Source organism: Buteo buteo, chromosome 17 (genome assembly GCF_964188355.1).
Source record: "Buteo buteo chromosome 17, bButBut1.hap1.1, whole genome shotgun sequence".
Taxonomy (NCBI): Eukaryota; Metazoa; Chordata; class Aves; order Accipitriformes; family Accipitridae; genus Buteo; species Buteo buteo.
The window spans coordinates 26,452,268-26,575,701 of NC_134187.1; the positions used below are offsets into that span (position 1 = coordinate 26,452,268).

At 42.1% G+C, this 123,434-nt stretch overlaps 1 protein-coding gene across 4 annotated transcripts; it reads left to right on the plus strand.

Annotated features, from left to right (window-relative positions):
* The first annotated feature begins 17,364 nt into the window (after positions 1 to 17,364).
* Positions 17,365 to 121,573, plus strand: LRRC1 (leucine rich repeat containing 1). Of its 4 annotated transcripts, XM_075049312.1 has the most exons (20): positions 17,365 to 17,901; positions 33,032 to 33,149; positions 48,015 to 48,093; positions 51,279 to 51,368; positions 67,635 to 67,691; positions 69,300 to 69,363; positions 70,120 to 70,194; positions 71,974 to 72,118; positions 75,289 to 75,407; positions 76,413 to 76,496; positions 86,608 to 86,723; positions 87,637 to 87,809; positions 89,341 to 89,477; positions 91,359 to 91,478; positions 100,669 to 100,872; positions 103,014 to 103,250; positions 105,240 to 105,329; positions 106,007 to 106,084; positions 107,974 to 108,069; positions 120,962 to 121,573. In XM_075049312.1, the coding sequence occupies exons 1-20, from the start codon at positions 17,743 to 17,745 to the stop codon at positions 121,112 to 121,114; spliced, it is 2,394 nt and encodes a 797-aa protein (XP_074905413.1). In that variant the 5' UTR covers positions 17,365 to 17,742; the 3' UTR covers positions 121,115 to 121,573. The 4 variants fall into 4 exon arrangements, with proteins under 4 accessions (XP_074905413.1, XP_074905414.1, XP_074905415.1 ...); XM_075049313.1 differs by lacking the exon at positions 105,240 to 105,329; XM_075049314.1 differs by lacking the exon at positions 91,359 to 91,478.
* Positions 121,574 to 123,434: the final 1,861 nt, after the last annotated feature.

The window sequence follows — 123,434 nt, forward strand, 5'->3', positions numbered from 1 at the left end:
TATTAATGCCTGCACAGCCCCTGTGTTTGAGCAGAATGGGTATCAGCGGACGAGTAGCCATGGCAAATGCAAAGGATGTTTCCATACCTGGTCAGCAGTCGATAGCTGTGAAGCAGAACCATTTAAATCTGTGCTAATATTCAGCGCTTGGGATTTATTCTAGAAAATTTATGCTGGAACTCAAGAAATACCAGAATGGCAATATGCACTCAGGCCATCAGATGAATTGCTCTGTTTGCAATATTCACAGTCCATTAAGCCCAGTAAAGAAATCCACTATCACCAAACTGGAAAAACAAAGCTCTGTGCTATATATCTGTTATTTTTCAGTATGGTAGGCATAGCTGTATTCAGTAGGATTTCAAAATTGCAAGCGACTTTGGTGAAAGTATAGATGAATCTCTTCAAAACACAGTATACATTGCCTCACTATTTTCAGACCCCAGCAGGGAACAGCCAGCAATTCTCTGCCTTGTATTTTCAGTCTTATTACAGACAGCTGGGTTTGATCCGGATCACTGGCTCAGGCTGACGCAGAGAAAGTGATGATGTTGTAGCATCTAGTTTGTTGAAAAGGGAGAATATGGATTTATCTATTTATTAATCTGCAGGGGATGAGGCATGGGTAGTACATAACTTTTTGAATGTTTTTAATGGAAAACAACAGTTTTTGATGCCATACAGAGCAGAGGGAGGGGATTTAGTCACCTCCACAGACATCTGAGGTTGATTCTACTGTCAATAACAGCTATGTAAATTTTGTACTATTGGAAAAAACAAAATACCTATTTGATGTTGGTTTTTTTTTATTTACAGTACTTACGCACACAATTTTTTCCCCTCTTACACTTGAAGTAGAAGGGAGGAGAATGTTTTTGCCTTTATGCCTTACAGCTGAAAACAGGCATTTGAAAGCAAATTAGACACATGAGAGAGAACTAACGTGGTTGTTTTGTCATTTTCAGCCTGTGTACAGTGGGGTTTCTGTCTTTGATGGACTGGTGAAAGGAATGGAAGGATGAATTGCTTGTCGCCATATAATCTGTCAATATATAATTTGTCAACATATAATCTGAGGCAGCCTCCGGAGAAATAAGTACATGCTTTGTGGTTGCATTCATAATGAATTCAATGAAATGCTGCAGATACCTTGTATAAAGACAGGACAATCTAGCCGTAAGACTAAGCTAATTGAAAAGAACTTTTTAGTTTTAGGATGAAATTCTTGTGAGCTGGTAGGCACTCTATGTCAAAAACACATCACAGAAAGAAAAGATCCCTGAAGCTCGTGGTATTGATGATAATCAGTTGCTTTGCCAATTCTCTTGCGTTACAGCATGGGTTGCAACACCTCTCAGAGCTCCAAGCGACTTTTCCCCACCTGTCCCTGCCTGCTGTCTGTAATTCAGCTGCTCCTCATGAGCTTCTCTATGAAGTTTATGTAATTAAAATTACCTTCGTGGAGGAAGAAAGAGGAAAGTCAGGTAATTCAGTTTGACTGGGAACCTTGACTAGACTTTGCTTAGTGCACTGGTTTAAGTATTTGTTCTCAAAACAAGGTAACTTTTACCAATAAATAAAATCAGATAAGTAGCTGAGTATGACATTAATGGTCCAGAAAAGATATAAGATATTAGAGAGGCAGAGAACACCAAGAGTGATGAGGGGAAAAAGTTATCTGAATTTCTCATGCTCTTTGCTTCCACACTACAACATGTGAAAGATGGCAGGAGTTTATATGCTGTTAGACAGCAGGCATGGCCACCCCAAATACTGCCTATCATACAGGAACTTTTAATACAAGGGTGCAGAAATCCATGGTGGGATTCTCATTCTGCTCTTCATAAGCCCCAAGCCAGAGAAGAAAAATGTGCTGTAGTCTTGCAAGAGTCAGTCCTTGAAATCTACAGCTCTCCTTCAAAGAGAGTAAGTTCCTGGGACTGCCCAGCATGCTCTTCACTCATCAATTGTTTTTTTTTTTGTATGAGCTCCAAATATAGTTCCCAGATGACAAAGCTGTAAATTCTCTAAGTCTAAGATGCAGCAACGTGAGCTGATCAAAACTGGCATTGCCACAATCTCTTTCTCCTTTCTTGCCGTATGTTCCTGGTCCCTTCTTTGCACCCAGCTGGGTGTTTTTCTGAATTAGCAGTGAGCCAAATTGGTAAAAATAGACTCCCAAACTGCTGACCAAACATTTACACCTCCTTTCTTGGATCAGATCAAATGCTCATGTACATGCTATATTGATTCAGCATTCAAAGCCAATGAAATAAAAAACTTGTCTTTTTGTATTTTTCATAGCGGTTTGGTTTCCCACCGGATCAGCAAGCTTGATCTTACCTCGCTGCTGCAACCAATGCATAGGAGAGCTTGGGGAAGGGGAGATGAAGGAGAAGAGCACTTTTTTCAGCAGAAGAGCATTTTTTTTTCAGCAGAAGCCTGCAACTGGAGAGGTTTAGGCTGAAGAGTGGCTTAGGATGGCCAAAAGTGACCTGAAGCCCTCTGAGATGTGGTCCAGCCTGTGCTCAGCTGCAAGACTACTGGCAAAGCAAGAGAGAATTGTCTTGCCAGGGAGTTTCAGGGCTACAACCTCTCCTTTGCTGATCACAAGGGCATTGGGTTCGGTTTCTGACATGGTAGTATAAGCCTAACTTAACTGACTGTCTTGTGGTTTAAGCTTAAACTGAAAGTGTAGCCTCAGAGCCTAAAAACATGGAACTGATGAAAATGGTATTGAATTGGTATTTGTCCCGTGGAACTGGGAACTGAAGCGGTTCAGAGAGCAGATATAGCTAGTGACGGCTGGGTTAGTTCCCAATGGAATTGGCTTGCCTGAACTGGCTATAATGTGCCTGCACGAGCGTTCGTGCTGGCTGGCACGAAAAAGAGCCACGGGTGGGGGAGGACAAGACTGCAGCAGCCTAGATTTAGGCTTAAACAGCCCAGATTTAGGCTTAAACTGCAATGACATTTCATATCCAGAGTGAGCTGAGGAGCAGGTTACGTCTGCCCAGGTGTGGATCCTTAATGACTGCAATTATAGTCAGCCTAGATAGGAGAGAGCAGTGGGAGCAGAAGGTGGAGACCACATAAGTCTCTGCCCTGGGACCCGCACCGTGCACTCCGTGCTGAAAAGGAGAGATGGGAGATGGGAGAAGGTCTGGGGTGCTCTTCTTCCCGCTGTTTTCAGTACTTGACTTTGCTGGTTCTGAGCTATGAATCGTATGAAATCTTCAAGGGATTACTCTGGGGTGTGTAGATACAATCCTAAGTGACATTAGTTCAAATCAACTTTTGAGGAAGGTAAGGGTTTTTCTACTCACTGGCCTTACCCAGCTCATCTTGGAAACTCAGCACAACTCTCAGCTGCCAAAATCAGTGCCTAATGTTGGGTGAGATGTTACTTATTGCAGGCAGTGATATTGTATGGCTACTCCCCAGGGGAAATCATGGCCTGTAAATGTGCAAAAGCTCCAGTGGCCCATTTCCTCTAGATGTGACTCTGATTTTTACATATTTTCATTCTTTTTCTGCTATGGTTTGTACAAGGCACAATATTCTTGTCCTGGAATGTTATATTGCCGAGTTGTTGGTTGCTGCAGTTTCACAGCAGGAAAGCATGAATTTGAACTATTAAGATTCTAGTTCCTCTCCTTCAATATGTATTTGGAAACATGGTTAATTGCTGCAATTGGCCTTTAAATACTGTAGTAATATAGGAGTTAAGTGTAAACATTCAAACCGGTGCATCTAAGGCTGAATTACTAAAAGCATGGTGTGCAACGCTTGCTGTACTGATTGGTTCCAGAGGGACTGGTTAGGTGCTAAGGGTTTCTAAAACTCACAGCCGTGTTTACTTTCTGTAAACTAAATAAGAGACTTAGAGGCCAAACTAGAAATGTGCTGGGATTTGAAAGCTTTTTTTTTTTTTTTTATTAATATAAATAAATGCATAAGCCTATGATCACAGGGAAGCAGAGAAAGAAAGGTGAAGCAATATTCTAGGTATGACTGGGTGATACTGAGCCTGCCTCTAAGAGTTTGTTACAACCATGAGCCCTTTAATTAAGTGGAATCTACCCCAGCACAGAGGGTTTCTGTAAAAAGCCTTTACTCTACACGCAACGTTCTTTAGGTCTCTGTGAAGGGCAGAAATTTGGCCTAACTGGTGAGGTTCTGCCCCAGATATAAATCCTTGATGAAAATCCCAGTTATAACGTTCAGCCACTGGATGTCCTCATTTTCAAAGGTCTGCAAAGGTTGATGAGCTGGAAAGCCACGTGTTGTTGACAGTTTGCAGAGCACTGCATAAAAATATTCTCTGTGTATTGGGTATTGCCAAACTCCAAGCTTACCACCCATAAAGCAATGGAATCAGTTTCACTTCTCAAGGTAATTAAACTCCTACTGGATGCAGAACATGTATTTAATCTGTTCCTTTCTCCATCTCTCTCTCTTTTTTGCTGACTTAACTGTAATTTATGTAACAGCTTGCTTTGCAGGACTCTTGCATTCCTAAACACCAAGAAGTTCGCTACGTTTCTTTCTTTTTCCAGTGTTACCTTCACTGGAGTTCATTGCAGTTTTTACTGCGGATTGTGACTGCAGCTTGTTTTTTCCAAGTTCCTATGAATTCCCAAGGGCACATCCCTCTGCTCGCAGGAGTCCTGATCTGATCCCATGAAGACTTTGTCAGTGATCGGTAATCGCATCGTGCGCGGAGCTACACCTGTCCAGAGAGCTTCACTTTGCTTTTTCTCAGAAGGCTTGCTTTCTCCTGCAGCTCATGAGCCATCACCACCCACCTTTCCTTCGCTGCAGGCTCCCCTGCCTGCACCATCAGGGAAGGTGTTTCTCAGCCTGAGCTTCCCCTGCAGCTAAAGCTCTCATCCAGCCTCCTCATTCCTGCAGCTCTAATGGCATCATCCTCTTTGCCAAACATTCCTGTCTTCTGATTATGATTTGACATTGCTTGTCAGACACTCTCCAACAACTTATAAAAATCTGGCTGGCAGAAAAATTGGCAAAGGGCTGTCTGTAGCCGCACGTGGATTTCATGTTTGTTCATGAAATGTGGAAAACATGTTCATGAAAATCTGCATTGTTGGTTTTTTTTCTATCTGAAGTTTCAAGAAGAAAAATAATCTACTTCTCTTAGCTTTCTGCCTTTTAATTTCTCTAATTTAAGCTGCTATTAAACCATGTTGTCTTTCCAACAAGGGGGCAGCTCGTGCTCTGTGAACACTTGTTTGAAATCGTGAAAGCAGGTTTTGCCAGAGGACAAACTCAGTAGAAAAATTGAGGCTAGACTTCTTTCCCTCATAAAGGAAACTCGCCTTCTGGTGTAAATGGGCATACTTACACTAGATACGTACACTTCATATACCAGCATGATAGTTTCCTTCCTACCACGCTGGTGCATGAGGCATATCTCCAGAAGGAATCAGCCTCTGTAGCTGCTGAAGCCTCCTAAGGTGACTGGGGCCAGGTATGCATTTATTTATCTACTTGCTAACATCTCTTTTCAGTGGTTCAGCAATGGATGAGGGCTTCAGAAAAAGATGAACATATTATCTTTCCATGCACAGCTCTGCAGGACCAGTAGATCCTCGTGGAAACTCACTCACCCCCTGTGTGTCCTGTCGTGCCCACTGTGGAAGGGGAGGCATGCCCAGAACTGCCCAGGTGGGCAGTAACCTGGGGTGCTCCTGACAGGACTCCTGAGTCCTGGGATTTGCTCCCAGCTCAGTAACCCTGCTGGTTTCTGGCCTCTGAAACAAACCTAACTTTTGGTGAGCCGGGAGAAAGATTCGGAAGATGAAGGACAGAGAGAAAACCACCGCGGCAGATCTGGATGACACGATGCTTTGTCACAACGTTGTTATCTTAACCACAAGTACGCGCCGATGTTTCCGTAACAGGGAAAGTAGCAGAGTGTGGTAGGAGCAGACTGCTTTGCAGACACAGTGAGGAGCTAAGAGCAGCTTCAGAAGAGGACATGTGTTGCAGGAGTCCTCCCATCCCGGAGGTGCTGGCAGCCGAGGAGCTGGCCATGGTTGACTGGAAATGAGCCCTCTCCACTCCTGGTGCGAGACTAACCAGACTGGGGGAGAAAATTAAATATCATGTCCCTGCCCTAGAAACTGTGAAATTTGCTCGCCTTAGGCTAATGACGCTGATGGTGCATCTAAATTATCGTCTCAGAAAATTCAGCTTCTAAACTGCTTATGAACTGGTGACAGCCTGCGGTCTGCTCAGCCTTTGCCCTCTTGCAGGAGAAAACTTATCGATCCTTTTCTGTCATTCCAAAGGGTGTTGTGGGCCATGCTAACAGTGGTGGCATATACGGATGAAGAAGAAATGGGGTTGGAGACTAACGTCTATGTTCTGAGGTCGGACGCTGCCACTTTTCCCGCTGGCACTCATGGTCATCCCTGGAGAGCTGAAGCCCACTGTGATTTTGGGGGGGATCTACCTGCTCTTTCTTCTTGTGGCTTTTGAAGAGCTCTTTGGAAAATGTGGGACGGTGCTTTTAGTCATTCCAAAACTGGAGATTTGACTCAGAGTGCTGAAAAGAGATTAAAGGTTTTGCAAGCAGCAAACCTTAGTTTTACAGCAAACACAGAGGATTTTGCTTCCTCAGTACAAAAGCCCAGATGCAGCTCAAATTAAAATCAATAATTGATCTACATCCATTTACAGATGCAACTACATTCACATAGGCTGGGAAACCTTATCCCTGTGCGCACATTTTCCTTTTAAGCAACTTGTACTCTGGCTGCCTGCAAATATATCTGCTCATCAAGCGGGCAACACTTGGTCCCTTCTAGGAATGAGCTGGGGCCATTTTTTTTCTGCTGGATGCCAAGAGGAGGACTGACAAGACAGATGGAAGCTGCTGAACTGTTACACAGCTCGTTAGAGAAGCGCAGAGCCCTTTAAAGCTCAGGGTGCAGCCAGGATTTATCTATTGAGAAATGGCAGCAGTCCCCAAACTACGTAGCTTGCACAGGCAACAAATCTGCCTTGAAATAAGCAGCGTGGATGCAGCCTTTAAGGCTGAACTCAAAATAAACCTTTTTTTTTTTTTTTTTTTCCTGAGATGCTATAATATGGGACAAGGCTGAGCAAACATACTGTGACTCTCCTCTGTTCGGTGCTCCGTGTCCCAGATCACTGACTGCAGCTACGCCAGGCTACGGGTCACGTGCCTTTATTCCCTATATAGAGAAAAATTCCTGCTATGTTAACGACAGATCTACAGGAATTTCGTTTTTGCTTTGGCTGGTTAATGAACCGACGTCTTGCTCTGATGGGTCCTTGCAGGGAGCACATTGCAAGGGCTTCCCTGCTCCCAGCACTGGGCTGGTGGGATGGCTCCGCAGCGGAGGGTTTCCAGTGACCTGGGGTGCGTCCCGGCTGCGGGACCCTGCAGAGACCCCCCCCCCTGCGGACAAGGGCCCTGGGATGTGCCCCAGGATGTCACCAGCTGCTGGAAGCCCAGTTCTGGGGGGGTGGCAGCCCCCACTGCCACCAGCAGACTCAGGTTGTCCCCTTCCCCGGGAAGGAATTACTGGCATCTGCCTTGGGGTCCAGCTCTTGAGGGGGCTTTTGGGGTCTGTGCCCCTGGGGACTGTCCCCTCCTTCTCTGCCCCCCTCCCTCTCGCTCCTCCCCTGCTGCTGCCCCCCACGGCCCCCGTCCCTTGCGTGTCCCCCCGTGTGTGCCCAGCCCTCGGTGGAGGCAGCCCCCTTCTCCCACCGCCCCAGTTCGGACAGGCAGGTCCCCAGCACCCCCAGGCCTCCTGCTGCTCTCGGGGGCACACGGGCAGCCCGGGCAGCGTGACGCTGAGCTGACCGAGTCCACGGAGGATTTGGGGGATTTTTAGTTGCTGAATATGAGGCTTGTTAAGTGCACACGGGGCTGAGCCGATGTGAACTGATTTTTATTTTTTTTTCAGAGGAATCTTAGACAAGTTTCACAGCTGTGGCAGCAAAAGGCACACTGGTGACAGGAGGCTGAGCTCTCTACTCAGTGGCCCTTTCTGGTAAAAGAACTCTTTTTTTTTTTCCAAAACAAATAATCACAGCAGCAAAATTACTGCGCATCTTTTCAAGGTGCGGCATAGCGTATTTTCTGTTAAGTGTGTTCTTAGAACCAGCTGATCGTTTTAGCTGAAACTTTCTTAAAAATACCTGAGTCTAAGTCAGACATGTAAGGTAGAAAACATTATCCTGACAGTTGGAGTCTGGGGAAGTGGCAAGCAAGTAGAAACTAGATCTTACAAAAGGAAGTACCGGGCCAGCTAACGATGGAGGTTATCAGCTCTTCCCATCACTCCTGATGACAGAAGGAGAAAATGTGCCCTTCTGCTTCCTAGGGAGGTTTCCAAATGTAAAGAAAGGGGCTTTGTTTTTGGTCGGGGGGGGGCGGATTTTGGCTGAGGAAGGTTTGCAGGGAAGCAGACAAAGATAGGAAACCTGCAGTAGCTGGGCATTGTGTGCAAGAGGAGAAGCTGCCCATTTCGGTCTTCAGGAGCTAGAAAGGGCAAGATGCTTTTCTTTTTGGCTTCATTTATAGCTATTGTGTCCTCTCAGCTTCCCTTCTTTTCAGCTTGCAGCTCCAAGATTAATTCAGCATCAAGCTTCCCACCTTCCAGAAATTAAATGTCATGATCTCATGTAAGTCTTGTAGGACATGGATAGGGAGGAAGAGGGAGACAAGAGAATCAAGGAAAAACTGCATCATCCAGCCAGCTCTGCATTAGGCCCAACATCGGTATCCTGGGATCAGATTTCTGCTGAGATTTCGCTCGAGGGCAGCTTGTCCTTCCTGCTGGGAAGAGACCGTTTGCCACAGCATGAGCGTGGCTGTGTTGGGAAAGTTGGGGGAAAAGCAATATGTAGGAAAGGGGACCCCAGGTGGGCTCCATTTCTTTGGGGGAGCCCATGTCCCAGCAGCATTTCCACCGGGCAACAACCCCAACTGTAGGGCTCCTAAACCTGAAAGCACTGCCGTATCTGAACGGCCTAAACCAAGGGAGCCCATAACAAGGAGTGGGATTTCAGACAGTTGAGAAGTCAAGCCTGTGCCACGAGCTGAGAGAGCCCAGCGCCATGTGCAGCAAGGCAGTATGGATGCGTAGGCTGCAAAATTACAAGCTGCTTCTTGCCAAATATGTGGCTGCAACGAGCACACTGAAGCAGACCCTCGTCTGGCCTCCTGTTAGTCTATGCCTCTGCAAGGTGTCTGGATGAAGCGCTAAAAAGTGGAAATGGAGATGCAGAATGAAAAACTTGAATAAAACATCCAGGCTCAAGATCTGTGTTTGTATGCTGGCTGAAGAAACAGTGGGCATTTCATAATGAAAGCTGAGCAGTATCCACGGTGGGGGATGATGTTTCCATGTAAGGATTCCCACCAATGGGCAAGACCAGATATATATTGCACCACTGGTGTCAGCTGGAAGAAGCCTATTTTTTGGGTTTGTGTCCAACAGAATCGACCAGATTCTTTTCTGGTCCACACATTTTCAAGTGTTTGCAGTCATCTCAGATATTCACATAATCAAATTAATTTCAATACTTTCTTAAAATACAAAACAGTTTTAACTGAGCACATTGGTACCTGGCAAAACCTCTTTTCTCATAAAAAGACCAAGGATAGGATAGGATAGGTAGTTTAGTTGGAAGGGACCTACAACGATCGTCTAGTCCAACTGCTGGGCTGGTAGAAGTTCCTTGCAGTTGGGAGTTCGCTAAAGGCACGCCAGGATCACGCTCCAGCCCATTTTGCTTTCCATTTACTCCTTCTGTTGGCCTGCAGAGCTTCTGAGGTGCCTGCATGAACTTTCCAGTTCACCATAGTGTCTGTTTGCCAAGTGTTTACTTGACCTAAATTCTTTTGAAAACCATCATTTGTGACAACTGTAGCGCAGAACTGGGTAGCTGGTTAATAAATGCTGTGACCTGGACACACAAGCTCTGCCATTTTGTTATCAACAGTATAGGCAGTTATTTTTCTGTTTTATTTATTTTTTAATGTTAGCTGTTTTCTTAAACTGTGGGGTTTTTTAACTAGAAGATTGAGCTGTTTCATATATGTCCTAAATTGCTAGTTTACCTTTCGGTCCCTAGCATAACATCTCTTCAGAAAGGTATTTAATTCTGAAGACAATTGTGCTTCTCACTGAGTGGTGACATCATATCTGGTAACTCACTGGATTCAGATGTCTGCTTTCAACACCAATTGTTACTATGACACAAAGGCAGAAAAAATATTTTACCTGGTGCAACTGCTTACTACAATTTTTCCATTGGCATTCTGAATAGATACCAGTTATATTTCCTTCATCCTGAATCTGATTCCTTAAATAAGCAACTTTCACGGTCTACCAGTTCCTCTTGCTCTAAAAAGAAACGTCAGAAATGTCCTCATTCTTTTTTCCTGAAGATCAGCAACACTTTTCTAACATGGTAGTTCATAATTTGAAGAAAAAAATCTTCTATGGTAAAAGTCTTTGAAGTACAACTGTCTAATTAACATGCATTATATGAGCTAAATAACTATTATAGGAAATTAGGGAAGAGTAGACTCAACATTAAACTTGCATTTATGAATACCAATGTGGAATTGAATGTGTGTGTAATTGTAGATAAGACCCCATTTGACTAGTCTAAGGGCATTAAACTTCCCTTCCAGCTAAGATGACAGGAAGAAGGAAATTCGGAACCACATGCCAAAAAAAAAAAAGTTTTGAAAAAATGACAAGCCAGTCAAAGTATTTTTCATTGTTGTCAAATTTACGTTAGCCCTAGTGCTAGCTGCTTCTACCTCCCATTGGTAAAACGTTCTCCAGGGTCCATCAATCAGTACGTCAAACGATGGGCCGTGAGGATGCTCCCGATACGAGTTCTTCACACGCGGAGTGATGCTCCCCATTGCTGCCCTTGCGCTGGCGCAACCCTGCACCAGCCCAGTTTCCCCAGCAGAGCCGGTGTCTCCTCCCACCCCGCGATGTTGAATGCAACCTGGCTCAGAGCCCACTGGAAGCTGGGGGTCTCTCATCATTCAGAGGATAAAGATGATGAAATGGCATGAAATGAAGGCATGGCTTAATGCCTACCAAAATCCCCAGGCTGGGCTGATAGGCAGGGTGATCTACCTCGTGCTGGTATCTGCCTTTTCATTTCATGCCAAATCCAGCAGCGTCGTTGTCTCTGTTGGCCATGGAAAACAGAGCACCAAACTACAGGCAGTCAAGCGGTATTTAGCTACATCATGATGTCGATGCGACAAAATAAACCCGGACCTGAGTTTGTGTCTCTACTTGTTCTCTTCACGGTGGTTGGAGAAGCAAAATTTGCTGCGAGGGGTTGTATCTGGTTGTATTGGAACAGCTGAAAATAGTGAAAACATGAAAAAAATGGTTGGGGCTCAGAATCTCTCCATCAGCTGTGACAGACAGCCCAGCAATTGGGAGGGGAAAAAGAAAAACCAAGAAAGAAGGGAAAAACCCCATCCCAGACACCAGAATGTCTCTTCTCCTTACCTGCCAGAAACCATCGCTTTGTTCTTCTGGCCAAAGAAGATGAGGGGTGTCAGCCCTTGAAAGTTGGTGTGAAATAAGGAACCATCGGACACAATGCAACCACATATTACTGGCCACTCCTTACAAACCAAACTGAAGTAAATAGGATTAAAGCAGAGTAATACCTCATGTGATTACAGCTCATTGTGTTCAAATAAAAGCTGACGTTATCGTGAGTGATTTGTTTGGGGGTGGGGGTGGGGAGGAGAATAGATGCTACAGCTTTTGCTCACAGTGATTGCTATTTATAACACTGTAAAACCACAGTGAATGTGTTAAACGCACTGCCATGAGCAAGTGCCGCTTAAGCTTGGTATCATGGCTATAATACTTCATTGCAATGCTTAGATGTGCCCTTATACTAATAATACATTAATATTATTCTGTATCAGTTCTTTCAGACATATAAAAACTTTGTAGATGTGGCACTTGTGATGATGTAACCATAATTTGTAACTGTGTGTGCAGCTCTGTAATCAATATGGGAACACTTTATAGTCACATCGACCTGCTGCTTTTACAACCCCCTTCTAAACAATTTAAATGGAAACTGAAGAGTAAATGTGACTGGAGTCCTCAGCCAGCAAAACTGAGAAAAGAGAAGTATGTCAGTGCTAATTAACTCCAGCACCCTGCCAGGCCGGGCTCTCAGCAGCTCTGCAGGCTGTAGCACGGTTACTGCGGGTTCAGTAGTATTCCCGTCTAATTTGTTCAGAGGGGTGGGCAACTACTATTCCAGCAGCGATCGAGTGCTGGTTAGATTATTATCCCCCAAACTGGTCCTATTGTCTGTAGTACTCGGATCTTTCTCTCTTCGTACTCTTCTTGTTTTGCCCTGGCTTCTCTGTGCTCTGTAACTGCATCTCTTTCTCCCTAATGAGGCTCAGGAAATCTGCCTGGGGGAGGGAAGAAGTCCTGAACGCAGAAGAGGCTATAGGAAGTTGGCCCACTTTATTTTTACTATTATTTATTGTATTTTCCTAGTGTTAATTTAAGTCGGTTTTGAACTATGAGCTTTATGAACTACTTAAACTATGCTGATGCAAAATCTATTTCCATCCATTCTCTTTTTTTTCCTCTCTACCCCACAATGTACATTACTGTTAAGTTCTGATTATTTTGAATATTACTGCTTGCTTTGTAGCAGCACCAGCCTCCTCTGCGCTCACCGAAACCCATGGTTATCCTTGCTTTAGGGCTTTTTATAAGAATCTCAACTGAAAACTTGGTGGTGTTTGCTTGAATTGCCTTTTGACAAGCCAGAAAGCAATTCTGTCTGAGCTGCGCTGAGGAGGGAGAGCTGCAGTGTGACCTTGCTCTTGCTTCTTTCAAACAATAACTTCCAGGAATACTCCTGAGATCAGCCCAGCCTTATCTGTATTTTACATTTCATTGTCTGAATTCCTTAAAAGTCAAATAAACCTCATTTTTTGTTTGGGAGCACACAGGATGATGGTATCTAGAAAGAGAAATTGAGATTTTCAGCACTGAAGTTCTTGGCTACGTATCCAGACCAGACTGGCAGTGATTGAAGGATAGCTGTTTGTTTGATAGACTATAAGACATTAATTTTTCGGTCACAACCTGTCTCCCAAATTTCAACTGTGATGTGACTGTATGTGTAACTGGTACCCCTGCTGTCACTCCCAGCAGAGAGCCCTGGAAGCACTGACCTGTTCAGCAGGGCAATCCCTTGCACGCAACACATCCCCGCTGGCAATCTCGTGCAGGAGAGCTTGCTCTTCTCCTGCTGTGTATGTGCTGCGAATAACTGGGGGTGCAACCTTTGTTTGCAGGCACCTTAACGCTGTTTAATGGGGGCAGCAGTGACTGGCGCAAAACCTGATGGGGTTGCCTGATCACAGTGCGAATGGCAGAAAGAAATGTGAACTGTGGTATCGTGGTGAGAGAGGACTTCATCTGTTCCCCTCAGAAACAGAGTTGGTAGAAGTCTGACCTTGTCCACCCAAGGCTGAAGAAAGTGGCCTGCCAGGAAAGAAGCACGAAGCTGCTCCCCATGCTCATTCATTGCTCTTGCAGAATAGGTAGTGGCATTACCTGTCTTACAGATTTCATACAGCTCAAAGGCTCCTGGCATTACTGGGAGAGTCTTAAAAATAATATTAAGTTGTCCCAAGTAACTAAAATTCAGCCAACCCACATATAAAAGTACTAAAATACTTTTAGAAGTACTAAAAAGGAAAAAAAAAAGTAGAAATGGAAAGATTTAAATAACAAAGCTCAAACAAAAAAAAAAAAAAAAAAGTAAACCAGACCAAATAGTTATCAAATGGCAGTTTGGAGCCAGGTAATCCCCTGCAGAACTGGGAAAGCAACAGACCTTATTTCCTTCTCCCCCTGAGCCGCACCTTGCCTTGCCATGGCAATGCATAACACAGCAGGACTGCTGCTGTCAGGGAGGGCGATACTTCTGCCCCTGGGGGACACAACTGCCCCGGGTAAAAAGGTTGCCAGGTATGTGTTAGTACGAACCCTGGCAATTTGCTGTCCTCCTCCGCTTGCTCTCAGCTTCTCCTGCGTGCCTGGTTACAGCTTCTAGTTACTCTAATGTATCACCATTCTCTTTTCCCACCCCTTTTCAGAGACCTCTCCCAGCAAAATTTGCCCCGACGTGAGGTCACTCTTCAGGCCACATAGGATACAGAATTGGTCTCTTCTTGGTTTAGGGAAGGGTTTTTTATTGCTGCTATTTCTTAGTGCAGCAGAGCAATAGAGACTAGTAACTCATTACACTGACCCAAGCTGAACAGGTTTACTTGCTCAGGATGATGCTTTGTGCTGTGAGAATACTATTTCCTCAACAAAGGCACTGGTTTGTCTTTTGGCCTGCTTGATGCCTATTTCCATACCATAGCCTCAGGCTGTATCTTCACGTGTGCAGTGGACCAGGGCCACTAGCACCGATTCAATGTCCTAAGCTCCCAAGGATATATCAAAGACCCTATGACAGCAGCTGTCCATCTCAGAGAAGGGGAAGAGGCTCTTTGCCCTTATATTGTCAGCTGGTGAAGGCAGATCTCATGAATAAGTATTAAGCTTTCTTGCCATCACTCTGTCCCTTGGACTCCCTGACACTCATGAGAAGCATGCAAATAGTTTGCCTCATCCTTCATTAAAGTACACAGACTCACCCGATAGTCATGGTCACCCCTGCTACTGTCTAGACTTGTCACAGTGAGACGCAGTCATGAGACACGTGACAGCATCTGCAGAAGTGACACCTCATGCCAAACTTTGTGTCCGTGTCACGCAAGAAAGGCTCAAACTGTTTACAAGCCTCCCAGACAGATCAGTGTGCTGGGATCTTTGCGAAGCCCTCTGTCCGGAGGGTGTACTGGGCATTTCTCCCAAAGAGCACAGCAGACGGTGGGATGGCAAGCCCCACAAGCTGGCATGAAATCCCTCCCGCGTAAGCCACCGCTGGAGCTCTCGCCTGGTGTCAGACACAGCTGTGGGATAATGTGGATGCTTCCAGCTGAGCAGAAGGTGCACAGGGGGTCCTGAAGTGCCACTCACGAGCCTGTTCTTAAGAGCTGGAGCTCAGGAGTCAACCTGTTCATCCTTCTGTTTGGCTATTAAGCAAGCCACGCTGTTCTTCAATTTCAAATGCTTTGATGTCACCCCATCCCTACGATGTAGTCCCATATAGGACTGCACACCCTATGTATAGTGGGGGCAGTCAGCTCCAGCCCTCCCTCGTTCACATGCCCTGCTGCACGGCTCCCCTGCAGTCCCGCTTCTCCAGAGGGTTCCCTAGAAATAAAGGCACCGAGGAGCTGTAACGGTCACTGAATTTAGGCAAGGTGATCGTGGCAGCAGATCTTGGTTGGTCTCTGCCGAGAGCACTGTGTTCCCTGCGTCTGGTTCAAGACCTCCTGTGTCAGAGCTTGGGTGGGAGCTGCGAGGAGAAGCAGCTCGATGTGCTGAACCTGGCCCCTCGGCTCGCCCTCAGGGACAACCAGCCCCACCAGTAACTGGAAGAAGTGCATCGGCTGGCCCCTGGCTGGGACCCACGGAGTGTGATGGAGATGGTCCTCCTCACCTCCACCTCTGCGATCCGCTGGCCAGCCTCCTGGATCCCTTGGCCTTGCCAAGCTCCGTGCCGATGTGCAACACCTTTGTTTGATTTTCTCCTGTCTTGTAGTTATCTGATCTCCTGCCCCAGGGTGGGGAAGGCCTGAGAATGCTGGTGCCTGCCCGCCCCGCTTCCAAGCCCACGTGAACATATTTATGAACGCTCCCTCCATGGGCACGGCAGAAGCTGAGGAAGCCTTTGCCTCTAAATATTGTAGATATATTGAAAAAACTAATCTCTAAGCCCTGCTCAGAATACCATTAGGTAACAATCTTCCTTTCGAGTGCAGGATGAAAGAGATCAATCGCAGCTTTCTTTTTGCGTGTGCTATAAACGATTTGTACGCTTGTAGAGGATGAAAATGACGTTGGAAACCCGGTCATGGCATGGTCAGAAGTCAGATCGTTTCCTGTGGCTTTCTAAAAAACCCACTTCAGTTCAGTTGTTACCAGGTCAGCAATATTTACAGTTCTTTCCCCATGCCTGTGGGGAAAGCGGATTTCTTTAGTTACTTCATTTAGATACGTTGGGAGGTTCCATGTAGTTTTTTTGTAATTGCTGGATATATCGATTGGAGAAAGAAACTGTTGGTTCTGACTGATTTTTTTACAGTACTTACAAGAAAATGGTGACATTTTAGAGTTTCTTGTTTTGTAGGGCAGCAAAGAGTAACAGTACACAAGCTCCTAAAATGTCCTTTTTAAAGCCAAAAAATAGGCAGCTCACTGCAATTCCCAGCGAAATTAAACAAGCGTAGCTTGCAGGATTTATCAGCAGATTTAAGAAAAACCCAACGATAAATACGTTGCAAGTTTATGAAGTTAAGTACGGTCAGCACTGTACGGGGATTGAAGAACGGAGGCGACTACAGTAAACTTCCCCCTCTCCCCTATTCCTGCACCCAGTTACAAAAAAATCAGCAATATTCCAAGCGCAGCTCTGACGTTAGGCGCCCGTTTCCAGAAGTATTGCGCGTCGCCGTGTGGGTGACAAAATTGCCCTTACGCGACCGGAGAGGCTCCGAGACGGTGCTTGGTGGTCGTTGGGGCGCAGCGTGTCCCCCCGCTCACAGCGGGGCGAGGAGCTGGGGGGCTGCCGGTGTATTCGCTGCCGGTGTATTCGCCTTCGCTAACCCTTCTGACCTTGCAGTCAGCTCTCGTGAAAAGGAGATTTAAAAGCCCTTCTTTCAGAGAGCCCTGAGGACAGCATATGGAATTTTTTTTTTTTTTTAATGCCACAGCAACGTACTCTGAGAGGAAAAACATCAGCGGCGGCCCTTGTACCTGCACAGCGGTCCTCGCCCGTCGTTCCGTCCCTTCCCAGACCGCCTTGTGCTCCCGCAGCCCGGGGGCGGGAAGGCGCTCGCCTCAGGTGAGGGACGGCGGCTTCTCCCCCCACCACCGCGAGGCCGAAGCGGGCGGCGGCCCCAACCGCCCCGCCGCGGCCCCCGCTCGTTCCAAACCGCCGGCCGAAAGCACAACCCGGGGCACCGCAGCGACGGCGAATCCAGCCGGGGGTGGGGGAACACGAAAAGACCGGCCGCCCTCCCCGGTCAGGCCGGCGGGCTGGGACCGGGTCCGGGGCGGGGCGGCAGGGCCCGGCCCCGCTGATGTCAGCCGGGACGGGGGAGGAGGGGAGGGGAGCGGGGCGGGGGGGGGAGAGGCCGCCCGTGTTCCGGGTCAGGCGCGGGAATGCGCCAGCAGCAGCAGCAGCAGCAGCAGGAGCAGCAGCGCTGCGCCCGGCGCCCCGCCATGCTCCTGAGGGGAGGGCAGCGGCCCGCTGAGGAGCAGTAGGGGGGGGGCGACCCCCGCCCCGCACGCCTCGGCTTCCCGCTTCCCGCCCCATTGTTCTTCCCGGGGGCCGCCGCGCTCGCCCGGGGTCGCTTCCCGCCGCCGCCGCCGCCGCCGCCGCCGGTTCGCCGGGACCCGCGTTGCCGCGGCGGCGGCGGAGGGGGGCAGCGGCTCCTGCGGCCGGTGGGGAGGAGGGGGCGGCGGGGAGCGGCGGTCCCCGCCCGCCCCGCGGCCCGGTTCCCCTCCCACCCTGCCCGGCGGGGCGATGTTCCACTGCATCCCCCTGTGGCGGTGCAACCGCCATGTGGAGTCCATCGACAAGCGGCACTGCTCGCTGGCCGCCGTGCCTGAGGAGATCTACCGCTACAGCCGCAGCCTGGAGGAGCTCCTGCTGGACGCCAACCAGCTCCGTGAACTGCCCAAGGTGAGCGGGGGACCGGGGACGGACCCCCCCCCCCCCCCCCCCGGGGCCGGTCCCAGGCCCGCCCGGCGGCGGGGGCCGCAGGTGAACCGGCCCGGCAGGTGCCCGCCGAGCTCCCCCACCCCGGCCCGGCGGGATGAGGCGCCGCCGCGGAGCGCCCCGAGGCGGCGGTGAGGGGACTCCGGGGCTCGGGGCTGGGGCCGTCGGCCCTGTGGGGGGCAAATCCGCGGAGTTGCTGAAAGGAGGGAGCCGGGGGCTGGGGGTCAGCCCGGAGCGGCAGATGGCGAAGAAAACCTGGAGATGAGCGTCCTGCGGGAGGGAGAGCGGTGTTCGGGGGGCTGAGGGGTCGGGGCCGGAGTCACAGGATGTGAATATATGTTGTGATTAACGTTCGCGTCATCGGAATGACGAGACCTTGGAGGGCGTTAAACCCTCCCCTTTTTTTTTTCCCCCTTTCAGCAGATACTCTCTGCTCTGTACATGGGAAAAAAACCCCAAAGCCCTCTAGCAGGCAGCGGCGTTCCCATTTCTGCCTTCCACTCCTGGAAACTTCGTCATGCAAAACACGAGAGGCGAATAAGCTCTTTCTTTTTCTCGGTGTGAGTCCCACACAGTTGTCAGTGTTTTGCCTCTTGCATGAAACAGGTGGCCAGATTTTTGTGCATGGTACTTTTTGTGGTAGTATCGCCAAAGGTGAATTCGCTTTCAGTTCGACGTGGTTTTGAGGCGCCGAGGTGGTGGTACCCACCAGCGTGACTCGCCAGCTGGCACTTGGTGATTTTGCTCGAGGAACTCCATCGGAGCGATTGCAGCGAGGCACTGTTCGGCTCCACGGATATGGAGCGAGTGGGAGGTGTGCTCGACTTCTGACTTGGTGAACCAAGGGCATTTTTCAGCATTTCCTCTTCAAACTTTGGATGCTTCAGAAGCCTTTGTGAGTTGCGGTTGGTAGAGTCTGACACTGGAGGGAAGTGTTATCTGGAAGCTGCACCTTAAAAGTGTGCGAACTCCTACTAACTTGGAATCCGAGACACTGAACTCAGTAGCCAGAGCAATTTTCAAAAGCATCTTTGTTTCTACCTGAATCAAAACTGGCCCTTTCATACCAAAACTTAAACAGTCTTTTCGTAAATTGTTTTTTCCACACTGGGTAGTAAGAGTAATCATGGCAGAGAAGTTTTCCTAGAGATAGTAGTAAAGATGTTCAGTTGAGACAACATATTAAATTCAGCTTTTTCTTTTGAAAATCCTAGGCGCAGGTTTGCATCTTGTTGTGACTGAGCCCTTTATCCTTCTGAAGTAGAGCAAAACTGGTTTACATAGTCTCCGTGTGGGTGCTATTTTTACTTCCAGCAGTTTCTGCTGGCTTTGTGCACAGACTAGACTCAGGAGTCCCTTTCTTTTTGTACTAGACTTTTCTTCTTAGGGTTGGCTTTCAGGCTTGTACACTTACTATTGCAGAGGTATTGAATGTGCTTGTGACTGAAATCGCATTGAGACCTGGGTCTCTCTGGTTTTTAAAAAAATAATAAATCCCCCCCCAGCTGGTTGCTGTGTGCAAATGTAAGTGATGATGTCTGTTGTTCACGGTATTATATGGTATTTATTTCTGTAAATAGAGTGCAGCTATTCATTGTTTCTCCTCTTCCTTGAATTATAATGTATGAAATAGCCTTTTTTGTCCTGTGATGGCTAAAAAGACTGTTTCTTCCCATTACTTACATGTAAGTACAGATTAAGTCCCATACATGTAAAAAATAGCTGAGGGGGTAAAAAAAAAACCAACCAAACAACCCAGGCTCCTTGGCATTGCAGTGGAATCAAGCAAAAGTTGAAGTTAGAAAGAGGATTTTTTTTATGTGCACGGATCAGATTACAGGAGTGCCTAAATATACTGTAGGAATATGTTTGTGGATTTTTAGCTGGACTGGGAGGAATCCGATGAAATACGACTGCAAAGACATACTTGTAGTATCTGTCCCGAGTACTTTGTGCCTTGTCAGCAATGCAGGAAGGCATTTTTATTAGGGCTTCCTGGATGGGCCTATGAACTTTCCTCGTCAGTTCCTTATTAATGTTTTCTGATAAATGGGATATAGTCCCATCCTCTTAGATACGTGTTGACTCTGTAGGAATTTCGGGTACAAAAATGCAGCTGCAATCCTGTACGTGAAACTAATCTATTGAGGCTGGAAACAGATGGGCAGAGCCTCATTTAGCATTTCTACCAGCAAATAGTTTTAAAAGTTCTACTATAGGAATCTGGTTCAAGAGAATAGTGGAAGATCTGTCTATGGAACAGGGTACACTAGCTACAGGGTACACTGCTGATTCCCCTTTCTACTAAAAGGGTAGTGTTGATGCAAAGTACAGATACAGAATTGGAAATAAGTGTAAAAAGCGGGGGTACACCATACCTCTTGCAGAGAAAACACGAGGGAAATCATTAGGGCGTATAATTAACAAACTGTTAGGTCAGCATAGATCTTAGAGGTCGTTATGCCCTTAATCTAGTGTAATGTATTATATTAGTCTTACCTTACCTCAGTTAGGTTTCCTGTCGATATGCATGAAGGCCGTAACACAAAATCAAGTTGATTTTGGGCTCAGTTCAGGCCGAAGCAAGTCAGCACACTTGTTTAACTCTCAGTGGCTGGTTAGTTAGGTGTTTTCCCATACTTGATGAAGTCCTGAAGTTCACAGTGATCTGTGCTCATTCCCAGTGAATCATCTGTGGGCTATGCTGATGCCACGATATATCCTGTAACACCAATAAGGTATTCGTGTCACTGGGATGGTTGTGATTCTCCTCAGGAAATTGCTGCTGTAAAGGCTCACCTTGAAATTGTGAAGAAGAATCGCTCTGTAGACTCTTGACTTGCAGCAGAAGTTGCCGTAGTTGGATGGACGAGAAAAACCCCAACTCTGCTGCCCTGCTCTTCATTCTAGACACCGGTAATTCAGACCTCGTCTTCCCAGTGTGGGCTGGCGCGGTCTGAAATGGCTATTACAGCAGGCAGGAGGTCTTATAATACTTCTCTGAAACCAAGTAGATGTTGGCGAGTTCTTTTCCCAGCTTTGCTGTGCAGCAAGTCTGAGGTAGTGATGATGGCTTTATTGCTAGACGTTTGCTTTCCTTCCACTTGCACAATTTTTTTTGTCCCTTCAAATGTGAAGCTTTCTGAGGTAGAAAAATATCGGCAAGTGGCACATTGGAATACATGGACTTGTTGCGTTTCTCTCTAGTTGATGGGGCAACTTGAGTTGGATGCACACGCTTCCCCCCTTCTCCCCTGTTTCTCCCTGCCCCTGTTTCTATTAAGTAGCAATGAAGGGTGTTCTTTGGTTGGTTTGCTCCAATACACTTGTAAAAGAATACACTCTAATACACCCTAAAAGCTCCTAAGACTACAAAAGTAGTCTTAGGCTTTGTTTAATTTGCAGTCTTTGCTAGCATACTTAAAACCTCTATTTATTCTAGAGGACAGTAGAGCATGGCGTATGTTAGGGTGTTTCTGAAAAAAACCCAACAGAACAAACACACACAAAAAAACCCTCAAAAGACAGAAAACTTAAAGAATTGCTGTAGCGTCTCGATGGGAAAGGACTAGCAGAAAGACAGTAATATTTCCGTGTTGTACATTACAAGAGTCATTGGAGGTATGCTGAGGAGAGGAGAAACAAGAAATACACTTGAATTGTTTTGAAGGAGTTACTTTGTTGGTTTTATTTTTGTTGTGTTGGCTGACCAGAATGTGTGGTAGAATTCTTCAGCCCTTTTTAAGGAGAGAGGGGTAGGAAGGGTTCATCTGGAAAACATCTGAAAAGAAATGTCCAAGAAGCAGAGGGAGATGTCTTTGCCCCCATTATTTCCACTCCTCCCGTCGTTTGCTCCTTTGCGTGTTAATGCATATGTAGACCAGAAAAAGAGCTCAGTTTCTCTGACCCCCTTTTCTCTACAAATACCTTTTTTTCCTAAGCTGTACCTGTCAGCCTCTCAGGAGTGCAAGTTAATAATTTATATTTGTACAGTAACTCACAAATTTTTGATACTATTTTGCTACTGCACAGGGATCCTTTTGGTTACCCATGTCAGTACACTGATTCTTTCCCTGGGTCTCCTTAACTGCTCTACTGGATCCCTCGATTCCTTCTTCCCTCCCTTCCCCAGCTACGTGATGGAGAACTTGTGCTTATGTCGGCAGCGACCTTTCTCTGTTGTTTCCACTGGTGTCTCGGACTCCTTGCCCTGCGTGTTCATACTTTCCCATCCTCCCCTGTCCTTGATGTCCCAGGATCTTGCTTACTTCCTCCAACCTAAACAGCTCTGCCTGCCTTGTGTTTCTGATTCTTTGCTTCCTCTCTTGTCCTTTCTGTGCCGGATTCTCAGCTGCCCTTGCAAACATTTTTTTTTTTCTTTTCTTTGCACTCTGCTCTTTCCCCTTCCTTTCTGCTGCCTCCCAGATTCCCTGTTCTGCTCTTGCCCTTCCTGCAGGATGAGCCAGCCTGGTGGGATGTGCTGGAGGAGCAGGCTGTGTACTATTAAGCTGCTGGTGGTTTTCCACAATGTTGAAGTCTCTCTAGCCTTTCTTGGCAGATGTGGCTGTTTTCCCACAGAAGAGCAATTTCTAGCTGTCAGCATGCTTCTCACCACTTCTGCTTTACAAGACAAATTAAAGAGCTGCACCCTTTGGTCTCAAAAGGAAGGGCTTTGTATAGGGCCAGTGGTAGAGTGTGGCTCTTAACTTGCTTAAATAATTCCTTCTCCTCTGTTGGATCCTATGTGCCTTCTGTTGAATATTTATTGTATCTCATTTGGTTGGAAAAAAACATGGTATATGGTCACCGCTGTGCATAGAGTGACTTAAAAATGTAGTTTGTGGTTTTTTTTTTTCTGAAGCTGGACCATTTTTATTTTCCTTAGGAGTGGAAACTTGAAGGCTTTTTCAACTCAAGCTGTAACGTGTATTGTATCATTTGCTACACATCAAAACCTATACTTCACCAAAGAGTAGGCTTTCTGGCAAATTGCTTTCATAGAAGAAAATAACACATTCTGCATGATGCATTTCAATAGCTTCTGTAACGAAAAGCATCAGATAAAAATAAAATGCTTTCAATTCTATAGATCAGTCTGTAGTTGATGAAATGTTGTCTCCTACTCCTGTACATTAGAATTTAAGGGCCAATACATCCTGTCAACTTAATTTCTCTGTGCATGGAATTTGCAGTACAAAGCTGGATCTCTGCATATTTTTTTTTCACGGGTAGAAAAAATAGAAATATCTTATGAACCTTTGAATGCAGTATTGTATTTTGGCTTTTATATTAAATCACTAGCATTCTTTGCATTGGTGGGTGGTGGAAATAGCTTATAACTCTTGTTGTGCTGCTGTTTTGTCTTGCTGCTGCTTAGTTGTTTTACTCAAAGGATAAAGACCACTTTCCCGTGAGACTTTTGCAGATGTTGTTTATGTGAAAACTCCAATTGCAAAAAAATTAATTCAGAATTTTATGTGTGCACTTAGTTTAGCTTAAGAGCCTGCTGAACTCTTTCTTCTTTTGGTGATTTTTGTGCAGTGTTTGTAAACCTAATCGGATGCAACTCTGAATCATTTCACTTCTCTGTTTGAGCTTACAGATTGTAACTGTCATCTGTAATTTTTCTTCTTGGTTTTACATGCTGAAGCTTCTCTGTAGAGTTACTTGATTGATGCGAGACCCCTTCCCCGAGAGACCTGGTTAAACTCTGCCCTCCTCACATGCCGTGTTAGAGAAGCCGATAGTGTGCTGCTGCTTGGCATTTGGCTTAGACAGTGCCTGTATCTCTGTTATGTGTGGTGTTGAAATCGAGGGTGCTGTTATCATAGCAAAATCTTGTGAAATCTCCCTAGAGAAAAAGTCCCTCTGTTCTTCCCATACCACACCTCTTTCTCAGGAAAAAACCTTTTAAGACTAAATTTCACTGTTCTACCATAGTTTCTCCCATTATGCAACCATAAGCCTGAAAGACGCTTGCTTGGTCAATGGCCAGTAATCTGCTGTGGAAAGAGATGATATCATACTATACCCCTCTTCAAATTAGTGCTTATGGGTTGTAACCATCCCTTCTTAAGACATAAACATCTAGAAGCTTTATTTCCTTTTTTCAAAAAGGAAAGGAGTTGCCCTTCATGTGGGAGAGCAGCAGGGATATGTGAAGCTTTGCCTTGGGATGGATGATGGGCCAGCTGAGAGCAGGCAGGGGTTAGTGGGTGACACTGTTTTGGGTGTCTGCTGTAGACTGCCTGATGAGGAAGAAGTAGTAGATGATACCTTCTCTAGATAACTGGAAGAAGCCTCCCGTTCGCAGGCCCAGGTCCTCATGGGGGTCTTGAACCACCCTGCCATCCGCTGGAAGGACAACACAGCAAGACATAATCAATCCAGGAGTTTTCTGGAGTGCATCGATGACTGCCTAACACAGGTGATGAAGGAGTCAATGGACAGAGGTGCTCTGTTGGACCTCATAAACATGAAAGGAGAGGTTGAGATAGGAAGGTCAGGGTTGCAGTGGCTGTAGTGACCATGAGATGGTGGAGTTCAGGATCCTAAGAGGAGGGAACAGGGCAAAAAGCAGCACCACAACCCTGGACTTCAGGGAACAGACTTTGGCAGTTCAGGGATCTTCTTGGAGGTGGTTGATAAGAAAGATGTTTATGCTGCCAATCAGAGGGACGTTGACAGGCTGGAGAAATCGGCAGAGAGGAATCTCATGAAGCTCAGTAAAGAGAAATACAAAGCCCTGCATGCACCTGGGGAGGAATAACCCCATTCTCCAGTACAGGCTGGGGGCCAACCATCTGGAAAGCAGCTTTTCAGAAGAAGACCCTGGGTGACCTGGTGTACAAGTTGACTGTGAGCCAGCAATGCTCCCCCATGGCAAAGGCGGCTAACTGTATCCTGGGCTGTGTTAGGACAAGCATCGCCAGCAGGTAATCCTTCTCCTCTGGCCAGCACTGGGGGAAACAGACCTGGAGTGCTGGGTTCAGTGCTGGGCTTCCCAGAGGGAGAGTGTCATGGGCGTACTGGACCAGGTCCTGCAAAGGGCCATGAAGACTATTAAGGGCTTGGATCATCTGTCATGAGAAAAGGCTGAAAGAGCTGGGATAGTTTAGCCTTTAGAAGAAAAAGGCTCACAGGATCTTACTGGTATATATAAATACCTGATGAGAGGGTGTAAAGACGACAGAGCAAAACTCTTCTCAGGGTGCCCCATGACATTATAAGAGGCAATGGGCACAGATTTAAACACAGGAAATTTTGTCTGAAATAAGAAAACTTTTTTTTATTGTGAGGGTGGTCAAACGCTGGCACAGGTTGCCCAGAGAGGTTGTGAAGTCTCCATCTTTGGAGATGCTCAAAACCTGACTGGACACGGTCCTGGGTGACCTGCTCTAGGTGACCCCTGCTTTGTGCAGGGGGTTTGGATGGACTAGATGATCTCCAGAGGTCCCTTCTAACCTCAAGTGTTCTATGATTCTGTAGAGGGCATATCAAGGATTTTACCTGTCTTTAGCTTTGATGTTTTTAATGATGCAAATAGAAGTGTCATGTTTTACTTTAAAATTGATGGTGTCGTGGTAGTTTTGCACATCTTGCTGTAAATCCTTGAAGAAATACCACTATGCGATTTGAACAAGCATGTACTTCCAGTTAGTATCAGAGAGAGAACTATGCCACCGTGTGAAACTGAGGTAGACTGTATGCACACAGTAAAGGTAGTTTTACTGAAAGTTTAAGAATTTTATTTTCAGTATGACGAATGCTATGTAAAACATTTTCTAAGAACACCTGCAACTTTACAACTTCACTGTCTTAAGTATACTTACCTTTTGTAAAAACCTGTTGTGAGCACAGTCAATTAGTACTAGTGTGCAATGCATGCTTGAATTATTAAAATAAATATGGTTTGTAGAGAAGCAACATTGGATCCTTATATTAACATCCCTCTAAACACAGAACACTTCAATACACTGTTCACTGTATTGAAGGCTCCAAATAAGTTTATTACCAGATAAATATCTCTGTTTTTTTCTGCTAGCTTCCAGATTCTTCTGTTGTATTGCTTAAGACTTGAAGAAAATACTATGCCTTTTGACATCAAATTTGAAAGACTACAGTTTGATGGGAGCAGAGGGAGAACTTAGTCTGGTGTCCCCCTACAAAGTCTGACTTCCCTCTTAATGTCCCTGAGATTGTTCAGAAGATTTTGAAGTCTGCTTGATTGAAAATATTTTCTAATGGCAGTTCTTTTGTAGTAACAGATGAGTTCTGCTGATTTTTGACCTCAGTTGGAAGAAAGTAATTAGGTGGTTAGATTTCAGTGCTTTTAACTTTTTTTTTTCTGTAAGGGTTGTATTGTTGTAGTAAATGGGTAGCATCTCCTTCTTTGTGTGATGTACACAGATAAGGTTTGTGGGCAGAGATTATAAATCTGTAGCTCTAAAATAAATTTTATGATTATACGTAGAATTATTTTTCTAATTATATCAGTTGGTCTAAAAAAAGATGTTACCTTCTGCCAACAATCTTGTATACTGGAAAAATGCATGCTACAAATTCATTAGTGAGATTAAATGTGTGGTGGTTTGGTGTTCCCCACCCCCCCAAATGGCAAATGCATTTGATTGCAATGAATCCATATTTCATTGTAGCAGATGTTTTCTGGCCTCTCTTAAAGGCAGAGATAGTCCCTCCCACTGCTGTACTCTTAACGGGTATGGCATCAAGTGCTCTTTAACCTTTGTTGCCTCGGCTTAATCGACAGAGAAAGTAAATCCTTGCCTGCCAGTAAATGGTATGAGGCAGCTTGTTCAATGCATCCCTCAGTAGAGCAGCGTTTTGATTCAGTGCTGCAGTGTATCAGTTTTTGAGAGCGGATAGTCCCTCGTTCATTTTCGAAAATGAATCATAACAACCGAGACTGGGACCTGCAGTTGGCCCATCGCTGACTGTGGTTCAGAAAGTGGCGGGTTCTTTGAACAGGGGCCAGAAACGCAGTGGGTAGGTGCTGAATGCCAGCTTCGGTGAGGTATCGGTTATCATTTTTGCTCTGTCTCCTGTAGACCCTTCCCCCACAACCCTTCTGCCTGGCTGATCCTTCGTATCAGGCTTTAAAGCATCCATTGGAGGGGGAGATAGCAGCAGCAACATCTGGTTCTGTTTAGGGTACGTGCCCATGAACTGTGATCTTTCATTAATACTTTCTCTTGTTGTGACATCTAGTAATTTTACTAATGTTTTGTATGGATTTCTGCTTGAATGTGCCCCTGTGCTGTTGACCATTAATATTCACGATGACCAAGTTGGTGCTAGGATGCTGCAAGACCAAAGTACAGCTTCGACATATTCTACAAACATGGTTTGGGCATGTGAAACAATCTTTCACCGTGCCACAAATCTGTACCGGTTCTGGTTTTGCCACAAAACGTGCAGAGACAGAACTGGAGACCTCAGCTGTGCGGAGCAGTTGTCTGTGTGCCAACTTGCCACCTAGCAAGCGGGCAGAGGTCTGCATACCGTGGTCCATCACCAGCTGCTGCTGCATCTCCGCATGGCTTGAGAGGAAATCCATGAGCTGCTTGCAGTAATGCTTTGATCCAGAGCCATCAACTGCATGATGACGCTGCTGTGCTGCACTGTGAATTAGTCCCTGCCCTCAGAAATCATTTCAGTATCTCATTTAGTACTTTATTTGAAAGTGTTTGGCCCAAAGGATCACGTGGGGTCCGTATTTGTGAAACCCCGTTGCCCTCACCAGCTGTCCCTGCTCCCAGGTGAAAGCAGGTGGAGTGGCTTGAGGGATCTTGATGTTGATAGCAGGTTTTGTGGGAGATGCCAAGCTGATAACGTCCATGCTAGACTTCACTGGAGTCTGCCGAGAGCTCATTACATACTTCATGAATCTGGGGTAGGAGCCAGGTTCCTTAGCATTTCATCATGCAACTGGTTAGGATGTGCTTCTAGGGGAAGGGGTCTGTTTGCTATGCTCTTGCTGGTTGTCCTCAGTGCTCCTGCTCGTGCTGCTGGTGGGAGTCTCTGGGACGGATTTTAAGATGGCGATGTACAGGATTGCATCCTAGTAAGAGGTTTTTTTGCTTGCAAGTTAGTTGTGGCTTTTGGCTGGGGGTGCCTTGAGGCTGGAGTGGCGGGCAGGGTGCGTGACAGCTCGCTGTGAGTGTCAGCGTGGCCGTGGTTCTTGTCAGCTCCGGGCTGGTGTGTCTGCTGGCTGACTTTGGAGGAGAAGCAATATCCGAAATCCCACCGGTTGGTTAGCGTAGGGTGTCTGTCGAGCGTCCCGTCCTCTTGGAACCCTTAGCACTGAGCGTCCCTTGGGGATGGTCTTTCAAAGACTTGACTTTTGATGACTTCTACAAAAGCGGGGCAGGGGAGGAGCGAGGAAAAGCTCGCCCTTCCCTCTTCGCCTTTGCCCCTCTGACGGACAGGGAATGTGTTTGTATGTATGCCTGCACCAGACCCTGGTTATTAAGCGAATCCCCGGGAGTCCAAACACTTGAATTCAGTGCTGCTTCTGCCTTGCGTGATTTAATCGTTGTTCTCCTCGCAGTGCCCTGACCGCCACGCAGCGTGTTCACCTAAAGAAAGGCTGGTCCTCCCCTGCTCCCCTGCTGAAGCTGTGCAACGGTGTGGGCAAACAAATAACTTCCAGGGGCCGAAAGCCAAGTGATGGGGGACCTTGTTGGGGAGCTGGAGAGTGTTGCATCAGCCATGCCGCGAGGGTTTTTCACGGGTTTGATGCCTCATCTCCTTCACCGCTTTGCTTACCAAAATCAAACTGCAGCTTCTGCTTGTGTTTGCCTGGAGAAAGACCTCTTCCTGAGGTCTTTCTGAGGCAGTATAAAAAGGGTTGGGGAAGGATTGATTGCAATTTCCCTTATCTGGTGACTGAAGGACACGTAGCTGGTGAATGGAAATGAGCAAATAAAGTGAGGGCTTCTCCCAGTGATTTTTGTTTACAACGTAGGCGAAGAAAATGGAGCCTGAAGTAAGATTTGAAGCAGGAATGCAATTAGGAGCTAAACTGTATTTAAGTTACTGTGTGTTGCTTTTTAATTCTAAAGTGCAGATATCCTTTATCTGGTCAGCTCTAGGTTTGGAAAACAGGTGAAATAAATATAGATGCTGTTCAAGAAACAGGACCTGGTAATGTACTGTATCTTGGTAGTTTCCTTAATTCCTGTTTGAATATAATACTGTAATTTCCTGAAGAAGCCTTAAAAACTGAGGCAGCATGCGTATGTTGAAAATCTGTATTGGTGTCTAAGGGAAACTTGACATAAGAGCAAGTACTCACAAATTTTTAAGCTTGTCAGCAACAGCTCAAGTGCTTGCACCAAAAAAAAAAAAAAAAAAAAATCTCTTTCTGTCCTGTGTGAATATAGCCCTGAAACTGGAGTTAATTTGCAGGTTTTTTCCTCCCTCTCCCTTTTGTTCTAATTTCAGCTGCTCATGCTGGCCCATCTCAAAAATTAGGCAGTGGATTTCATTAAAGTCTCTAATTTAATTCTCTTTGCTGCTAGTAGTGGCCTTTTTATGGAAACATTTTGCTTAACACAGTAAGCATTTAGTTATACTACCTATGCCAAATGGGTTTGGAGTGTGACATGTCTCTAGCACTGGAAAGGCTCTGGCAGTGAGATGTTGCTCCTCCCCTTGAACACCGTTAGCTGCAAGTAGGTCTTCGTGCCGTGTTTTTTATTTCAATTGCCTCTTGTTTCCTTTTTTTTTTTTTCCATCAGGAAGGGTGCTGAAGCATTCATGCAGGGTTCTTGGGCATGAATGTTTTTTGTTGCAGGACCAAACAATTGAAGGAAAGCCAGCGATGTGTTGTTTTGGCCACTTTTTCAGGAGAAAATTTTGAGTTTTATCAATCCTACTAGTTTGGCTTAATTCTGTTAACGTGCATTTCTAGAATCAAGAGTGCCAGTTGTAGTGGTATTCTTTAAAAAAAAAAGTATTAAAAATGAGGACTGTGGCATCACACTATACTTTCCAGTGAGTCATGCATGCACTTATCTCTTCTTTTTTTTCTTCCGTTGGCTGACATCGACCCAATTTTGTCAGAATGAAGTTTTTAAAAAAATATGTGGCTGGGTGGAAGAGAGACTTCGTTAGTTTTCCAGTGCAAGAAGGGCTCTATTCAAGATGTGTGTTCTTAGAAAATCCATATAAGAGAAACCACTATAAATTCTTTGATAGCAGGAAAAGCTTCAATTGAAGGTTGGGCATTGCCACTACATAGAAAGCTGTAGGCTTCTTTAGTGCTGATGCGCATGGAATTATTTGTCTCATTGAAGCGCTATTAATTAGGCTGGCTAAACTAAGCAGCATTAAAAGTGTTGCCAAGATACTCGTAGAGACGTCGGGTCTGCAATCAAAACCTGCTATTACAGTGTGCTGGGTGGATGTGCTGCTCTGGCCAACAACCCCACTGCACTTTGGTTTGTGTTAGAGCTTTTCAAATAGAGGCTGAACTGTGTCTGATCTATTGAATTAGGAACATGTTTCTGGTTGGCATATATTTAAGAAATTACATATATTTATATACATGTGTATAGATATATATTTACATTTGTTGAACTCTATTCAGTAAGCTCTTAATTCTCTTTCTTCCCTGTGGTCTTTTTGACAAGTAAAACAAATATGGCAAAAGGAGGTGCTTGCCTCTCCAGTAGTGCTTTAGAGCACTAATGATGTGCCTTGGATAAAGGAAGGATAGTTACTGAAATGGGAGTAGGATGTACTAAACATGCAAGAGTGATTGAGTTCTGTAGTTTAAATGAAAAAAACCAAACAAGAAGTTCAAAGAAATGCCATTCACATAACTGCAGTTTCTGATTTTATCTAGGAAATGGTGTCATTCATTAAAAATTGTTATGCAAACTAGAAATAAAGCTCCCAGTTCATTTTTTTCTTTTAAGTAGTCAGTTAAAGAAACAAGAATGCCTTTAGATATTGTGTAATTTTGTTTGTTGCACATATGTGCTCTGCATGTTTATATACAACACTGACACCTGGTGTGGTGAGTGCCCTCAAACCTTCTTAAGGATGCCCAGCCCTTAATAGCTTTTTGATGACCATTCTTGTCTTTTAACCATGTTCCTCCTGTCTTTCTTTTAACCGCGTTCCTTCTGTCTTTTCTCACTTGCCATTGTAGAGCATCTCAGGCAAGGACAACTGTTGCTTATGGGCAGATTTGTAGTAGAACATCAATATTTATGGCTGTCATATAGTTTAGCAGCTACACACTGGCTGAGGAACACTTTTTGGCAAGTATTTATTTTGGACAGTGTTAGGACAGATTGGGATTTCTCCTGTGGAGTGTACTCCTGCTGTGTTTTCACAAAAGTATCTTTAAGTGCTTTTCTAGGCTTCTGATAGATTCTTGATTTAGTCATATTAATTAATACTTAGCAAAGGGGATGCACATTTGCTTTAACAGATAAAAAAGTGTTAAAGATATGAAAATACAGTTATGGATCTTGGGAGGACAAAGAAGGCTTAAAAAACATTAGTGGCTATTTTAATTGTAATATATGTTTTTTAGGGAGCTAGAAATGTGGAACTGTAAAGGGTTTTATTTTCCTCTTACAATTTCAACTCTGTTACCAAAAGCCTTTAAGACTTGGGGTGGAAGGAGTGCCATTCTGACTCAAAAAATGCCTTTGAATTTTTGCATTCAGATCTAATGCATGTTTTGCCTGCTGAGTGTTTATAAACTTTTTAAAGCTCTATCCTTTTTATTCCCTAAAAAGAACCCATGTTTTTGAGGGAAGACACGTTCATTTCAGTTGTGTTTTATTTTTCTGTGAAAACGAACAGCAATGTATGTTGAAAGATTGGTGCTGAGGCTGCAAAACTTTGCACTTAAAACCTGATTTACGGTCATGGGTGTAAGACACTCAAACTAAGATTGAAAACCTGTATCATAATACAGACTCATAAGACTGTGCTTTTACCTTGTGTCCTAGTAAGATGCCTACCTTACTGCCCCTCTTCGTGTCAATCTAAGATAGAATTGAGTAACATTCAGAGCACGCGCTCCAGCATCTAAATAAAACAAAATAATTCCAAAAAAAGGTGCCAATTTCCAAGGAGGGATTGCAGGTGATTAAATGGAGGCAGATATCCCAAACTTAGGAGCATCTTCCAGTTACCCTGAGGAGCAAAACCCATGAGGGTACAGGCATGCACACGTGCCACGAGCGGGTGAGATGCACAGGTTCTGACTGCTGGGCAAAAATGCCTGTGCGGTCTGGGGGCACAAAACTCTCTTGAAATTTGAGGAGTCTGGTCAGTTATGGTCAAGACAACTTATATATAAAAGTCATTTAATTCTGCACAAATCCTCACCACTTGCAGTCACTGGGGATCAGGGAAAGTTAGCATCCTGCCTGCATTGTGTGCCTATGTCCTCGCCGTAGAGGCAGGGCTGGGTTGGGTTCCTCCTCAAGCTGGGAAGACTGGTATTGTGCATATCCTGCCCAACTTTCATTAGTCCTTCTGAAACTGGGCCGTGCAGCAGCAGGTGTATGAGCCTAGAAAGAAAATCTTCCCAGGGGAGGCTGGCTCTGTAACCTGGGTGGTTACAGTACTCGCCGGTGAAGACGACCTTGGCAACCCCTCTCTGTGGGTTTTCTGGATCGTCCTTTAGAAGTTTCCCTCTGCCTTCACTTCCTAATGAACCCTGGTGTGTAGTTAGGATGCTTTTAATTACCCTGTTGGGTAACCTCACCCCATGAATGATTTTGAAGCAGGCACTCTGGATTTTGCTAGTGTCTGTCTGCTGTGATCTTCAATAGCGAGCTTTACAGATGTGTGTGGTTGTGGTTTTTTTTAAATAAATTTTCATTTTAGGTAAAACACAGATTATAGTCTGTTTGCATGTAAAAATTAAAACAAAATGTTTGTTCTGATGCAGGTCTGAAAGAGGTCTGCATAACTGATTTTAAGCAATAACTTTAATTAGCTCAAATTTTGAAAGTGGCTTCCAGTTATTGCTTATCATTTATCATGCTTATATGTGAGTTATGTGAATAATTTCTGACATGGAATTTTTTCTTTCTTTCAGCCTTTCTTTCAACTTGTGAAGTTACGGAAACTTGGACTTAGTGATAATGAAATCCAGCGGCTGCCTCCAGAAATAGCGAATTTCATGCAGCTGGTGGAACTTGATTTGTCTCGTAATGGTAAGCTCCAATGTTAATTTGTTTGATTCTATACTGTCCTATGACACAGTCTGTAAAACTGGGTAAGTAGGGTTTTTCTGTCTCTGAAGTTGCTATGTCCCACAGAATGCTTTTCCACGTAATTCATGGATTTGCCTGTAGTTCTAGATGGGGAGGACAGAAAGAGTGGAGGAGAGCTGGTGGTGGAAATACAGTAATAAAATAATGCTTGACTGTAGTTCTGCCTTTCTGAGAGCCTGCTTTATTTTCCAATTTAAAGAATGCTTTACATCCTATTTTTATATGTCTGTTTGTCATAATGTTGATCTCTTCCCCCAAGCTCTCTGAAATGCCTAGCATTTAAGGAGACAAAATAAAAGATTGAAATCAAAAAGCTCCTTTCAGTCCAAAAAAAGGCTACCTATGGGTTAGAAGTCCAGATCTTTATCTCTGCTCTCCTCTTTACCTGTGATTAGCAAGAGGCAGAGTGCTGGTATTTCTAGTTGTACTTCTGGAAGAAGAATCAGTCTGTCAGCTGCAGAGATAAATTCAGAAAAGGATGTTGGGAGAAACTGTCTTTTAAAATGTGTTGTTGGAAGCCACATCGGTTTATCATTTGGTTGTAATGTTTGCTGCTTATATTGTCCCGAGCTGTGATGGAGTGAAAACTTTTTTTTTTTCTTTTTTTTTTTTTCTGTGGCCTGGTGAACTTACCAGTTCTGCAAGAAGTTCAGGGGCTGGTGGGTCACCTTTAAGCAGCCTTATGACCCAGTGATCTAGAAACAGCGAATCCGTGTTACCAAATTAGAGCAACTGTCAGCTATTTTTGCCTCCTTATATGCAGTGGATATGCACAAAATGCTCTCTGAGGTGTGATGGATGGGGTGGGAGAGAGCAAGGTTGCATAACCTTGTAAATAAGTGAGGGATGTAATTGAATATTCAAGGGAAGACATAGTGTAACCAGGAGCCTTTTTTTCTTTATGGTTTAACTTCACATTGACCCTTTGGCACTGAAGAATATTCAATGGCCACTTCACCTTCCTGTAACTATCTGAAATTTACGTCTTTCCTTTATTTGTTTGGTGCTTCTAATGCCAGCTTTATCTGCTAATATAATTGATGAAGCGTAATGAGTCTCCAGGCAGTTTCTGAAGAATTTCTGTGAACCATATAATTTTATGCACGTTTGCAAAACCCTGTAAGAGAAGAAAACTGGAAAAAAAACCCCAAACATCTGAGAGACAGAAGAAACACATTAGTTAAAACATTTTAGAAATACACGAGCATTAATTGACTCAGTATTTTGGCTACTGAGTTTGGCTGAGTTGGGGGCTGTCTGTGACAGACCTTATACAAAAGGAAACACTCAGTTGGCTTAGTAATTCTCTTTGCAAATGAATAACTAGCTGCAAAAGAGCTGGTGGATCAGAGCCATGTGAACTCTTGTCAGCCTGACTTGGAAGTTGGCTTGAGAGCTCAACTGTAACGAGAACAGATGGTGTGAACATTTATGGTTGGGTAGATGTGTGTGTGTGTCATTAGAAGTTACTGCACAGGGAAGTGTTTTCTCAAGTAATGGGTTGGACTGATGCAGGTGGCAGGGAGCAATTGCTTTCCTATATCCAAGGTTCAGTGTTCATCGCCCATTTTACTGCATTACTTTCTCTTCTCTGTGGTTCATTGCAGAAGGTGACTGATACTGCTTCCCTCTGCTTAATCATGTCACAGTTATTGAATGACTTGACTCTTCAAATGAAAAACACACCTTGCGAGGCGATGCAGGGGGACCATGGCAGAAGATGACTGATGTTACTTTCTGCTGTTTGGTCATGCTATGGTTGTCTCACAGCTCTTCAAATGAAAAGGCAAAACACACACCATCTGGGATGCTGCAGGGGGAATTCTCACATAAGATTTTGGAGATTTACAGTATTTTCATTTCTTAGCTTTGTATTTTGAACCCACCTTCCAATATGTCAGATTCTCAACCTGCCAAGTGTTTCTCCTGTTTGGTGGTTTGCACTCCATGAGTTTTTGTTTTTCTAACTACCAAAGTACTTAGGAAAAAAAAAAAAAGGAACTCTTTGTATTCCTTTCAGGCAGAGAAAAACAGCCCAGCTTTTCAAAACGCAGTATGCTGCGTGAATAGGAAAGTGTGCTGATGACATCTGAACTTGGGAAATAAGAGATCATTGTTCTGTGTTTTCTGTTGTTTTAGCTGTCTGGTTCGGTGCACTAATTGCTTTCAGTTCTGGCCATTCTGTTTCCTCAAGAGCTTAAAAACGCAAATATAATTTCATTTAATGTTCTCTGTACAGGAGTAGCCCTTTATATTTTGACGTCTCATCACAGGAGGAGGAAGAAAGGGTTTTGGATAACAAAGTGCTTCCATTTCCTTCATAATAAAATGGTAGCATGTCTTCCTTTTTCATATTTTCTAATCCTTTGGTCAGCCTACGCTCTTTAAAGCTCCATGAGATGGTGGGTATATGGTATGATAGCTGGACGTGGGTGCGCTTCCAGGCTGCAGTGGCCAACTGCGTTCTGTGCAGTGGTGAGGTGTTGCATCTGGAGGTGAAGTCGATCCCTCCAGGCAGGATCCCTCCCAACTCTTCATGCCTGTGCGATGCCACGTTACGTGCTGCGTAAGTAGCCCTAGTTCATAGGCATTCAGGAAAGGTGAACAGGGAAACTCTTAAGTGTGGCTTTCTTCAATTCCCAAGTGTTTTAAAATGCCCGAGACATGCTAGTATATGTTAAAAATGTGCTACATAATTAATCCTTTAAGCAGTTTTTGGTTAATAAGTGAATCTAGAACTAGAAAAATCCTTCTAAGTAAAACTCAGAAATCTTCAGCATATGTAAACTTGATGCTCCTGTGATCTTGGGTGTACGTGAGAGAAGTTTGGGGATGGTAAGGTGAGAGCCTCGGTGGTGCAGAAGGAGAAGGATTTGGGGAATGCTAGAAGCCACATAATCTTAAATTTTTCCTGGATTATTTGCATGTTGATGCTATTTCTTACTCCTCTGCAAGGTCATGTGTTCATGCAGATTTCCTAGGAAGCACCCCCACCGTGCTTTTCTAGCCTGGCTGAAGCTGTTATTTGAGCAAAGGTTGAATGGATGAGTCAAGGATGGGAATATCAGAAGGCAGGGAAGCTGTGCTAAAAGTACAGCATAGAGATGGTGAACACTTTGGAGGTTATTTGGCAATGCAGTTTATCTCTGCCCCTTGGTCTTAGGTTGTTCAAAAAGCCGATGTACTAGTTCTGAGGCTAAAGAAAACAGACTCGTAGGATTTCAGCAGTGGATGCTTGAGCTTTTGAGTTGCTGGCAAAGCGTGTCTGAGACTCGGAGTATTCCCTGCAGCATCTTCTGAGATACACAGCAGCTGAGCATCTATCTGAAACTACCGCTGGTTCCCTCAGAGCCCCCAGGCTTGGGTAAATCTTTTCCTGGACTCTCACATCACTGGTGAATTCTGCAAGGATACTGGGTCATGGAAGTGTCCTTGCTTTACATCCTTGAAGCTTGGGTAGGGCTCATGTGCTTTGCATTGAGTTTCAGCCCAAGTCTTTGCTCTACATGGTAGAGGAGAGATTCTGCTCTAGGCACATCAGAAGCGCCTGTGTGCTATTTGTTTTCCCACAGTGCTTGGGCACTCTCCTGGACAAGTCTCGAAAGACCCTGTGATTCAGAAAAGAAGTGCAGTCTCCAAAGGAAGAAAGATGTGCTCAAATTTCTGCAGTTTTTTCCTTGCGCCTCTGCTGGCACTTCATTAAGCTTCTGTCTCTCCCCAAGTGTGTGCAGCTTGTTTGAGATCCCTGGGAATTGCAGCAGGCTGTTACCCATGCTGCGCATCCCGCAGAGGTTTCTTCCAGTGACTCCCTCCCCCCTTTTCTTCTGTGCAATGCCTGGAGGCTGAATTCTTAGAGTTTAGGGCCCTGCCATCCCAGATTCATTAAAATGTTAATGGCTTTTCTTGTTCTGTAGCTTCTTCCAGACAGGAGGGGTAATGCATGAAGTTTCTGTAGTTAATTTAATGCATTCTGGTATTTGGGATTATGTATGCTACGTATGGATGCTGTGTTCTTGCAGACGTGTATTCCTTTTTAGTATCCCTCTTCTCCAAGAAGAGGGTTTTTTGTTTGCCTTTGACAAGTATTAAATCCTCCAGATTCCACTGATATGTTTTTGTCACGATATTGCATGCTCCTTAAAATGCCCCAAAAGTTTTAATTTAATTGTAGTACTTTTATTTGAAAGAAATTGCTACCCACCACTCCCCCCCCCCCGCCCTTAACAGGTGTGGTGTGGAAGTCTGGATTTTTTTCTTTAATGTCCTATACCTTTTCCAGCCTTTGACAGATTGTCAGCTCATTCAGCTCTTTTAGGATAAGAAGAAAAATCACTGTGAGCTTGCACACTGGACAGTGGCTGCTGGGTATTAGGCACCGGGGTGGCTTTCCTAGCCTTCCCAGCTGCAGAAGAGCCATTTGAACCGTCCTGCTGTCCAGCCCCTTCTGGGATGAAGACTAACCCCCTTGCTTATGTAGGAGATGAGCCTCTTGCTCTTCTGTGTCCGCCTGCACGTTGCTGTCTCTCTGTACTCAAAGCCTGGCAGGCTTCTCTTCTGCTCTTCTTCTTGCTTGCATTGAACATATCGACCAAGGACTTGGTCACGCAAGCCCATAGCATCAGTGTAGTTGCTGTGTACGGGCAGATTTGCACTAGCTGTCTGTAGTGGCTCTCTAGCTGGCAGCAGGTAAGGGGATTCAGGTTAGCTGTTCCTCCATGGAAGTGTTCTGTAACCTTGTGGTTTGGTGTTGCGTCCAAGCCCCGAGTCTCAAACCTGTGGAAAAGATGTGTGTGCAATGGGAGAATTAAATGTGTTTTGATAATCTTCATAGATGGATTATGGTGGTTCTATTGCTGACTCCGCTGTCAGCGGAGCTGAGATGCGTTACTTTGTGAACGGAGGAGCAATGGGTTTGCTGTGGCATCTACTGAGGAAATCTGTGTGTGGGTGGATCTTGTTAAGCTGTATTTGACTCCGCATGATGCTTGATACCAAAATCTCAACGTGGTTCTTAACTTTGATATCCAATGAGAATAATACTGTTTGTTTAATGTGTACAGATGGATTCTGGCTACATGATATATTAGTTGCTACCCATTTCTGTAGTTTCTGGTTAAACTGAGCTTATGACTGTATTGATGGTGCAGTTGTTGTGGACGCAAGTCTTGTGACATCAGGATATTCTCATTCCAAAATCCTCTCAACACAGTTGCCATGTTATGGCAAACACACTGTCATTGATGTGAAAATAATTGCAGATTTCACAAAAGATAAATATGCTACCTCAGGATTACCCTGACAGTAGAGACAGTTCCTCAGAAGCATCTCAACAGTCGCAACACTGTAGCATAAGGAGAGAGCTGCTGCAATGAAAGGCTGCCGGTCTGTGGAGTATCTGAGATTTTGGAGGTCAGTCTTTGGTAGCTGTATGCCAGTGTTCCAAATGTTCCATGAGCCTTATTTTTACTTTGTCCTTGTTTCCAAAATGGATTATAGTTGCAGATTTAGAAACTTTTATTAGAAACTTCTATTTTGTTTTGTCTTCATTTATCAAGGTACTTTCAGAAATCAACAGCAATGGTATTTAACTGTTCTACTTCCAGTTGCAGGTGGTTTGATATTACTGCTTTGTATTTGAAGTGTTTATTCTTTTTAGCCGCTTTACAACTTTTAATTAAAAGTCTCTTAGAGATCTTAGTCATCCTCTGGACACCACATTTATTCCATATTGCGTGATAGGTACATTATATTCAATAAATCATTTAAAGCTTCCTTAGAAGGCTGGGTGAGCATGCAGCAGCTGACCTGCAGAGCAGCAGTCCATGCCACTGAAGAGCAGTGTGTCGTCTTTGCTTCGCTCTCTGGGGCTTCAGCTCACTTGTTTGTATCAGTGCATGCACACCAGTGCTTTCCCTTTAGCTGTCTGCTCTCAAAGACATACCTGTCGTCTGTACTGTGGGATTACCTCCCTTCTGCCCACAAAGTGGGTAAGTGTCCCCCTTTTCCTCTCCCCCACCAAAAGCAGGATAACCAGTGTTTTCAAACTAGAAATACTGACAGAGGAAAGGCTTGAACACTTCTTTCAGTTCAGCCTGGGCTGGTGACCCAGCTATTTTACAGTGAGGACATAAGCTAATTAGGCAGAAGCACTCTAAGTCTTCAGATCCTATCCTGCAGCCCTACATGGTCTCCGCTTTCTCATCTAACAGCTGCTGCCTTTTGCCCTGTGCTCTCACCTCGGATCTGACTGTCCACCTCTGCTGCACTTCCACAGTGTCCAAGCAGAGACCTCCTCCGTGAAATCATCGTCTTCTCTGCCAGCCACCAGCTGCCCTGACATGAATGTGCTGGTACAAATCTGGTAGTAAATAGCAAAACCCAGAATGCTGAGAAATAAATGTCCACTGAGCAAGCAAGCGTCAATTCACAAGAGAAAAAGAAGAAGCCAGCAAGCTGTTCTGTGAGGCAGTATAGTTGGCAAATGCATCTCTTTTGTTAACATATGCAACTGCTGGATGTTGCTTGTTTGCCTTCTCAACTGGTTTGTGTCCAGGTGAGCACTTACGGACAAACAAGAATTGCTCTCCTACTTCTCAATGGACATGTCTTACCTGGTACAAGAAAGCATCCTGTGAATGCACTCAGTGCAGCCCTGGTTGTCAACACCTGAAAGCCATGGGACATCCCACCAGGGACTACTGTGGTTTGTATGGTAGTAGACCACTACTGCAGATGGTCTTAAGCTTTAGCCTGGGTCAGGCCAGTGACTGTTTTTTGGCTTTGTGGTGTGTTTTGGGTTTTTGTTTTTTTTTTTTTTTTTTTTTTTGTGCTAATGAAAGCAAAGCTCCCTTGTTGCAGACTTGGAGATAACAGAATTTTTCACTCTTTTAGATGGTTGCTTGCCAGCAGTTGTGTTGGGTCATTGGGGGTTTGTTTGTTTGTTTGTTTGCTTCTTGACACATCTAATTTCTAGGAACATGCATTTTCTTTGTGTTTATACATTTTCTCCCCTCCCTCGCTTGAGGTTAGTTTAAAACCTGTGCTTAAAAAACTTTATCATCTTTGTCTTACACATGAAGTTTAGGCATGTGCAAAGCAGAATAGTGGGGAAGAAAGAAACATGTACTGCAAATTGCTTTTAGATTCTGGAGCACTGCAGAATCCCACAGCCGTGTAGAAATTCTTGCTTGCTTTGAAGAAGTGGTGTGAAAGTTGGAATTTGTGAATGTGTTTCACTAAAATGAATTTGATGATGTTAAGCTGGAGGAGGAGGTGAACTTTACATACAGCAGGAGAAGTAAGGTGAGAGAGAAAAGACTGGACCTTGTTACTGAGCAAGGCTCATCAGGGCAGGGAAGGAAGAAGCAGCAAGTGCTGGCAGTGACTGAGAAAGAGAAGATAAGTGAAATCTCATGATGGAATAATCTAATTAGAGAAGTTTAGAAGGTGTTATTTTTAAATGGATTACAGAAAAGTGGATTTTTCCATCATGGTATATTCTGCCAGATTTAACTGTTTTTTCTAAGGAAACTTTGCTAATGTACTTGGGTGCACATCTAGCAACAGTGTCTGGTTTCATCCAAATTCAAGAGAAGGCTATGGATTTTGAAGGTTTTTTTTTGGGTTTTTGGGATTGTGGGTGTGGGTTTTTTTCTTTTTGTTTTTTTTTTAGTGAGTTTTGTTGTTTTTTGAAGCAGCAGGACAAGTTGGAGACAGAAACCTTTGGCCTGCAGAAGTATCAGCTAAAGCATTAAACATCAGGCAATCCATATGGGAGTGACATAAAATAAATACTTCATCTTCTGGATAATCTAGATTAGAGATCATAAAATGGCAGTCTGCAAACAGGCGTTGTTAGTTCTTGTATACACAGAGTTGCTTGGGTTTTGGTTTCTTTTTTGTTGAGAAGATTAGATGCCATGACTATGAAGTTACTGAGGAATTAATCCAACAGATCTGTAACTTTGCTGTGAAAACACTTAATACCCTTTCTGTCATCCACAGCTCCATAGGTAGAATACTAGTTTTTACTTCTTTTGTTTTTCCTTGCTTCTCAGACTAAAAGTATTTAATTCCTGCTAGCCTCAAGGTCCAAGATGGAAATCCTTATGAAAATGTCTCCTGGCCTTGTTTAACTCTTCATAGGCATGTATGAGCAAAAAGGTAGAAGACCTGAATTCCTTGCTGAACTCGGGCTCTTCCACTTAGTTCACCTGGAACTACTGTCTCCTTGTGATCTGATCTTTGAGCTTCACCCCTCCCTTCCCCTCCCCACTTCTTTTTCCTCCCGTTTCCAATTTACAGCTCCTGCTCCTCTGTTGCTGCTTATTCCTGGAGCTGAGAAGGACAGTCTATTGATTTACCACATGGTGTTTGTTCAAAAACCACCTTGTTTTTATGTCCCCACACAGGTTTCTTTCAAGTAAATTGCCTAATATCTATGTATCCGTGAAATGCAGCTTTGTGGGGATTTTGTTTTTCCCTGATCCTCTCCTCCTTTGGAAAAGGGACGTATCCAGAAGCAATGAGAAGGAGCAATGAAATACGCACCTCGCTTCAGTTTCTTGTTGATTATACAGTAAGGGCTTTAGTTGGGAAAACCCAACCTGAAACTGAGAATTTTCCTTACAGCTGTAAAGATGGGTCTTAAAAGAGCCATATCTCTTGTATTTTGTGTATCCTCAGCCTCAGAGCGTGAAGAGGAAAATGCTGCAACCTGTACAAGAGCCACTTAATCTCAACAGATTTTACAAGAACCGCGTGACTCCTGTCACATTGTGCCCCAGAAACTGTAGCACTTTACCTAAAGAGATTGATTACTTCAGCCTTCAGGGCTAGTAGCAAAACCTGGGTTTATAGAAAAAAAGAAGCCTGTCGGATCGTTCTGTATGTCATGATCTTAATGTGGAAATGGAGGGAGAGGATGAGGAACCTTCCTCCGTTCCTTCCCCCTGCAGAGGCAGAACCTCTGGGAGCTGCACTTGGTTGCTTTGGGGAGGGTCGAGAGATGTGGTGGTGGCACGTGCGAGACAACAGCCTACTCAGCTGGGCTTTCCAGCTGAAGAGCCCTTTGCAGAGACAAACAAGTATTTGCAGGACAAATTCCTTCTTGCAAGGTATTTGACTGAGTGGGCAGTTTCCTTCCTCCCGTGTTGGGAAGGTGGAGGAGGTGGAGAGCAGGGCTGGAGAGCATTCCCAAGGGCAGGTTTCTCAGAGACCCCTCTGAGAAGCCGGGTGGCATGGAGGAACCTCTGTGGAAGCAAGAAGAGAACCTTTAGGCTCCTAAACCAAGGAACCTCCGTGGAAGCAAGAAGAGAACCTTTAGGCTCCTAAACCACTCAAGCACTGCAGTGCTTAACGCTTCAATGGGCCTTCTGTTGGTGTGTGATATACTATCGTAGATACCATATATTATATATGTGAGAAGAGGCAGGGAGAGAAATCTTCTGTGTATTGAATTGGATGGATGAGATCTGGTTTGCGGCTGAGGGATAATGCTGCATGGATTCACAGCCTTTGAGTCTGGAATGGGCTTCCTGGGTATACATTTGGTGTAAACTAATCAACTGCTTAATACATTTATGAATTACTAATCGCTAAGCAGTTAAGGTGTTTTGCCTGTGTTGTATATACCTGGTGGTGGGCTTTCCACTATGACCATCTAGATCAGGACTATTAGCTGACTTTTGCAGGGGTGTATGCAGTGTGCCAGCTCCAGCCCTCCTAAAGCACAGTGCTCCGTGTTGCCTTCATAGCTGGAAAATATAACAGCATCCAGTAGTTACTCCTGAAAGACTCTTGAACATTGCAAACTCTCCCTCAGGAATGTGGTGCGTCTCTCATGTCTGAGACTTCAGCAAAGTTCTTGCAAAAATACTTTTTACTTTGAGCTAGAGTCACTGTTTGAGTAGCTCTGGTCTGGTAGCCCTGTCACAGTCTCGGACCTTGCTGTCTTGATATTGATTGGGTATTGGAAATTACGTTCTCTGTTGCAGAATATGTAAAGCATGCTGGCTGTGTAGCCTTTGGGTAGACAAAAAAAGTACTGTCAGTGCTTGAAATTCAATATAAAATGCTGTAAAAACATGCCATACAAAAAGTTTTATCAGCTTAAAAATAAGATTGTCTTCTCCCCCTGAAGGAAACTGGTGGAATGGGGATTGGGAGATGCAGCTGTTGTAAAAATCTTAAAAAAAAAAAAAAAATCAGCAACAAACAAAAGGATTTTTAGAAGTAATTTTCTCATTGGGGCAGTACAGAATTCCCTAGTGTTAAACTTGCCTCTTAAGTCACTTGTACAGGGCTTGCTAGGTCCTTAGCAAATTCTTGTGCAAACTAGGACAATAAATATCTGAAGAGGTATTTTGAATGGGGGGGGGGGAATATGTCCTCTTATATGCATGACTGCCAAGCTTGATTTTCATCCACTTCTGCTGGCATGACTTCTTTTTGCTGCCAGTGTATTTGTATTGTCACATGTCACAGGGCTTATGCTTGGTTTATGGCTTTATTATTAGCAATGCTGCACAATCTGTATGCCAGAACATCTGGGGCATCGTGTAAATGTAGATCATTCGTCAGTGTGTAGCATTAGAAGAATCCTGGATATTTAAGTAGGATTTGAGCTGGTTATCCAACAGTGGCAAGAAAAGCATTCAACGTTACTGCTGCTAATACTGGCAGAGCTGTACGTGTTAATGTCTGTAACGAAATTGAGTAGTCAACAGTAATGGTGAAAGCTGCTTAATCCATCAAGAGACAGAAGGACTTCTTTATATATTTTAATATCCTCTGTTGCATTTCAGTTGATTATGTCAATGCTTCTATTAAGGAAGCATCATCTTCTCTGCTATAATTATCACTCCATGTTTTTTTGTCATATACTAAAATGCTCCTTGCCTTTTCTGTTTGAGTTCATTTATTTGACGCAATGTTATAGTAGTCTTCACATGTAGTGATAAAGTATCTGCTCATGACTTGGTTGTGTTTTGCCTGAGAAATGTTTTTAAGATGCCTTGCAATTAAAATGAGTTATATTTCAACCTGTTGAACTTACTAAATATGTAATGATCCTTAGTTCAGAGAGTTGCACTGAGTTTTTTGTCTGTCCTTTGTTCAGTTAGGTGGAGGAGAAAAACAAATAGTAAAAGTATCAATGGGGGGAGGAAAATGCACTTTACGTGCAAAAAAAACCCATATAAATGGAATTTCCTTTCTTTTCCCTGTGTCTGTTACCATTTCTTATTGAAGATTTTTGCTCATGTAGTGACTTTTTAGTCTGGGATATCTAAGCTGGGAAAGCACATTTCATTTTCAAAACAGATTCAGTAATTTGCAAATAGATCCAAACTATAAGCAGTGCCTATACTGTCTTATTTCAAGTAGTGTCTTACATTGGAGTAACTTTTACTTAGCTCAGATTCTTGTTGGCTTTTAGAAATAATACCCAAGACTTGTAACAGAAAAAGCTTATCAAAACACTTTTGCTGAGAAGGCATATTTTCTGATTTTCATAGTCCATCATACAGAAGTAGGAGAGAAATTACCTGCAGTTTGGCAATGAAACTACATGTTGGTGGAGGAAATCGGTAGCATGATTAGTTTCACAAACTTTGCTACTGAGGATTTAAGTTTATCTTCTGCTTTATATGTTGCATTTTTATGTGTGTATATATATATATTTATTCCCAAACAAATTAGTATACTTAGTTCTACTTGAGCTTTGATTTTTGTGGGGGGGCTTTGTTTGTTTTTTTTTTTTTTTTATTTGGGAGAATGATTCACACAGAAAAGTGTGTATCTGTATATGAAAGGGTTGTGTGTGTACACATATGCAATATAGAAGTTGCAGACACTGGCTTGGCTGCAAAGAAATGAGTTATTTTGAGTCCTCAGAAGCTTTGAAATAGTGATGTCCCTTTCAGGACTTTTCCAGCTAGTTATCCAGGGAATGATGGTATGAAGACTAGATGGTGGATGACACATTCTTTACTTGCTGATGGTTAGCTGAGCTCTGTATTGGTGTTTTGTCATTGCTGTAATGCAACGTAGGAGTAACAACATCTATTTGAGTGCATGTAGGATCTCTGTTGTCAATAATCCTGTAGTACAAATTCAGTCTTCTACAGGCGGCTCAATCTGTAGGATCTACTCAATCATGGAGTGGTTAAAACCATCAGCTTTGCTGTCTGTAAATGCAATTTTGATATTGTTTTGAGTTGATGTGTATTTCTTTGTAGGAAAAGGGAAAGTTTCCATTTCTGTGTACTGTTTGCATTTCTTAGAACACCCTTTCAAAAGTGAATGCTTCTACGTGAATGTTTAAAAAAAAAAAAAAAAGAGGAAGTATTAGTTTATTTGCCATCTGTTCTGCAAGGCAGAACAATGTCCCTGCGATGACATCAGTGCTTTTACTTTCTGGAGCGTTGGTGACAGGCAAATGTTTTTAAGTACTTTGAGTGTTTCAAGAATTTATCACTTTAAGGTCATAATTTAATCAGGCAATCTTAATGAAACTTCTGTTTTTCATTTTAGTTTCTTAAATGCACTATTCAGACCTGTTTGTCCTTGCCATGTGAAACCAATAGTGTGAGGTTTTGACTCCTGAAGCGAAGTCAGCAGAATCGCTTGTGAATGTGACACTTTGAAATAGGCTGGTTGTTCAAGTGTCTCCCATTTGAATTTGGGAGCCCTGTGGCTCCTGTGGCAGTTCCACGGCTACTTCTGAGGCTCTTCGTGGAGGATCTGCTGGCTGACTGCGCCACGGGCATGTGTCGTCCTGGACTGAGGCTTGAGGTGAAACCCATGAAGAGGTTTGAAGAGCCTGACCACAAGGCTTGGTTGCTCCCTGGCCTGACACCCCCTGCTCACTCATTGCTGTTGGATTTCTAGGAAAGATCAACTGTTTCCCCTCAAATACCAAAGCTGTTAGGAAGGAATGGGTGGGTAAGAACATATAAAATATCTCTGATGGGACTTAGTCTCTAAAGTCACCTATTCCGTTTTATGGGACAACTGCTGCTGTTGACAGGACTTAGGGTTTATCTAGATTCAAAAGTAGTTTATGGCTCCATGCAAACCTCAAGCTAGGTGGCTTTGTTTGGTGTTGTGGAAGCACAGCTTGGTTGTTTGATGTGGCACACCGTGGGTATTCACCTTTCTTATTAATTATTTTGATATTTAGTAACAGTGAATACATTTTCTGAATGTGCAGTGTGTTTCTGGGGTTAGTGATTAGACCACTCCAGAGCTACTTGTAATCATTAGGAACCGTTTCTCCATCTGCCCCGGCTGTTTCCAGAGCTGTGCCTGGTGAGTGTACTGGGAGCACTGGGGTTCATAAGGCAAGAGTGATTTGCTGCCATTCCAAGAGCAGCACCTCTTGGGATGGAGTGAAACCCTTTTGGGGGTGCCCGTACCCCTTCTTCCCTGCAGCCCTTCCCACTCGTGCAGAAGAAGGTTCCCAGGAGATGCTCCTCTACCGCCTTTTCATTGATCGTTCACAACTGGTGACCTGTGGGTTTGGAAGATGTTCTTGCTGGCTCTGCGTTCAGTTCTGACCTGGGAATCATTCAAAAGAAATGCATTTGCTCAGATTACCTGGCAAGAGATGACCCTGATGAGCAGATACTCTTGTCCCTCCTCCGTCCGTCGCACCACTTTTGGGGAGAAGAGCTGAATGAAATACATAAATAGTCAATTCTGAGTTACTCAGCTAGGTAGGAGGAGGCCTAATTTCCAAGTATTTTTCAACAAGTAGCTCACTGATGGCTGCTGAGGTCAGTGGTGCCACTTGCATGAGGAAAAATCTATGAAGACATTTCCTGAAGTATTCTTTGTGATGAGAACATCAGGAAGAGGAGATGGAGTAGGTGTAATGCTCTGTAGAAAAAATGGAAATAGGAGAAAAACCTTGGAAACAGAAATCTGATTTTTACTTTAAGATTTGCCTTTTTTTCTTTTTGAATTCTTTTCAAAATGAATCATAAAAATCTAAGTTGCTAAACAAGGAAACCAAACATGTTAATTTCATTTTTGCTGGATCTCAATGACAGTAAACAAGGACTTACACAGAGTCCACAGCCTATTCGTGGAAATACAGCTTGATGTAAAAGACCCAGAAGACAATTGTATTTTTAGGATAGCATGCCTAACTTCAGTAGGTAAATGTGTTACGTGGAAGATACTTGAAAAAAAAACCACCAACCCTATTTTCACGTAGAAATATCTCTGATGACTTTCTGGCAATCTGAAATAGTGTACTGGTACTTACTTGGGACCTGTCAATTTAAATATATTTTCAAATTACCTGGCTTTAGTGCGAGGGAGGCTGGTTCTGCTCCTGTGAGTGTATGTTACAGGTGGAGAGACTTGCACATTCTCTTCTTCCTTCCCTTGTTTTCCCTGCCCATGTTGTTTTTGCCAGCACAGACTGTGGGCATGTATTGATCAAATTACAAGAGGTTCAGATTTTAATTGTTTCTTTAGGACAGTCCTAGCATATAGAAGGTCTGTTTTTTTGTTGGGCAGAGGCTGATAAAGATCAGTCCAGGGACAGGTGAGTAGCCTAGAATCAGGAAGATGAGTGTGGAGCAGGAGGGGGAAATGGGATGTGAAAAAGCACAAAATGGCTCTGCCACAACAGCTGTGTACTTGGACGTGAAGCAGTCTTGCGTGTTGAAATGTATTGAAAGGTACCAAGATAATTCCTTGCAGTAGCAAGTTACTGAATGTAATGAGGCAATAATTCCAGTGTAGATGCAGTACAGTTGTTGACAATTTTTTCTTTTTCTTTCTCTTCTGCAGATATTCCTGAAATACCAGAAAGCATCTCATTCTGCAGAGCACTACAGGTAGCAGATTTCAGTGGGAATCCACTGACTAGGTAACTTCCACCTTCTTCTTAGTACTTGCCATACCAGAATTACAATCTTGCTGTAACAATTACAATTTTAAATAAGCCCTTAAAAATTGTGATCTAGGATCTCTATGAAATCTTGCCAACGGTGTCTGTCTCTGGCAGGGACTGCAGCAAAAGTTCAGATTTAAAAAGTGATGTGCATCTTTCCTGGGAGGGGATGAAATTTGCTAGCCAGCCAGGAAAAATGTAAATCTGATTGTCTCAAGTAATTTTCATTCCTCTTCCTAAATGCATAGGAAAACTATGCTCATACTTGGGAGAGATAAGGCAATGGTTAGCACAAATGCATTGGCACAAACCCAGGTGCCTGACAATTCGGAATAGACTTTAGATCAGCCGCTGCAGATAATGGCTTTTACTAATGATTAAAGCTTGGACTAGTGTTTCATCACCCTCCCATCAGTTGGGACACAGTGACATGCAGTAACATGTGGCAAAAATGCACTGCATATGTCAGTGGCTGCTGCCAGTCTGCGTTCTGATGAGCTGGGGTGTGGGGATTAGGCACACTTTTAGTATAGAAGAGGAATTTTGTTTACATTTCTGTGTTCCTTTTGCTGAAGAATTTTGAATTTATCTAGTGAAATGAGGCTGGAGATAGCAAGGAAGAGGTGATCTTCTAGTTAAGACCTTTGAATACTATTTGGAGAACTGTTTCCTAAAGCAGCCCATGCCACAGAGCTTCTTTGTGATGTGGAGCAAGTCACATAAGCCAGAGTATTCACGGTGTGCGCTCGCTCGTTGACCTGCTTTGCTTTGCACTGAGATGGGCTAGGAATACTTGCACGATTAGCTGGCTGGCTGGGGTGCAGGAGTGCTAACAAACAGGAGAGTGTCTGTAATATCTCAAGCCGCTCCAGTGGTTTTGCAAGACAGGCTTCTCCCGTGTGTGCAGCTGCGATTCTTCAGAAGTGCGCTCTGAAGATCACCCATAGTGTGTTCTAAGTTCTCTGGAAAGTCACATCTCTAAGTGTTAAAGGGACACTTGTGATCTTAATCCCTGTGCCTCTGTAGCCCATTTATATAGTGAGGATAATAACACCACCACAAAAATCTGGTAAAGCAAACTGAGGCTGAACTGATGTTCAGATACACGAGTGGTGAGGGTCACCAAACAGCTTTTTCCCAGTCATCAGTGTGCAGTACATAAAGCTCAGAGCTGCATCTTGTGGTATTGAAACCAAAATTGTCTGTAGTAGTGTGCTAGTTATCTTTCTCTATTTTGTGTGCTGGATAAGGCCTTCGGCCCAAGTAATGTATTTCCTTAAATGGTAGCTGTAATGCACAGCTACAGCTGAGTGGAATTAACAAAAGAGTTGAAAGGCTTTTTAATGGGCTTGAAATAAATCTCATAACTCTTTGTTGACAGTTTAAGGGAATTCTAAAAATTCTTGATAAAGTGGCTCCGAAGTGTATGCATGTCCTGGAAAACATCACTCCAAGCAGTTTACTAAGTTAGAAAACACAGATACCAGAAGCTGTTTACACATGGTTGCCAAGTATTTTTCTGTGATGAGATCCAGAATTTCAGTTTTACCTATATGACAGGATGTAGGTTTTGGCACTAATTTGCCCAGGCAGAGTGGGAAAGTCTCATAGTGATTTCCTTTTGTGTGATATCCTGGAACTTTTTTCAGCCACTGATTCTCATCCTTATTTCCTCTAAGCTTAAAAGCCAGTCAAAGATCTTCCCAGTCAGTGTTCTACTACTAATACAGTATGTTGCCTTATTGTCAAACTTAATCATTGATGAACCTGCAGCATTAAAAGTGGCTGGCAGATCATTTTTCCAGAAGATTTCAGGTTTATGGTAATAAAAAGGCTCATTTATTGTAAATTAGACTGGAAGTCCACTGTATGCTATAGATAGAAGAGAACAGTTCTAGTTGGAAGGGACCTACAACAATCATCTAGTACAACTACCTGTCCACTTGAGGGCTGACCAAAAGGTAATCAGCCCATTTAACTCCAGTCTTAAACCTGTTAGAGCCTAAACAGTAATGGATAGTTACAGTGGCACTCACAGTGTAGAGATATTGAGCATGTTCTGTTAATAAGGTCGACAAAGAGTGCACTATGGAGCTGAGCACATGAAAAGCGCCCGTGTCCCCCATTGTAATTTGTCTTTTTCCCTTTCCCCATCATGCACAGTTGTATTTGCCTGTAGGTGTGCATCTCCTTTTGACTAGTAGACTGCAGGTCATACCATGTGCGTTGAGCTGGGTGATGGGGAGAGCGGGAACCAAACCAAACGCTACAGCTTGAGCTTAGATTGCATGCTCTAAGGGTCGAGCAGAAGTTGGATGGCTGGGCCAGGGGCTTCTCCTCCTCTACCCCCTTGCTCCTTTACCCCACCTTGTGTCCTGTGCAACTGCAAACTGAGCTACTTGGTGCAACCTGGCTGCCAGCAAGCAGTGAGTGGTCCAGGAACCCATCCGTGGGAGGGGAAGCCGAGCCTTGCAGAAGACCAACTGGGTGATGGACCTAAAGGCTTTGGGAACTTTGGGAGTGTTTTGCATGTGGCTGCATTTTATAGCGTAAGAACGGAGGGATTACATGCTGCTGTGTTGTGAACTAGTAAATGTGAAATGCTGTAACAGCAGAACGTTGTCTTCATAGTGAACAGACTGTTTCTTCAAAAAGCAGCAATTGAAGAGCAGCCTAGTAGCTAATATGAAAAGGCCATGCTGTAAGCATGTATGGAGCTGAAGCCTGAATAAAAATAATTAATTTAATTATTTTACCATCTAGGTGATACAGGAAACTAATAGTAAAAAAGTTTGTTTTTTTCTTTTTTTTAGTAAGTTTGATTTTTTAAATTTGTTAAAATGCTTTAAATGTCCTCAAGCTCTATAGCTTTTTAAAGTTGCAAATTGGGGGCAGGGAAGACAGGGTCTAGGAGACAGGGATATTACCTGTTCTTTGACAAAGAAGAAACTTTAAAATCTCGTAACTCGTGGGTTGTTTTTTTTCATACTATGTCCCTTAGAATTTTCTGAGAGTCATGCTGGAGTCTGGGCATGCCTCCCTCTGTGTCTGTTTGCTAAATAGACTCTTGTTTTCCACTACATGTTCTCTTTTTCAGTATGTATTACATGAATGCGAATACTTCTGCTGGAAGTCCTTGATTTGAATTAATTTCTCCACAGGTTGCCCGAAAGCTTTCCTGAATTACAGAATCTAACATGTCTTTCAGTAAATGACATCTCTCTGCAAGCGCTACCTGAAAACATTGGGAAGTAAGTTTTTTATACTTTATTACTATCTTAATTTGTTTTCTCTTTATTGTTTTGCCTATTGTGTACATGACTTGCATAATTGTATGTAATATACTGTAAAGTTATTTACAGGACTGCGCTTATTTTTTATATTTTTTCCAGTTTGAGGGATCTGTTTAAGAAAAATCCCTTTGCATTTCCACTTGTGATTAGCAGGCTAATGCAGAATCTGAAGCATGTGTGTGTATGTTTTGACTCTGTTCTCCGGGATTTGGAGTAACTTGGAATTTTGGTTGCAAAATTAAATAGGTGTTTTGTGATGCAGATCTGACCTTTTGCTTTCCTTCATTGTAGTAGACCATTGATCCATTATTGTGAACATGTCAGATGGCTTGCAGCTTAGCTCAAAACCAGACAATTGTTGGCACAAGAACAGATGGGTAAAAGCTGGCTGTGATCAGGGTGGAAATTAGAAGGTTCCTAACTACAGGAGCAGTCTGGTTCTGAAAAAACCTCCAGTGGGAGCTGTGGAGATGAAAACTCACAGAACAGCTCTTAAAATGAAATTTGATAAGCTTTTAAGATGTGTTTGTTAACTCTGGAAGGGTTGCAAGGGCAGACTTCCAAAGTGGAGACAGATGGAGACTAAAGAGAACATTGTTTATCTGTCTCTTTTTGACTGAAATGAACATCCACACTTACAGAAGGGAAATCTCTCTCAGTGGAGAGAAGAGTATCTCTTCCAATTTAAAGGAGAAGAGGTAATTCCATGTCTCCTCACCTGAATATGTGAGAATGGCTGTGCTGATTCAGATCAAAGACTCATCTAGCTCAGCTTCCTTCTACAGTTGCAGTAAGTAGATGCCTAGTGAGGATTAATAAGAAAAGCATGTGTTTGATTACTCCTCTTTCCATCCCCTGACTGTTTCTGGTTCAGAGGATTTCCTGAGCTTTGGATTTTGGTTTGTCTAATCGGTAGCCCGTAATGAATCTCTCTTCCGTGTACTTGTCCAGTTTCTCCTTGAGCTTGTGTAGACAACTTTAGTATTCTCCCCTGGCAAATAGCTCCACAGGTCAATTACCCATTGCATTGATTTGTTGGGGTTTTTTTGAGCCTGGCTCTATCTACCTTGCCTATGATGCCTAGTACTGGAAGAGACAGTGAGCAGCTGATCCCTATGCACTTGATCTGCCGTTGATGCCTTTGTGGTTTTCTACTGTATCCCCAGGTGCTTTTTTCCAGGCTGAAGAGTCTAACTTGCTATTCCAGCTTCAGGAATAGTCTTCACAGAACTTAAGATATCTGTGCTTTAACTCAGAAAAGTTATTTGTTACTTTTGGTGGGAAACATACCATTTTAGAGAACATGAAGTTTCTTGCAGCACCTGATTGTTCGCTATCTCCCCCTCCCCTTTTTTTTTTTAATCTGCACCTACCTTTATGGTTACCTTACCTATACTGTTGTTCTAAGTTTCTGTGTACTGAACCACTTCCATCTTTCTTCAGAAAGCTACAGTAACTCAGATGTTGAGTCATGAGTATCAGTAGAGGCCTATTAATCTTGGACATCCTTTCATAAAGTGGAATATTTCTAACATGGCTTCTTTGGGGAGTCAGCGTAGTCCCTAACAATAAAACCCAACTGTTTCTAAACAGAGGAGTCCTCCAGAAGGGATCTTATTATTAAGAGCTCCTGCAATGTAGTCAAGTTCAGACCAGCATTGCTTTAGCCACTTCCCATGGGTATGAAAGCTGTCAGCTGGCACCACTCCAGCAGCAACAGAAGTGGAAAATGTCTTTTGAAACCTTCCACAAGCACTAACAGGTACAGCTAATGTGCGCCCAGTGACTATGGCAAAGTCTTACCTAAAAATTGCATGGGCTGGGGCTTTTGTGACATTCTTCCTTTTCTGTAAAAGTTCACAAAACTTTTCATGCAGCTTTTTGCAGCACTGGCAGCTAAGAACAGGCTTGTTCAGACTTTGCGGTTACTGAAAACCAAGGCCAAAAATTTGGGATCCTGCCGGATTCTGAAAATGAACACAAGAAACATGACAAGCTGAAACAATTCCCAAAGCATGAGGTGGACTGCTGGTTTGCAGACAGTAGCTAGAGGAAGGTTGCTGACTTCCCTGAGAGGTCGCTGGCTGCAGTGGCTTAGGCTTCTTGCTTGTCCTGCTTGTCAGTTTGGTAGTGTGAGTGGTGATAGTCTCTGTTTTGGACCAAATGACTAGAAACAACTTTGGTTAAAACGGGGATACCAGGCATTTGTAGAGATGTCAATATGTGGGCCTGTGCAAGAATAAGGGTAAAAAAATTGCTTATTATTGATCCTAAGCAGTCCAGGGAAATGCTGTGATGCTATTTCAGCCCTATGTGAGCTGTTGCAGAGTAGAGCAGCAAAACCCATCCTCCCTCAAAGCCTGTACCTGATTCCCAATATTGAAGCTAAAAACCAGGGGTCCTCACTTGCTTTGGGAAGAGCCATATGCTTGTGCTGGTGGTCTTCATGAGTTCTCCTGGAGGGCTAGACTTGAATAAAAGTATGACAGGCCTGCTTTGATCTGGGAAGTGCTCCCAGGTTAGCTATCTAGAAGATGAATATTGTATTTTTACAAAAACAATTCAATCTCATTAGTAGAAATTTCTTCTATCACATTTATGCTTAAAGAAGCAGAGACAAATGTGTGGGGCTGTTGTCTTTGGCTCATCAGGTATTCACGATAGGTACGAATATGGCAGTTGGGAAGTCGACGGTAAGCTTAGGCTAAAGATGCACGTTTTCCAACTCAGAAGAATATTAATGTAACGTGAGGGAAACTCATGGGGTGTCCACCCAAAACATAACTGTTCCTGAAGTCTGTTGGGGAATGTCTTGGTGACAGAGAGAAAGGGATTCTGTCTTGTTCCAGTTGGAAATTATTGGGAGGTCTTTTTTGTAGCCAGTTAGAACTGCAACCTGAAGTCCTTATGGGTCACTTACTTCCGAGAGTGAATTTTATCAAATTTTTAGCATTAGATCTGTAAGTAATAGTTTCATTTTTTTTCAGTCTGGCTACCAACAAATGCAGCTTCCCTTTTTTAGTTCACAAAATTTTCATCATTTATTCCAAGTGAATTTGATGGTGCAGCCGACCGCCTTGTGTTTGGTAAAAGCAGTGAAATGCTCTGTGGCTTCTCCAAAGGTTGCCTGCTTGTGCTTTTTGTTCCCTTCTCTGTTCTCTTCCCTCTGCACTTGGTGGGACCCCAAAAATGCTAGGCATTAGAAAGAAGGTAATGCTAATTGTGTCTTTCTGGCTAAAAATTCCAAGTAAGGCTCTCAGAGGCGTTTGGATATGTTTGTAAATGCCTTACTGGAGTTTCTGTGTGCTTTGGATAATAATCCATGGTGTTATTTGATGGAATAGGCTGGACCTCTATGCTCTGCATGAGATCTGTCAAATAGTGAGCAAACAAATATATACTGGTGATTTATGCTACTAAAGTTGGGCTTGTTTTGGGAAAAACTTGAATTCCCTGTGCTTGCTGCTGGTCTTCTGGCTGCTAGAGTATGTGGAAACTTAGGGAAATGCATCCTAAATTCTTATGGTCTTATACTCTTGTCTGGGAAACTGCCTAATACAGCCAGCAAAATCTCTTAATTCATCTTCATGTAGTACAGTGATCAGTATGTACTTAGTGCCTCTTCGTTTTTTAAAAGCTACCTACTCAAAATCTTGTGGCACTGCAAATTTGCCCTATTGTCTTAAATGGGGAAAGCAACAAAAGTAATGGCAGATATTTTCTAAACAGCAATACTTTGAAGGTTAGTTAGGAAGTTCTTCCTAATGGCAGATAATAGACTTGAATTGCCTTGCGGTGAACCGTTAGTGGAAGTGTGTCTTCTTCATGAATTCAGATATCCAGTCCATTTTTTCACATGGTCTGATGTATAAGGTAAATGCCAATGTTCAGGTTCACTGTCCCAGGCCAGTGTGAACTTGTTCAAGCCATTGATATCTAGAGTTGCTGTTAGTATTTTTACTGTGCCATTATGAATTCTTCTGCACAGACCTTTTATATTTTTCTTGTTCTTTGTGTTGCCAGAAGGAGTATTTTTAAGGGTCCCAACTGGATGTTTGAAGAATATAGGCAAGGCCTTCCTTGAACCTTTTGTCTTTCCTCTTGCTTATGCATAGCCATACTCAGTGTATGCCAACTTCTCTCCTTCTGTGTAATCACTTCAATCTGCTTATCTGGTGCTGATATACGTGTTGAAAGTTTTCCCGTGTTAGATGAAGCATTCCTCTTTTAAGCTCATGCATTGTTTTGGGGCATACTAGAAAGATATGTGACACACTGCTTGAGGACTTGATAACAGACTAGATGTCTTAATATTACCAGTGCTATTTTTTTGTGTTTCTCTGTGACCTGTGTTCTCTCAACTCATGATGTGGTTGCTATCTGGAGTAAAACAGTGAATGCTGATGCATGTGAGATACTTTAGCTAATAATTAGGTGGGTGCAGCTTGGAGCAGGAGTTGTCCTGTTGGGTAGTTGAACCATTTGGAGAAACAAGTTACACAATTTAAGCTGTGAGTGGGAGTGTCTTTTACAGCGTTGCTCAGTCTAATGAGCGTTAAGTCTAATTTCCTTGCCTATTCTGCAGGACTGTGTGTGTCTGTAGAACTGCTCAATGAGCAAGCATAACCTGTTCCTCCCAGCATGGGTAGCATTTAGGAATTTCCAGTTGTTTCCAGGATTTTTCTTCAATAATTCCTTAGTCATGTAACACCCAAAACACAGGGCATGACTTATTCCTGAAATTAAAAAATCAGAGTATTTGTATGTAGGGGTATTTGGGTAAATCAGGGTGTTTGTCTGTAAGGCTTCCAAGGGCATACCTTACAGTAGTATGAAAAATTTAACGTCTGTCTGTCCCCAGCACCTTCTCTGTCCTTATGTGTTCATTCTGTAGTGTTGGCTTCAGGATTAGCTCCCCACCACCACCAGCCCACTGGGATGTTGGCTTTTTACCAGCAAAGATTTGGGAACTTAGAGATCCATACAGTGCTCTCATGGCTTAACGCCTAGAAAGAGAAGAGAGATTGTGTCAGCTTTGTATGTTTGTTTATTTATTTGTGGTTCTTAGGCTTGAATGAAGTCCAGGTACCTTCTTGGAAAGCCTTTTATGTGTGTCTCTGATGTTTAATCTAGCATTGGACTCTCAGATGGGTGCTTCACAAGGAATCAGCCCTAGCCAAAAAAACAGTCCTTTCAGTATGAAATGTGTAATTGAAAAAGACAGTTATCTGTCAAACTCTGTGGGAACAACAAAATCAACAAGTTTCTTTAACGGCTGAAGCAGAGCTTCACTACTGTGCTTTAAATTATGATTTAAGGCCTGTTGCCTGTCAGCACACCAAGGATCTAACTCATATCCAGTTTTTAGCTTTCACCATTTTTTCAGAAGTCTTGTCTGTGCCTGGAAAAGGTAAAGATTACCTCTTTTTTTTTTTGGATGCTGCGGTTTAAAGTGTGAGATTATTACTGACTGGCAGGTAGAGTTTTTTGAAAGTTTCCTGTCTGAACTCTAGCATGGCAAATAAAAAAGCTTTCCTTTGCCATACGCGATCTTTTTTTTTTCTCCCCACCCTGAATCGTACAGATGGTCTCCTACTTGGACACGATCTCCAAATCCTGAGGATTCAACAAAAGAGCATAGTAATATCGTAATTTGTAGTATCCCCATCATTTACAGCCTCCTCTCCCCCGCCCCATCACCCCCCCTTTTTTTTTTGAGAGAGAGAACTGCACAGTCCGTGATGCAAGAAAGTAGAATAGCTTTATTTTAGCTTTAGAAATTTTTGATGTGGGGAGGGGTGAATTTCTTTAGATGGGAAGGATATTCTTATGCCGGTGACTGATGAGTCTGGTTTACCCCCAAGCTGCAAGCAGGCTGAATGGATCTGTGGACCTTACTACTGAAAGGGAATTATCAGGTAAGCAGATAAATTTTCCTCTTAACGTCTGCAGCTAGCAGCTAGAATGCCAAAATAGGCATTTCATTATGACAGTGAACATAATGAAAAGAGTAGAGCAAATGTTACTGCACTTGGGAGCATTGTTTTGCAGAAAGATTTGTTATAGGCATTCTTTTCAAGAGTCATGGAACCACAAATATCCAGCGATTCTGTGTTAGAGAAACAAAGTCACTGAGCATGGTGGGTTTTTATATGCATGTGTGTTTAATTCTAGAGGTTTTGAAGTTTTCAGCAACCTCTGAACTCAGAATCTTGAATGTTGATCTGAATAGGAGTAGCTGAAGAATAAAAGGTCTTCAAAGGCAAGGATGATGCACTCAATGCAGATGGTCCAGAAGCAGATCAGAATGGTATACTTATTCTGATAATGGATTCCTGGGCCAGTCCTTGACTGTGTTTTTCTTAGTGTATGCTAGGATGCCTGAAGTGTAGATTATACATCTGGTAGCATCACACAGAATGGAAAATGATCTTAAAATTGTGTGGGACAAGACAATGTAATTCTGTTTTAAGGTTTAGCATAAATTACGATTAAAATGATTAAAATATGGTCTTAAATGATACAACAAAAGTGATGGGGAGGCTTATCTTGCAAATACATAGAAGGAGGACTGTTTGTAGGTGGTCTGGCTAGGCTGATATAAATAGTATTAAAAGCTCTCACTCTGGCTTATCTGAATTTAGCATGACAAGTAATATTTACAGAGTTTGAGTAGGTAGAGCATTCAGTGTTAAGCACAGCTGTTTGCTGAATGGCAAAACTGAATGTTAGGGAACTCAAAAGTTTATTGCAGGAACACTGTTTAACAATGTAGGAGTGAATGCAGTGCCATCTGGCCTTTAAATAAGAGATGTTGCATCTTGTATGTTACACAAGGAATATTTAACATATATTTGGCAATATTTTTTTGAAAGAAATTAATCCATTTTTTAGATGTCATTGAAGATTGATGTTGCATGAGTGGAATGGAAGATATTTTGAAAATGATATCTTGTTGTAATAGTGAATTGGCTTAGCTTCCCCAACCTGCTTCAGTAATCTTGATAAGCAAATTGGAGAATGTTCAGTTAAAGCATTCAAAAGTGAACAGGCTGAGCTGTAATTACGAATCTCTCTCTTCTTCTTAATGATGCCTTTTGAAGGTCATAGTGAGTTCAGTGTTCCTGTCAATTTTTTGGACCATGCTGCTTGCTGCGTGTGAGAGAGGGAGAGAGTAGAACTGATTTCAGTAACTTGAAAACCAAGCTTAGGTAGACAACTAGTCTTAATTAGCAGCTTAGAATACATCTGTTACATATTTAGGGAATTCCTTGGCCATAAGCTGTAGAACTTTCCTCTGTTTTTAAAATTTGGATGTGACTTATAGTACTGGTCATCTGTTTAGTCTTTCCTTCAGCTAGTGACTGATAAGATCCTAATGTTTTTTATCCTTCTGTTTTCACTTGTGAAAGATCTGTAGCTTCCTAGAAGCTAATTAATGGTATTGACAGTTCAATTCAAGTAACTGACTGTGCAGATGCTCTTCCTCTGGCTTTCAGTGTCTTTGCTGTTTAAGTCTGGGATGACAAAATTACCAGTTTACTTTCTTTTGTACCTATTAAAATCAGTCTTCCAAGGAAGGGGTATTTTTTCCCCCCGTAATTTGTGTGCACTTCTCCCAGCTCTGTAGAAAATGGCAAGTATTAGGAACATAATCCTCACTTTCAGATTTTCTTACTAGAATACTGTCATGCTTGTCAGTGGACTTGTCAGTCCTGCTCCAGAAGTGGACTGCTAAGGAAAGCCTCACATGCCTTTCCCTTGCACATTATACACCTAAACTTGAGAGGAAAGAATAGTGTTTAACTTAGATGCAATTTACTTCAAGTTGCTTTGCCTCCAAAAAAGGAAGAGGGGGAATGCTCTCAAAGATGACTTCTGCAAGAATGGTCTTTAACAATACTGGTGAGACATAACAGTTTCATCAAAACTAAATCTTAGTTATCTTGCTTTGCAGTTGTTTTTACAGCATCCCTTATGTTCCAAGGTAGAACCATAGGACTTCACGTCTGTGAAGATGGTTTGCTTTGAAATGGATAAGTGTCCTCATCTAGGAAATTAACACTTCCTGTAGCTTCTGGCTCACATAAGAATTTCTGGGATTCAGTAGATAAGAATTTGCAAAAATTGCTCTCCCCTATTGAATGGTGTGGGCATACAGTCTCTCTCTTTGAATTCTACTGGATTAATCTTACAAAAATTTATTAGTGCTCTTCTTTATCATTCACCCTGTAAAACAGGTTTCCATAACCAAAGGGTAACCAAACAAAGAGGCAGGAGACTGGTTAAAGCTGGGGGCGGGGGGAGGGGGGGAAGGAAAAAATGTTAAAAAAAGCTTTAAGCTTAAGCTAGACTTTTTGGAGAAATAATCTTCTTCAGGAAAGGAAACTAGCTGCAATTCTGTACAGTTTGTAGGTTACCATATAATGGGTATGAATTTTAAGGTTCTTTATGATAACTTTGTCAAATTATATGCCAGCATTAAGCAGTAGTTGGAAGCAAAATAAGCATGTGGTGTTGAACCTTTTAAAAAGGAGGGCAAAATACATACCGGGAGCGTATAGACCACAAACTACATGGTTATATGTTAACAGAACCTTAGGAAATTCAGGAAGCGTAATCCTTCCCTGTAAAGGCTATTATGGCTTTTGTTGCATTGGAAATGTCGTTACACCAAAAATCCACATGGAGCCGGTTCTTCAGACACTAAGGAAGGATATGGTGCCGGCAGGTGTAGTTACTGTGTGTGGGCGAAATAAGGCAGACTTGGGGAAAAACTGGAGTTGTAGTTAACTCTGGAAAGGGGTGCGTGCTACAGAAGCTCTTGAAACCACCCAAGTTTTAAGCACCTAATTTCATAGAATCATAGAACGGTTTGGATTGGAAGGGACTTTATTTTGGGTTTGTGTGGTGGGGTTTTGGTAGCAGGGGATGGGCTGCAGGGCCGGCTCCTGTGAGAAGCTGCCAGAAGCTTCCCTGGCTCCGAGTCGGACCCGCCGCTGGCCCAGGCCGAGCCCGTCAGTGACGGCGGTAGCGCCTCTGGGAGAACAGAGTTCAGAAGGGGAAAAAACCTGCCGGGAGTGAGGGGATGGGAATGGGAGAGGAACCCCTGTGCAGATCCCGAGGGGAGTGAGGAAGGAGGGGAGGAGGAGCGGGGGAGGAGGGGATGCCCCTGCAGCCCGTGGGGAGACCAGACGGCAGGCTGTCCCCCCCCAGCCCAGGGAGGGGAGCGGGGGAGCAGATGCCCACCTGCAGCCCGGGGAGAGAGGAGCCCACGCCGGAGCAGGGGGATGGATGCCCCCCAAGATGGCCGGGACGCCAGGGGGAAGCCCGCACTGGAGCAGGCTGTGCCTGAAGGACTGCAGCCCGTGGAATGACCCATGCTGGAGAAGTTCACGAAGGACTGTCTCCCGTGGGAGGGACCCCCCGGTGGAGCAGGGGCCGAGTGAGGAGTCCTCCCCCTGAGGAGGAAGGAGCGGCAGAGACAAGGGGTGAGGAACTGACCCCAACCCCCATTCCCCGTCCCCCTGCGCCACCGGGGGGAGGAGGGAGAGAAAACCGGGAGTGGGGTTGAGCCCGGGAAGGAGGGAGGGGTGGGGGGAAGGTGTTCCAAGGTTTGGTTTTACTTCTCAGTATCCTTGTTTTGATTTGATTGGTAGTAAAGTGATCTTGTTTCTTCCCCAAATTGGGCCTGTCTTCTGCCCGTGACCATAAGTGGTGAGTGATCCCTCCCCTGTCCTTTGTCTTGACCCACAAGCCTTTCTTTATATTTTCTCCTCATCCCGCTGGCGGGGCAGGAGTGAGCAAGTGGCCTTGTGGTGCTTTGTTGCCGGCTGGGCTTACACCACTGCAGACCTCCAAAGATCACCTAATCCAGCCCTCCTTTGTGGGCAGAGACATCTTTCAGTAGATCTAGTTGCTCAAAGCCCCATCCAACCTGACCTTGAGTGTTTCTAGGGTTGGGGCACCTACCACGTCTCTGGACAACCTGTGCCAGTGTCTCACCACTCTCATTGTAAAAAATTTCTTCCTTATATCCAACCTAAACCTACCCTCTTTCAGTTTAAAACCATCGTCCCTTGTTCTGTCACTACAGGCCGTGGTAAAATGTCTCTCTCCGTCTTTCTTATAAGCCCCCTTTAAGTGCTGAAAGGCCACAATTAGGTCTTCCTGGAGCCTTCTCTTCTCCAGGCTGAACAACTCCAACTCTCTCAGCCTTTCCTCACAGGAGAGGTGTTCCAGCCCTCTCATCATTTTTGTGGCCTTCTCTGGACCCGCTCCAACAGGTCCATGTCTTTCCTGGGCTGAGGACCCCAGAGCTGGATGCAGGACCCCAGGTGGGCTCTCACCAAAGTGGGGCAGAGGGACAGAATCCCCTCCCTTGACCTGCTGGTCATGCTTCTTTTGGTGCAGCCCAGGATGTGATTGACATAGGGCTTGGAGTTTGGAAACTGGTCTTTTCAGGCTCTTTCTGCAGTCAGTGATACAGTCAATGAAGAGAGGGTGAGAGCAAGAGGCTTCTTTTTGGAGTAACTTGGAACAGGAGCCTATCCCAAAGGTATATTCTGTACCTTCAAGTACTTATGGTCTGAGTAAGTGGCATTTTGAGAGCTGGCTAGTGACTGATTAACCCTGTCATTTTCTTGGGGAAAAAAAAAGCTACTAAATGTCAGGTTCTTAATGAATTGTCAGTCTGCAGGGAGAAGCCTTGTGGGATGGGAGTAGCTTAATAGGATCCTGTCAGATGAGTGACTAGTCACCTAACTGGTGTGTCCTGGGGCAGGGTTGTACATGTTACTGGTAGTTTTATTTGAGCAGTGGGGATGGACTGTAATATATTTAATATGGCTAGTTTCACACACTTTGTATGCTGTTGTCAGAGTGCCACAGTTACCTTCTCATCTCTTGGAAGACCCTTGATAGGAAAACCAGCATGTTCCTTTTCTGCACAAAAAAGAAAATCAGTTGCCTAGTTTAAACTCCCTTCCTTCCCAGTCTAGTGTCACGATTAATGTTTCAAAGTGTACATGCTGTGTAGAGATGCAGGGGCAGGTGTTATCAAAGTAACAATAATCTTCAGATGCTGACCCAGCAAACTGAAGTCCTTTGGCACTGGTGGAAATAGCCAGGATGTGGACTTCATGTCCTATTTCCATATGCTGCATCTTTGGACTGTGTTCTGTAGCCATCGCTAGTGCTGTATAAAAAATGTGATACCAGACCAAATTCAGAATCTGTACTGTGTTCTCACCTTAGCCATCCTTATTGTGTAGGACCTACCCTTGTTCTGTATAAATATGGGGACCATGCCCATTCTCCTTGTCTTTCCCTTCTTCTTGCAGTCTTTGAACATGAGGAAAAATGACTTTTGGGATTTTACATTCCCCTAATCAGCTGAAACTTGCTGGAAAGGGTACAGATGGGGCCCTGCATTTCTGCGGTTGCTTTAGATCTTCATCTCTTCCAACATTGCTTGCTTGTTTCCCAAAGGCTGACTTCTTTTCTTGCATGCTCAGCTGTGTGGTGCTCTTGACATAAGGTCAAAATGTGTGACTTATTACTCAAATAAGAGAGGGCTGTTGTCCAGTTTTTATTGAGTGAGCACCTTTAGCTTTTATATTAGTCCTTTTATCAGCTGTCTTCAGTTTCTCCTAGCTTTTTCCACATTTCTCTTTCCGCCTTTGTATTTTTAACTTCATTTTCACAAGAAAATAGCGTATGTCTTACTGTGCTTCCCAATGCTTTCCTCAGAAGCCTTTGCTGATGTATCCCAAGGGCTTGGGTGCTCCCAGTCCTATTGCAGGGACTGGGATAAAAATGGGGCTGGGATAAAAATGGCATATATAGTGTAGTCTATTGTCACTCTTAAGGCTGACTTTCTGGCCCCTTGAATAGGGGGATGATGCAGCTGTCACTGACAAAGTTAATACACTAGGAAAACTCATCTCAGTTTTGTATTTTATAATTTTACAAGACAGAGTATATTTAATGTACGTGGTACACTGAAAATGTAATTTCATCCAAGGTAACTAGGGAACATGTCTCTCCATCTCTTTTTTTCTTTTCTTCTTGTTTTTTTTTTTTTTCTTAAAAACTGCAGTTGAGATTGTTTTACCTATTGCAGTAAATTGCTGTTGTCCAGAGAGTCTTTGAAATGGTTGTTTTGCAGGGCATGTTGCTACTATAATCTCTCTGTAATTAATCCAAACTAAAACTGACTTGCTTTGGAACAAGAAGAAGAAGATGCTTTGATTCCAATCTTAGTGGCTGGTTCTAGTCTTACCTTTATTTTGGAGGAGACCACTGCGGCTGAATTGAAGGAGTATTTGTGGTGTTCCCAATCTGTAGACAGTCTTGGATTGCGAGTTTCTCTCTCAAATCCTGACAGGAATGCTCAGGAAAGACACTTCCAGCATTTATGGACAACTTTGTTGCTATTAGTTTTGTTCTTAATTACTGATTTCACACTCTTCGTTCTTCTAGCTCATATGATGAATAACAATATCTACATTTACTTTAGGTAGAGCACTGAATAAGTGTGTCTGGTTTGTACTGAAAATGACATTTTTAGCCATGTTGTACCTTTAAATTTGTCTTGATTCCACCCTTACAGCAGAAATCATCTGGAATGCTGAGATGGAAAACTTTGTAATTATTTCAGTTACTGCATCCTCCTCCTAGTTTGGCTGTTGCCTTGTACTCAGTAATCACACACATGCTCAGCGTTTGAGGTGTGTGTGGTAGCTTTTGTGGTGAGAATTATTACAATATTAATGCTTTTTACAAGCTTCTGTGAAATAGCTTCTTATGATAGTAGCCTTGGAAAAGCACTTAGGGTTTTTCTTGTGCTTTTTTTCTTGTGCGCTTTTTCTTGTGCTTTTTCTTGTTTTTCTTCTTTCTCCTTTACAATATAGGTGACATTTTGCTTGTACATTTTCTGTTGGGTTTTTGGGGGAGAGTGAGGACCCTTTGCCTGTGTTTGGAGAGCAGCCTGCAATGCTCTGTGGTTTCTAAAAGTAGTTGGTGAACAGCTGCTGATGGAACTGTGTCTCCTGTCTGAGTAGACTAAGTTGCTGTTGCCTTTGTGTTTTATGGATTGAAACAGCTAATCCCCCCATGACTGGTTTTCTCTCGTAGATGAAGATTGGGTTTAAGGAAAGACTCTGAAATCATTAAGGCATGGCTTCCTTCAGTTCCTTTCAGAGACTTCAGAAAGGCTCTTGACTAACAGTGTACCTGTAAAATTAAGGGCAGAGGGAAAAGAAATTATTTCATTTAGTATATTGTGAAAAATCTCTATTTGTAGTTGATAAGAGGAAGAATTAACACTGTCTGAAGAGAATGATGAAGTCAGGAAATGCATTTGAAAAATAGCAACAAATGTAGGATTTTTCTTGCAAAAAATCCTGTTTCTTAACATACCTTAAAACCAGAAAAGTGTTAGTGAACATACAGTGTGTTAAGAACCTGTTGGTAAATTTAAGGAAGAGCTATACCTCTGCTCAGTATCAAAGCTTGGTGCTTCAATACATCAGCATGCCTTTTATATGATGCTATTATATATGACAACTCCCACATTTTCCCATTTTAAACTGCAGCACATAGGTTTGCTGGGAGCTGCTTCTGTAACTAGTTGCAATTTTCAGAGTAATGAGTCAAAAATTTCCTCTGATTTTTCTGGCCTCTCTTTCAGATGGATCCACCTTAAGCATAATACTTCAGTCTAATGGGGCAGCTTCGCTGGTATAAACTTCGTAGGCTTAGTCTCTATTTCACATTACTTGGTGGGAAGCTTCATTTTGCTTATTGGGGTCTGCTTACATTGGGTTTGGAGTCAAGACCTTGGAAGAAGTAGAAAGGATAGATTAAAGGGGCGGAGGACAGTGTCTTTGGTTTGTTCCAGGGTAGAGTTATAGTTGTGAGCATGCTGTGGGTGAGAATAGCTGTAGAATAAAGCATTGCTCCTCCAGAAAGCTGTGCCATTAGAGATGAAAACGTAATCCCGTAGGTAGCTGACTCCCCTAAGAAGAGAACCTAGCCTGGGACTGCGATCGGCCACAGTCGTCTCTGAAATGGATGGTGCGCGGTCGGATGCAAAGATGGCTGTTGGTGGGTACCAGGGCACAGCAACCCAGTGCGTCCTCATAGCACTGCTCGCTTGGGCAGTACATATGCCTTCCTTGCACCTTCTTGGCAGTTGTACTGGTCCAGGTGTTTAAGGGGATTTATTCTGTGTTGGATTAGGGATCTGTCTTATTCTTTTTGCTGGGTTATTTTTAAGCAGGATCAATTTCCTGAGCTGATTCACTTGCCTGCCCCAGTTTAATGGTATGATGAGGCTGGTTAAGATGGTGCTTCCCAAGTTCTTGCTGTTGAACGTGGTTTTGCTGACAAAGATTTCTGTTTAACCACAGCCAAAGTGGTGTCTGATGTAAGAAGAGAAATTAAGAGATTGCACCATTTTACTCATCGACGCTTCAAGGTGATGGGGAGGGAGATAAGTAGATGCGGGGTGATCTGTAAACACAGGATTACAAGGCAGCTTGGCGGTGTGCGCATCCTTCTTGTATTCTCTTGATAAAAGTGAATCATGGGCCTCGCCTAATACGAGCTTGAAGAGAAAGTGTGACATTCAAAGGAAGATTGGTTTCTAGAAGACCTGTAAACAAAAATGTAATGGCAGTCTGTGGGTGGCAATGTGAGTAAGAGCAAACCCACGTTCCTCTCAGAGAGAAACGGTTCTCCATCACCTCTCCCCCTCCACTGGTTTGGTTTCCGTGAGGATGTCGGATACTTCGTGCCATCTTGACTTGTGTTTTATACTGTTAAAATTTTTATGTAAGAGTTTTCTCTTGTGTTGTTGGAATGATGGCTTCCTTACTATCTTGTTTCTGTCAAATGATTTTGAGTGGCAGTAACTGAGTTACTCTCACTTATCTTTTAATTGAATTTTTAATAGGATTCTACTAAAATATCTTCACCTATACAGTATGTTTTAACTGTATTTCTTCTGGAGGAATGCAGAAACCATTGGGTAAAATGTGCATACTTTAAAAGCTGGAGATGACTTCTGAGACTGTAATCAGAGCTCCTGTGAGATTTTGTTCACTGTTTTCTGAATGCAGTATGAAATAGGTGCTTGAAATAAGGGTGTATTTTTCAGACACCATCCAAAGTCAGTCCATGAAAAATCTTCCTTCCTCTTTAATGACTCATTATATCAGTTATGTTGCTTTCCCTGCTTAGATAGCTGTATTGGAGTCACAATATGAAGGTTTTTCTTTAGTTTTATTGAGGTTATCAGCTGCTTTTTTTTACTGGGGCTAACTAATGATCCTGTAATTCACTATGTTGGTATTGTTGGAAGTGAAAACATATATTCCAGTTTTATGTTGTCAAAGTACACGGGCTTGTTTTTTTGTTTTATTTTTTTCCCTAAGGTGTACAAACAGAAACATTTTGGGTTTAGATTTAACATGTGTTTCAAATTTAGTGGAATTCCTTTTTTAATCTAGATTTTATTTAAGGCCTAGCACACTGTCCCCCTTCCCTGCACACCAGGACAGAACATATTCTGTTGTAGGAGACTACTTATTTGCAGTTGCCATATCTGATTTTTATTTTTCCCAGGGACGCTGGAGGATTAGAGCAGATTATAGTGTTGGGATAATGTCTGACTCCTTGTGTTCCATTTAGTCATAAATAAACCCCTGAAAAATCTGAATGTTGCTATGGTGATGTTAGTAAAAGCCTGGGATATGGAGTAAGTGAGCCGCTTAGAAGCGTAATGTCACTTACAGTAATGAGCACGCCGTTGTTAGAACAGTGATGGGTTTACCTGACGCTCTGTAACTTTGGTAGCCCAAGCCAGATTCTGAAAGTGAGTAAGTAAATGCTATTCTTATGAATATGCTCTATTCAGTAACTTGCAACTACTGACCTTTTAACAAATGGAAATTTGTGTTTTGTCTGTTTACTTTCTAGCTTTAACATGTTGAAGTATCGCAGAGAAACAAGCAAAAACTTCAGTCTTTGTATGCTGCCTTTCATATGATGGTCTAGTTGAATTAAAACAACAAAAAAATCAGTTCACAGCAATTTTGTTTTAAACTCTGTAAACACACATTTTTCTTCTGAAAGTGTGGAATATAAAAAGTAAGAAAGTAAGATTGCATTAAAATGTGGTTTTGGTGGTTTTTTTTGTTTTGTTTTGTTTTTTTTTAGTCTTTATAACCTGGCTTCACTGGAACTTAGAGAAAATTTGCTGACATATTTACCTGAGTAAGTGACATTTCATTTGTTTCATTATACTAACATAAAATATTCTTATTCTTAAAATCTGCTAACATATGAAAGTGAATAACAGATAGAAAAAATATTCAGTGCCGATTGACAACATGTATGAGATAAAGCATTGTTTTAGCAACACCGAATTACACTCATTACTTCTAGTTGTACTTGGTTAGTAGCAGGAGTCTGCAGTCTGTGTCAATTGGTTTTGCTCTATAAAAATATTCTGTATAAAATACAGCAGCACCAAACAATTTTTCCTGCACGCATTGAACGAGCAGATCAGCAGTGGGAGTGGTGGTTTGGGTTGTTCTCATACTGAAATTTCGTAACTCTGAAAGTAGGGTAATAGGATCTGAGAGATTTCCACTCTGGCCTTCATAGCATTTAAGTAAGCCTTTGTGTTCAGAGCTAAGTAAACAAAAGCTTCCAAAACCTGGAGATCAAAGGCTTGGTGACAGACTAGGCCTACTGATGTCTGAAGTCTGACTCCACCCACCATGATTTTGGGGGAAAAAAGATACCTAGATGTGTCTGTGCTGGCTTTATTGTGGCAGAGGAGTTGGTGGGCTTTTGTAAGGTTAATCGGGTATCTTATATTTGGGGGATCCTTTTTGGCTGCCTGGAAGAAGCCTCGTTTTTCCCTAGTGAAGGAGTTTCCTTCCTTCACTACCTGGCTGCTTCTTGCAAAGTTTTTGGTGACTCCTATTCTGCTTGTTTAGGTAATCTAATAGATACTGTAATAGATTTAACATATTTTAATAAGAATCTCTTCCCCAGTCCCTTTGGGGTCCTTTCTTCCTGTCAATCTAGCCAGTACCTTGGTTGTGGTTGTTTATAGCTGTGAGCCACAAGGCACTTTAAATGTCAGTGGTCAGAAGATATGAATTACTAGCTAGGTTTTGCCATGTGGTGTCATAATGAAGTTATCACAAATGTTGACAATTTTATTGCTCCTGGAAAATCCTGACTGTCAGTAATGTAGCTGATGAGTCTCACTGGCTTTCTTGCTGCTGTGGTTTTGGGGGAGGTAAGCGAGAGCTCTACAACAGTCTGCTTTTGAAATAGAAGCATGGCCCTCTCTGTTCATGTTCAGAGAACTTCCTTTACATCCTTTTGGGCTTCCCTCTGTTTGCATCCTCAAATCCAACCTGGAACACTTCAGGAATGGATAGATCATGTTGAGAAGGTAAATGATGGATTTATTGAGTATTGAGTCACACTGTTACGTGTGATCAGTATGGGGAATTTTTATCCAGTTGCATAACTGTAAATTCCCCCTAAAAATAAATCTAACCAACTATACTAAACTGTGTGGCGTTGTCCACCCTGAGGGGCTGATGGTTAAAATAAAGAATAATGATTTGATTGCCTATACTAAGTTTTAAGTTTCAAGGGCATACAGTTATACTGACAAACCAAATTATTTTTTTCAGTAAGATATTACTGCAAATAGTCTATGCCCAGTAAAATAACTGTCTGTCTACAATACGTTGTAATTTGAAATATGAGTTTCAGTAAAATGAGCTCATTCAAATACATGAGGTTTCTGTTGGTTTAGTCTGATGTGGTTTTGTTTTGACTTATCTTGTCTCACAGATCACTTGCCCAGCTGCAGCGACTAGAAGAACTTGATTTAGGAAACAATGAACTTTATCACTTGGTAAGAGAACATGCTACTGAAAGTGCATGTTGGTCTTGTTTTACACATCATTTAGATTAAATAGGTTGTAGGATGTCCAAAACTGAAGAAAGAAAAACGTGTGGAGGGAAAATCTTTTTATACATACAGATGAATTTTGGCAGTGAGTTGGTGCTTTCCATATCTGCTTAGTCTTGTTCAGTACAATATTACTTTACCCAAAAAACTGCAGCTGATCTCTAAAAAATGAAAGCGCCGCACAGACTTCTACAGAAAGAAAAAGGAGTGGAAGGGCACAAACTCTTGTCTGCACTGGCAGTTACAGTGAACACATGGGCTTCTGTAGGGAGCTGGACGGGCTGAGCACAGACACATGCTCAACTATTTCCAGGGTGGGAGTAGGAATATTTGGGAAAGGGCTGAGGCAAACTGTTGAGGGCTATAGTGTCTGACATTGTGGCAGACGGATGGACCAGAAGATATGTTACCTCCCTTCAGATGACTCAATTAAAAGCTGGATTTGCAGTAGATAAGAGTGTGCATGCAATTTGTTAGTGCATGTCAGCTAAAGTTTGGTAGCTTGTTAAAGCTGTAACAACTAATTTTTATGATGGAGTTCCCAAATTCTTACAGTCACCGTTGCTGCATTTAACCGTGGTGCCTCTAAACAGTGCTTGGAGTACGGATTGTTTCACTCAGACTGTAATTATGGGGTGGCTGTTTGGTTTTTACTTGAAGCTCCAATGCTACTTAATGTTATTACTTTTTATGTTATAGCCAGAAACAATTGGTGCACTTTTCAATCTTAAAGACCTCTGGTTGGATGGAAACCAATTAGCTGAAATACCTCAGGTAAAGATGAGCTCTACTGATGCTGTTTTGAAGATGCTTTTAAAAGAAAACCTTTTCGTTCATACCTAAAGGAAAGTGATGTAAAATCGAGTAGTTTTCTCAGTTCAATTTGCCTGGGTTTTGTTTTGGATGTGTAAGGGCTTTCTCTTAATAAGTTCCTCTGCAAGGGATTGTACATGATATCCTGTGTTGTCAGACATTTTCTTTTAAACATTTTGACAAAAGAATTGTTTCCTAATAGGCACATTGTTCAATTTAGGATGACACATCCTCTTGTTTACAGTCCTGGCTCAATGATCAGGGAGCCACTAGTTGGCTGAGCTAACCCTCACCTTTTGTGTCTATCTAAATTGCAGTTTTGACAGTTCTGAGGATGAATTTCTGATTCTTTGCAGTCATCTTCTTCCATTCAAATACAGTGTTTGGGAGAAGTACAATAATAGAATTGTTGCCATAAGTAGAAATTCTGATTTATGCAGGCAAACGCCCCATCTGACATCGGTCGTGGGATGAGGGGCCTTAGCATTTAAAGCTTACAGTGCTCTAAATTCCCTTTCTTACGAACTGCAATAACATGTGGGATGGTTTCTTTTCCCTTTTTCCTTTAGAGCCAAGTCAAAACCTGTTTTCTCCTGTTCCTCATGCAGTTTGCCGTTATTTGCTGTATTGATCTCATTGTCAACAGTGTAACTTGGAAATCAGTTACAGTTTAGTGGGTTTTGTTGACTTTGTTGTTGTTGGCTTGGCCTAATAATTTTTTAAGTAGATGTAGTTAAACACTGGTAATCATTCATAAAAGGTCAAGTGTGACTTCAGTAGCTGTTTTTATTGAAGCTGGCTATTACTGTGTATTTTGTCTAATGTCCAAAAGATGAACTTGTAGGATAAAGGGGTGTGTGTGTGTGTGTGTGTGTTTAATGAAAGATCCTTCTGAGAGGCAAACAATTCCAAAATAAAAGGACTGACCTTGTGAGTTGGATCAAGGCTGTCACTGTGTGAAAATTTAATATATGTAAAAGTAGAGGACACTTTTGGCCCAGCCGTTCTGTTCTCCAAAAGATTATTTGGATGGCTAAAATGAGAACTATTCTAGAGTGTGTATAGGGGTATCTGTGTACATGGGGAATGGGAGGGTGCTCTGATGGCTAATAGGAACAAAGGTATTTCTCTGTCAGACTTTTAAGCTAATTGGCAGATTACCTTTGTAAAAAATTAAGTAATCATTAATAATCGTAGATGATGGCAATATAACTTGGCAGTTCAAATATGCTAGCTAGAGCAACACTCCCAATTCCTATTTCTACATTTGTTGCAGGTGGGAGATACGAAGATATGAAATCCCTAGATGTCATGGCATGTTGCTGTATCAGCCAGGAGGGACTAATCCTAATTTGCCTAGGGTTAATTGGGAGTGGCAGACTTTAATTACATGGAGGTTGATAATCTGTAGTTCTGAAAAAACAACTTTGCAGTCTTTAGGAAAACTCCAGTTTTGGCTGGTGCTTGCCTGGGTGTGCTCAGCATACCTTGTCTGACTACTGAAGCCAGTCTTAATAGTTAGAATAAGAAACTGTGACTGAATTACTTGGTTGGTTTATCATATATAAAATGTAATTATTTACTTTTTTCTGCATTTAGAGGTCATACAAAGAATAGCCAATTTAGAGGTTGTACAGAGAATTGTTTTTCTTTCTGGAATTTTCATTGTGATGGTACATTTTTCAAATTGCTTTGTTACGTGTTTAGGCATGACTTAAATTTTTTTTTCTTGTATTGCAGGAAGTAGGAAACCTGAAAAACCTGCTTTGTCTGGATGTTTCTGAAAATAAATTGGAATGCCTTCCTGAAGAAATTAGTGGTCTGACTTCTTTAACAGACTTGCTTGTTTCTCAGAACGTACTTCAGGTCTTACCTGATGGCATTGGTAAGTACAAGGTGAATGCTATCACACAGAACTATTTAATCCACCATATATTGGAAGTAGTTTGTTTTCAAGTCTTTTGAAGTCTTTTTGTGCAAGAGATGAGCTTGTCTCAGGTTGTTGTTTTTTTTTTGCTTAGTATGAAATGCATAGCTCTACTAATTTTGCATTTTAATTGTCTGCATAATAACTACCTCATAATCCTTTTTTGGCCCTCCCTTGATACCTACCTGAGCAAAAGAAAAGTTAATATATCTTCTCTGTTCCTACTGTGTCCATGTCGCCATCATAACTGTTTTAACTTTGTAAAATTCTAGCTTGTAACATGCTGTAGGTCACTTGATAAGACTGACGGACAGTATCACTACAAAAATGACATCCTTTTTAGTAGGGATGTGTAATTATCTTCAATTGGACAATGTGATTAATCCTATACTGAAAGCAGTGGAAGGCTGTTCCAGCTTCAGCCCATTATTCTTCAGCCTTAAGGATCCAAACTACAACTTTTCTGTGTCTGACCCCTTAAAACAGGTTTAATGATTGAGGAATGTTTTCTGAAGCATTACCAGTGTCTTTTTTAAGGTAAGTTTTTTTTTTACCCCTGCAGTAGCTGTGATGAGCAGTCAGCGAGGCATTGTTTCTCTACTACTCATCAGCTGTTTTTCCACTGAGTTTTGTGTTGCAAGAGCATGCCTTCTGCTTGCCAGGATTTTTTTTTTTTTTCCCCCCCAAAAAAATAAAGGTGTAGGGGAGGGAGGACTTGTGAATGTGGTTTAACCGGTAATGTGGAAAAGAATGGACAGACCTTCCCCCTCCCTCCATATGCTATATGAGCTTAAGAAAGGATTAATGTTTCTCTAGAAGTTAAACTTGGGGGAGTGGGGTGAGTAGTGTGAGTCCTACAGTTGGCTAGTGTGTGTTTGATAGAGAGTTGTAGCAGCCTTCTCTGGTGATCTGAGCTGGCCAGTACAGTTGTTGTACGTCAGAAATGGAGCTGTATCTTCCGAAAGGCTACAGCCCAGGCAGCGTGCAAGAGGGGAGCTTGTCTGTAACACCAGCTGGTGAACAAGAGGAGCTGCTGCTTCTTGAGAATCTTGTTAAATGGAGATCCTTTGCTGGGGAAGGGGATTGCAAACAGCCAGGCTGTTTCAGGCCAGGCCTAGTTTGCATGTGCATTTTTTGGATGTATTTTTGTTACAAAGGCTAAAAAAATTGCTACTTATGTGACTATAATAGCTTACTTGTGTTTGGAAAACTGGGTAGGGCTACAGTACTTTATTCTTTTTGTGTAATGCTGGAACTTATTATGTGAAATTGAGAAAATCTGGTATTGTGGTTGACGTGAACCTTGCTGGTCTCTGTGAAAGCTACTGGGAGGAGCTCAGCCGATCACTGAATCCTTGGTTGGATTGGTGGATCTACAGAGCCCTCAAAGCAGGGCTCTCGCCACCACCAGTGGGTCAGGTCAGCTGTGGCTGTGTCTCGCCAAGTCTCAAGCCCCTAACGGAGGTGGCTCCAGCACCCTCTGGGCAGCCTGTGTCAGTGCTCCACCACCTCCCCGTGAGGAAGCTTCTGTTGTCCAGCTGGGACCTCCCACACTTTGGTTTGTGGCCATTGCTGTCTCACCTGCCACTGCAGAGAAGAGTTTGGCTCTGTCACCTCTGTAACTGCCCTTCAAGTAGTTGTGGACTGTTCCTAGACACCACCTTGGCTGCTTCTTTGCTGGAGTAAACAAAGCCAGCTCTCTCAGCCTTAGCTCACATGTGCCCTGGTCATCTTCGTAGCTTTGTACTGGACCCCCATCAGCATCTCTCTTGAATTGGGGAGTCAGGGGGCGAAGACAGGACAGGACATGAAACTGAGCATGATTTTACAGCATGATTTCACTGGTGCCAAGTAGATGGGATATAGTAACTTCCATTGATCTGCTGGCCGTAATTCTCCTAACGTAGTCCAGCTAGTGTTTATTTTATTTCTGGTGAGAGTGCACTGCTCCTTCATATTCAGCCTGGTCCTCACCGTTAAGCTCCAGGTCCTTTCCAGCAGGGCTCTTGTAGAGCCTTGTCACTTGCCAACCTGTACTGGTGCACAGGGTTATTCTGCCCAGGTGCGGAGCTCTGCACTCCTCCTTGCTGAACCTCGGGTTTCTGTTTAGGTTACTATCTTACTGTGTATCAGCTGTCTCTTCATGATTTAGCATCATCAGTGAATTTGATGTGCCAGCCTATTACAGCTATTTCGGACAGTGTGGGGATAGGCAGGGAGGTGTCAGCAGCTAGTGATGTCTCCTGAATTCTCTGTCTTGAGCTCTGCCTGGGTCACCTCTGCTTTGCACCAAAGATCATTCTGATACAAAGGAGCAGAATCATAGAATAGTTTGGGTTGGAAGGGACCTTTCAAGGTCATCTAGTCCAACCCCCCTGCAATAAGCAGGGACATCTTCAGCTAGATCAGTTTGCTCAGAGCCCCGTCCAGCCTGAGCTTGAATGTTTCCAGAGATGGAGCATCTACCAGCTCTCTGGGCAACCTCTGCCAGGGTTTCACCACCCTCATTGTAAAAAATGTCTTCCTTATACAAGGGAGAACAAAGTGAGCTTTCTGCTCTGAAATAGTATTTTGTCCTTCTTGGGGAGAAAACCTTCAAAGAAGTTTGATTTCTATTCTGAAAAATGAACTTGGGTTTTATGTCTGACTAACTGGGTTTTATATTAGGACAAAGAGACCTTGATCCTGTTTTGAGTTTGGGCTGTCACTTCAGTGCAAGCCTTTCTTACTATGGCTGAATAGGCATAGGTGATCTTTTGAACACTCATTTATGAATAAACATTGTATAATTGAGGAAAAAATAGATAATTTTCTTCTTTTTGTAGGCCTTTGGGTAGACATGTGCTTGACCTTTACATGAGGTACCATTCAGATTGCAACTTCAATACAATTTAATATGCTTAAATATTGAATATGAATATTTATATTGAATATGAATTCAGTGATGTTATAAACTTGCAAAAGTAGTGTAAGTGCCGAGTGAAGCAATGCTCGAATTCTTTTTTTTACCTGAAAAAAATTTCATTGTGTTAGAGGATTTCTAAGTTTTGCAGCAGAATGATTTTCTGTAATTAAAGCAGGTATCAGACGATACTAAACTAAACAAATGTGTTGTTCTTTCTCTCCAGGAAAATTGAGGAGGCTTTCCATTTTGAAGGTTGATCAGAACAAACTTATTCAACTAACAGATTCAATTGGAGACTGCGAAAGCCTTACTGAACTAGTTCTAACAGAAAACCAACTGCAGGTAAGCATGGTCCTGACTTCTCAAATGTCTGGTGGTAATAAGACCCGCTGTTAAGTGCTGAATCACTTAGCTTGTAAGGTTACTCAATGTTACCATTGTTAAGTAGCAAGTTTCCTTTAAATGCATCTTATTTCTAACCTTAAATGAATGCTGAAGATCAAGTTGTATGTACTAACAATCCTCCCTTCCAAGGGCTTAAGCAGTTACATATCCGCTCTTGAATCTTTCATGATCAGTAAGGGAATCGGAGCTCCTGGAGCACAGGCATCATTTACTTTGTTGTGTTTTTAATGCGGAGTTTGTGCTGTTGCGCTGTTGCCAACTTTTGCTGTGCATTATCTGGATCAGACTTGCTGGAATTGACCAGAAGCCCTGAGCGCTGCAGAGCTGCTGTTGTACTGTTCCTTGCTCTGCTGATATACTCTGGCCAGATATTAAATATGATATGTGATCAATTAAAATAAAATCTCAGACTTCCTTTCATTAGATATTTCCTTCCGTTATTTTGAAAGTGCCTTCACAGGACACTGACACTTGAAGAGTAGAAGTGTTTATAAAAATCTAGGTTTGAGCATTTCTTAAGTTAGGTTGGTGCTTGGTTGAGTTAGGAGCTTAACCCTTTTGGAAAGATGCCTCTCCAGAAGTCAGTTCACAGCACCTAAGTTAGAAGCTTGCCTCTCAATTAGCTATTTAGGGAGCCTAAAATTAGATAATATGGACATTCTGCATACATGCTTCTGTACTCAGCTGTTGTGCATCTGTTATCTTAGTGCAGAGATAACTCATGAATGAATTTGTATTAGAAACTGACATTCTTGGACATTTCTTCTGCAAGATAAAACCTTGGATCTGCTTTGGAAGGCCTGGTAGTAATGAGGGTTAGCTACACTCCAGTTTTGAAAATAGATCAGTCTATTAATTCATTTTTAAAGTGAGATAAGTTTTGTTCTGACTCTGTGAATTTACAAATTCTGTTTGCATATTATTTTGTTTTTGTTGGCACAGTCGTTGCCGAAGAGCATTGGAAAACTAAAGAAGCTGAACAATTTGAATGCCGATAGAAACAAATTAACATCTTTGCCCAAAGAGGTAAGTTTCGTGCAATTAACTCTCACAGATGCGATTATACAAACAGAAAACTCTTGATTTCAAATGTCTGCAAGAAGTAGCAGGCAGCTTTGATCCACTGGGTATTCTTCCCAGACCAATCACAACCAGAAACTTGTCCATTAAATCTGAACAGCATAAATCTGAACAGCAGCTGTGGTGATTTGGTGGCTTGGAAGTGCAGAATGTCTTTGCAGTTGAACAAGAAGGCTTGGATCTAATTAGCTTGTAACTAGTAATTCCCCATATGGGTGTCGGGTCCAGCACTGTTTGAAGTCTGGGAGTTCTGGTAGAGTGAATGCATTTAAACATCAATATGCGTCTTCTGCGTGTAGTATAAAAATACTGCTGAAGTCTTCCTTGCCTCTTGTGAGCAATAGCAAAAGGAAGGTTTCATATTCTGAAAAATGATTCGGAGTCTTTTTGGTTTTGGAGATCTTGGGACTACTTTAGCCTTTAAATGTGATGACCTGACGTGATCAAGATCACTGATACCTGAAATCTTAAAGCTGTGATCACTAGGACTTCTTGTCTGTTGTAACAGTATATGGGATGAAATGAGGCTAGAATTTCTGTTGTGAAACTAAATATAAGGAAGACCCTACAAGTTTAGGTCAGTGGTAAATTCTGGAAGGAGGTCGGCAGAAGCCGCATCCTGTGACTGGAGCACGAGACTGCAAGTTAGTTCTGTTTGTACTACTGTTTCTCTGTAACTTTTGTCTTAAGTGATTCTCCCCCTTAATTTTTCTATCTGTTTCTAACATGTGACGCTGAGGTCGTAGCTTTTGTTCACCACTTTGAGTCACTTCAGGAGCAGGAGGGGTACGTACTCAGGTGGCAGCTGGTGGATGGGAGTTGAGAGGAGTATCAGGTCTGGCTAGTGAGCACATACTTCTGCTCAGGCCCGCTTACTTACAGAGCTTGGACAGCTTGAGGAGGAGGTGTGAGGAGGAAGTAAAGTGGCTGGGACCTGGGAGATGGGGGAGAGCCAATGGTCTGAAGAAGATGGATCAAGCAGGGGCAGAGGATGCTGCTGTGGCACTGGCAGCTGCAACTCCAATAGCCCAGGTCTGAGCTGCCACAGGTCGGTCACCTAATCAGGGCTCCACAATAGCCCTTATTCTCTTTTACAGATTGGCTTGTACATGTATGTTTGACCGGGGGGAAGATGAGGGAGGGAAGAGAAGATGTGAATACTGTAGCTCCTCTAGCAGACAGTGTCTCCTCAGCAGAGGTGCTGCTGGTTCTGAACAGAAAATTGCAGAGGATTTACCCAGATGGGTTGCACGAATGCTAGCAAGAGGCAGGACCTTGGGAAAACCATGTTTCCTGGTTGGGATGTGATGGCAATTTTGATCTTGTGCTCATTCAGCAGAAAACTTGCCGTGTCTTTACGAAGAACTTAATTTAATACATTATGCAGGTGTCTTAAACTATCTGTAGGTGAGACTTGTACAATTTTGTGTCTAGTCCACCTTTAAGCAGAACTGCTCTGAGTTTGTTATAGTGTGTAAGGTTTTACTGATACACTTTATTTCCAGATTGGCCACTAGTAGCTTACATAGTGTATAAACACTTTTCTTAGTTAATGAATTTCATGGTATTGGAGATGGTGCAGGAGGGCAAGCAGTGTGGCTTGGAAGGAGCAGGGACAGGAGCAGTTGAGAAAAGACTCGGCTTCAGACGCAGGTAAAGCAGGGTGAATATGGAGTGTGTCTGTTTGGGAGTGAAGTGAAGAACAAGAACGTGTGTGGAGAATGTTAGTGCACATGAGGGAGAGGGGAGGGGACACCAGCACAAGGGGTGGGATAAAGTCAAGGATGACCGCGTTTGGAGAAGGTGGGTGATGAGGAAATCTGGAATGAGGTATCTGGAATGACGTGAGCTGGGGAGTTCTAGAAAGTCCAGGAAATAAAGATGGGAGAGGGTGATTCCCAGGGAGCTTGGCAGAGAAACAGAAGAAACAGAGCCCCTTGGTATCACTCCTTTGAAATAGATTTTCTTTTTTTTTTTTCCCCCTGTAAAGGTCTCCACACCTATGTATCTTTCTCAGTAGAGCAAACACTTCGAAATTACGTTTAATGTAAGATTTCCAGAATGTTTCATTAAAGTATGTTTTGCTCTGTGGATTTTAAAAATTCTTTTATTTTTTATTTTTAAAGGAAGTCAGTCCTCCTCCAACTGGAGGGTCATATAGACCCTCTAGATTAGTGGGTTTGAATTCCAAGCTGGTAATGGTAACAAATAGAAAGCATAAACAACTGATGCAGTGGTTTGTCTCAAAAATACTGTTAATATGCATGTATTGCAGAACCTACCGTCTAGCTAACAAGACTTTTCAGTTTCAGTGTTTCAAGTTTCAGTTTCAATTCCTTGTGCTTAGGCTGTGCAATAAAATACTTTTCCCTCAAAGTTTTTAGATTGCCTTCTAAGAGCGCTGAAATGCTAGTTTTGAAAACAGAAAGAAATCTACTGCTCTCTGCTCATGTTTTCTTTGTTCCTGGAGCTGCATTTTCTTTGTGTAGTATTTTTCTTAACCAGTAGCTTTTTGCTTTAAACCAAACACCACTATTTCTGAAGTATAAGTTTTTTGGTTAAAATTCAGAGGAATTCAGTGAAGAGTCACATTTCATAGCTCTAAAAGAAAAATGTTCTGCGTAAACAGAGTGCACAGGTATAATGAGTGCTGTTTGCTGTTGCAGAAAGCATCCATACGAGCAGCTTCAGGTGTGCTGATAATGGCAAAAATTTTGTGTCTTAATGAAATGTTCAACTTCCATTTTCCTTCTTATCTTTACTGACTTGGAAAAAAACCCACCCAAAATGCATTGGTAGAGCACCTAAGGAAAACTGAAAAATGTGTCACCCTTTTTCTGTCTGTTGGAAGGTTCTGCTTGACAGTGAGAAAGCATACCATCTTTTTAATTTATTTTCATCTCAAACTGACTAATTAATATTTAAAGCTGGGCACAAGCTTCTGACAGCAGTCATTTTCAGGACCCCTGCCTGCTGTGAGTTGCTTAAGATGTCTCCTGAGATAGTATGGTGAAGATTGGGGTCTCAGACCTTTGCACATCAATCAGTATTAGTACTTGTACACTGATTCCCCCTTCACAGAAGCAGAGGCAGAAGTAGAGTATGCACTGCAGATATTCTTGCTCAGTATCTTCCCCTCTTTTCCTTTCCTTCTTTTCCTTCCCGCCTTTTCTCGTTCTTTCTCTGCCTTACAGAGTGCTAGAACAACTGTGCATTTGTGTTCTTCATCCTTATAAGAAATGGGTATGGGACAGGCCTTTACTGGTGTCTGTTGGAGAGGGACAAAGACATAGTTTGGTAATGTGTACAGGAAAAAATGGGACTCTACCAGGGAGGAGAGTACATGTAACAAATATCATATCTACTTGCTGATGTCTCTGTCCTTCCCTCCAAAATTAGTTCTGTAGCAGAGAGCTTTTATAGATATGATGGCAGAAATTATGTGCCTGCTCTATATAACCTGGCGAGATAATCTGAGTTCTAGCCTTTTTGTGGTGGTGTGCGGGGTTTTTTGGTGGTTGTTGGGTTTTTGAGGCTTTTTTGTTAGCAGTTCAGTAGCACTGGATTTTGGGTCAGCCTGTCAAACCATTACATTGCCAGATTGTTGCAATGCACGCTTGTAAAACCAGTCTCTACCTTTTGGTCTAAGATTTCTTGACTTGAGATTATTGAGAAGCTTGTATGCAAATATTGCTTCAGAGTTTCCTGGTTCAAAGGTTCTTCTGTATCTGGTGCCAATATATTATAAGGTAAAACGTCAAACAGCTGAATGTCTGACCAAGACTTGAGTCACTGACAGATTTCATCTTCAGTATCTCGCAGCTTGATCCCTCTCTCGCTAAACTGAGTGGCGAAACAAACTTCGGCAAGAACTGAGAATGTCTAAACCTGTTCATAGTTACAAATGTTTTTCCCCTTCGACTTGAAAGACCTGCCTGGTGACTCTTGGGTATTGAAATCCCACCCTGGCACTGGAATGATGGTGAAACTGGTGTGTTGATTTTGGCACTTGCATAAATAACCTCCTTGGAATGTTTTCCAGTTCATGTGCTTTTGTTAATGAGTCTCTACAACCTGCAGAGATCTGGTAATGTGTCCTTCCTGGCTCTGAGGTGTATCGTGGCTGAGAATTATTACTACAGTAGGTAAAACTGCAGGGTTTTTGTTTGGTTTGTTTTTGTTTTTGTTTTTTTTTTTTTTTCTTCAGTAACTGTGCTTTTTACATTTTTCTTATCTTTTTTTTTTAAGCAAGTTGGGGCCACTTTGTTGTTTCTGGTTTTAACTTCCAATGTCCTGTCCCTTCCCTCATTTGTGTAAAAGTATGTGTTTGTGTGTCTCAAAGGGACAAAAGGCCCTAAGGAAAAATGCAGGAAAACTTGTCTTGAGTTAGAGGGCAGAGAAGCAATATTGCTGTGTTCCTCCCATACTATTCACAAGTGGTGCAGGGGGTGTTGAAGTGAGTTTGCAGAAGATTTTCCTAGCCAATTTAAAGTTAATAATAATAGCTAATAATAGTGAACTGGGCAGTTTCTTCCACCTCTAAATGTATTCTGTGCTTGCAATTAAAGAATTAATCTATTGTATCCGGGGCCAAGGAAAATTCTGACTTTATTTACTTTGAATCCAAACAAAATTTTGGTTATGACACCCTGGAAAAGATTTTACAGCAAGATAGGAACTCTGTTTAAATTCCCAATGTATTTATCCAAGTTGTATCAGCCTAGAGAGATTTCTTCATGCTGACAGCTGTATTGAGAGTTGAGTAAAAGAGATGTGTCACTGGACTTTAAATAGTCACATGCTAAAGAATAATCATTGTAGTAGTTGTCATAATGTCGTATTTTTTTGCATTGCTGTGATGGGTTGACCCTGGCTGAACACCAGGTGCCCACCGAAGCTGCTCTGTCACTCCCCTCCTCAGCTGGACAGAGGAGAGAAAATATAACGAAAGGCTCATGGGTCGAGATGAGGACAGGGAGGGATTACTCACCAATTACCGTCACGGGCAAACCAGACTCAACTTGGGGAAAATTAACTCAATTTATTACCAATCAACCAGAGTAGGGTAATGAGAAATAAAACAGAATCTCAGAACACCTTCCCTCCACCCCTCCCTTCTTCCCGGGCACAACTTCACTCCTGGATTCTCTACCCCTACCCCCCAGCGGCGCAGGGGGATACCACACTCTTCCCCTGCTCCACTGTGGGGTCCCTCCCACGGGAGACAGTCCTTCACAAACTTCTCCAATGTGGGTCCTTCCCACGGGCTGCAGTTCTTCATGAACTGCTCCAGCGTGGGTCCCTCCCGTGGGCTGCAGTCCTTGAGGCACAGACTGCTCCAGTGTGGGTCCCCCGTGGGGTCGCAAGTCCTGCCGCAAACCTGCTCCAGCGTGGGCTCCTCTCTCCACGGGGCCACAGGTCCTGCCAGGAGCCTGCTCCAGCGTGGGCTTCCCACAGGGTCACAGCCTCCTTTGGGCATCCGCCTGCTCTGGCGTGGCGTCCTCCCTGGGCTGCAGGTGGAGATCTGCTCCCCCGTGGACCTCCCTGGGCTGCAGGGGGACAGCCTGCCTCACCATGGTCTTCCCCACGGGCTGCAGGGGAATCTCTGCTCCGGCGCCTGGAGCATCTCCTCCTCCTTCTGCACTGACCTGGGGGTCTGCAGGGCTGTTCCTCTCACATATTCTCACTCCTCTCTCTGGCTGCCTTTGAGCAGTTTTTTCCCCCTTCTTCAGTCTGTTCTCCCAGCGGTGCTACCGCTGTCGCTGATGGGCTTGGCCTTGGCCAGCGGCAGGTCCGTCTTGGAGCCGGCTGGCATTGGCTCTGTTGGACATGGGGGAAGCTTCCAGCAGCTTCTCACAGAAGCCAGCCCTGCAGCCCCCCCACTACCAAAACCTTGCCACACAAACCCAATACAATTGCTTATACCTGTGTGAAAGATGCTAACTGGTAAAGGACAGCAGAATTGATTCATAGCTTTTAAGAAGTTAACAGTCGCTGACATGAAAAGGTGTTATTCAACTAACATAACTTGAAGGTCTTCTAAGCTTCCCACCTTTAATTTGTGTTTTGGCTTTAGAGCACCAACAGCGTGAGGATGCGCCATTGTAATCAGTGGAATTTGGTCTGTGGTGATGAACGACTGTAAATGATGGCTGGGCTCAAGAGAGGAAGTGAATGGGAGTTTTGGGGAGGGATCTAAATGGGAAGAGAGGGATGAATCTGTACACTCTTCTTGGGTTTATCTCCAGAAAGCTGCAAAGGCATCAACAGCAAGAAAAATCAAATAGCAGCCACCAGGGTATTGTAACAGAGAAGCGCAGTAAAAGTTGAGTGATCAAAAATACGCAACTGATGCAGGTGTCAAAACAACAGTGTCTCAGCAGTAGAGAAGAGGATTCATCAGAAACATCAGCAGAGAAGTGATGTGATAAGACTTACAGTTCTGGAGGACTGTTTAAGATGGACTGGCAGTGGGTATGTGGATGCCAAAAAAGCAGGAGGCTGAAGTGGTGAATGCTGGTCATGATCAGAATGTAGAGGGGAGTTCGAGCAGCCAAACTGACATCCTCTCTATGTATGCCCAAGCCGTGCATCTTTTCCAGAACAAGGAAGCTGTTAGAAAGATGAGCCTCAGACTGAGATAGAAGAAAAGATAAAAAAAATCCTCCATAGGGGTAGAGTTTTGTGTGGAACCCAAAGGGGTCCTAGTGACGCTCATCCCCTGAAGCAAGTCCACCTGAATGCAAATGAGCAGTTTTGTTCAAACTTTACAGTACTGTAAAGTCAGTGATCTCAAAATTAGCACTTCGTAGTAATGATCAATTTCTGCCTGGTGTGTGGGTTTTGTTTCTGTGGCTTTGGTTTTGTTTTTTATCTGGGCCGACTGTTCTTTGGAGGTGATGGGATGAGACAAGTGAATAACTCTAAAAGTTGCTAGAATGAAATAATTCCCAAGAATATGACTTAGACATGCACAACTCCTTTGAGGCCTTTTCCTGATGTCTAGCTCACTGCAGAAGAACGTGAGGACTTCTTTAAGGCTCCAGTCTTTGGAACAGTTACTCATGTGCCTAGAACTAAGCACATGCTTGTCCCCATTAATTGAAGTCTGTGCTCAAAATAAACTATGTGCTTAACTGTTAAATGGGCTTGTGGTCTCAACTGTGTACTTGGTGCCTATGTGGTGGTTTGGCAAAGTCTGTTTTAAGCATGTGATCAAACCCTTGGAAAGCATGGCTCTTTGTCAGTTAATGACTCTCAGCCAAACCAGCGACGTTCTGATACCGTATTACTTCATGGTGGTCACAATGATGTTTTCCTTTCAGCATGCCATTTAGTGTGTGCACTTTGCCTCAGTGGTACCACTTCGTGTTTAGGTTTTCAAACGTTAGACCTGGTGTCTTTCTGTACTGCTGGATGGGTGTGATCTTTTTTTGAAATGACAAAGATTTTAGTTTTTTTTAAACTGTCAGCTTGTCTTTTTTCTCTGTGAAATCTCACCTGATGCTGCTTGTAAGATGCTGCCTTCATTTTCTAAAAACAGTTTCATAAAAAAATTCAGTGTCTGTTATCTCCCCCCACTACCCTATTAAAAAAAAAAAAGAAAAAGGGTCTTCGCTACCTCTGAATGAAACAAAACCTTCGAACAATTGCCTATTGACTGATAGAGCAAAGTTAAAATAACTGAAGTTAAAATAACCTAGGAGTTCTAACCCTCTTTGGCAGTAGAAGAATGTATGTTCTGTCTCCATTTGTTGGCATGCAATTCTCCAGTATGGATAAAAAAAAATAAATTGAACATCTCTTGTATTTTCTTAATTGTTAGCCGCTTGGAAAATTATGGGTCAGGTAAATTGATAACCCTGTAAGTATTATTCAGTCCACGGTTCTACTGTTACCTTTCATTAAACTGCTTTAAATGCATGATGACTCAGGCTGGCTGGTTCCACTGCTGCATTTTTCCATTGTCAAAAGTATAGAAGTTTTGGTCTCATCAGGGCTGCATGGCTTTATGTTGTTTGTTTGGCTAAACTGTTTGGATCTCCATGCTCCAAGACTGAATAACGCAAAATTCATTCATGGAAAAGTGAACACTTTGTGTACAGTTAGGGCATCAGTTGCCAGCTCATCAACATTCACTAATTGTATCTCTTGCTTTTCACAGCTCTTCGTGTTAGATACACCAATCAGACACTTAGTGTTTGTGTATATATATACATTTTATTTTTTTTCTATATGGCACTGTATTCTGTGAATGCGTCAAGGCACATTATTTAAGAATCTATACACACTGTAAAGTGAATAGCAGAATTGTTGCACTAAGAAATGTTTGCTTGCTATTTGAGTGCTGGTTTCTAAGGACTTTGATTCACGAGCTGAGATGGCTAACAAGGTTGCTACTCCTAGTGTGCATGCAGGGCTGGGAAAGCTGATACTCTTGTGAAATAGCTGCATCTTAGAGTGCAGTGATTTGAGGGGAAACCATCCCAGATTTTGTTTTGTCAGAATGTTATGCTGTAACTTTGCACTGTAAATAGCTTGTGAATCAGAAGCCCCGAGCAGCTGATTGCTGCTTTCTGCCATTAAAACATATTTATGGTACAAAGGAAGATGAGTGGGGTATAAATATTCCATTTGTTTGTTTTATTTTCGAAGTCAGAGTTGCATCCTTTAAAAAATGGCTTTTTCCTTGGTAAATAGTATAGGTTAAATCAACATGATTTTTACTTTGACTAGTGGAAAAGCATTTGTGGTCTTTGTCTGTAATCTCAAACTTGGGTTTGGACTGAATTGTGGATTTTGCAAAGACAGAACTGACAGTTAACTAGAACACATAATTTCAGCTCAGATCTGGGGACTCCTGACCAAGGTGTAGTGACATGTTGGCTATATTGTGACAGAAGAACCTTCTTGCATGTGTGTGACTATAGAAGTCCTCTAATTTTTGAACTAAGACCTTTCAGTAGGTTTGCTGTCTATAGTTAGGTTCTAAGTCCGCTTAACTTGAAAGCTTCAAAAGGCATTGGGATATTTTGCCTCTAATACCTGGAGTAAGAGAAGAAACTTTTTTTTTTCCCTTCTCATGGTGAGTTTTGGAACTGGCAAACAAACAGCAGTGCTTTTTGAAGCTCCATATGATAAGCAAACAAAGGTAAGTTTCCTTTGTGAATAGGAACAAAGAGTTACTTGAACCAGCTTTCAGGTTGCTAAAACTAATAATCTTGGTGTTTATAGGAGTAGTAATTGCCATCTGGAACAAAAAGGTGGAATGTGGTTTTTTTTAAATCAAATGTAGAGGGTTTATTTTTCTGAAAACATGTACCTTTGATGCACAATACAGATATTTTAAGGGTAAAACTGAAAAATCCCATCTTTTGTACCCCAAAATTAGCTTGGGAATGCAGATACTTACATTTGATTAAATTGGTAGAGACAGAGGATATTAGACTAAATTGCCCAGTTCATATGGGAATCATCTTGAAATTAGATGCTTCTATTAAAACAGGGCATCAAAGATGTTACTCATAAAGTCATCTGCTTTTTGTGAACTCTTCATTACTCTTTGTGGACTCAATAAATGTTGGGAGTTGATTGGTGTATTTAGCATTTTGCCTTGCCTAAAGCCCAGTCGCACTCGCTTGTATCTGAAGTTACCATGGGGAAAGAAAGAATTAACATGTAAAACATAGAGCTAGAAAAAGTTGAAAGATAAAGCTAGTATTTTTTGTGAGGGCTGTCTACAAAGTGGCATCTGTGTGGTTACTGATCTCTTCCTGGCATGAAAGGCTCTAAAAGGTACCTATTTGTAGAGGTACACGTTATTCGCAGATACAAATGTTCAAGAAACTGCTCCAACAGGCTTGCTTCAGGTCAGACTTCTTTTAAGCTAACACTTGTTTGCAGTCTGTACCTCCGGGTGACGTGTCTGGCAGGCATCGTAACGTGAATGCTCTGTGACATATTACGTGACCCATACTGCATGCCTTTGTTTATACTGTCATACTGCAACAAAACCAGACTTTGTTTTTGTTTTTTTTTTTTTTCCCCTCTAATATAGATTGGGGGGTGCTGCAGTCTTAACGTCTTTTCTGTACGTGACAATAGATTATCTCGAATTCCCTCTGAAATTTCACAAGCCACTGAACTTCATGTCCTGGATGTTGCTGGAAACAGGTAAGAGATTTTTGTATTGTCACATTCTTTTGCTGGATTTATTTAATTCTTTCTAACATCAAAAGATTATATGTCTAAGAATGCAGTAACAAAAAAACAATTATGACTTCTGTGTTAGCGTTACTGATAAAATTGTCAAAGTAGTCTTCCCCTTTGGCCCAAAGTAGCATAAATTGTGTATTGTCATGAGTACATTTTCTCGATTGCTTTGACCCTGAGGAAAAGACAGGATTTAAAAAAAAAAGAAAAACCTCTGGATTTTTATATTTCTGAATTAACACTGAGAATCTAGGCAATTTGGTAGTGCTTCAGCTGAAACTACCAGCCTTAATGTCAAGTAACACTAATATTGAGTGTCTTATCTTAGAGATACAGTACAAGTAACAAATAATGCCACTTTGATCTTGCAGCTTCTCATGAATCTTAGTTGATATGCTTCAGACATCAAAATGCAAAAAGGAGTGGATTGAAGCATAAACCAGCAAATTAGTTCCATTGCTTAGTAGGAAGTGAAATGGGGGTGGGGAGAGAAAAATCAAATGGCATCTCATCTATGCAATATAATTGCCTCATAGGCACTTACATATTTCTGTTCTGGCGATTGTGTATATATAAGGCTCCAAAGCAGAAGCAGCTGACTGCCTTCCAGGGCATTCTACTGCAGTAGAAAAAGCTCAGCATTGTTTTATATGTTATTCACAGCTACAGAGAATTACGGTATAAAGTTGCAGATTCTTTTGTAAAGAATGGAGTAGTTGGAGTTGATGACCACTGCAATGCCTTCTGTTAGAAGCATTAATCTCAATCCTATTTATTCCAACCTAGGGATATACACTTAGGAGTTGACTTCATGACCATTTATTAAGTCTCCAAGAGATTGCCCTGACTTTTTTACTTTTCTTTTTTGAACTAGGCTGACGTATCTTCCCCTTTCACTGACTACCTTAAAGCTGAAGGCTTTGTGGTTGTCTGATAACCAGTCCCAACCTTTGCTGACATTTCAGACTGACACAGACCCTGAAACAGGAGAAAAGATTTTAACATGTGTATTACTTCCTCAAATGCCTTCTGAGCCTGGTCACCAAGGTAGGTGCCTAGAGTCAGTTTTTCATTACATATAGAAGTACTACTTCGTTTACTGTGTTGTCTGTTCCATAAGTGTTTGTAAAACATGCATAAGCTCTAACGAGCAAAGTTCTGGTTGAATATTCACTTTTAAACTTTTTTTTTTTTTTGTAATCATAGTAGTTTTCAGAAGACTTTGAAAAACATGGCTGTGAGTGTTATTGAAAACACAGTGACACCAGCTACAATAAATAAATTACTGACCTGGAAGAAGACTTAATCGTATCGTTATTCTGAGGCTTGCCAGTGGGCCAAGTAGTGGTGTCCATATTTGTGTACATTGATTATACATCTTAAATACATATATATGTAGTGAAAATTGGTGGCTTTCCAGCTACGATCTCTTTACCAGAAAAATAATTGCATAGCTAGTAAGGAGCGGTAGACATTTTACTTTTTCGCAAGCTAATTTTCTTTCAAGCAAAGATGCTGTACAGTAACTTTATTATATTCTTCAACAAGTGTAGAATTGCAGTATAAGTTGCTATTACCTTTTGTGCTGAAACTTGCCTCTGGGTCAGGTGGAACCATAAACTCTTTTTCACTGTTGGCTGGGTTGCTGCTCCAGTAACTTCTGAATGTTTTTTGTCCTCAAGCTTTTATAGCTATGTGTGAACATTCAAGGGGATTTATCTGAGCTAATATTTAAACCTGTGCTGTAATCACTGGAGAGTAGTTTATCCCATCCAAGAACAGACTTTTAGAAGAAATCACGTGGATTCTTCCCACTGAGTACAAAGTGGGCCTGAAGAGAAAAGCTCAGCTGTAGGTATCTGTATTGTAGGTACCCAAACTTACCTAGATTAATTCCACTCTTTCAATACTATGCAGCTGGAGCAAATAGAAACCGTTAAAGCAGTAGAAATGTAGAAATGGCTCTGTTTTGTGTCAGCTTCTGGATTTTAGGAATACAAATTGCATTAAGAATTAAAATAAGTAAATGAATTAACCCCTTTGGATTTGGAGAAGATTAAGCTAGTTCAAGAAGAGCAACTGAGGTAGACTGACTTTCTCTAAAGCCCTCACTACTAGAAGTTAGATTTCCTCCTCTCCAGATGAATCTCATGGCTTCAAGGGTGGAAGGCTTGGATGTGTATGCCTGACAATACTGAAAGGATGAGGTCAGTAAAAGCGATGGTCCTGTGTTACACAATGCCATTTAGGGAACTGGCTAATGTTGTATGGCAGCCATGATCCAGAAGAAAAGCATATATAGTGTCAAGTATACTAAATTATATAATCAGTACTCTAAAACTGCCACAAACTTGAAACAGTCCAACTACAGAAAATTCTCATTAATAGAGAAACTATTTATTGTGTGTACTTGATAACAGAAAATTAATGCAAGTTCTGTTTTCTATCAAAAAAATAGAAATAGGCAATTGTAAGTCTTCGGTGAGTGATTGGTTGGATATTGCAGTTATTAACAATATAACATGTTGATGTTTTAGATTTGCTCTGAGTCTTTAGTCACATTTTGCTGTTCTAACAGATAACCTACCACGATGTGGTGCACTGGAGAGTTTGGTAAACGAAATGTCAGATGAAACATGGAATGAGAGGGCAGTGAATAGAGTCAGTGCAATTCGCTTCTTAGAAGATGAAAAAGATGAAGAGGATAATGAAATGGTATGTTTTCCAAGCCTTTGGATACCTGCAGATGCTGTGACTTTAATGCAAAAGTGTAAAAAGTATCTGAGCTCTCTTGTGGTAAATATTTCAGCTGTGACTGCATGCTTTTTGTGTACATTTGTAGCAGAAACTGTTCATGCTGACTGCTGAAACTTTTTTTTTTTTTCCCTGCTTTGAATATAACTTATGTTCTAATGCAGGACAGTCTTTGTTTTGCTTTTTTTTCCTGTGTCTGCTCAGGATGTTTTCTTTCCAGAAACAAGATAGGATATTTCCCTGCATCTGTGAAGCTTTACTGCCTGAAAGTGTATAGGGTCTAATTTAGGATTCCAGCACTCTTGCATGTGTATCCATTAAGTTTGCCATTGTTTGTCTCTCTAATTTCTATTTCCAGTCTCCTTCTTTCTCTCTTTATTTCTTCTTTTTTTTTTCCCCTCCACCATTTGCATTGAAACAACCATAGTGTCTATAAACAGCAAGAACTTTGCTCATTAGTTTCCCACTTAAAGGATGTGGGAACATCTGTCACTGTACTTATAAGACCTCTTCATTAAGTTGGGCTCTGCATGTCCTGAAGATCAAAATGCAACATGATCTTTAGCTTTACTAACTTTCATTAGCAATTAAAAGTCTTTGTGAAGATTAAGACTGCTTCAATCAGATTTTCAGTATGCTTCTCTGATGCTCTAAAAACTTACTGGTGGTCCTTATTAGAGCTCAGCTTGAGATACTTCAGGGCACTGTCGGATTGTAGCGCACTAGAAACATGGTCTTACTTTAAAAAGTGCCTATAAAAGTTCTTAGTTAGTAGGGAAATGAACATGTAAATTTTCAAGCAAGGTGGTTGCTTAATCTAAAGCAGCAGAAACTAAATGTCTCTGACAAGCATGGTTCGTAGACTGACTGGTAAGGGAGTTCAGAATGACGCTTCTTAACAATTTTGCCAACCTGAGAATGTCCATACAATAATGACGGCTCAGGTGTTAATGACAACTGCTTTCAGTCATGGTATTACAGCCTGACTTGAGGCAAGAACCTTTTTAGGGGAAAAAGAAGTTTATGATTCTACTGGGGAGGAGGAAGGGTGGATTTCCAAAGCAGTCTTGACCAATGCACCCATTTATGGGTCATCAGTTCCACTGTAATCTGCACAGTGTACGTGTATACCACTGAAAAGTAATTGCATGTATATGTGTATTGTACGGATACATATTTGTGCAATTATTCTTGGTGTTCTGTTGGTCTCTAATCTGGATGCTAACTGGGGTTTTTGTAAATTTTGTTTTCCTTGTAAAGGTTTCAGCACAATGATATTAAATGTTCTTGTGTCTAAGATGGTAGAGAAATGCTCCCTCTTCTTCCTTTCAAGATATTTATTCTCAACTGTCAAGAGAACCAAACTGTGTGGTGGGGCTGGAAGGCATACAGACCTCCACACAAACATGTATTTGACACTGTAAAGAGATCTTGCGGGATTCTTTCAAAACCAGCTGAATGATTTTTGTTTGAAATGTGATCTTAAATCACTTGGATGGTTGTTTTTTTTTGGGGGGGGGAAATTCCCAACTATATTTATGAAAGAATCTTCACTTCATAACTTGTAATTGTACTTCACTTGAGTAGCTTTCAGATTAGTAGGTCAAGAGTGGAAAAAATTTGCTCCTAGACCGTTCTTAAAACCTCTTTCACTGTCTTCATAAACAAGCAGCTATAAAAATGACGTTCAACATAGAGCATCATAGTTTGAAAAGGAAAAGGGGGAAAAAAATAAAAAAATCGATACCTAATATTTGGTATGTGAATGCTAAAGCCTTGAAAGTGTATGTTGTTTTTCAAAGAGACAAAGGCAAAACCACTTATTGCGCTGTTTATTTTTAGAGAACACTTCTAAGGCGAGCCACTCCACACCCTGGAGAATTAAAGAACATGAAAAAGACAGTGGAGAATTTACGGAATGATATGAATGCTGCTAAAGGACTGGATTCAAACAAAAACGAGGTCAATAATGCCATTGACAGAGTGACCACTTCTGTGTAGAGTTTCATCTTCAGGTTTTACCTCCTGTGTCTTCCCCTGCTGTTGAAATGTTACTGTCGTCTTCTGGGACCTCACTGAGCCCCTTTTTGTTTTTAACCAGAACCTGATTCATCATCTCCATATATGTGAAAAGTGCTGCCCACTGGAAGAAAGTGCCTTATTTCATCCAGGCAGTGAACCAATAATTTCCAAATCAATATTGTAATATTAATAGTGCTAGGCTTTTTTAAGTAGAATACACTACTGTATGCAGAATACAATATTTTTGTCTTAAACACAGGGGTAATAATGCTTTCCTTTTCCAGAGTGCTGGGATATCTTTTTCCCAGTGGCTGGATGTGCTGGTGAGAAATATAGTTTTGTGGAAAATTGATACACTTTTTTATTTTTTTGGCAGCTCAGATGGTGTAAATTTTAAATTTTTGTATAGGACTTTCATAACAAAATGATGTATTTCATTTTTAAGAGAAAATTTATCTTGAGCGGTACATATTTTAGTATCTGTGGAAGAGAACAAGTTTCATGGACAACTGTATTCATTCGCTTGTACCACCCATTGTGCCTTATTGTGTCTTCTATGTCATATTAGTCTTAAATATAGCAATTCTTGAGGAAAGTGAGTGGATTTAAACTTGGTCTCCTGTTTTAAATATGTTTTTCCTTTTTGACAGTAATTTGTTGGGATTTTTACAGCAGAGAACTTATGTTTATATCATGGGATTTTAGGTAGTGAAGCACAAATGTTAGTTTTGTTGTAAACAGAATTAAGATTTAAATGACCAAACTGCTATTGTTTATTACATGATGCACTCACACTTTAACTTAGTTGTAATGAAACATCTTGTTTTGGATGCTGTGTTGCATTGCAGTCACTAGAAATTCATGCTTCCGTTGTTTTTTTTTAAATGTGCCATCTGTAAAATAACTTGAAAAACAGCACGGTAGACTTTCTGAAGCACAGTATGAAACTAGTTTTATGTATTACACAAGAAAGCATGATTCTTTAAAGTGCTTTGGTGGTTTTATATAAATATATAAAACCATAATAAAAAAAAATCTTTAAAAGCTTCAGTAGATTTATTGTATCATTAAAATAGAAATTAAACTATGTATGAATTAATACTGGAATTTACTATCATTGTTACTGTGTTGCACTTCTAGTGGTCCAATGCTGATTTCAAGGTCTTATTAAATCTGTGGGTTCTGGTTTGTTTATAAAGGTAAGTATTAACTGAGTTGAATTCAGTAAATAACAGTTTTGCAAAAGGCTGATAAAGATTGATTTTGGTGTCTCTGGGTTCTGTATATGCCACGAACTAACAAAGGCCACTAACTCGTTCAGTGCAGGGACTTGAGCAATCTGAATTCAGAGCAAAGATTTGACACATTTAGTGTGAGCTAATGCAATGAACCCAAATTTCAACGAAATGAAAGACCTGACACTTCATGTATGGCTAACCACATCCCTTCTGCTGAACATTTCTTTCAGTAATTATTGGTTATATGAGGGTTTCTGGTAGAAGATGGGAAAAGAGGAGATCAGGGAAGTGATAATATCTTCTGTTTTAAAATTAATAACTGCATTATTTGATAATTTTTGTAATTTAACTTCTTGACTTGAAGCTTTTACAAAAGGCACTGGTTTCTTTTTTTGATACTGAACAAGTAGGTATTGCAAGCTGTCTGCAAATACTCAAATCTAACCTGGCAAAATATATTAATTTTTATGATTTCTTCTTATCCCAGAAATTCCTTGTCCCAGAGATTCCTCATTTAAGCTTCAGGCTTCTCTTTGCAGAAGCTGCTGTGGGTTGACAGGTGTTAGGTTAGTTCATGGGTAGCATAATTTCATTCTTCCCAAAGCAGAGTTCTGCCAGTTGTTCTTGGTAGGCTGCTATTAAAATAAAACCAGAAAGAAAATGAGGTTTTGGTACAGTTGGCTCCAATCTTGGGCAAAATTTTCTTTTTAAAGTGCTTACTGGGATTGACACAACAAAAGTTTACAAATGTAGGAAACTCTGTACCCAGAGTCCGAGTAAACCTCGGCAAACCCATTTGAGATGAAAATGAGTTCGAAAAAAAGACAGACCAAAGCCAAAGGCATCAAGACTCTGTGCTCTGTGTTGACATGTTTTCATTTTGAGGCTGTGGTTTGGTTTGGTTTTATCATCTGATCTCTCGAATAGTGTGCCATTTCATAAAGTGATTTAGGTACACTTGTCCTCCCAACAGTGTTGATAAGGTTCCAGGCAGCTTTAACTGTATTTTATAGCCAGAAAAAGCTGATGATGTTTGTTATGCTGAAGCAGTGTGTATCCTTGAAAGCATGAGCCCTCCCTTCCAGTCTCTCTTTGGCTCTTTCCTCTTGCTGATGCTTTGAGGAGCCTGAGCAGTGAATATAATTTTGTAAACATAACTTTGGGGGGGGGGGGTGTCTCTTTAAACTTTTACTTTTTCATTTGCTTTGTAAGTCCTTTGCGGGGTCCATCTAATGCAAGGAAAGAAACACTACAAAATTTGCATGCCACTTTATTAGCTAAACAGGTAACCAGGGGAAAGCTCCATAGTGGTGGAGCGGATTTAATATTAACCTCTCAGTTACTGCATGTGAGTTCTCTTTATTGAAAGTCACAATTCCGTAGTCTTTCAAGAGTAGAAAAAAAAAAAAAAAGCACTCTCTTGCTACCATTCTTTGTGGAGTTTGTGTAGGAACAGATTTTTCCATCCTTTGTGTGTTGCTCCAGGCTTTTTCCACAGCTTTCATATAATTTATGTGTCAAGATTATTTTTCTGGCTTACGTGCCATATTTTTGATAATCAGTGTATTGTGGTAAAGTGAGTACTGGAAACTTGCATACCACTGTCCTTTCCAGCAAATGACTTGTTTGTGTCCAGGACAAGCTGATCAGCCTGCTTCTTGTCTAATACTAGTGCTTTACTAGTGCAGGGTGAACTGTTCTTAGCTGATTAGCTACTCAACATGTTTCACTACTTGCGGCTCACAAATTTGGCTTTTGAGAGGAGAGTACTGACACCAGGAATTTTCATTTTTTTAAAGTATATTCTTCAGTATATCAGTTGATCGTAGCCTGCTTGACTGTAAATGTCTACTTCCCACTGAGACTGGAGCATACTAATTGTCAGAAATGTCTAGACCTTTTGTTAATGGGGAATTCACTGCTATTCTGTGCCTTGACTCTGGAAAATAAAATTACTTTAGTTTTTCAATTGACTTGATAAGGGTGTTTCCCCTCTTCAATTTCCGTCAAACACACAGATCTGTTTCCACGCTTAGGTTGCTGACAAAGAAGATGAGAAAAGTGACTGGTCTTGGCTATCAATGTTTTGGGTGTTGCCTTCCTCCTGAACCAACTGTGAAATTTTCAGAGGGACAGTGCCTTCCTCTCTCATTCTGAAGTCAGGAATATAATCAGTATTCAAGGAGCTTAATGAAAAATCTGAAATTTTTCAAATTGGAAAAGCAGATACCTACTTTGAGGACAGCTTTTTGAGCTGCCTTGCAGGAGCCGTCTTATCGCCTCTACTGGTGGATGTTGGAGACACTATGCATTTTATTGCCTCTCATACAGTTCTTGTGGCAACAGGACTGCCAGTCTTGGGTTCTGCCAGAGCAGAGGGCTTTGAAGGGCTCAGTGCGTGGGGCTGGATTGTGCCTTGTACTAACTTCAGGAGCAAGGGTCCATGGCAGTCTGGTTTTGAATTTGTAACTTGTTCAGGTTGTGCCTCTTAACACTGATGTTGTTAGTCTGTTAACACCAAGATCTTGAGAAGTAGCTTATCTTTATACAGGAGAGGTCCTCTCCTGAAAAGTACAGCATCAGTATTGTCCATGGGAAGGACTCTGTGGCTCCTCAGTGGTGTGTCAGAGAAGGGATTTAGCAAATCTCCCTTGGCGTTAATACCGGGAAGTTGTCACCTGATGTCCAGTAACCTTGACGCTTTTTCTCTTTGTGCTCGTCTGTTGCTGGAGAATGTTGTCTTGACCGAAATCTCTGGATGTGCAGCTGGAGGCATGGTAACAGCCATGCCCAAAATGTTAGCAATGCTCACTGCAGTCGACAAGTACCAACTGTGGTAACTTTCCTCAAAATCCACAGATGCAGGCACAGTTTGCAAATCCCACCATCAGCAGGTTGAATTTCAGTTTGTAAGCATCCCCAGAATAATGCGGAGACAGGACTTAACTCTTCAAAGTTAGTTTTGTGTTGGACTAAAACTATCTTCTTTCGGTCCTGAGGCACAGTCGAGCAACTTATTGGACTATGCTAGTGATGAAAACACTCTGATTCTCTCTGATCTTTCCCAATAACTTGCCAGTTCTACCCAAACCCAGAACAAATGTGCTGCATTAAACCATTTTGAGGTAGCTCATAGCAGATATAATTGTCCTGTATTTCTGGAAGATTGAACAGGGCACTACATGATTATAAACATGAGTGAATTTCTCTGTAGTTTGCTGATAACATCATGGACTTCCACTAAGCAACTTAAAACCAAAACAAAATCTAAACTAGCTAACAAAAAGAGTGATCATTTGAATATTACTGATGATTTTTTTCCATTCAAAAGGGGAGAAAACTGCAAGTCTGAAGAACATTTGCACAGTGGATATTTTTAGGATAACCTACAACAATTTTTATTTTATTTTTTTTTTAAATGGTGTCTTCAGGAAATTCAAAAATCTTATCTGGCTGGTTAATACTTGAACATCTAAGCTTAAAATTAAGTCATGTATTTACCACTAGTAAAGTTTCTCAGTGGAAGGTTTGCTTCAATAGTCTGTTCAGGCAGCTTTTATGTTGCCTCTTCTACAGTGAAAGCCTATTGAAGGCTGCCTTTGTTTCAGCAGCATTTTGTTTAGCTTTCATTCTTATTTCATGCGAATCACACAAAGCTCTTTTAGAGACAGCCTTTTGTACTTTAAAAAGGGAATGAGTCTGAAATAATTTTCAGTTAGTAGAATGTTATGTATAATTGTACTTAAAAGGAAGAGAATGTTTATATTCTAGGAAATACATCTTTAAAGACATTTTCTTTCCATATTGACTAAATAAGCTATTTAAACAAATATCTTTTTTTTTTTTTTAATAGAAGAATAGGCAAGAATGTGTGTTTGAGGTTCTGAGTTGAATAATAGTAGCAGGTGTATTACCATTGAAATATTCTAGGTAACTGAGAGCACTGGCTTCTACTTGCTGATGGTGACCAGGCTGTTGCTGCAAGCAGGGTGTTTCATTGCCACTGTATGGTTTCAGTATGGTACTTCAGAAACGTGGGTGGTTTTCCTGTCTTGGCTTTTAATGTTAGGGTGTCTTAAATTCTTTTTTTATTTGCCAGAATGATTTAGGGTGATACATAGCATTTGCACACCTTTGTTGCCTGGAGGAAATTCATTCTCCAGAGGACTTGTTAGTGAGATCTTATTGGAATAGACACCTTGTACTTTATGAGAACAATTTGTCCTCTTAACATACAGGGGTATGATACAGAGGAGTATATGTGTTCTGAAGAGACCACCTTTGAAAACATGAAAAACATGTTCAAAGGAGGTGTAAAGGGAGCCCGGACTTACTGGTGAAATACTGAAGGAAAATGATTTGTTACCAATCAGTTAGGATCATTACTAACTAAGGGAGATGAAAAATGTATTGCCATGGAACACAACAACTGCTGAGGCTGAGAAATAGTTTTTCCTCCCAAATATTTTTTCTGCATTTGCAAAACAGTGGTGTCACACAGTCCAAATACCCAAGAAGCTTAAAATCCTAAATACTGAATTTTCCTTCTCTCTTTGTTTTATTCTGAATATTTTTAAGGAGAATGTAAAACTACATGTCTCACTCTGTATTTGCTACTAGTGACTTAAAACATTGACCATTTTGATCTTTGGGGGTCTCAGCTTCCTCATGTATTAAACACAGGAAGAAACCTCCTACCTTACCTGGGTAGTAAAAAGACCAATTATCTTCTGTAAAATTCTGTAAGGAGAACTGATTTTTCTCTCGTAGTATTAGGATGTTTGCCAGTAGCCTATTTTGTCTTAAAGCATGGCCCTGTAGTATTGAATCTAGTGAGAATGAGCTAATAAATTACTAGAGGTTTTTTAAGACATTTTTGGTGTACAAATCTACTATCTGTTAGCTGAACTGTAGGAATTACCACCTTGGGGTGTGCTAGAAGTTTTTTGCCCATCTAATACCCATTAATACATCAGAGTAATGAGTTGGGTGGGGGTTTTTTGGGGGAAAAAAAAAACCCAATAAAGAGATTGAGTGGTTGCTTTGTGTTAAAGCACAGCACACAACAGAGCTATACCTTCCATCTCCTTCTAGCAAACTCTTCAACCGCCTGGTGTCACTAAGAACTCGCAGCATTGAGTAGCACCATGGCTACTCTTGGCTTTGTACAGAAGGATGCGAAGAGCCCAGCACAGTAACACCCTGGCAGTCAGTGGGCCCAGCAACAGCATCCCTGACATTCTCTGTTCCTCACCTTATATTGCTACTGAACTCTGAATTAAGTCCACTATCTTTTTTCTATCCCCCAACCCTTTTCGTTCATCAAAAAGTTATAAAAAAACGATTAAGATTTGTTTTCAAAGTACTGTTAGCCTACACTCACAGCAGCAGCATTCATTGGCTTAGTTTCTCTGTTTTATTTTATGAAAGCATAATCCACAGCATGTTTTGCTTACAACAGGTATGTGCAAACGTAGGCTAAAAGGCACTTCTGGTTGTTCCATTCAATCCTTTGCCATTGATACAACTAAACTGTGAAACTGCTTTCATAAAGATAATGCCATCCATGGTATTGTATAGACCTAGTGAAAATGTGAACAGCTCTTACCCAGAATTGTAGTTTTGTTTCTGTTTAACTTTAAAGTACTGTAGATCAAGGATACAGAAGACTAAGATCTCTCAGGTTACAGAAGGTGCGAGGTGTGAAACAGAAAATGAATTTCCCTTATAGCTGTATGTCAGCATGAGGAAAAGGTTCCTGCCGTAGGAAAAGACAGGCAGGGAGCAGGAGCTCGGCTGCGAGGGGCACGGGGATGTAAAATCTGCTGATGGACATCAGCTTGCTCCTCGTGCATACGAGAGGCTACCACAGCAGTTGAAGGTATGCTTGAGATGGTGAAGTGATTGTCAGCATAAGCTTAATTTGAAACCTGTAACTGTCACCTTGAGAGAACAGCTTTTTGCTGGTGTTACAGAACTTGGCAGGCTGGGTTTGAGAAGCTGTTGTTTAGGACTAGGGGTCCGGGTCAAACAAGGATGAGACATTCCCTCAGAAAAAGTGAAATGCTTCACTGTACCTGTGTTTATTTTTAGAGTGAAATTGCTTTATGACTTCCTAATGAGCTTAAAAGTTGACAAGGATTTAAACTGTCTCTGGAAATACCCTGAACATTGGGAGATGTCACATTAGCTATTCTGAAATAAAACAGACCAAAACAATAGTAAACAATTTCAGCTAGTGTGCTGTTTGCCTACCTGATTAGAATTGCTATCCACCTCGTTAATATTCATAGGAAACAAAGCTTCTACTTAAGGCTACCCTATGTTTCCTTATTCAAGGCAAGCGTAAAGAACTACCACGAGATATCCCTCCTTGTGTTTTGAATTGTCAGGAGGAATGGGAGCCACTACCGTGTCAGGATTGTTTGTGCTGCTTTTGCATTCAATTCACTGATGAACTAAATCGACAATTGGCTCAACTGTCCTGAGTGATGTGGTTTAGAATAACCAGAAATATGGGCTATTTATCAGCAAACGGTGGTATCGCTGAGTGCAGTGCAGTTCGAAATGTGGTTTAACAGCACATTTCCTATAGAGGCCAATCATGCCTTCTGTGTACAATGCAAATAATCCTTTGTTGGGGCTGTGATCTTTTCAAGACTCGCAGAAAGGTCTATAATCTTTTCCAACGAGATGCTGAGATATTGTCCGTGTCCATTTCCTAGTCTTTTCAGCCATCCTAAACCCAAATGTAAATGAAGAATCCCAGGGGGAGCTCCTTCGGCAGCTGAAGATGAATCAGTACATCCAGCATGGACAGCCCAGTCCTATCTCCTTTTCTTTCTCAACCTTAGATCTAATAGAGGTGGTGACATTCTGGGGTGCTGATAACAGCAAGAAATCTCTGTGGGTGTGAAGATAACTGTTCTGCATTAAAAAGGAAAAATGGGAGCTTAAAGAATTGTTAAATCTGAATCAAATACTGTTTAAACAATGTGAAAGTCACTGTGTGCTGCTGGTTGCCCCATTGTAAGCTTGTTGATAATTTTTTTCGTTTGTTTGTGTTATCCATCTCTTTGCCTTGTTGGAGCATGTGCGTTAATGTATCTGTTTATATGGCATCAGGCTGTTTTCTGCCATTGGATTTGTATCGCCATAAGAAAATTTAAAAGTGAGAGTAAAATAAAGCTTAAAAGAAAGATAAAGGTTACTTTGAAAAACAACTTCTGAAGTTCAGTGAAATTAAGGTATATAGGCAACGTTGACACAACTTGTCATGTATGAACTTCTGTGTATGAAGAAGAGAGGTGGAGTTTTTTGGATGTAAATAAGTAATGGATGTTTTGGGAGAACTGGACTATAATCACTTTGAAAATGAGCAAACCTTAAAAGATCAGTTTAGTATTGTACTTTCTATTGGGACTATTCAACAAATGGAACATTTTATTTAATGAATAATAAAAAGAGGCGGGTGACTTGATAGGGTTTTTTAACTCGGGTCATGAGATGAGATGGTCACTAAAGGTCTAAGTACTCTTGTTTGTTTTCTTAATAGTACAGAGTATAACATTATTGAAGACTGTTGTTGATCATTAATTCTTCTTTACGATGCTGAAGGTGGGCTTGGTTCCGTGCTCATGTAAGTCCCTGAAGGCTTCCACTAATTTCAGCAGCCTTCGCTTGCTCTTTGTATCACCAGTATTGCCCATTAACTGGCAAAGTGTCTCTCTGGGACTGAAGGTACCTCTCAAGGTAAAAAGGGGAAACCCAGTATTTACAAGATACTAAAATACCTTGCATAACTTGCCAGACAGTTTCTGCATATACATACTTCAATCACTTTCTTAAAGTCTATTCATTGCCTGTTTTTTCTTTTGTCATCTTCCTCTCAGGACTCTATTAAATGGCTTCCCAAGTCTCCTAAACTGTACGGTGGCCACACCTGGAGCTCCCAGGGCTCTCGCTGGGCCTCGTTGAAAGGAAAGGAAAGTTTTCATGGTGGTAACCTCTACAAATTCAGCTCTGCTAATGGAAAATGGAGGGAAGGAAGAATCAGCCCCGAGCAAGAAGCGGAGGAACTGGAGGATCCTGATGATGTAGGTAGTCTCCTTGAAGTCAGGAGGGACAATGTTGTGTGTCTGTCAAGAAACTACAATCTGCTCACAGCGCTATGCTGCCGAGCGCTTCGGGTTAGCGGGAGGCTGCGCTGACTGTACTTTCACATCCTTGCTTGTGCAGAGGGTACAGAATCACATTCAATGTTTTATTCCTTTACTTTGCTTGCAATTAAACAATCCACCCAACTCCCAAGAGTACAGTGCAACTTGCAGGTGAAGGTGAGTAATCTGAGCAGTGATGAGATACATATGTTTTTATTTTACTCCTATAGCTGCAGTTACCCACATCCCTCCATCTCTTTCAGGTAATCAGGTCGTTAGCAGCGCTTGAAGCTCAATCTCTCCCAAGGACTGCGTGGTAGAAAAGCGAGGTTGCAGTGCTACTCCACTGCGTGTTTAGTTTTGGGTAGTGCTCTTTGAGGATGCTGACGTCTGGGAAACCCTGGATGCTGTGGTTTCTCTCGTTGTGTCTTGTCACCCAGGCGGCAGCTTGGCTGTCTTCTCGGTCACAGCCTGGGAAAAGGAGGTTGCGCTTGTACTCTTGCAGCCTTTCCCTTTCAGAGCGTTGCTCCCCAGTCTTTCCTCCAGATGTTTGCTGGGAGTTCAAGGAGGAATTGGGGCTCCTGCTCCTCTGCCGGCACCTCTGCTCCTTTCCTAGTCCCCAGCCCCGTCCTCCAACCCACACTCCCACCTCTTGCTCCTGGTTTTCTGCCCGGCCCCCACGGCACCCCAGCGCCGCTGATGGGTCCGGGTTAGTCAGCCCAGCGATGTTAAAGAGGAACCTCTCTCAAGAGAAGAGAGACGATGAATGTTTTATGTGAGTTAAAGCTAAACAAATTCCCTTTTAAGTGCAAATAGGAAGCAGTCATGCCTTACTCGCTTTTCCCGGGTTGGCGATGCTGCTTTCCATCCCAAACGAAAAGAGACTGTGGGAAAGCTCTGACTGAAAACTGAAGTGTCCAGTGGGGTTTCTGCACAGCTGTTCATGGTAATGCCACTGCTTTTTGCGTCTGGTATTAAACTTCCAACCTTAGGAAGATATTTATGGGGTTTATTTTGAAAGGTGTTGGCCTTCATTGGCTGCATCATTTTACTGCCAACAGAAGATATAAGGATTATGGTAATATGAAGATCTGATTCAACCTTACCCGTCAAATTAAGGACCAAAAATCAGCCAAAGATACATGAAGCATCCATAAAATGTGAACAGAATTCAGACATCATGGCTGAATTTCATTTAACCACTTCACCAAGCATAACTGATAACTGGAAAACGTCATTATGTTTTGCAGTCAAACTTGTCTGAAGCTTTAATTGTTTCGTGGATGTGGTCTAATTGTGTATTTCTCTTTTCAAGCCCTTGTGGTTTAGCTAAGCATAGGGTGACATTGTCAGTTCCTCACTGCATCTCAGAGTAGGTACAGCCTAGAGCCAGGCTTCAGAGCAGGCTTCCAGATGCCTCCCTTCCAGTGGACCCCTCAATCACTAAGCTCACCACTCACTGCCATTTGCAGCTAAATAAAGTCAATCCAATTACTTAAAATCTTCTCTTAGAGATGTAGATGCAAAGTGGGGGCTTGCCTTCCCTCTCACACCTGTGCTCCCCAAAATACAATGTGAGCCTTGAGGAACTATGAGCAATGTTTTACTTTCTGTATGGAGAGCCCTTTCCTTTGCCTCATGTGTGTGGTTCCTTGCCCTGGGACAGCAGATTCGGTGCTCCTCAGCTGCCAGAGGCTGCCCCAAATGGTCTTGTTCTCATGCTCCATCCTTTTCACAGGGTATTGCAGGATTTAGTTGGGTATATATGTGCACTATACGTGGTTGTGTGTGTCACGGGAATCTAGAGAAAGGCTATGTGAATCCCAGTCCTCTCCCTGTTCCCACAATTTCCACCCCCATGTTGAGGGAAAACCGTGCCCAGAGAAATAATGGTAAAAGAAAGATACTTGTACATTCGCTTTAAAGTTGCAGTTTTGTCTTCAGTGAAACAAATCCTAATGTACAGCAATGTGATAGAGAGGAACAAATCCAATTTACCACTGGTAGGGTCTGGGTATCAGATAGGTATTCTCCTTGCTGTCGCCATGTTTACCTTTTTTTTTATCTTTAACCCCCAGGAACCTATTTCCAAGTTTTCTGGCAGCCTTTTTGATACCGACGATAGCATGAGAGATCAAACAAACACCAGAAACACTCTTCAAGAAAAGCACAAGTCGGCGATGAAGGGCAAGACTCCTCCAGGGACTAACACTAAGGTGCAACTACCTGTCTCAGCAGCGGGCAGCATCCCTGGCGAGAATGGCCGGATCCCGGAGGAATCGAGGGCGGTGGATGTGCTGCAGCCCCCGCTGAAGGTATTTTGCTGCTGCGTGGGCTGGGCTTGGCAGCGGGGGGGCTCCGTGTGTCTGCGGGAAAGTCTGTATGTCCATGGGGAAGCCAGTTTCTTGTGCGAGGCAGTTTATAAAAGATGCAAAGAAGGGGGGACGTTGCGTGGTAGGTGTTGTGAGACTCGGCTTTCGCAGAGTGTGAGCTGAGGTTTGTCCTTGCTCCCGCTGGTTTATATGGAAAAAGCGTTTTCCATTGAAGAAAACAACAACAGTTTTGTAGCTGATCAATACTGTCTCAGTTTCTATATCTAGCTTTGGTATTGTAAGGTCAAGCCAAGGGTGTGTGCAGGTGGGCACTCAGCTCATCTTCACTTAGTCCATGGTTTAGGAGCAGTGGCGTGGCCTTACCCTCCTAGCGTGAGAAAGCCTCTGTGCTGTGAAAAGGGATGGGAATGTTCGAGTGAAAAGTTATCAGTGAGAACTGCAAGATTTGGGCTGAAGGTTATGGAGAAAGCTATACTCTGAACTCAGTGGACATCCCCCGTCTTGGCATGCTTTGGAGCACAGGAGGAGGAAACGTGCTTTATGGGGTTGGCTCCCAGAGGTGGCCCAGAACAGATCCCACCTCTGCTGACTGCCTGCGGGGCAGGAGATGCAGAATTGCGCCGCGTCCCCGGGGTTGCGGGATGCAGCGCCAGGAAAGGCAGCTCGCCCGGTGTGGTACTCGTGCGGGGACCTCTCACCAAAACACTGCTGGTAATCATGGACTTGTGAAGTCTCAAGCGTGCAGGTAATGCTAAGTCTAAGCAACATTTGGCAGGGTGGTTTTCATTTGTCTGATAGGGTCTTTTCATATCTTTTTAGGAATTTCAGATGAGTATGTTATACGTGTAAGAGTAACTGCATGCATTTGTTAAATTTTGAAACACAGCTGTGTTGAAATATTCTTAATTATAAAATATAACAAGTTATTCAAGCCTGAATTGTCTTAGAGATATGAAGCAAATCAATGAAAATAAGAGCATTTTGCTAATGTGATAAGCTGAAATAAGGTGATAAAGTGAAATTGATCTTAAAGGTCTTTTCCAACCTAAACGATTCTATGATTCTAAATGCAATTTGCATTCAGATTCCACTAGGCTATGGGAAGGTGTTCTTGAAATTTAATGTGATTGTTGTTTTAACAACTAGCAAATCCTTATTTACTACCAAGTATATTATATACTAAAGAACACCCCCCCACACCCCACCCACCCCCGAAAAAAAAACAACTGGGGGGGATAATTCTTAAATGTAAGCTGTCTTTAAAACTTGAAACTAGTTTTATTTGGTCCTTGTTGTGAATTGTGTAAATTCAAAAAATTATCTAAGATTTTGTAATAAATTTTTGCTGATACCAGCAGGAGGAGAATAGACTAGATAGATTACAATTTATGCTGCTTTTAAAAAAGCTTCCTGATATTTTTACTTTTAAGTCAATGGTTAGAGTACTGTCAAATCTTTTGATGGGGTTAACACATACATACAGAAAGCCTGTTTAAAGAAAAGAAAATTACTGTAATAGTGCTCAAATTCAGTTATCTGTTCTCAAAAGCGTTGAGAGTAAGCAAATCATACTGTAGATGAGGTTCCAAAGGAAAGGTTTTTCATAAACTTATGAAAAAATATTTACTTTTCCCTCCTCCTGTGTACTGGCGTTGTTGCCATCGTGAATGCTTAGTAAATTGGTGGGTTTTATGAAACAACTGATTTGGTCAGCAGCCTTATAAACAGCCTTATATGGTTTTGGCATGACTCTAAAACCTGGAGAAATAATGCATTCTTGGTGTTATTGAAGAGTAAAGACTAGCCTTGCATGTGCCAGTGTTGAAGCATAGCACCGTTTTTCTCTGGGCTGAGCTCTATAGGAGCAAATCTGCTGGTATTTGGAGTGGGAGGTAGATTTTCATTGCTCATGTAGTTAATAGGCAATGTTTTTAATTAATCAGGCCACTTATCCTTATAATTCTTTTCCAGATAACCATTACTGTGTGCAGTCAAATGGGGAGTCTTGGTATTAGCATTGCTGGTGGAAAGGGCTCATCTCCATGTAAAGACAATGATGAGGTGCATTTCATTACTCAAAATTTATCTAGTAATCATTAGAAAGAAACCGATGAGCGGTTCTTTGAAGCTATTGTATTTTGTTATTTTCTTTCTGAGGTTGTCCTCAGTGTAACATCACTGTCCGCGTAATAAAGCTAACAAAGGTAAACATGGGTAACTTATTTCCCAAGTAGAAGCCAGCAGTAGATTTTGATGGGGAAGCTCCTGGAGGGACGATTTTGGAGAGAAAATCCAATGTAAACCAATGATTTTCCAAAGACAACCTGATGACTGAAACACTGTTGGCTGGTTTCCACTTTCTGCCTCCATTTGGGGTCACTCCCTTGGCAATCCACATGCCTCTCCTATCCCATTTGGTCATTCCCAGGAGCTAACTTGATTTGAGAGAAGTATTTCTCACATCTTTGCACTTAATTATCATTTAAATAAATCTTTGTTTCCCAGTCTGTCCCCCATGGCACAATGTAAACAATTAATGACTTTTGTTCATTGTTGTATGTGTCAGCCATGGAGGCTTTTGTTTTTCTTGCTAATGTGCTAAGACATTTAGTTTTTATTTTAATAGAGGCAGCAGAACAACAAGTCCTGAAAATCCAATTACTTCCCGTTTGCTTTTTACATCTAAGAACAATGGAAGAAAACCTGTCAGGTCTGAAAACTGTCTTTTGTGTTACCAGGGGATCGGGACTGCACGGCTGCCGAAAGATGGTCCAGCAGACTTGGCTGGGGTACAAGCAGGAGACCGAGCGGCAGAGGTAGGTGGGTTGTTCGTCAATGTGGACTGTGTTCACTTGTTGTTACCTTTAAATCAAATCACTCATAGTTGGGGAATTCGAATTCTAGATCTAGGCTTGCCTTAGCTTTTTAGATACTTCCCAAACTACATTATGAAGAAATTATAATGAAATTGAATTGTTGTATTCCTTCTTGTTGTATTCCTTCTTGTTGTATTCCTTCTTGTTGTATTCCTTCTTGTTGTATTCCTTCTTGTTGTATTCCTTCTTGTTGTATTCCTTCTTGTTGTATTCCTTCTTGTTGTATTCCTTCTTGTTGTATTCCTTCTTGTTGTATTCCGGTTTTCAGATCTTTATGTTCGGTGTGCATAACAAAATATTATTCACTTAAATGGCTGATTTGTAAAGGAAAACAATGGTCTTAGTAAGCAGTTATGTAAGCACAAATGCAGTTGTACTTGGTCCAAGAAGCTTTCTTATGACATTCTATTAGATTTACTAGATGAGATCGTTGCAGTTGTTACAAAGAAATACAAACTAGATGAGCTTGTTTCTCCGAGGTAATTTTTGGCTGGGAGAGAACAGCTCCAAGTAACTCCTCTGATGGAGGCTTACAGTGCCAAGGGATAAATGTGTCTCTTGGGCTGCTCCACCTCAAGCCTCATCTTTCCTGGCAGAAGCCACTCTTTTGAGCTTCGGACGTTCCCAAGAGCAGTGGTGATCACCTACAGTTTTGTGATATTATAGTTTTGACCTCCTGTTTGGTTTCCACCTGCTGAGAAAGGCAGAGTGGGAGGAGAGCCTCTACAAAATTACTTTGAGGTGAAACTGGTCCATAATTTTTTTCAGCTTTTTTTCTCTTAAACTGTCATTTATACTTGCTTAAATTAATAGCTTTTACTCCTTGTTGAATTAAGGTAGGATAGAGCAAGCAGTATTCTATGTCTGTTAAATTGCCAGGAATAAGGATACAGCCTGTATCAGCCAAAGACAAATTAATGATAAATTCGTCTGCTAATTTTATAAAACTAGGCTATAGACGTATTAATAGAGGATTGTGTTTCACAATCCACATATGGAAGTTAGTTTAACATTTTTTAAAAGCTTAATTATGGTTAAAATTCTGTATCATTTTACCTTTTTGCTTTTATGAAATGATTACCCTTATCTAATTTTTGTATTTTAACAGATGTGAGAGAATTTAAATAATTCTTTACATATTTCACATTATCAGATCATTAGGGGAAAAAAAAGTCCAGATTTTTAGTTGCTGTACCTCTAACTTCTGAGCAGAGTTTCTGGTAAAGTCAGTATCTTAAAAATCAACCACTTTGCTCAGGTTCCTCCCTGAGGCTATAATTCATCTTTATTTTGGGGGCTAATTGAAATATACTAGCTACTAATATCTGTTCATTTAATGAATAGTGAAACATGTAAAAAAGAGAAGAAATTTCTGTTCTGTCCTGCTGTTGTTATTGTACGAATAGTTATGATTTCTCTGTCTCCCACAAGATGGCAGAATCATTCACCTATTTAAAGAACGTAGAAAAAAAATAATCTCTGCTTTTCGTATGCATGGGAGCTGAGAAGGAATTAATGCATTCAGGTGTGCTATAGGAGTCCTAATGTTTTGACCGCAGGACTAATCTGTGTACAAATAATCAGCATTTTTCTCTTGATACTATGTGTTACAACTTCTTATTCTTGAACTGACCATTTCAACAGTTCAGATATACAGTGTTCATCAAAAATGGGGAATGGCAAGAATTGCAATTTTATTTGCTTTTGTTGTGCAACCATATGTAACGATGGGGCCAGGTATTTGTATCCTAACCTGAGAGGGAGGGAATTGCTGCTCTTAAACAGCGTTCAGAATAAAACCATGCATTTCTGCTGCTTTGTTTTTAAAGGCATCCCTCGTTTCGGAACCCAGTGCCCTTGATGCTGGTCCTACTGAAGCTTCATCCAAGGGCAGCCCCTTCCCGACAGTAAACCACGTCATAACAGTAAGTAAGATGGCCCCAGTGAGTAACAAATCATTCTTGGCTAAGTTCTTTGTGTTGTCTGTCATTAATGCTAGTAAACATGGTAGAGACTGGCACAAAACCTGAGTGGCTGTGCCAGAGGAGAGCACATACCAAAGACCAGAGACCCCACCGTGCGTTTACTCGGCTGTCACTGCAGCTGGGACGTGGCTTCTGGAGGAGCTCAGCTCCTGGATAAGCACCAGTGTAGCACACCAGAGCTTTTGAAGCACTCTAGTTTGGGGGCTTTAATGGTGATGTCCATTCCCTCCAGCTTCAAGTGATTATTCTGTTGTCTGGACTCCCTCACTAGCTAATGGAAGGAGCAGCCTCTCCAGGGTGCCTCTTTTAGGAGGGAGAGGTTGGGCTGCTACCTGGAGGTGACCATTTTTACCCTTTGAGTGGAAGGGGGACTTGTGTGACAGGCTAAGACTGCATGCCCATATTTTAGGTGACTGACGGCAGGCGAGATTAAGCCTACCGCACATGTCACAGAAGAAGACAGCCAAGCCTACAGGGTGGCTTTGGAAATCTAGTCTGCTTTTGTGAAAAGTCGATCTCTAAAAAATTTAACTCTCTGGAGATCTAGCCTAGTCATGGTCATCTGCCTGCACACCTGAAATGATGGCTTTACTAGGAATGTACGATAAGATCAAGGTATCTGAATGATTAAGGTCAAAAAACATCCTACTTGTATTAAGCCTGAAGTACCAGGAAGCAACAACTGTTTCTCTCATTCTGCCAGAGGAATGCTTTGTTTGAATCCCCTTCTTCCAGCCTTTTTTTATCCTTTTCCAGGAATACCATTCACAACCCAGCTAATGGCAAAAAATGAAAGTTCATCTATTATATAAAAGACTATAATCAAAGACTGCATTCAGTTTTTACTAACCATTCACATTTTTAAAAATGTGATTTGTTAGTTGACTTGAAAAATAAGCAAATAGACCATGCAAATCTGGTTTCCTCTGGTTTCCTACATGGATTACTATTTAAGAAGGGTCGAGTTGCAGCTTTTGTCTATGAGATGGATTAACAAAGGTTTTCTCTTCTATTCAGTTGCTTAAAGAAACTTATTTTGAGGCCTCCGGTCTCCAACACCATTTTGTGAAACTTTTAGAGCAGTTTTTATTTTTCAGTTGAAAACGCTTCCATGAATTATTTTTTTTTTTCCCAGCTCTACTTGGTAGCTGTTTCTTATGGTCTTAACCCTCCTTGCAGGAAGCACGAGGCTTCCTGTTAGAGGAACCACCGTTGAAGAGGTTGATTCACACGTTGCTAGTGGCCTGGATCTGTCACAGTAGTAGCTGACTTTTCAGCCAAAAAGCGGAAATGACCATTTTCTGTGTTGTATGCCTCTTGGAAAATCATGCCTCCCTTTAAAGCTCTTCAGCTGCAAGAGGAGGAAGAGGCAGATTAGACCAAGCTACTTAGCTCAGAGCACAGTGCGCAGAGGGGGTCAACTGGCTGAATATGTTCCAAGTGTCAAAAGTAGCCAATATGCAAGTTCTTTTGTGGAGAAATATCTGTATTTCTGGTTTTGCTCATTTTTTTTAATCAAAATCTTTGTGCTGTAGCAAATTGTGTATGTTATTGCCTTTAACCTAGAGCAGCATTCATCAGTCTTAGAGATTACGGGCTGTTGAGGAGTATCCTGCTGACTCGGGAACCAGTCAGTATCTCATCTGCTCTCGCTCTGGGTTTACTCTGGTGAAGTTCCTCTTATTCTTCAGTAACTGTCTTATCTGAAGAATGTTTATAGCCTGGCTTCTTATGGAGGACATGCTTTGCATGTTCAGATAAGCAGATGACAGTAGGCCTTTAATGCAGAACCTTCTTTGCTAGGAAGCTAGGAAGGTTTGTTTCCTTTGTATTTCTGACTAGGTTTCGGGAGAAGATGGGTGCATCTACATTAAGGGAGGGAAGGAGAGAAGCATGGTGGCAAAGAAGCCAAAGGCTCCTATTATTCTTCCAGCAAAAGCTGAATTATGTGCGGGATGGTGCCCATCTTCCTTCTCCCTCTCTTCCATGTCATCACTGCTTCCTGCCCTCCAGCAGAGACTCTGTCTTCATCTATTTATTTGTATTGAATTTTAATAAACATCCTCTTTGCATATGTGATCTGTGATAATATTTGTCTCTTTCCTGCTAGCCGTAGCCCTCTGGCCATCTCTTGCCGTCGCCCGTCCCGTCTCCGAGCCTGGCGCTCTGACATTACGAAGGGCAGTGCTGCTGCCAGATTCAAGTTTCCTCTCTGTTCTCCATGGACCTGGTTGCTCTAACTTCTTCTAAAAAGCTCATTTGAATTGTTAACTCATTCAGCCAAACTCAATTTCAAACCCTTTGTGCCAGCTTTAAGATTTCATGACAGTGTAAATGATCAGTAATTAATTGGACAATGAAAAGTTCTTTCACTCTGAGTCATTGTTTTGCAAAGGAAAAATGAGAATTGCTCTTTGTTTTAATTATGATTGAGTATTTTTTTGAAATGTAGAGGCCCCAGAACTTTAATTATAATTAGATTTTCTTGCACATACTGTATTTTATAGACTTGTCTCAGTTATGCTAATCACACCTCAAAAATATGGAATCTGTTTATTTTACTTTGTTTAATACATATATATAAAAATACAAATACTTTAATTGAACTTAAACCAAGTCTTTGGGTGTTAAAATTGTAATCTTAAAATAAGAGTATCTATGTAAAGATGTGCACCAAAATATAACAGATTAGAACCACAACTGATATGGCTATCTACATGCAGACTGTGTGTAAAATATTGCATATCTAACTACAGGGGAAAAAAAAAAAGTAGGGGATACAGACATTGCCAATAGTGCCTCATGCTGACTTAACAGGAGGAACTTTAACTTGGATTCTGGAGTCTTTATTTCCAGTTCTCTATTTTGCTGTCTTCTGCCCTCTGCTTCTTATTTCCTCCTCATCTTCTCAAACATAGAACCAACTCTGCAGAATCTTTCACCATCAAAAAATATATTCATTCAAACTCTGCCTGAAATTCCCAGTGGATTTTGTCTGACTGAATGGAGGGAGTTGACAGGTTTCAGCATCTCCTATCACTTCATGACGTGCATCATCACGTCATCTTCTTTGATCCATTTTTGGGGCTATCAACAGCATAAGAATATTAGGTACTTTGTAATGAATATCAAATCTCTTAAATATTTTAATCTAGTATTTTGCTTTAATTCTTACCATATTATTTTCTTTGATTGTATGCTTTTGCCCTGGGAATTTCCTCAATTAGATTTTTTTATATGGTTCACCAGATGTGTAAGTGTCACTTACATCGAAGATTTGCAAGGAAGTTTAAAGTAAAGAGTTACCAGTTAAAAGTGATTGTTGAAAAGAAACTTACAGTATTGGAAAAATCTGAAGAATTTCTTCAAGCTAAAAAAGCCAAATGTTTTGATTGCTCTGTTAAAAATGCAGATACCAAATGTTCCTAAATATGGTGAGAAAACAAGAGAACTTCTGTGTACTAGAACCTGTAACATATCTCAAAGTGAAATGCTCCTGTGCCTGCAGAAAGTGAATAAGCATATACTGTGCTCCCACAATATGTAGGTTGCTGGTTTTCTGCCTTTCTCCCACATTGTTTAGATGCAAGTCATGAGAAACCCTACACGGATGAGAATCACAGCAGATCTATCTTCTTCATTTCCACGTGATACAGACTTTTCAGGAAAAAGTCTTGATACACTTATATGAGTTAAAAATCTTCACAAATCTAAGTATCAAACTCTTTCTTTATTCACCTGAGCAGGTTAGTTCTAGCCATATCAGAAAATCGTAATTATACAACTTAAATGTAATAAAACATCTTTCTTGTTTCTTTAGTCATTGTCTTACTTTTTTCAATTTTAAAAGCAAACCCAGTAGAATACTCAGGTCAGAGAAGCACGATAAAAGAAGACAAATAAGTGGGATTCAGAATGTCCCTATCATCATCAAAGACAGATTTCTTCTGCAGCTCGTTTCAAACAATGAAGACCTCCCTCACAGACAGTGTTTGGCTGGCCTGTTCCCATAACAACATATGACCTAATATTTCAGTCTTCAAGTTTTTTATGAAGAACTGCCTTGTCTCTTCTCCAAAACATTTTGGTGACTCTTAATCTTGTCAGGTAAGGGTGTTGGTATTTTTATCTTATTATTTTTTGTTCTGAGAAGGTAAGTTAGTTTTAGAAGTCAGGAGTCTGACTCCTCGCTGCCTTGCATCTTGTGCAGATTTATAAACATTTGCAAAGAAGCCCGTGCTCAGCCGTGTTGGCTTAGCTGACCTGTACTGATCGTGTGCGTTTCAGCGGGGTGTCAGCACCCATCTGTCACGTGATCTTCTCCATTTCATCTGCTCGTTTGATACCACTTTTATCCAAGTAACTGAGTATTTCTAAGTCAGGGTGAAAGATAAAAGGTGTGTGGTATAGGCACTGTATTTACATCTATAGTGTAGCGGTTAGGGAACTTACTTTGTGAATTTGGGATTAAGTTCCTGCTCCAAACAACTGCTTCTGTTTGCACAGTGTATCTTTTGTCCTCTCTTCCTTTTAAGTAGTTTTCTCACAGGACTCGGTCAGAAATTATTCACTTCAAACTTTAAACTCTTGGCTTTTGCAGAGCTTGTAATTAACAATGCTAAATAGGAAAAACCTTTAAAAAAGAGAAGTCATTAATTGATCTTTTCAAGATCCATATTCAAATACCTCAAAGTTAAAGAAAAAAATCTACAAAGTAAACCCATCATATGGTAGACATTATAAGTACTGCAGACAATAGAAGCAAAAATACATACCGGAGACAAGTAGACTCAAGCAAGGCACCTGGAACCACACTGTAGGACATGGCGTACTACTTGAGAATAAAAGAGGATAAATATTTGAACAACCACAGAAGTGATCAGCGACATCTCTCCTTGTGAAAGGTGTCCTTGTGGACTGTGCGGGAATTCAGCGGGGTGGGAGGCTGTACGGAATTCCTGCAGGCGTTCACTTACGACCACTGCCTTGCACAGGGGTGATGAGCTTTCTTCAAAATCAAAAGGTTGGGTAGCACTGCTTATGGGGGCTTTCAAGTCTCCCAATGTGATCAAAGCAATGCGTTTTCTTCAATGTTTTTATAGTGTCAGGCCATAAATGATTATGCAGAAAGCACTTAAATGGAAACCTATATATCAGGTTCCAGTGTCAGGGAAGTCCAGTGGTACATTAGAAGATGAAAGAAATGGAGCAAGGACAATTTTCATAAGCAGTTCGAATCACGTAAAAAAGCCTTTTGTGTCTGATGGCATTGCACGTGTGACCTGATGGACACTGATCTTTCATTTTTGTCTGCTACGAAACGCGATGCTGAGTTGGACCGAACTCCACTTTCCTTGCCTTGTGCATTGCCCTTGGGAGGGCAGTTCAGAAAGGAGCTTTCCTCTGAATGTGACATGCCCAGATCTTTATATATGTTACACACTGGGAGACAAGTAAAACACTAAAGGTGCTCTCTTGCTATCCTGGTAAGAAGTGGAGAAAATACCCAGTTTTAAACCTGGCCTCTAAAAGATACCACTCCCTAGAAAATTCCCACAGAGGAAATTTTAGAGGAAAGCACCTGGATTGGCACTTGTCTGGTGCATCGAACCTCCGGGAAATCACGCTGACCCGAATTAGATTTCGGAACATATCAGGCACAGCGTGGGAAGAGCAATGATCTCAGGGAATAGGGGTGGGCTGGTGGGGTGGTCCCAGCTCGGGTCCCTCGCCACGCAGACCCGAGGCAGTGCCCTCAAAACCATGGTGCCAAAGCTGAGGCGCCAGTTTTTGGCAGTGCTGGAGAGCGTAAGGATGAACGGGATTACGTGCTGCCCTCTCCCAACCCCGAGCAGCGATAGGTGCTGTCACGAGCCGGCTGCTTTCCTTCTGCAGATGTCTTCTGCTGCCCGGTGTGACGAGGTGCTTCCCCCATGCCCCACCAGAGATTTGTCTTCCCCAACGTGCCGGAGAGGTTTATACCTCACTCTCCATCTGACTTCACAATTTCTGGAGTTTGGCGGCAGGCCTCCAAAGCGGTGAAATAGCACTGTAATGCGCCGGGGAAAGGGATGCAGCCAGGGATTTGCGAGACCAGGAGCGTTGAGGGTGCACCGTAAAACACGTGCGGGTTAAAATGTTCCTGATAACACGCTATGAAGGGGAAGCTGTGGTGAATGCCTCGGCAGGGTTTGCAAATTCACGCAGTTTCATGCACGTGGCTGCGCATTAGGTGGTTTTTGTCGTGCCCCCCTCGCACCCTGACCGCCTTGCCCGCTTCCATCTGGCGGTGAGATTGTTTGTGGGTAATAAATTCACAAGGAATTAATTAGATCTCTTTCTCCCACTTTTAACTTGTATTTCCCGTACATTTTCTTCTGGGGAGAAGGTTGCTTTTACCCATTGTCTCTGTCTTTGGAAGTGAAACGTCGCATTGCTTTAATTAAAAAAGCCACCAGCTGCCAGTTTGGGCTGAACCGTGCAGCAGTTGATCAGCCCGTTCCCTGCTGTTCTTGTTGGATGCATTTTGGTATCTTCTTTTTAAAACTATTATTTAAAAATCCAGCTGCGTAATATTTTTTTAGGCATGACTAAACGTCCTCTTTCACTTCAAATTTGATTTAGGCGGTTTCTTCTATGAATACAGTCATTATGAAGTGCTACCTTTTGCATCTAGCAAAGGCACGTTTTCAGAGTTTAGCGAGAAGTCTGAATTTCCTGTTGTTCAAGTCTAAAATACTACTGCCATCGCCACTGATGACAAAAAAGGTAAAATTAAGCATGAAGTGATAACATTATTCATGAGGTTTACACAACCCCCTGCAAATGCTCTTAACTGGGTAGATTATTTTCTTTTCCCCTGTTTCCACCAGCTGAACAGTACCAGCCTTAGCACTGGTGTCAGTGCAGATCAGCTGTTAAGTCAAATTTCAAAAATATGTACTATTTAGATATATGGAGTTGAACTAGGCAGGCTTCCCTATTACAGGTATTTTCTAGCTGGGGAATATTTTCTTTAGAAAGCGATCCGTTTGAACTAGGGTTAAAAGTCTGTCTGGTTTTCTGCCAAAAGGCCAATCCAAATCCTTTTCCCCTGCCCCTATTCTTTCAGACTTGGGCTTTTCACGTACCGTACCACCTTCTGATTCGTAGCTTCTCTCCCCAGCGGCTGGCCTTGCTCTCAGCCTTGCTTTGCCCTGTCGCTGCTGGTTATGCCTTTTATGTGAAGCTTGGGATTTAGCCGTGACTCTTGCCTTGAGAGTTTTCTTCTTCTGCTGAGACTGGAGTATGGACCTGTGAGGGGGGGAGGTCAGGGGAAGGCTTATAAAAGGGAAAAAAGATGATGGGATTTGTTCTGTTTGGACTTGATTTTGAAAAGGTTATAGAAAGACATAAGGAACTGTCCTTTATGGACTGTTCTGCAACCTTTTGGACAAACATTTTTATTAGAAGTGGAAAAGGAAAGCATACGTGCACAACTGGAAGTTAAAAATTATTGGATGGTAACCTGTTGGCAGGACATCTCATTTATCATGCTTTAAGAAGACGCTTTCATAGCATCATAGTTAGTTGTGGGTTTGGTCAATCCTGTTGCAATATGAAAGAATTTTTGCAGCCAACACTGCAGCTGAATTGCCCCAGGTTATTTAAATGGGTTTGTTTTACTTGCGGTGGATGAGGAGTGTGCAGACAGCCCGTGTCTGTGCTTCAGGTGACGGACTCCAACTTTCAATGGAGGGCAGTAGTTCCATTAAATGAGAGTGTCTGAAATAATTTGATTTTTAATCAGCTGTGCCTGATTCAAACAAAAATGAATTTTTTTTAGTGACTCTTTTTAGTGTCTGAAGTCTTAGTGTTTATGTTGAAAAAGTGTAAGAAAGGTGCAAATGAGGTAGTGAAAGAATTCCCATAGCGAACACACTGGTTTTGGTACAGGATGTGTCCTTTGTGAAGTTTACTTTTTAGGCACTGAAAATATAATTTCAGGGGAAAAAAGGAAAATAGTAGCCTGTTTCAAAGATTTAATCATACGTTTTTCTGAAAAAGTATTCTACATATTTTGATGGTTTGGGATTGACTGGTACTTCAGGTATTGTTTTAATAATGAGTGCATGATGATGGAAAGTGAGTAGGAGGACTTTGTGATTTCAGCGGAAATATTTTAAACAAGTTCAGACACTATTCAGTAAAAACTAGTGGAGTAAGACAATGGAACAAGACAGGATCCTGGATAATCTGTCCTCCTACACCAGGATCAACTTATTCTGAAGAGTTACTGGTAGAGGATGGAAATTCCACACCTTCCCACATGCCTTAGGCCAGCAGCTCGAGCTCAGCTGCCCATGCTGGAAAGGTTTTCCTTATTTCCATCCGAAATGTCTCTGTCTTGCCCTGGCTGTAATGGGCAGTGGAAATAGTTTGTTTCCTCTTTGCTATGACTTTTTTTGCACATGAAATCTGTTTTCCTGTCTTCCCTCGCTCGTGATGCACCAGGAAATGTACATTCAAATATGTATATTAAAGAAAAGCTCCAAGAGCAAAGCTTGCCTATTAAATAGGGTGAAGCTGTGGTCAGTGAAGATAAGCATGGAAAAATGAAAGCAAGGGCAAAACCCCTCTGGGGTTCTGGAAGAGAAGGATGGAACAAAAGATAATGGAAGTTTAGAGTTGTTGAGTTTTGTTACTTTGTTTTGGTTTTTAAAAAACAAAACGGGAAGAGGAAAGGAAGCTGGTAAAGCTTAGTGTGGCAGGTTGACCCTGGCTCAATGCCAGGTGCCCACCAAAGCCATTCTATCACTCCCCTCCTCAGCTGGACAGGGGAGAGAAAAATATAACAAAAGGCTCATGGGTCGAGATAAGGACAGGAGAGATCTCTCACCAGTTACTGTCACGGGCAAAACAGACTCAACTTGGGGAAAATTAACTCAATTTATTACCAGTCAACCAGAGTAGGGTAACGAGAAATAAAACAGACTCTCAGAACACCTTCCCTCCACCCCTCCCTTCTTCCCGGGCACAACTTCACTCCCGGATTCTCTACCCCTACCCCCCAGTGGTGCAGGGGGACAGGGAATGGGGTTTATGGTCAGTTCATCACACGTTATCTCTGCCGCTTCATCCTCCTCAGGGGGAGGACTCATCACACTCTTTCCCTGCTCCAGCGTGGGGTCCCTCCCACGGGAGACAGTCCTCCATGAACTTCTCCAACGTGGGTCCTTCCCATGGGCTGCAGTTCTTCATGAACTGCTCCAGCGTGGGTCCTTTCCCCGGGCTGCAGTCCTTCAGGCACAGACTGCTCCAGCGTGGGTCCCCCACGGGGTCACAAGTCCTGCCAGAAAACCTGCTCCAGCGTGGGCTCCTCTCTCCACGGGGCCACAGGTCCTGCCAGGAGCCTGCTCCAGCGTGGGCTTCCCACAGGGTCACAGCCTCCTTCGGGAACCCACCTGCTCCGGCGTGGGGTCCTCCCCGGGCTGCAGGTGGAGATCTGCTCCCGCGTGGACCATCCTGGGCTGCAGGGGGACAGCCTGCCTCACCAGGGTCTTCCCCACGGGCTGCAGGGGAATCTCTGCTCCGGCACCTGGAGCATCTCCTCCTCCTTCTGCACTGACCTGGGGGTCTGCAGGGCTGGTTCTCTTACGTGATCACACTCTCTCTCCTGCTGCCGTTTCTGTCTGTCCCGCAACTTTTTTTCCTTCTTAAAAATGTTATCACAGAGGTGTTACCCGCTGATGGGCTTGGCCTTGGCCAGCGGCAGGTCCGTCTCAGAGCCAGCTGGTATGGGCTCTGTCGGACACAGGGGAAGCTTCCAGCAGCTTCTTACAGAAGCCACCCCTGTAACCACCCCCCCAGCCCCGCTACCAAAACCCTGCCAGGCAAAGCCAATACACTTAGATTGTGATTTTCCTGGAGCTAGTGTGAATGTGAACGCAGTGATGGAGGGTGCTGGGTTCCTGGGGGATAGTTAGGTGGGGATGGAAAGGCTGCTGTGGTTAGAACTGTGATGTGTGTTCCTTACATCCCTTTTGTGTTGGTTTTGTTTTAGGGTTTGTTTTTTTGTTTTTTTTTTACAGGAGATCAATTGATAACTTTTGATGCTAGGAGAGAACAAGTAGAGGCCGGAGCCTCTTCCCACTGAATTACACCTTGTACAAATGCAGACTCCATCACTTTATTAGATGCGCTCTCAGTTTGCAATTGTGTGTAGGTGGCCCAATCTGCAACCAGGAGTCGCTTTGTCATTGGTACAGAGGTTGATGCATGTAACGACCGTAGAAATATTGGACAAGCGTGAACTGGTGGGTGGGCGGTCATCTAACTGGGAGCCGAACTGGGGGCACTGGTAGGAGAGTCGTGCTGCCGGCGGGGAGGGGATGTTCTCCGCCGCAGCTCGGGTGCCAGAGGTGTGCAGGCTTTCCGAGCGTGGGGCGTGGGAAAGAGTGTGTCATTAAGGAGATGAGGTAAGTTTTCAGGAAAGTTGTGAAAGGCTAACTACAGCTTGCAGGGTATTGAACGTACAGAGAAAGGCGAAAGAGTATTCATGCCAGAACTGAGCATCCTGTGGGATTTGTTCCTGTAGCAATATTGTTACAATCTCAGATTTATGTTTCTTTCAGATGTAGATAATTAATTAAAAAAAGAAAAAAAAAAAAGGAGTACTAATTAAAATAAATAACGGTCTCTAAAATAAGGAGTATTTCAGAGCACCTAAAAAAAAGTCTTCAAAGGACCTTTGTGCCAAATCAAAACTCTGAGTGTGTATGTTTGGGGGTGGTGGTGAAATGGAATAACCCACAAGAACTTAATGTTATTAGTTTAAATTTTTAGGGTTATGCCTCACCGACAGCTAGAAGGCTTTTTTTTATATTTTCCAATTTATCAATTAAATTAATTTTGTGATTGTAAGACCTAGTCCTATCGTAATATTTGAAAGATAGTATGCAAGAATCAGGCTCCAGAAGTCAGGAAATGTTTGAAGAAAAGCTTTTTTAGAGAATTGGATTTGAATCCTTGCAAGTGGGATCACTGGGGATTAGAAACCATGCTGATAAGAAGTGTTGCAGTAACTGACATTCAAAATGGCTAAGGGCTACTCTTCAAAAGGAAGAAGCCGAACCAGCGACTCTTCCTTCGTACTTGGTAATGCAACGCCTGCCTCGTCTCGGGAAAATGTGCACAATTCTATTTTTGAGTGGCACAGCAGGCAAAGAAAGGTCTTCCCTGAGCTTTGAACAGACAGCTCAATGAAATGCAAAGTCTGGTCCTGGATATTTCTGCAGGTAACTTCAGATAAGGCATAGACCTCTGCACTGGTTTTTGAGGTGGCAGAATTTCAATCTATGACCCAGTATACCACCTGTACGTATAGGATGTGCGCTTGCTGTAGCACAAAGCAGCTGGCTGCTGGCTGTCGTTTGGAATGAACAGAACCAAGAGAAACATCCATTGCATGGAAAGCTTATAAATGTTGTCAGGTGTGCATGAGAGAAGCAAATCTTCCCAGGAGTTGTTAGCTTGGGCAGCACTTAGGACCTATATGGGTTATTTAAAGCTTCCAGAAATGTGTCCTTCTTAGTCTAAGCAAAAGGGGGAAAAAAAATTCAATGCACCAGGGAATATAACTAAATTTATACTTGGTTTTAAAATTAGTTTACAGCTCTCATGGGTGAGATTCAGCTCCAGATTGACACCCGCGTTTTGGGATCGACGTGTAGTGTGCCTGCCCCCGATAGTCAGAGGAGTTGGAGCTAATACAGTTGGTGGAGCCAGGGGAACAATTCATTTCACTTTGATGCAGAAACCTACTGGCTGGCTAGCTGAACAGCCACAAAGCACCTATGTGCTTTTGTCATTTCCTAAATTGAATCATGTACAGCAAGGAAATAATATATACATGATTGAATTGTGTGGTGTCAACATTAAACATTCTTATAAAGTGTGAAGAAATGCAACAAAGTAGCTGATAAATAAGAAATACTACCTTCCTTGAAAATTTTCAGACTACTGGTAAGATGGACATTTTATTTATTACGCATTATTATATTACCTACTTGTTAGATATATCAACTTACTGTTCTATGTTTTCATTACATGTTAAACTTTTTTTGAAAACTAGTAAAAAGTAGGATGACTTTGTGCATCACAGTTAAATTTGTAATAATCCATTCATTGATACAAACCATTACTGATACATTATTTGGCTATGCATAAAGAACCTGACAGTCTTCTCTTTTCTCAGTTACAGAATTTAAGTTAATTTTAAAACATAACAGTGCAGTTCTCAAAGAACACAAAGTTCTTGGCCAATAAATTGATGAGTCAAATCCGTGTATGCATATTTATTAACTAACGAATTTACACATTGATATTTTGTCTTAATGTTTCCCTTACATACATTTTGTCAGTAAAAAAGCCAAAATAGCAGTTTTTCAAAGATGAATAATTTATATGCTTTATGGTCTTTAATTAATCCTTTATTGCTTTCAGGTGCATAAATTTAATGAACAATGAAGTTAAATAAAAGTAGATGTATATATTTCATATTTACTTGTTTTTATTTTTTAAAGATATTTTGATTTTTTTTTTATTTTTTCCTATAGAAGTTTTTTCTTAAAATTAGCTAATGAGGGGAAAAGGCAACTTATCTCATTTTGCTTTAATTATCCATGCAATTTTTGGCATAGAACAGTTCACCTGTCAGGACGCCCTGCGGTGTTACATCTCTGACGTGTTTTTCTCATCACCTCCTTCCCCTGTACCTTTAAAATATGCCCTTTAAACACGTCCTGCTCCTGATCTGACTCTTTTCTCTGAAATCTTTCGCATCTTGCTGAAGATACCTCGGATAATCCTCACGCGCCCTTCCACTTCCGATGAAGATACCGACCAGTTGCCCCCAGACCCGGACGACTTTGAGCCCGAGGAGCCTGACAGTGCAGAAGGCCATGCCTATTCGGACTGTCTGAACAGTGCTTTTTATCCTCCTTAATAAAGTACTTTTCTGGAAAGAGTTCACGGCTGGATTTCTGTCCCATTGTTCAATTACGTTTAATGTAGTACTTGAACCGCTATGCCTTATTTGTAGCGAAAACCATTACACGGAGGACGGATTTGAGCTGGCGGAGGAGAACCCGTGTTTGTATTTCTTTGCCTTGAACTTTCCTTCAGCCAGAACTTGTGCACTTGAAACAAAACGCACTGGGTGAGGTTATGTGAATGTCGCCACGTGTTTCAATGGGCACTTGTAAGGGCGTCCGGCAGCAACCTGAACGCGATGGTGAAAAGAGCCGGTGATTTTTATTCAGAAGGTACTTTACCCACTTGGAACACACTGAAAACAATTGTACAGTTTGGTTTTTTTTTTAAATCTTGTGTCCATGTTTTGTCTATGTAGGTCACCCTTTTGTCTACCCCCAGGTTCCTTTGAATTGTCCCTTTTAATGTTGTTTTCGATGAGAATAAAAAATCCTTTTCTGTCTTTTAGATAGTGCTGGGTTTTTTCGCTGCAGAGAAATGTTATTTCCATTGGAATTCTGTGTCTCATTTTGGCATAATAAAGAATAGTTTCTCCAGGTATATCCGTAATGCAAACATATATCAGACTTGAATAGGACCTGTAAGTTACATTTTTATTAGACCTAAATGCAGGAGGCATCTTATGCAACTATGCACCTGAGAGTGAAATGAGAAGCAATTTCTTACTCTTGTGGAACTGTCTGACACACTTTCATTTCTTCTCCTGATTTGCATATAAGCAGAACACCTTAAATTTGCTTTACTGCAATATGCCAGTATTTCATGTGTATATATATATATGTGTGTGTATATATATATATATATATATATGATGTAAGGATTTAAGAGCAAATGTTCTTATACAACAGTCTTCAATCCTTTAATTTTCTTCACTGCCATTCAGGTTTCTAATGCATTTTTGAGGTGCTTGAGAAGAACCTTTTGGGATTGATCTTTCTTTGGGGTTCCATGGTGCTGCCTTAACTCAGAGGTGGGGTCTGGTTTTTATGATGTGTATACAGTTGCTTTTCCTGTAAATATAATATAGCACAACTCAGTGACCTGGTAAATCCTCATCTTTTATTCACATTCTGAAAGATTTTTCAGGTGATCGTTCATATATGATTTGAATGAACGCTGGTAGCTGGCTTTTCAGGAATTAGGAAGTTCCCAGGAGGGTATGGCTGTCACAGAGTTAGAACAATATCTCCTACTGATAAAAGGGATATTTTATTTTGAAAAAATAGGTTTGCATTAACACTGTGATATCAAGATTTCTCTTGACTCTCAACTCCATCCACTGTGCCTTTTTCATTATCATGTAGATCAGCATTTTAATTTAAGATAATTTATCAGCAGTAGGAATATTCAACTAATTTTCATTCATTTGCAAAATGAACATTACTTTAGAATCTGCTATACTTTAATAATAAAGACTGTATTATGTGCATAAATATTGCAATTTGAATTAGCTTAAATGGTGTCGCTAAATGAAATTATATTTAAAAATATTTGCTTCCCATCCCTTCCTCCAAAATAAACATGGTTCTTCAACCATGACTTCATGTTTGATCAATGCATATTACAAAAATATCATCAAGCTCAGAACCCATAAATGCTTTGGCAATCCAGCTAGTAACGTAAGGTTTATTATTGCTTTATTATGTCTTACTAGACTGCAGAAAAAGTAAACTCATTCTGCTGTTATAAACCAGCCTGGGGCTGCAGAATACATTGTAGTTGAGAGTTAGTGACGTAAAGTAGGAGTTCTGTTGAGAACTCTATCGTCGGTGTTTTTCCTCCTCATGCACAGGTGTGTTTCAGATTCTTCATTAGGGCTTGGAAGTCAAAATGTTTGCTCTCAAAATTACGTGCTCTTAACCAAATGCTGTCAGCATTCAGATAACTTCTGAACACTTGGATCTTTATCTGTCCTTTTCAACTGAATTTGTTTTCAAGGCAAATTTCATAGTGCAGTGTAGAGAATTAGTGGGTATCGACTTATGGTGGTAACATTCTTTATTGAAAAAAATGAACCCGCATTGACAAATGAACCCAAATAGTTTTGTAAACGGACGTGCAACACTACAAAATATAAATATATCCATCAAAGCCTCTGCTACACATTTATTCAGGCTTCGCTTAAGCAAAAAAATACTGGGGCAGGTGATTATGTTTCACTTTTGTTCTGCAAAATGGGGCGGAGGTGGAGGTCGGATGCTGGTGTCCTTATCAGCACTGAGTAATGTCTGTTCTGAGGGTTGGTGTTTGAAAAGAGTGGGCAGAGACAGGAG

Bases quoted from the DNA above. Each gene is read 5' to 3' on its own strand.
- LRRC1 (XM_075049312.1), top strand. From the start codon at position 17,743: ATGTTCCACTGCATCCCCCTGTGGCGGTGCAACCGCCATGTGGAGTCC. The intron at 105,330-106,006 runs GTGCATTTCATT...TTGTGTTACCAG, and splicing joins CATGTAAAGACAATGATGAG to GGGATCGGGACTGCACGGCT. The intron at 108,070-120,961 runs GTAAGTAAGATG...ATCTTGCTGAAG, and splicing joins CAGTAAACCACGTCATAACA to ATACCTCGGATAATCCTCAC.